This window comes from Embiotoca jacksoni, unplaced genomic scaffold (assembly GCF_022577435.1).
Source record: "Embiotoca jacksoni isolate LCO1_2020_lvr unplaced genomic scaffold, fEmbJac1.0.p SCAF_18, whole genome shotgun sequence".
Classification (NCBI taxonomy): Eukaryota; Metazoa; Chordata; class Actinopteri; family Embiotocidae; genus Embiotoca; species Embiotoca jacksoni.
In genome coordinates, this window is record NW_027185318.1 from 10,568,475 (window position 1) to 10,712,653 (window position 144,179).

The following is a 144,179-nucleotide window of genomic DNA, read 5'->3' on the forward strand; positions in this document are numbered from 1 at the left end:
TCAACGCAGAGTGTCTCTTAATTGGCACTAAAGTAAAAAAAAAAAACCAAAAAAAAAAACTAGGAAGACTTTGTGTCCCACTGATTATCCCTCTTGACCCTTCCCTTGTGTTGTTCCTCTGTTCGGTGTGTCCGGGCCTGTCAGCAGCAGCTCTGCTCTCCAGGTACGCAGCAGAGCATGAATTATGGTAACAGCTGCTGGAAGGAGAGAAAATAACAGCGGTTATTAAAATGAATGCTGCCGCTGCCTCTTATGTGGTCCGGGGGATACGGTTGCAGAAGGAGCGTGAACTTCGTTCGGGTGCGCGATCAACATCCATCCTTGCCTCTGTGAGTATGCTCCTTTACTTTGTGTGTGTGTGTGTGTGTGTGTGTGTGTGCGTGCGTGTGTGTGCGTGCGCACGTGTCATCCCTGCTTAATCTCAAGTTCAGCTTCGTTTTCCATTTGGCCTTTTTAGAACCAGGTTCTTGGGCACTGATCAGTGTCTTATTTGTCCAACATAACCGATGCCAGCTTGCCTTCAGTCCAGCAGGCCCAAGGGCCCCAGTCTGCGTTGTGTCTTAACATGGTCCGCTAAGCTTCAAACAGACGCCACACTGTACTGGCGCTCCGGCCCGTCCCGGTTCCCGACTTTGAAGTGGTATCCATGCACTTAGCACATTCTAACGTCATCATAGTTTGGTTTTTGATGGGATCCAACTGGAGAGCCTGGCTCTGTTATGCTGGCTCCTTTTGAATTGAGCGTTTTATTCTCACTTCTTCTCCCCATCAAACGTGACCGTAGACACTTATTTGGCCACTTAGGATGCAGCAACTGGTTTCTTTATGCCTGTTAGCATTAAAAGATGGCACTTTAGATGTGGTACTTTTAACTGTGATCGACCCTCTAACAGTTCTGGAGCGTTGGCATTTTCCATTTCCTTCCAAGAGAATGTTTTGAGACCAATCATTGGACAAACTCAATGATTTAATGTTTACGTGAAGTCATTTTTGTGTAATTCTTTCCTGCATGTGTGTGTTCTGAAGCCAAAAGTCTTGGCATACCATTCAATTTATCCAGTGAAATATCTCAACATATACTTGATGGACTGGCGCGGAATTTGGTTCAAACATTCACAGTTCCCAGAAGAGGAATCCCATTGACTTTGTGATCCCTTCCATCTTTTCCTTTTGCCACAGCATAAGGTTGAATGTTTTTTTTTTTTTTTTTTTTTTTTTTTTTTTTTTTTTTTTTTTTGCTTTTTAGGAAATACTCTTATCTTGGCAGCCTCTCAGACCTGCTAGCGTTGCTGTATAGACTATTCAAGTTTGAATAATAGTCAAAACTGAGTGAAGAATGACACATTGTTGAGGCTATAGGTGATTACAATTATAGCGTGAACTATTATTGAAAGGAAATGGTGGAAGAGGTGTACAGTTCCCTTCTTCCCGCTCTTCCCTGTCTCCGTGTGTGTGTGTGTGTGTGTGTGTGTGTGTGTGTGTGTGTGTGTGATGAAGGTCGGGCCTTAGTGCCGGTAAGAAATTAGCTTCAGGTACAAGCAAACTGCCATTTCCTAGTTACAACTTAACTGTATTTAACGACATTACCGTCACATCACCTGCCTGTTTAAACCAACAAACACTCGCGTGTCTTTCTGCATACATAATATTTTAAAATTCAAACTGGCCCAAGATAAGAATCTTAACAGGCACTACTCATCCCCCCGGGCTGTGTCGCAAGGGCTTCGTGTTGCGTAAGCAGCGTCTTAATCCGCCCCATCATGCTTTCCCAACGGTGGGAGAATGACTCGCCTGCAGAAGGAAGTGCTTGTGCTTTCCATGCGGAGGTTCCAAGCGGCGGTGGTGGCGGTGGTGGCGGTGGTGGTGGTGGCGGCGGCGGCGGCGGCGGTGGCCGGGTCCGACAGGCCTCTTGAGGCGCTCCAGGGTGCCATTAGGCTGAGTGACCGTGGCTGAGCGTGTGCGCGTGCATGCTGCTGTGTTTTTGGTTTTCTGTTTCCTCTTGTTGGCTTGTTGCCTCCAAAATGGCTCTAAGCAGCCATGGCTTGTTTTTTTTTTTTTTTTTTTTTTTTTTTTTTTCTCTCCCCCCCAGGTGTAATAACCCCTGATGGGGCTTTTGATATAGAACTTATAGTTGTATTGCTCCAGCTGTGGAGACAGTACAGGCACAGTGATGAAGGGCAGCTCAGTCCATTTAATGAAGTGCTTGAATTCCATGTTGAGGCACTTTAACCCTACATGAATGTCTCGGTGTCATGCTACTTCAACTCTACTACGTTTTACAGGAATATATGCAACTTTTTTTTTATTATTTTTTTAATTGAACTACATTCATTTGACAGCTGTGGTTACATTTTAAATCAAGATTCAAGGCTTAAAGTTGATTTTAATTTAATCATAAAAGCATGAAAATTACAGTGCTCCCATCCTGAAAATGATGACCAAAAACGGAGGATGAATATCCATAAAACCACAGTATTAAAAATAATTATTCAACAACAAGAACCATTAACATTTACATTAAAACCGCGATTATTTTGTCACCGTGCGATCTTAAACCCGAGACTGGGGTTTGCCAGACTTTTTTGTTTTGAGACCCGTCACCAAACAATCATGACGGTGAAGATGAACTTTGACGTTTGGTTACCGCCAACGCATCTACCGGCCTGCACGCCGATATATCTGTAAACAATCATGCGGTAGCTGCACGAGTCACTTGGAGCCATTTCTTGGACAAAATATTCCGTGCGTCGTGCTTATTCCCAGCGATCCTTCCCATCTCACTTTGACATTGAGTAGCCCCTCGCTGTGCATCAACACGTCGACCGCGCTGTTCCTGACACCTCGGCTCATGCCTTCATCCGCGAAGGGCGAGCGCAGCGTCTCTCGCCCGGATCAGCGTCTTCTTTTCGTTTTTGCCCCGTGTTGAAGCTTTATTTTTCTTTTTACACGCGAACGTGCGCTAGCCCAACTATAAATAACTGCGTGCTGAAACGAACTGCTGATAGGCGGCCTCGGTGCGGCTGCTGTTTGTGCAGGTGTGCTGCGCGATGACGTGTGACTACGAAATATGCTGCACATTCATAGCTTTTGTTTTTTCAACCATTTGCTCCGTTTTGAAAAAGCTTCCCCCCCCCCCCCCTCCTCCCCTCCACCACACGCACACGCACACGCACACGCACACACACCATTAGAGAGCCAAGAAAAACAGGCCGATTTCCGGCCCGGGTCAATTCTGTGGCGCAGACACCCCACCACCCCCCCCCCCCCCCCCGCCCCCCACCCGACCGCTCCTCCGCCAGCCGTACCCCCGCGTTCACCCTCTCCGAGCCTCTCCGAGGCGGAAAGCAGAGAGAGGGCACAGTCAGCGTTTATTTATAGAGCCGCTTTGATGTGTGGACTCGCGGCTGATATTTCCAAGGTGCGACGTAAAGCCGCGGGCGACCCGGTGACCTCTGCGGAGAGCCACCCGTGAGCTCCGCTGCCCCCGCTGAGGATTATTCCTCCTCTCACGGCGATTGGAGCCGCGGACGGAGAGCTCGTACTCCGCCTGGCACCGGGCCAGCGCTGAGCTTGTCGGTACAAGTGTTCTTCACGAGAGAGCACGACTTTATTTGACATGCAACTTGCAACGCTGTGGGGCTTAATGCTCGTGTAATGACTGTACCTCCCCGTAGGAACCCGAAAGCGGGCAATCTTTTATTGTAGCCCTCCTCCCCCTCCCACCACCACCACCACCACCCCCACCCCACCCCACCCCTGCCAAACATTAGCATTTACGAGCAATTGAAAACAGTTTCATTGCACATTAATATAGTTGTGAGAAGAACATTTTTAAGTATGTTTGAATGGAACTGTTAACCTGAAGCGTTTATGTGTCATTAAGTATGATTACGGTCATGATTTGCTATTGTAAAATTTTTATTCACCGGGGATGCATGCATCGTAGATTTAATAAATCGTAGCTGCTTCGTACAATAATAAACACTCGTGTTTCTAACTACGTTGTAATGTCTTGTACTAAACCCTTTCTGTCATACTGTCATTCTTTCTCCTATGTGAAATAGGAGGTTAAAGTATAAGGGTGAAAAATGCAAAGTCCAAAAACCAAAGAGGGTCAAGCAGCAAAAAAAAAAAAGAAAAAAAAAAAGAAAATTGCAGAATTTGGCAACAGCTAAAACAGCATCTGCTCGACCTGTTCGGTCTGTTTGGTCTGCTCGTGTTGACTTTGGCGCAGAGCTCAGCGTGGTTTGTGTAGTCCGACTGTGGTCCTCAGCTCTCCTCATGGGAGCTTCTCCTTCCTATAAACCCCTGCCCCCCCCCTCCCACAACCCCCCTCGTCCCCACTCCTCGCCGTGACCTCCTCCCTCCTCCTCCTCCTCCTCCCCTGCATTTTATGAAGCAGTTAAGTTATTTTACATCATGTCTACTCTCCACAACAACCCCCCCCCCCCCCCTTCTACAAATCTCTCTTGTCATTATGAAAACAGTCCTCGGCTTGCTGCTTTGCACGCCAGCATCTGGCGATTAGAATGGCCCCTCTGTGGACCGGGGACCCGGGCACTCTGCGTCTAAAAGTGTGTGTTTCGTGGAATAGGAGAAGGCGGATGAGTGATTGCTCGCAGGTGACCGGCGCACGAGCTGCCCGATAGGAGCCGGTTTCTGTGTGACGGGAGAAGTTTCCAATGTCAGGTGTAATTATGACGAATGGCCCGAGCTCAGGTGTCCTCGTAAAGAGCCCTCGAACGGGTTGCACTCGGCGTCGTCGCATCGGAACGCGAGACGTCGGGCGCCGCCCGGATCACATCCGGAGCGCGAAATGAAGCGCGTGCAAAGTCGAAACGGACACGAGCGCAGATTCTCGCAGCGGCTATCGAAGTCCTCTTGTAAGTGGCGTAATCTTGACAAACGGCTCCGTGATCTAATGAAAAACGGGAACGACTGCGAAAACGGCCGCTCGGCGTCGGCTCTGCACGCCGCAGCGTTTTCAGTACGGAGGCCTTATTTGGGCTGCCTACCCAGCCTTCACGCCATCTCACTTTTGGCCTCTGCGCGCTGCTCAGCTGGCGCCGACGGATGGCTTGCATGCGAGGTGTTTTGGGAACAATTTAGACGTCGGTAAACTGCAGCCGCAGACAGATGAGTTACACACTCTGCCCCTCTAAAGCGCGCGAGTCTCCGCATGCACATCGGCTTTACACCGTGGCAACCCCTCCCCTTAACATCCCTTGGTCGTAGCGTTATGTTTCATGTACTCTGCCGTCGATGTCAATTTGATGATCTTTGGGTTTTGGACTGTTGGTCGACAAAACGAGAGTTTTTAAAAAAAATTTTTTTAACTTCTTATGACACGTTGATTGTGCTTTGCTCTCATGGCGGAAGACGTACGATGTGCTGGTTTTACCTGGTTGAGTTTGCGCTGCACCTCATTTCCACACGGGGAACTTTTTGAACGCTCATGTAGTCGTTGCTTTGCCAACACGTTGTTGTAACGCGTTCTTCTTCTCCTTCTTTTGATGCTTAATCGCAATTGGAAAACAGCTCCCAGGTGCATTAGCGCCACTTTCTGGCAGTGACATTGCATCACTCCCAGGCACCGGTAAAAACAAGGGAAAACATATCTTTTTAAACTATTCAAATTTGTATGATGTCTGTATTTATCCGTACTCCAGGAATTCAGAGCAAACATAAGTCGGACATCCCAGCATAACTTCACGACAGTACTTTTACTATTTCTGGTGTTACAGGTGACATTATATAAATACAACATACTAAAAAGACGAGGACGCTCTTTGCTTCCCCTGCTACCACGACCATTAAAGGTTTAATGCCATAAAAATATATTTCTTATTAGAATTGGGAAAATTACTTAGTAATCTTGTATAATTCATTTTAGCGCTGACATTTTATCTTACACATACTGCAGAGTAAGAGTGGGAAATGCTAGTAAATCTCAGCGCTCACAGCAAACAGAAATAAGTGAGGCATGATCTGACCTGTGAGGTGAGCATGTGGTGTAGTTCTTTTTTTTTTTTTTCTTCCCTAAAGCGATGCCAGTTCCTAATAGTCTTTAATCCTCATCCATCATCTTGGCAGGCCCTTCACTCCATCCAGCTCACTAATTGGTTGAGACCCAGTGGCCAGACAGTACACCGAGTTCACCGCTATTGTGATGTAACAGTGGCAATTCTACCTGAGGGCTCCCCTTTTGTTTCTCCTGAGCTGTTTTCCACCTCTCTTAGTCAGCATGCTTCAGGTTAGTGATTGATATCTGTCTGTAGACACACAAACACACACCCTGTAACCTTTCATTAGCTCTCACAAGGAGCCTTTTAATGTTTGCTCAGGCTGTCAATCATAGAAGCAGGCGGAGACGCACACAGGCAAACAGCGCGCACACAAACACACAAACACGCACGCGCACGCGCACGCCTTTCAAGTGATACAGATGGAAAATAGGTTGTGCAAACTGGATTTGCAGGTTTGGGGCTTTTAGCAGCAGCAGCAGCAGCAGCACCGAGTGAGTTGTGTGAATGCCTGTCGAAGGCCGGCATGAGTAAGCAGGTCTGTCTCATTGTCTGTGAGTTCATCAACTGACCTCATTCTTTAATTTCCCTGGAAAACAACTTGGTCAGGCTCACATGGAGCCAAGACTACCAGGTCTAGACAATGACTGAAAAAAACCAGCAGGACCAAGCGGTAATGCTGATTGCGGGGAATCCTGTTCTCATGTCGGCCACAAATTGTCAATGGAACCTCAGTAGAGAGTAAAACTTGTGTCAGTGAGAAGAAGCTCCCATTGATTTATTATTTTAATTCCAATCCTTCTGCTTAACTATAAAAGATAAGGCGGGTGTCTTTTTGTTTCGACAAAATCCCCCAATTGACTGAGTGTTTGATTTAGTGATACAATTCAGACACAGTACGATATTATACTTTTTTGCAAAAATTGAAGTTGATTAATTGATCTTTTCTTTTTTGTTTTTTGTTAAGAAAAAAAAGATTAGCAACTCTTTTTGCTGGGCAGGTTTATTTACCATTTCACCATCTCAGTTTTGCACGCCAACATTTGCTCGTAAGCTCTAACCAAAGAACAGCTGAGGTTTACGGGAATGCCATTAGATTTCGCAATGCAATATTTCTCCATTTCTCCAGGTAGATAAAATCAATTGGTTTCAAATCTTAAATTAGAACGCTGTATTTCACTCTTTTTCAAGCTAACTAACTTTTAGCCACACCGTAACTGATTAGGTAAGAGGAGCTTCTCTGTGCGCCGCCGCCAAGCTAGCACCGTCAACTGATGGCCTCATTGTGAGGCGTTTAGCAGAAATCTTCCAATTGTAGCTCCAAAAAAAAACAAAACAGTTACACTCTCCCCTTTAAAGTGCTTGAATCTCTGCATGCACATCGGTCACACGCCGCGCCACCTACAACCACAGGTAAATTCGCATCCTGTAGAAAACACTGCAAAGAATTGGACAAACTGATGACCGACGCCCACGATCAGGCTGTTTAATTCTGCTCACCCTCGTATATGCGTGTTTCACTGTCTTTCGTTCACTTTGAGATACGAGTGACGGGGGGAAGGTTCCTCTTGTCTCGTTCTTAAAGTGCGAAGGCCTTTTCTGTCACCGCGATATGAGCAGAGTTTATTCACCTTTTCTTGAACTTGCTGGAGTCTTCCAACAATAACAACCAAAAACGGCTTAAAACGCATGTCAGCTGTGTTTTAAGAAATACTTGAAATTACGTGAACCTATCCTTTAAGTCGTTTTTTTTTTTTTAATGACGATTAGCTCTATAACTGTTAGACGTTGGAGGAGGATTTGATTGGTCCCCTGCAGCTGTTAAAGGACAAGGCCAGACTGGTGCTACAAAGGTCACGGGGTCACAGTGTGAGGGGAGTTCACACTCTCTCGGAACAGACTGTGAGTCCTGTCCAGCTTGTGTCACAATGCGACCTTGACTGGGAATGTGGGATGCTGGGAATGTGCGTGTTTCGGAGCGCTCGTCCTCTGGGACGATGTGAAGCAGATCTTTTGACAGCGCGGCTGTGATCCTGGGGGGCCGGGGGCGGCCGAGGGCGACAGACTGGTCCGCGGGTCGCTTTCCACGGGACGCCCGACGCCCTTTGATGTCCGCTCACCGCAGCCCGCCGACAGTTGGTGCTTCTCCGCGTCCTCGCCTGTTCCACATTACTCGGACGCAGACCACCCATATCTGAAAAAAAATGTCCCCTGGCAGGTTTACATTTTCTCAAGAATGTGGTCCATCTGAGCGTTCAACCCCCCCCCCCCCCTCCTCGGCCCATCTGGACCCCTCCTGAACCTGGGAACCCCTGCGATGATCGCTGTCCGTGTGTTCGGTGTGTGGCGTGCTCTGAGTGTGTGGCCTCATCAGTGGGGACGAGCGAGAGCCTCTGTAAGTTAATTCCAAAGTCTCAGTATCATCTAAAGAAATTCACATGTGCTCTCTCGGGCCGGACCGTATAGCGTCGATAAATGTTTCAGTGATCAGTTTACACTCGTGCAGAATTCATGCAACTCAAGCCGTCTCGTATACGCTCCCTCAGGAAGATCTCTTTTCCTTGTTTCAAACCCGGCACAAACGCTTCCCGCTGACAACAAAGACTGGGTTAATAGAGGTTGATGATACATTAGTTTCCGTGGGTTGAAGCTTTTTTTCCCTCTGATATTCCAGGTACTTTAGTCTGGCGTACTTTAACCTCAGTTCACCGTTAACTCATTCAGGCCAAAGTCTTCTCGCACTGTTTATTCAGACCAACGGCAGGGGTTTGACTTTGATCTGGAAAGCCTTCGATAGTGTTTATGGGAGTTTGTCGGAGCAGATGTGAAATGTTAAGGGCTGTTAAAGATGCAGATAAACGGTGAAGTGACTGTTTGAGCAGATAAGGTGAAGAGGGAGAGAAAAGACGCTTGTCTGACATAACCGGCCACATGTCTGGGTCTGGGGACTAAAAGCTGCACCTGTCCTTGTCAAAGTGGCCGCTGGATGTGTGAGAAATCGCCGGTGTCTTGTGACACGACAGTTTTTGTGAAGTGGACTGAGTGGCAGGTAGTCGGCTTCTTTGTTATCTTTAAACTCCAGATAACAAAGAAGCAAAATGTGGTTTCCAGTTGACAGAAAATTATTAATTTAAGAATGTGCTTTAGTATATTTGTGATTAATTGAGAGTATAAATTTTTCAAAGACATAACACACTTCCATCTGCCTACAAGTTGAAAGATTCAATTCATAAATGACGCGCGCCATTAATCACTTCAGTATACCATGGGGTTTTGCTGCTGCAGATATACTTTGTTTGATAAGACCTGTAATTTATGATGGCTAATGTTACATCATCAGGTAAATACAGCGCAGATAAACATTTTGATATATTTTTACTTACACAAGCAAAACAGGGAAACGGTGAAACACATCGTGTCCTATAAGGAGACATGTAACTTATGTTCTGCTTGTGGTCCCATTTAGTTTCTTTCAGGCAGTTTGCAGAATAATCCCCTTAAAATGTCTTTCTTCTGTCTTTCCCATTTTTGCAATTTAATTCATTCCTTGTTTAGTTTATAAAATAGCAAAACATCGCATCAAATTCTCTTGTACATTTCTTGAGCCTATGAGATGACGTCTTGGTTCCCCATTTTCCAAGTTGGAAACATCAAATGTTTGGTATTTGTTTTTGTTTATCGACTTGAACACAATCATTATTAAAATTGTTATTTACTATTTTTCTGTTAATCCTCTAATTGAGAAAACATGTAGGCACTAATCCAGTTGGTAGTTAATTATAAATGTAGCTTTATGTTAAGAAAAAGTACTATGGTTGCCATGGTTACCTGCAGCATTTGACCACGTACGTCGATTAATGACAACTGTCCTACTACATGCCTTCGAGCCAGACCTCTGTAAATGGTTTAAGCATTTTAACTAGTGGCTTTATTAATGGTTTATCAATAATTTGGAAATGCTTTATTGATCAGCTATAATTCATTGATAAGAAACAACCTTTGGATTGCTAGTATGGTAAAAATCTCTGATGCTGTTCAGTCATTCTGAATAGTTTGGGATCTTTTCCTTCATTAAAAACCCTGCTTCTGTGCTGTTAAATGTTAACAACTCATTTAAAAAGCCTAAAAACCACCAATTCTACAGTTAGACATTATTATTGTCAATTTACAAAGCCTGTATGTGACGTAGTTAATAAATGAATTGAAGGACTTTTATCGGATGTCCGATATGAAAAGGTTATTCACAGCTACAATGATGGCTTATAAAAGGTCTACAAAGTACTAGTAAATGATTAACTCCAAATAAATCAGCAGTTTACATCATGTACAGTTTTTGATTGTAGTACTGGTTGATGTATTTGCTACACACTTTTTGAATGGCACCTGCCAACTTAACTCAGAGCTGCTCTGTTATAAGCTCCCTTTGATGTGAATGTCTCTCTCTTTGATTGAGTTCAATCTGTCTTTGTCACTCTGGTGCCACACAAATTGTTGTCACAAAGTACTTTCAAAGAGATGATCAGTTTCAGTTTTGGTCATTATTCTTTGATCTCCACCAGCTTAGAGTATATTTGCCCGACCTTACTGCCACAAAGCAACAGCAGGTCTCGGAAAGAACAATATATGAGTGTATTATCTCCCTCACATTAACTACTAGACATTTTATGAGTGTGATGATATGAATCATAGGTCATTCTCATGTAAAGTCTGGTACGTTGTGCTTGATGTTTTGTCCTGATAGTTTTGTTGTGGCTGTGCTTTTTGAGTCATAGTGTGTGTGTCGGACCATCTTATCAGTCTCTCAGAATGTGACCCACATAAACACAACAAGCTCACGGATACTGTAAGTGCACATACTTAAATCATTTTACATTCATGTTAATGAATAATAGGACATCTAGATTGATGGATTTTCTTTTGATTGCATCATCGCTACTTGTTGGTCAGAACTATGATAAACACTGCATTACAGTTGACATTGTCAGGGACATTTTACAACTGATGATTTTTGATGCCACATTAGGACACTCGAGAGGTAAAAATAAAAGAGTAATCTGCAATGAAGGTGCGTCTTTGATTGGCAAAGGCCATGAGATTGAATACCATTTTATTGAGCGGAGAGGACTCTGTTTTCTTCATTGATTTCAACCAGCTAGTTTAATTTCTCCTTAATTTTTTTTTTTTTTTGCTAACACCTGTAAATTTCCTCTTGTATGTCATCACTAAATAGGTTACTGAGGGGAAAACATAGAGCAAAAAGTCACAGTACACACCTGATTTGAGTACTGACTGGTTTGGCAGTGCATGTTGGCAGCAGCCTTACTGGGTGTGTTTAAGAGCAGCTTTTAATAGAAAACATGAGATGACGGAACCGTTTTAATCAACTCGTTCTTTGCTCTCGGCTTGGTGTCTCACCGCCATCAGATGGGTGTGGTTTACCCTGATCTCAAGTTAAACTGATATTGTAGCTACATTAAACCATAGTTCAGGACAATTACTTGATTTCCTTTCCTACTTTTATTGTAATAATCTAAAACACACCTATCAGGCAGATGAAGATGAGCAAATATTAGCTGATGTGGATGCATAAACTAGTGTAAACATGTTTTTACATGAGAGATGTAAATGCACCTAACATGTGACCAGGCAGCAACAGATTTAAGACATTATTTCGCATAGTAAGGAATGGCTGTTGCTTTGATTTATTTTTTTCTTTGTGAGAAACATCAGCAGAAACCAAACGACCACACAGGAAAGGGAACCATGAAATGCCGTGATTTATTTTTCCATCGAGTCTGTCAGCAAAATTGCTGAGAATTGTCTTGCCTTTATAAAACAACTAAAATACTTCACAATGTACCACCTCCTTTCCAATGTGTAAAAACAACATCCCTCTTATACAAAAAAAAAAAAACACCATCACCTCTCACACACACCTAATGTGGCTTAATAGCACTTTTAAAAGGCTTTTTTACAATAACGCTCACTCCGCAGCTCTGCTCACAAAGCTTGGCAGGCTGGCAGGTCCGAGCTGCTGATTGAGTCAATGAGACTATTATGTTCCCGGTACTGCAGCCAGAGCCCATAACACAGTCAACTGCAGACCCCACAGTGGTTATGGGCCCACAGAAAAAAAAATCAGCAGAGTATAAAAACCCACACACCCATGTGCCTCATTTTATCATTGTTTAAGCCTGGAAGCGTTGGCACGTGGACAGACGTACACCTATGCATGGAGACTCAAACAGTCCTTTCCAGTGTTTTGTGAGTTATGTCTGAATGTATATAGTCATGCTGGAGGCCCTGTGCAACTGCAGTGCAGGAAAAATGTTGTATGAATGACCAATAGTGAGATAAGTTAATATTGAAAGTTATATACCTACGGCTAACGGGCCAACAAATGAGCTACAAACTACTACATGTTGTACGCAGGTAGGTCCATAAACCGCTGTCCACTCAGAGCAGAGAATCTAAATGATGTGCTGCAGATTAATGAGAGGCCAGATTCTGTCAACTAATTGTATTGTCTATCCCAGCTTCCTGGAGGTAGTTTTGTTTGTTGTTCAGTATATTTGTAAAATCAATAAAAAGATTTGAGAAAGACATCGGCCTTATTTGGGACTGTCTGCAACACAGGGAGTGGATGAAACTTACCATCTCACCTTTGCAAAATAAAAGTTGGGTTGAGCCACAGTGACGTCAAGAATGTGACAAACTGAAGCTGTGAATATTGAAAACATTTCTAGGCAAAGTCTTGACATTTTTGCGCGCGCGCGCGCACGCACGCACACACACACACACACACACACACACACACACACACACACACACACACACACACACACACACACACACACACACACACACACACACACACACACACACACACACACACAGAGGACAATGGCGGGCCCCGGGGTGGGGGAGCAGTCTCAGGTGTCATTTTTCTTTGCCTCCACATTCATGATGTCTCTAAATCAGGTCGTAACCCAGTTGATGCCTTTACGAAATAGTCTGCTGCGCTGCAGGCGAGTACATGTGAAGAGTATAGCGTGGCAGGGTGTGGAGGGCCTTCATCACACGAGGACACAGAGGCTCCCTTGACTACGTGGGCAAGCTTGTCTTTCTGTGTGAGGTGTCCACGTTAGGGTCTCTGTAATTACAGAATGTGTACAGCGGTGTATAATTTGAGCCATCACAGAGGGAATGAGTGAAACGGGCACGGTGGGACCGTCACGTGGGGAAGAGGTGTGTGCTTTGTATTTGTGGGGTCAATAAGAGACGAGGATTGTGTGTTTACGCCACCAGGGGGCAGTAGAATAGTTCCCACAGGAACTGGGGGGGTGGGGGGGGCTTCACTGTCATTTGCTTCATCCTCTGCTTTCTCGTTCTTTAGTCTCAGAGCACAGACAGATTGCACAGCTGAATTACTTTCAGCACAAACGCCTCCACTGCAAACCAAATTGCTGAACGTGTTTGCGGGCCCACTGGTGAAAGGTGTGGGGTCGGCATGGAAGAAGTGACTCGAGCACAGCACGTTTAGGAGCGATGAATCAAACCAGGGGGTGAAAAAATGCACCAGAGGAGGATGTGCGACTGTACATGCGTGTCTGTGTGGGTTGTTGGCGAGGTGGAGTGGTCTTCACGTCGTGTTGACTTAGAAACACAAGATCACATGCCGAGGTTGAACGGGCCGGGACGAGTGTTTGGCCCAAGCGGTCATTATTTTTTCTTTCTTTCGTTCTCTCCCTGATTGCCGCAGCGGTTTAGAGAAGCCGAAACAGTGTGATGAGGGAGGAATTTGTCTCTGTTCAGTTGTGGTGGTTTATGAGGAGAAGGGTGTGAGTGTTTGTGGCTCTCCGTGCGTGTTTGTGCGAGCCTGTTGATGTTAAATGTGTGCTACCAAAGCCTGATATTTGGAGTCAGCATTAGTGGGAAAAGCACTCGGGATCCTCGACTTAAATATAAGTATTAATATATTATTGTGGAAAATAAGTAGTTCAACCCAGTGTTTTTAAAACTGCAGTGGGTCAAGCCCATCTGTAGGTCATGACATGAATCTGACAGCGCGGGAGATGATTCATGGGAGAGGAAACTCTTTTCTCTTTTTGGAAATATTGCATTGTTTGAGCAGTTGGAAAAGTCTTTTGCAAACAAGATTAGGTGTCTCAGTGATTTTGTAAAGGGTCAGAAAAGGTTGGAAATAACTGCTTTAATCTTTAATATAAATGAAATAAATAAAAAAAAATTGAATCCGCAAACTAAATAATTACCACTGTCGGATGAATATAAATGAGTAAAATGTACTTATTTGCTCTCCCCGACTGTGTCAGTGAGTTTGTGTGGGCAAGTACACTGGAGGCCCGACCAGATTTGTAGGGTAATTGCTCCAAAAAAGCAAGTGGTGGTGTGTTTGTGTCTGAGAGGGTGGGTACGGGTGTTTCTTTTTTTTTTTTTTTTTTTTGGAGGGGGGTGGAGGGGGGGTGCATCCATTCCCTGCTGGATGGTGAAAAGTGCAGAGCAGCAGAAATGCATTCCAAGGTAGGGGCGGGGGGGAGGAGGGGGAAGGAGGGGGGGGGGGGGCTGCATGGGTTCCACGACTATCAGGTTCTTTGGCTGGGCTGCGGGTTTGGCTCCGTCGTAGCTTAATGGCAGGAAAAGAGGGGGAGAGTGTATAGATGATTAGTAGTGAAGGGGGCCAAACCAGAGAGAAATGTTTTAGCCCCAACCTTTTATTGTTTATAGATAAAACGCTCTGCCAGAGCCGTTAAAAAGGCGAGCGGAGGGGAGAGAAATCACAGCCGTGGACCGTTAAGAACAAAAACGGATTCACTATCGAGAAGAAAAAGCTGCCTGTTATGTGACGTTCAGTGTGTCAGTGCTTTGCCGATGTGTGCGCGTCAGTCATGTGTCGCTAGGAGAAGCCTGCAGCAGGCCGCGCAGCCGGTCTGACTGCTAATGAACTTGGATCGGCGACCGTGAGCGTTGGGGCTGAAAGGGCTCTTTCTCCCGCTCGGCCACAGTCACTCAGCTGTCACTAGCTGACCTACAGCTCTCTGATTATGTCACTGTTGCTTAGAAGGCTCCGCATTCATCCATCATTAGGCTACAAGCCTGGACGCCCCAATCAAACGCCCTATTAAAACCTTCTACTGGTCTCCTTTCAGTGGGGTCGCTGATTGCAGCTGCTGCTCTGCACCGAGAAAAACCAGTGTGCCAAAATAATTCAGTCGTGTCTCTTTTTACACTCTTTGGATCAGAAAAATCTGGAGACAGACAAATTTACTGTAGGTGTCGAAAGCTGCTCCACAACTGTTTATAAATTATGAAACTAGAGCTTGAGGTTCACTTTTCCACCCGTCAATGGATTGACAGAGTTCAGCTCTCTCACTTTACTCAAGTATTGTACTCGAGTACAAATTTGATGCATTTTACTCGAGTATTTCCATTTTATGCTACTTTTTCCTTCCACTCAGAGAGAAATATTGTGTTTATACTTCACTATATTTACCCGACAGCTGTAATTACTTTGCAAATCAAGATTTATTAGGAACATATATGATAATTTCATAAAATACACTACATAATCAAAGCTTAAACATGAAGATTATTATGACAAAGAAAGCCAAGAGAACAGTTTGATATGAACTACTTGAATTTGAATGGAAAATAACACATTGAACAGTTATCACCCCCCATCAACCTAACAAAAGAAAAAAAACACTAATATTAAATGTCAGACAAACATTAAATGGTAGAGTAGATAAATCAAATGAAATCAATACAAATATAATTTCCAGTTTACTATATTCTGAGTTAATCAGGTTAACCAATCAGCAGCAGCCATGCCAAGTTATGTATTCTCAGGTGCTCGTATCGAGATGTAAATTTGTGTGGCATAACTTTAGATTTTAATTCTTTCCTGCCTCGGTACCATCTCACAACCTCTCAAGATTTATCTTCTGATCACTAAAAGGGGCCCGACCCCTATATTGGGCTCCATTTGAATTACATTACCTGCCAGTATATCCTGTCGGGTGGTGAAACAATTAGCAATTTAACAATCTATGTAATAATGTGTCCGTCTTGAGAAGCAGTTTACTCGATAACTCGTTTTCACTCTTTAACCTTGAAGTACATTTTGCTGATAATAACTCTTTAATTCTTCAACGGAGTTTCTTTGTGTTCACTTGGAGGATATCTACTTGGTTGTATTAGTGTTTTTACGCTTTTACTGTGGCTCTATCTTCCACTGCTGCAGTCTGTGCGTGTTCAGCCTCTTGAATCTGGAGGAATCCATTGAGCGCCGGTCGCCAGGAGCAACAGGCATTCAAGAGGAGGAGGAGGAGGAGGAGGAGAGGGAGGGGTCTGTGTCCACCCGTCCACATCTCTCTCCCTTTCCCTCTGCCATCCACCCCTCCCCTCCCCTCACATGGGCTTTGCCTTTGGCTGAACGCTGGGATTCTTTCTCAGCGGCTGCCGGTTGCCAAGAGAGAGCGAGCCCCAGAAAAGCTGGGCAAATGTATGTGGGTCACTGCGAGTCAGAAGGGGGCTTTTCATTCTCCTCTTCCCTCCTTTTTTTTTTGTTTGTTGTGTTTTTCCCCCCCCTCTCTCCTCCTTTTTGTTCCTCTCTTCCTTTTTGTTCTTTTTGGCTCTTTCGGCTCGCTCCTTCCACCCTCATGAGTGAAAAGATAACATTGATTTGCGTAGGAGCTGTTTATTATTCAGCGAGCTGCTAAAACGAGGCCCAATAAGATATGGAGCCATGTTCTATTGACTTATGAACTTCTCCCTCTGTGGGCGCACATCTCTTTGTACGTGTGTGTTTGGCATGTGTTCCCGACTCACGGACAAACAAAAACGCTACGCAAGAAGGAGGACGGCCTCCACTAAAAAGGATCTGGAGCAGATGTTTCGCTGGCCTCAGTCTCACTTCCTTTCACCAGCACTCGACTTCTTCTTTCCCTTCCTCTTTTTGGTCTGATGGATGCTGAGTGCTTCGCGTTGTTTTTGTGGAAGCCCGTCGGTCTGGCCGACTGCACAGACGCGGGAGAAGTAATCCAGAGACAGCTTGTGCTGTTGGCTTGGACTTCAACTTGTGTGTGTTTGTGTCTGCCTGCCATATGTGCTGTTTGTCTCTTTCTTGGCTGTTCACCTTCGTATTGGCCATCAACAGACAATCAGAAGTGCAACCCATTTCTGAAATCTCCGTCTGTGGTCACATCCACAGGCGTTTCAGGTTCGAGAGAGTTTTGTGTACCTTGACATGTGTCATCTCCTTTCCGAGGCAGAGAAAGTGAGTGTGCGCACCGGAGTTCACCCTCTTTGTGTCTCTACCCTTCCCAAGGTCGGGAAAAGAGTTTGACAATGGGGGTATAAAAGTCTCGATATCCCAGATATCCACATCAGAGCACTTGCTATTATTTCATTTAGATTGATATCAGGTTGTCTGACACCGCCCTCTTTCTCCCGTGCTCACCCTTCTGCGGCCGAGTTTCTCATTTCAGCAAAGACAATGGCCTGTCTATCCCGCGGTACTAAGTAAATGTCAGGTACTGTCTACCCTCCTCCTCATCTATTCACTGCAATGCTCCAGGGGCTGAGGGGTAGATATCCATCTAGCAGGGTCTGTATACATGTGTGCTACATGGTACAACTCCAGCCGAGTCGCCGGATCGAGTTTCTCCTACATGTATATAGTTTACAAGAACTTACAAAAGCTGGAGACCAGATTTCAGGCGTTTTTATTTGACTTCACCTGCCCATGTTAGCTCGGTGGAGTATTAATGGAAGCCTTTTCTCGAGCCACTGTGCTGATCTGTCTATTTGTCTGCCTCTCTGTCTACATCTATCTATAATAATAATAATAATAAACTTTAATTGTATAGCACCTTTCACACAAGAAATGCAGCACAAAGTGCTTTAAAGCAAGAACATTAAATGCAGTGTTTCACATATAAAGGAACATTGAACAATATATAAACAAATAAAATGGCTGAAATTGAACTAAGTACAGTTAAAATAGAAAATAAATCAATATGCATCTAAATAGCTCGCATCCAACCACCTATTCAGGTAGAGAGCTGTCTGGAGGCCCAATTATAGATACTACTGTGCACGTGAAGAAATAAGACAGATGTGACTCTTTCTACTTCCTAGTACAGTCTAAAGGTAAACCAGAATGGGAAAAAGGGAAAACCGTTCTCGTCGCCTTTTTCCCTCCCACTTATCCAAAAGGTCAGCTCAGTGAAAGGGACGAGGCTCTAATACAGATCAGGGCTGTTGCTCCTGGAGGGACTGACGGCATGTGTTATGTTATATCGTTAGGATAATAATTCCTCCGATATAAGACACCTCTGGCAGTCTTCAACCCTTTCATATCCCTCCTCTTTTGCTCCGGACATCTGGCAGACATACGCTTCGGGCTCGCGTTGAAGAAAGGATGTGGGGGGGCAGGGATCGATTCTAGAACTTCTACGGACCGTTGACTGAGAACTTCTGCGTTCTCACTGAGGGGAAATATGCCTCCTTCAGGTGTGAATGTGAGCATTTTTGTGCTGTTTGGTTTGGCGCTAATGAATCTGGTGGTGGTGGGGGGTGGGGCAATTAAAACTGCAGTCACCTGATTTCCTGTCTCACATCTGAGTGTTTTTGTTCTCACTTCCTGCACGGCTGGTTTTCACCAGACAGTTCTAGAAGCCCCGTCTTCACGGTGACGACAACAACATGTGTGCCGCAAACTTGTTGTGGACTTCAGAGATGTGATGCGAACAATAGGTCATGTGCGATGTGACTTTTTTTTTTGTTTACAAAGTTCTTTAAAGCTTAATTGCTATCAGACATTGAGCGGGGCCTGCTTGCAATGACAGTAGAGATGAAGGGAGGGTGCATTAAATATATGGGATTTGGAATTCCTGCATTATTTATAGGGTGAGCTAAATGTATATTGAACCCAGCCGGAGGAAACGTGGAACAGCCACATCACATGCACAACGTGGAGCAATGAAAACAGTATATCAGATATAGATATTCTGTATATCGGAAGGATGGGAATCTCGATAGCGAATAACCGAAAACAGCAATGCGTTATCACAGCCTTGCATTATCTTAACCTCTCCGTCAGCATCCCTCCGTGGCCCTGCGCAGGAAGCTCGTCCACCTCCAGTCGAGCTCCCATTCATCTCCCCCGTTTATTTTCTTTCCTCTGCGCGTGTCCAGCGAGAGCTTTGCAAATGACCTAGTTTTTGTCAAGACTCAATAGGGAGCGTTGTGCCAAGTGCTCCTGATGCCAGACCGGTCCGGGGACTGGCCACGCCAGATAGCGTGAGAGTGGAGAATCCCTCAGTGGTGGAAGGGGAAGATTAACCTACTGATTATTTTCTTAATTAATCAGTTGATTGTTCGGTTTATAAAACTTTAGAAAGTAAGGAGAACTGTGCACGACTACTGCAAAGAATTAAAGGGACACCTTCATTGCTTGTTTTGTTTGTACTGTAATTTAAATCAAAGGAAAACATCAAATCCTCACTTTTGAGAAGGTGGAACAATGAGATGTTTAACCTTTTTAGATCAAATTGACAGTTAATCAGGTCAAATTTCTGTCAATTCAGCTTTATTTTTTATACCCTTTAGAGTAGTTTATATATATATAAGAATGCATCATTGTATATAAGCAGTCCAAAATCTACACTGGTAAACTAACTACAATATTTCCCCCATAATTTTGATGGTTTGGAAGTACAAAAGAGCATGAAATGAACTCAAATAAGGAACCTACAATTTGTACTTGCAACAGTACTTAAGTAGATGTACTTTCAAGCAATGATTTTTAAGTGTGTGTGTGTGTGTGTGTGTGTGTGTGTGTGTGTGTGTGTGTGTGTGTGTGTGTGTGTGTGTGTCTGTGTGTGTGTGTGTGTGTGTCTGTGTTTGTGTCTGTGTACTGGAGGAAACAGAATCGGTGTCTGTATTTGTGTCTGACTGATAAAAGCAGCTGTGAGCTCTGTGCGAGTCTCCGGAGTCCTTGTTCTGGTTTTTTACTCTTTATTAGTTAAATTAGAAATTTATGTTGCACAGAAATTGAGGGTGGGAAAACAAGATGCGAGGATCATGGCTTGGGACTATTTTTTGGGTCGCTCGGTATTTAATGTTGCCGCTCTCATCGGTAATGTTCTGGGCGTTTTATGCTGGAGGTACGCAGTATGCCGCTACCTCATGGAAAATGTGCATCATTACCACACTTGGCCTGGCGCACAACAAACATGCCGGCACACAAGGACACACACACACACACACACACACACACACACACACACACACACACACACACACACATACACACTTAGTGTCAGCTGGTAAGCCAAAAGCCAAATGTAACATAATGCAACTTTGTTCGATGCTCGTATACAATTTTTCAAATGTCTGAGCCATTACTTCCTGTTCCAGTGGGGTTGGAGGCGATGGGGGCGTTTTTCTGGGCAGTTCCGTCTAATGAGCAACTCTTTCGCTGAACCAGACAGTTTATGGGGTGGCTGCCAGCCTCATTAAGAGCAGCTCTTAATTGCCCTTTTCTAGCCAAAACCCAAAAGCTGAAACATCTGCTGGCCCATGAACCCTGTTCCTCCTCCCCGGTGCCCTCTTCCGCCCCTCACCCTGTTCTGGCACTTGTTGATCACTCGATACCAGCGTCACTAACAACAACACCCGGGACATATGCGTAATATATCACATACAGCATTAAATACCATTGTGTTGATGATACCATAATGCTCTTAGTTGGGCAAATGACAGCAGCATATTTTTGTGAGAACACCTTCATTGTATGTCTTAAAGGTTGTTTCACAGTTAGTTTTAGATATGTTTCTAATTAAAATGGTGTATCTCATAAGCAGGACAAAGCTTTTGAATGTATCTCCTTACAAATGAAACATTTGGGTTTGTTGAGTAATGTGATACTTCCACTCTGTCAGCGAGCAGCCCAGACCAAACAAAACTTTGCAACTAGCTGATTAACACATAAACTGTTTAAAAGGGGACGTAGCTTCCGGGTCTGAAAAATTCGGCCGATGCGGAAGTGCATTAAGCTGCAATACCACCGAGTGCCAGTAGAGGTCGTTCTCAGGGTGTTATTAGCTAAAGTCACAATTTGTTATTAGTTTTCTGGGGGTCAATCTGTAAATAATCCCGTCATTCTCGCTTCCGGCACGGCTCGTCCTAATATGGTCACTTCTGGCTTCAAACCGCTCCGAGCTACCAAGATGGCATCGGCTAATATCCGAACTCAAGGGTTCATAAAGGCGTTCACAAACCAATGGGTGACGTCACTGTTGGTTGCCGCTTACAGCAAAGAGTTACGCATTTCCATTAGGAGTTAGTGAAGACCCATCCAAATCTAAAAATAAACTCTGAATTGGACAAAATGACAACTCAAAAACTTTAAATTAATACTTTATGAATGTGTGACTAGGCATATGTTTATCATAACAACTTTTAAAGCTATAAGAAAACAGTGTTGAGTTTCTAAATTGTTGCGCTGCCCCCTATGGGCCAAATAAATCAGCAAACGCGGCCTTAATCTTGGGCGTATTCACATTCATAAGCCAATTGCACATACGTCCTTCATCTCCGTAACGTTTGGTTTGAAGGAAAGTACATGCTGTTCTCAGGAAGACCAAAACACCACCTGCATGACAAAATTCATCTGTAAATTAAAAAGACAGAGCACATACAGGTGCAGTTTTGAGTAACCTTTACTAGTTAAAAAAAAAAAAAAAAAGTATTGTTGGAAGGTGTTGGAAGATAAATACAGTAACACATGAAAGGGTGTAGTTGATCTGATTTACTGTACCATAAATTTAAGATCCCAGATCAACGCTAAGCTCCACGTTGCCATGGCAGCATATTTTTCCTTGTGTCTGAGCTGAGGCGAGTTGTAGGAGGCTGTGGGAGAGTTTAGCCTGATAAGTCTCCTAGATACAGACTGCCTGCCGAAGGAGACTGATAAGACAAGTAGTGAAGACAACTCCTCATTGTCCGGTGCCCAAGGTCACTAATTCCCAGTGTGTGACAGAGGCTTCGATAATGAGTCACTCTGCGGTCGGAGTGGCCTTCCTTCGCTGTCTGGTAGATACAGGGGAGAAAAGAGAGTTGTTTCTGGGCGAGCAGATCACGATCACCTTATTAAACAAAGCAGGTTTTATGTAGATCTTTTCCAGAAAGAGTTTAACAATCTGCAAGTCGGAACTTTGTTGTTCTGCTTTGTTTTAGAAGAAGAAGAAGAATACATTTATTGGTCGGTTTCACAGGACAGCAACCAGAACGGAAAGAAAGGAAATGCTTGAAACCGTTTGACCTCCTGTGTGTGTTTTTTTTTGCTTCAGAGCGAGAACAGGATATACAACATAAAACATACAGCTGGGAACATGAGCGCCCCGCCAAGTGACAGATTTGTTTGCGAGGCCTCCTTGTCACAACAGCTCGTCCTGAGCCCTCTCGCAGCCGTGTTGTGTTTGGGTGTGCGCTGCCCATTGATTACCTGGCCGGGCGAGGGGAGGGGAGGGGAGGAGGGTTGAGGGTGGGAGAATGGGTCTGGGAGAGCGTGTGCGGTGGAGGTTTTTCTCAATGTTGGCAGGCTGTGGACAGCTGGACCACCGGTTCGAGTTTCTCCTCACAGAGAGGCTGAAATTTCAGCTCCTGAAAATCGAGGGTAATAAACGATTGGGGCTCTCAAAACAACCTCGACCGCGTGTTTTTTTTTGTTTTTTTTTTGTTTTCCCGCCCTTTCCTTATTTTTCCTGTCCCGGTTCCTTCGTCCTCGGCCTCGGCTCGGCTCCGACCGGCGCTGGTGTGATAGAAAATGTGATTATGTCAAAATATTTTTACTCCAAACGTGGTCAGATGGTAAAAAGGACGAAAAAAAAAGTGTTAGTATTATGTTGAATCAGCAGGGCTCACAGCTGTTCTGTGCACAGCGTGGTTCACGAGGTTGGGATTATTCCTTGACCGCAGTGGCTGTGCTCTTCCTGATCCGAAGTCAGCCATCCCGCCGTGTTTTTCGTTGCCAAGGTTTTGAGGAAGTGAGAAGTGCTGATGAGACGAGTTATGTAGCGGCCCTGGCGCAAGAGGAGTGAGTAACGACAGGATGAAGCAAGGATCGGACATGACTGGGGAAGTGGGAGTGGAGATGCATCTCAGGTTGACTCAAAGTGACAGTAAAGATACAGTTACGTGAGGTTTATTAATATTTAGTCATCTTCCTCTCGTGTGCATTTTCACCTACCTTATTTATTTTTTTTATTGGCCGACATCTTTGACAGCAACATACCACACTAGGAGGTGATAACAGCTGAAAGAGAGGCTGTAAAGGTCACTACGTGTTTTTTCCATTGATACCCAGACGGCCCATGCATGTCTTCACATTAATATGACTGCATGACCAGACGTTACTCAGGCCGCGCAGGTTTCTGGTTCCTGTCAGTTCTGGTGGAATCTGTCAAAAGAGGCCGGGGACATTTGTTTTGATATTTAACTTTAGCTACTGGTGAAAAAAAATGGAAATTCATTGACGGAAAATAAACTTACAATTGCAAATTTTTTTTAAGGTTAGGTAGTTGCATTTGCCCATTTAGAACAAACCGGTTCCGAGGAGGAGGTGCTGGAAGCCGTCGTTTTGACCAACATTGCGAGTAAAGCTGGCCGTTGCGCACGTGCTTCTTGTCTTTAAACTCCAAGCGCCTTCAGCGCCGCACTTTTGTTTGCTTTCTGGCCGAGAGTTTGTTGAGAAGATTGATACAATTGTCACGCGAAGTCAGGTGAATATGAAGCTACTGCCGTAGCAGCTGGTTAGCTTAGCTTAGCATAAGGACGGGAAACGAGGGGAAACGGCCTGCACACTGAGGTTTCGTATTTACTTAAGGATATTCGCCAAAATGTGGAAGTCTTCTTTTGAAGCTGTGTTGAAACCAGAATTGTTTGTATTTGTTGTAAGTAGTGGATCGCTGAATAGTTTCTTAGAAATAGAAATGACACAAATGGTTCTCTCCTGAGTGAACAACTGAACTCGCCGGCTGCAGCAAAGGTGACTCGCAGCAGAACGGTCACACGACGGAGGCCCGAGCCGTCGATCATCCGAGCAGAGGTTTCACAGCCCAGCTGTCAGAAAGCTGAGCTCACCTCTCTCCTTACTCAGCAGAGCAGAAAAAAAAACACACACTCTTGTCTCTTCATTTCCTCGCTCTTTCTTTACCTTCCACGGCCCCCCTTACGACCCCCTCACACACCCGCAGCCCCCCCCCCCCCCCCCCCCCCCCCCCCGTCCTCTGTGATGAATGGAAGGTATGAATTCTCCGCGGCCTCCCCGGGTTTCTCTCCGAGGCCCTCGGCAGCTGAACAAACAACACGCTCTCGACTTAAAGGCGTAATCAGGAATTTATTGGAACCATGTACGTTTTGGGTATATTTGTGTATGGTCCTGAAGCTCTCGAGAAGGAACATGGAAAATAGATTTTTGTAGAGCCGTCATAACTCAAAACCCGGATCTTTTTTTTTTTTTTTGTTTAAACTCTGCAGCTGTAAACAAATCTTTTACAAGCTCAGACTTTGCTCTCGTTTATCAAAAGCTCAGGTAATTAATTTCAAAGAATTAAAACAAAAAACTATCCGCACCCTAATATACCATTTACGTAAACAAAGCCAGTCATAAGGAGCTCTGTCTGTTACACATGCGGGCACAGACTCGGAGAGGTGGCGGTGGTTGCCGCGGCGGGGGGGGGGGGGAGTGTTGTCGGTCAAGTCTGGAGGGGTGGTCCTGGTCAGGAGGCAGACCCAGCTGTTGTGGCCTATTTATTCATGCCACAGCTCCAGAGGTTACAGTGGTATGGAAGGGTTGGATGAGTTGGTGAGGCAGAGCATGAAACGGAGAGGAGGGAGAAGAAAAGAGTCTGGATGACAGGAGTAGTGGGGGCGGGGGGAGGAGGAGGAGGAAGAGGAGATGGATGAGGATGATGAGAAGCAGATGGAGGGCGTGCTTTTTATTTTATTTTCTTAAAGAGACTATCTGCCTGTGACGCAGGTTGAGCTCTCCAGGTGCATTGTGGGTAGCCCGTGTGAGTACATGCCCAGCTTCTTGTGGCTCCAGATTGATCACGGTGGGACTGCCTGCGGTGATGCAGCTGTCTGCGGCGGTGGAAGAAGCATTTGGATCGTTTATTGAAGTAAAAGTACAAAATCCCACTGGAGGAGAAGTGCAGATGTATTATCAGCAAAATGTATTTCAATTAACAAAAGACAAAGTGCCCCTTTCTGCAGACAAATATGCCCCTGTTAGTTGCTAACTAGGTAGTTTACTCCAGTGGTTCCCAACCTAAAGGTCGGGCCCCCCCTTCCGAGGGTTCACAAAATATATCCGAGGGATCATGATCGATGGGAGTTGGACACAGTGATGCTTTGAGCTAAGTACTAGCGTCAGCATGCTAGCGTACTCACAATGACAATGCTACCATGCTGAGGATTAGCAGGCACAGTCATCACTGCTTTAGGTTAGCGTGTTAACATGTGCACAATTCCACAGCTATCCGTACCTGTTGAGACATTTCAAGTATCAAGCTCGTGGTGGCGGGAGATGACCACGACCTAGGATTCATCCTTTGGGGTCATGAACGCGAGGTCAAAGTTTCAGGGTAATCCATCGTGCAGGAGCAATTTGACCAAAACGGGGGCAGCCACGGCCTGAAGGTTGAGACCAAAAAAGGTCGCCGGTTCAATTCCTCGTACCGGCAGAGGCTGAGTAAATGTGTTTACTTTCCACTGCCAGGCAGAGAGGTGAGGGTGGAGCTGGTCGGGAGATGATGTGAAATTCACAGTAGAGCGCTGGAGGCTTGACAGCTCCTTAACGATCTGCAGGCTGTGTAATTCGACTGGTACCCCCCCCACCTCCCCCCACCACCACCACCACCATCCATCCATCCATCCATCCATCCACCCACCTCTCTGCACGCTGCAGCAGCAGCCAGAACATTCCTCACACATCTGGCCTCCGAGTCTTTCCCATACGCTCCCTCTCCCACCACTCTGCGCCGCAATTACCCACAAGTCCTGTGTTCTCCTTTTCTCTTTTCTTTTTATGATCCTCAGCCCCCTTCCCGGCTCAAATCATAAAAGCGCGGAGCACACAAACGTCATTTATAGTCATGCTTTAGAGGGAAAGAGGCTTTCTGGTGTCCATAGAGATGTGCCATACAGAAATATGCTTTTTCTCCAGCTGACTGTGTGCTGCCAGAACTTATGAAACCAAGGCAAACATGATGAATCGGTTAACCACTTTGAACTCTTAAGTTCTTCTCTAGATAGCTGTTTGCTCCTTGAGATGTTTGTGCTGTTTTGAAGGGAGCTGAGCGAAGCGGGATTCAGTGAGTGGAAGTGGGAATGAGAACAACGTCTGATGATATTGGCCTCATCAAGTAATGATGGAATTATTTTCAGAAGGACCACCAGAACTTTGTATTTCACGAGAGAATTTGTCCATTTTTTAAATGTTTTTTTTGTTTGTTGGGGGCCAGCCCCTGGTGACTGTAAGTGGTATTGCAGGTTAAGCTCCTTCGCAAGCTATGTCCATTTTTATATAGTCTTTGGTTTATGTTTAATCACAGCAGTTGGTAAAGGTAAGAGAAAGCTCATGGTCTTAGTTTGAAAAAGAAAAACTTTAAATAGTATTTAACGTTTAGTGTAATCCTTCACCAAAATGCTTTTCTTAATCTAAAACTAACCAAACAGAGAAGACATAAATGTACATAATGCTTTATTTACTGAAAAAAAAAAAAAAAAAAAAAAGATTCTTCTGAATGTTGCCACCACAACACAGTTTACTATTACTCGTACTTCTACCACCGTTTCCACTGTCGTGTGTGTGTGAGAAAGCGGCCGCAGGGGTCAAAGGTCGATGGCATGTAGGGTCGGCCGGTGCTGCTGCGTCTGCTGCGGGCCACATGTCCCAGCATCCACAGGAAGTGAGGGCGCATGCAAGGAGGGCGCCGCATACAGGAAGGCGCTTTGTTGTCGCTCCCTGCCAGGAAAGAACTATTGTTAAGAGTACCCGGCAGTGCTTTTTATCTGACGGCACTGTTTACTCCGGCTTTGTCTGTAATCTCAGGCCCGTCGCCCCTGCACCTCCCACCGCTGGCACTCCGCCACTCATTTGTCTTGCAGCTCTTGTGTTTTTTTAGATAGTGGCTTACTTTCACACAGTAGGAACAATTGTTGCGACACTTGAGTGCCTGCTATCTGAATTGGATTAAAGGTTTGTTTGGAGCTGGATAACACCCACGAGAACTGATACGATGGGAATACATATGACTAAGAGCAGCTAAGACGGTACCTCACAATACCTGTAAATTTAAAGGCCGGGAAGGCGGTGGGGGTAATGAAGGGAAGAATGGAAAGTAAGAGTTCTTTCAAGCATTGTTCGGAGCAGCTTTATTTAATGCCGTGACCTTAGCACCGAGTTATACGTTGTTTTTGTTCTGATAAAACCCCAAATCGTCACGTGAGGAAAGAAATCAGACACTTTTCAATGTCCTTTTACCAAAGAAACACAACAGCCACGACACTTCAAAAACAAAAAGCTCCTCAGCTAACTGGTGCGAAACAGATTTATGACCACCAACTGAACGACTGCTTCAACACCTCCATGGTTCATTTGTTTTATTTGAGGAACATTTCAAAGTTCCATGTGGCTCCTGTTAGTTTGATCTTTTGCTTCTTAGGCTCTAGAAGACTTCTCGCAGTTTGGCGTTTGTGTGATCCAAGTGTCTCTCTTTGCAACAAGCTTGTCAATAAAACAGTACGGCCTCGTATGCAGGAGTTAAAAAAAACATGTCAAAAGCTCAATCTGGTCCTTTAATAGTTTAGATCAGCCGAGTGTGTTTCGAATTTAGTAATTTTACGTGTTTTCAAAGGGAGAAAACCCAAACAATCAAATAAATATGGCATCAGTTTACTGAAAAACTATTCTATTGTACAAAATAGCTTCTTTTCAAAGAACATTTTATGCTAGCAGCGTGTCCCCACCACTCTCTTATCCTCTCTTATGACATTCTTTCTCTTCACTATCACCATGACCATGCGCTCTGCGTCTCTGCAGCCCCGCGCAAATCCCCCTCAGTCTGCCTTCAATAGAAATGGAAATTTGAGGCCCTCCCCTCCCGAGGCTCCCCGTCTCCTCCAGAATGAGCCAGGATGTTTTGAGAAGTGGGATATTGCTCCTAATGGATTCCAAACACCACAAAAGTTTATTAGGAAGCAGGGCATCGTAAAAGAAGGAGGTTTGGGGGGAGGAGGGAGGGGGGGGGAGCGGATAGTTAATGTTTTGTTTTTGTTGAAGATTCGTTTTTAGTCACATTAACATTTTGTATTTTTAGCCCTGCTGGGCGCTTTCTAGACCTCTCCGGTCGACCTTTTCTATTTCTCCCCCGCGCAAGTTTCGCTGGCGCGACGGATGCAAATCAAATGACAACAATCTGCCAGATTCTACAGAAATGCACCCGTCACTGCCAGACTGAACGTTTTGGTACCGAAAGGTATTTCCCAATTTTGAGAACTTGGCGTGGCTGAATGCCTCCATGTTACAGTACATCTCGCCCACGCAGCTTTGCTGCCGTGATTCTTAGAACAGATGGCAGTGGGCAACAGCTTTAGAGACGCCACGCTCACAACTCTTCCTGGGAGTTTTGCTCTGGACGTGCGTGAAGCATCAATCTGCGTTTTGCACTCGATCTCATCCACGGGGTCAAAACCTTTTAGCTTGAACTTCATTTTTAAAGAAGTCACAGGGAGACACATTTGGCAAGTAGGGGGGGGGCGCTGCGGAGCGACGTTTGTGTCGTTTCGGGCGAGAACTTTGCAGTTATTGCCATGACTTTTACGAGAGAAGATATCTGTTGATTCAGCAATTTGTAACTATTTTGATAATGGCATAATTGTTTTAATGATTCTTCATAGCGTGAAAGCCAAACATTTGCTTGTTTCATGGTTCTTAAAAGTGTGAATGACACCACGTTTGAAGACGTCCCCTTAGGCTCTGGAGAATTACTTATTGCATTTTTTTTATTTTTTATTTTATTTTTTATATATATAGTTTTCTGACATTTCATAGACTAAATGATTAATTGGCAGCTTAATTGGAATCATTAATCTTACCGTAAATGTTGGCCCTGAAATAAAATAAAGAAACAGTTCAACATGTTTTTCTGCGAGTTAAATAAGAACATCGCTGCTGCTCTCTCTATCTTATATACCGTTTATGTGAAGCTTGAGCCAAGAGATTGACAGCTGAAATGAGTAATGTGCAAAAGATGCAATTTGTGAGCTTTAGAGGATTCTTTTTAACTTTTTGACAGAGCAAGGCTCGCGGTTTCCTCCTCCTTCCAGTCTTTATGCTAAACTCAAATTAGCTGCCGCTGGCGGCAGAGAGTCGTATTGATCCTCTCATCTAACTTGAAGAAAGACAAGCGCATTTGACAAAATGTCAAACTAGTTCTTTAGCCGTAATTTCTGACTCCGTTCTCCATCTTTTGTAACAAACATGGCTGTTGTGTGTGTTGGTGTGCAGCTGAATGTGCGTGCGCATGTGCTTCTGCATCGCTGTGCGTGTAGACTTCCAATGAAAGCGAACGGAAAATGTGGAACCGAATTGAATGCCTTCGCAGTGTGTTGGCTTGTGTGCTGTGGCCGTTTTGCTTGATGTGTGCGTGCGTGCGTGCGCGTATTCATGGCCTCCTCTTGGCCGGGCCCATCTTTGCGTCAGAGGCCCTAATCTGGTCCTCTCCTCACAAAGCCTCTCTTTGATGTGATTCTGCTGCTGCTGCTTCCTGCCATGTTCAAATAAAGCTTCACAATCAAATTGAGTCTGCCTCCACCGAATGCATTAGTGTTTAATAGCGTTATTGATCAAGCTGGAATAATTCTACTAGCCCCTTTCTCCATCCCTCCCCTGCCTCGAGGCAACCCCCCCCCCCCCAACCCCCCTCCCCACACACACACACACACACCCTCGGCCTCGCCAAAACCGCTTCAGAAGTGAAGCAGTGAGTTGAGGAGCCCTGGATGGGAACAAACACCCTCCAATGACTTTCCCTCTCAATGGACGATATGGGGCTCTTTAGAGAAAAGATGGGATTGCATTTGTGATTTCCTGCTTGATCCTTTAATCTTTTAGTCCCTTTTCGTAGAAAACAAAACATAATTTCACTCCTTAAATCCTTATTTTGCGCAGGCAGCATTGTAAAGTCACTTGTTGATTTGAAATAGGCTTATTTACTTTCTTGCTGAGAGTTAGACGAATAGATAAATAACCCCCCCTCATATCTCCATGGTAAAACTAACAGGAGGATGTAGCTAACCGGTCTATCCATGTATAGCAATACTTCCAAAGTTCACTCCTGTGTATCTTCTCTGTTTCACCTACACATAACATGAAGCGTAAAAACAACAAGTTGTGGTTTTACAGGGAGCTTACATAGACTTTTTGGCCGTAGTCGACCGAATATTGTGATCCTATCCTATGAATTCTGTTATTACTTACAAAAGTGTTTGTGTTGTGTCAGAATAGTATTGCACCATGTTTGCCGAGACTGGCAAAGCAGATGAAATTAGTTTTCTGGTGCAGGGCAGAGTATTTTTTTTATTTTTTTTTTAAAGATTTTAGATTCCAGTACAAACACTTTGACTTTAAGACCAATTTCTTAATATCCATTTTAAATTATTACACATTACTGCACAAATTTTAAGATTTGATGCAGTTTCGAGGGGAAAAGTGAAACCTAGGTTGGTTCCTGTAGCTGCAATTTACCAATGTCACCTAAACGCCTCACATGCAGGGTACTGGTAGACGCCAGCCAGCGTGCTGTGAGCAGAGGAGACACGAAATGCTGGAAATGCTAAATTAGCTCACTGACGGTAATGAATTGTACTCGTGTGTAAATATAGCAAAAGTTATGCATTTTAAAACAACGAAATTTGACTTTGGGTGAGCCTAAATCTCAAAATTTTGTATCGGATGTCAAGACATTTCGCAATACTAGATTATATAGGATCCTTGGTGCCATAAGTGTATTGAATATTGACACCCAGACATAATCAGTTTAAGGAATCTGATGGATACTGAATGCTGTTTATGTACATATTCATGAAACAAGATACAGTATACCATTGTGCTTGTTGAGCTACAGAGTTGCTGGTAGGTTTTTGCTACCAATGGACAGAGCCAGTCTGGCTGCTCCCCCTGTCTCCAGTCTTTTTGCTAAGCAAACCAGCCTCTGGCTCCACTTACATGTCCACCGAACAGACATGAGACTGGTATCAATCTTCTAATCTTACTCTCAGCAAGAAAGTGAATAAGCATATTTTTTTCCAAAACGTCAAACTGTTCCTTGAAGTTATTTTTTTCCTCACAGATCATTTGCCATGCCTCTACCAGATCGTGCGTTGAGAGAGCTGGCGTCTCTGTTCCTCATCAGTGGAGTCCTGACAGACGTGCTCTCCAGCCCCGATAATCAACCCCAAAAAAACGAGGGGAGATGTTTTCTCTCTGCTGCTCATTGGGAACAGAAAAGCGCAGTTGGAGAGGGAAAGGGGGGTGGGGGGGGGGAGGGGGAAGGGGGTCAGCTGAAGATTGGAATTTTTCTGAGACGTGCTCGGCCCCCGCCTCCACGGGCCTTCCCGGGCCAAGTTAGCCGTTAAATCCCTCTTTCTTCTTACTGATGACCCGTGAGTGATGTGGGGGAGAGGTCACCGGGTCAGCAGAGTGTGGGGAGGAAGGGGACGGCGATGATGAAGGTGGCAGCAGTGGGGCGGTTAAACAAAGATGGGGCGAAGCCAGGCGAGGAGGCGCACTTGTCTTTCCACTCGTGTAATCCCTCCAATTTAGATTATTAAATCTAAATCTGTGTTCCGGATTCATCAGAGCCCACATTGCTTGCAAATTACTCCCAGGTGTGCCGAGGACATTGATTTATACAGTGTTGCTACAGGCTGAAACTAACATCACTCCAGTCTGATGATTTTTGTGCTCTCTGGTGGATAGAAATAATTCTGGGTCGGGTTGAGTTTGAAACTTTTAGAAAAAAAAACCCAGTAACTATTAATACATTTATCATCCACCGGACAATCCGATGCCTCGTCTATTTCCTGAAGAGATGACAGTATTGGAGGGAGTGTTTGAAGGATGCTGGTGCTACCACTGTGGTGGCTTTCACGAGGACAGTAACATATTGTCTCCTGTGGTGTGGCCTTTTGATGAAAACGTGTCTTGTGAAACTGAGAAATAAGAAAAGGACAAAAGAGTAAAGTGAGAACGAGTGGGAGTAGTTTCAGTACCGCCTTGGAACCGTGTGGTATTATATATTTGGTTTTTGACTTTCCATTTAAGGTCACAAGCAGAACTAATTTTAGAACTTTTAAGACCTTAAGCATGCATTACCTGAATGTTTTTGTCCACTGGGCTGCAGCAAAATGAGCTATTAAATATAGTTGTTGTGGTTACATGGTAGCAAACAGCAATATTAGCATATGGACTTAATGAATGTAAATTCAGTATTCACTTCCTTTTAGCTTTGTTTTCACCAATTCCTGAGGCGAATATCTGTCTTTGCAGCTGCTTAATGCTCTAATGTTTACCAAGTAGTTATTAATATCATAGCATGTAGCTATATAAAGTCTAAAGATTATATTTTTTCCGACCACATCACACTCGGACCAACAGAAGAATTGATTTGGAGTTATGTTTCTGGCCCCATGTTGAATGTAAACCCTGTGTTAACTGTTCTTTTAACTTTGTTAAAGTAAAGCTGTGGGCCACCAAACCAAAACAATGAGCTAAATGAGGCTAAACCACTCAGGAACTTCAGTCAGGTGAAAATAAAGTGTGAATTTATGACTAAGAGTGAAATTTTTCACTTTTTACGGGGTCATTTGACCCATTTTGTGATATGAATTTGCTTTAAAGTGATTAAGCATCACATTGTCAAGCTTACCAGTACAATGTCAAATATTGTGAGCATGTTCTTCATATTTCAGTTTACTTTAAATTTTAGCGAGTAAAATCCCATCTGGGGCTCTGTCTGCATTTTGCAAAATTGCTTCAACTACTTAATGACCACAATCACGTGCCTTAGAGTCAAAATAGAAAAAGGTTTCTCGTGTCTCATCACTCGAGAGACATTATAAACATGAGGTGTGTGTGTGGTGGTGTGAGGGAGGCGTGAATTAGACTTCAAGTTCAGCCTTGTTTTGATGTGACTCTACCATTAAACTTCCGGGCCTCTGTCTGGGCTCGTACGATAAAGGGGATTGGAACACTTCAACCAATGGAGTCAAAGCCAAGGTCAAAACGGGACACACCCAGAATGCTCTCGTATTTATTAAGACAAGTTCTATTCTTAGAGCTCATCTGGCACCTGAGCTGTCAGGTATTCATGTAGTTTAGATGCAGTCTCATCTAAACAACAAGTAAAAATGTCCTATTTTCTTCATCTGGGTCGCATGAGGGTACTTTAAACTGATCCATTATTCATTCCCAGTTCCCTCAGATTTCCCTAAATACAATGCATGTGGCTGTTTTGCCTCTTTGGAAGGGGACAATTTGTATTTTGGGCTTTTGTTGCGACGAAGAAATAAACATGAGCTTTTGAGTCTTATGTTACAAAGACTTCTGGTTTATGTGAGCTTTGGCAATCCCCCATTTTGCTCTGTTGGTAAAACCTCCGTCGCTCTTGATTTTTTTTTTTGTCATTAGAGCTGTGATCAGTGTTGTGGTAAATAAACAAAGGCTCCAAATGCTGAATTGCCAAAAGGCAACTCAACAACTGCGGTGGTTTTATTGAAGACACCAGTATTTCATGTCATTTTAAACCATTCTAACTGTCCTTTAAGCCTGTTATGGTGGTGGACTGCTCTGGTGGAAATGTACAAAGTGGTTATTTCTAATTCATGATTGCATACAAGGGGAAACAAAACAACGGTTGACCTTTTTTTTTTCTAGCTAATAATAACCATAACCATAACCACATGCATATTGCTGGTGCCAAATTAAAACTTCGCCTAGATGAATTTGAATAGCATTTTACCTGAAGTCAGATTGATGTCAACCAACACATTCCAGTGTCAGTAGCTTGAGCGATGGCTGAGAATTGAATACACTGTAAATATAGGGAGAAAAGAAAGGACCCAGGACGAACAGAAAGACAAGGGTGGGGGGGGGGGGAGAGACAGAAGTCTTGTACACAGCGGGGTGTTTCATATCTTTAGGGCCGTGTTGAACTGGGCGCAGTATCTCAAGTGCTTGCGCAGCAGTGCCGGGGTCAGCACCTCTCCACTGTGACCGAGGAAGCGCGAAATCTGGACGAGTGCACCCGTATCTTCCAAATCCTGCTATTGTCTAAACAGAGAGGTGGTTACGGGGAGGGTGGGTTTAATGTGTGTAAGCTGTGTTCCTCCGGATTTCAAAGGAAGACGATAAGAGATTTAAAGATGTAAATCTGGAACCAAAATATAATTGAAAAAAGACTTTTAATTGGGTTAAAGGTCTCATGCTTTTCCTACCAAGTTGTTTGGCCAGGAACTTGGAAAAGTGCCGTCGATTTTTTTTTTATCACAAAGCATTTCAAAAGTAGTTCATTTATGATTGTTTATTCAGAACAAAACATACAAAATATGATTTTTAAAATATACGAGCGGTTAAAAGGGGCTGGAGTAGAATTCAGCTGGTGATAAAAGGACAATGTTGCAATATGGCATGACAAATAAGCTATAACAGCCTTGTTTTTTGAGATGACTCATCATCTGTCAATAAAGTCACTAAAGTAATTAAACAATATGTTCCCATACCGCTTAAAACACGGTACAATCGCATTGTGCCAATTAGCTGCTTACCTTGTCAATATAAAGGTGAAAGATGGATAATTGGACCATGAGGTGCCAAACTGAGTCATAAACAGCTGCTCTGTGCCATTCTGTAAACATAGGATCTGGTCTCACTGGTTTGTCAGGTGATGACACAATTGTTGTCCATTTACAGCTCACCGTAAAGCAGGATGCCTATTTGTCCTCAATTTTTCCGACCACACCACACTAGCCGACCACAGCGTAGGGTATACCCCACGCATCACGGCTAGTCTGGCCCGTCTTTTAAGGGAAAGTTCCTTCAAGGTTCAGCTCACCAGTGGTGAGCATGGAAACCTTTTATTTTGGCTGTGACCATCAGCTTCTAAAAAATGTTCTCCATTAGTGGTTTGACCTTTTTAGATGTGCCAGTGGGTCTACTTCACCTACAGACAATGAAAGAGCAGACAGTGATAGACGTGTGGTGTGTGTGTGGGAGGCCCACTGCTTCCGGAACAAAGGTGCAAACAAAGATAGTATCTGTGTTTTTGTATCATATCCTACATTATGTCTGTGGAAAGTTAAATTAAAAGATTGCAGAAATAGTGTATAGTAGCTGAACAATAAAGCACTTGTGTATGCATTCAAATCTTAAAGTTTAACTGGGGCTCTGGCTAAAACATTTGTGACACTTATGCAATATATAATACCATCTACAGAAGGACTCTTAGTCACTCTAATTGTGTTTCTGCTACATTATAAAATTAACTTTGATGTAGATGTCTCATTGGCCACTGCAGGTGAATCTGTGGCCAAGAGATTCTTCTCAGAGGATTTTGAGTCAGAAAATTGGAACTGATTTTGATCAGAAAAACACTAACATGCAACTAAACTCATTGGCACTGCACAGCTGGCAGAGGAGCAAAAATAATGACCTGGATCCATAGAAACCACTGTATCAACTACAACAAAACAAACAAAACAATACCATCCAACGGTAGTCAAAACAAACACGTGTAGTATATGTTTGGCCAATAAACAAGCAAAAATATATAATTTCAAAGTGATTTCTTTTCCCTCAGAAGCAACAAAACGCCCCCTTTAAAGCTGAAGTCTTTCATATATTCAGAGGAGTGAGTACAATTGTTATTATATTTACTGGTATAGAGGACTGTGTGTTGTTATAGAGACTGCTCCTATTGAACAGTGTCGATCAGGTTCCCTAACCTGACGAACCTGTCCAACTGTTCCAGTGTTGTCAAACTTCAAAAACAAATTATTTGCATGCGGCACAATAAGAGAGCTTAACTGTTAAAACAGTTATTCTGAGTGCCTGATGGGAGCGACTCCAAATGAAGTTAATCTTAAACTTAAACAGATAAGGACTCTAGATATTATCAGCTAGATGATCTAGTGTTAAAGCTGTTAGACAAAGGAGAAAGCATTTTACAGATGTTGACAAATTTTACCATTTAAAAAGGGTTCAATCGTATTTTGCAATGTATTATTTACGTTTCATTGTGACATTGCCCTGGACTGGCTGTACTAGTTATTATGGAACCAACAGAGAGATGAGTAGAGTTTAGTCTGCACAGGTAGGCGGTCGGAGTGGATGGATGGGTCAACAAAACATTGGACTTTAAAATGTGAAACTGTTGTTGGTTTCCTTTTTCAAATTGACTTTTAACTCTTGACTATTTCCTTAAGGCCTTGTTTACTATTGTAATTGTGGTGACGAAAGTCTTCTATTTCAACCCAAATCTAGGCTCTGCAGAATGGTTTTTAGCGACATGCTACCATGTTGACAACAACAATGCTAACAGGTGGATCTTTGGCATGTATAATGTTGTATGATATGATCATTATAGGCTTGCAATTGAGCTTGCTGACATTTTCTAATTAGCACTATACACAAAGTACAGGTCAGTTTGATTGGGAAATCAGTTTTGCAGAAATTTGGTCATTAACTGACGTATTAGATGAGGTACTGGGGGGGAAAATCCTTCCATTATGTACTTAGTGTGTTCATGTTCCAGTAAATACACTCATCGGTGGCGAATAGGAGAATGGCGTTGACGCACATGATGTGCCGGTATTGCTCATGTGCCCTTGTGTGCAAGTTTCCTCCAGCTGCAGAGAGACTGTTCTGTAACTGAACTTGACCCATGACCTTCCTGGAGGCATCAAGCAGAAAAAAGGAACTTTTCTTCAGAGTTTAATGAACAGCAATATCCACTTCATTACACACAGCCGTATACTTTTTTTTTTTTTTTTTATCCGTTTTTTTTGGGGGATCTTATGAGAATCATTAATATTACGTTAGTTCTTTGGAAAACTTGTGAAGGGCGGCAGAGGAGGTGAAGGTCGGCGAAGATGTGGTTCAGGACGAGGTTACGGTTGGGCAGAGCGGTGCGAGTGGGTGACAATGGTCCTGCTGTGTGAGTGGTTGGTGGTTGGCGGAGAGGTACTGGAGGATAATGAAGGTGGGCTGGAGGAGGAGGAGGAGGAAGAAGAGGTGGTGCTGAGGGGAGGTGACAGGGTCAGGAGGAGCCTATGGAAATGCAGATTGCCTCTTTTAATTCTATTGCCAGGCTCAGCTTTGATGTAAAGTGGAAAAAAAAAAAAAAAAAAAAGGATTTCATACAGACTAACTTTCCCCATACCTCCCTCCTCTCCGCCTTCCTCCCGCCTTTAGTCACCCACTGCTTTGCTCTTCTTTCTCCCTCCCTCACTCTGTCTCTCTTCAACTGACAAAACAAGCCCTCGGGCTCACTGAGCTTTTCCTCCACACTTGTCCAGCTCTTTTTTTGGCGCTCTGTTTTTGCACTCCACTCTTTTCTCCTCCATCACCTCCAACCTCGGCAGCATTTCAGATTTTGCCGGGAAGTTGTGCGCTCTCCAGCTGGCACCAAAACTGAGAACTAAGATGATTAAAATGTACTTTATTGCCTATATTAGAGGCTTTCCAGAGATTTTCCCAGCGAGGAAAAACGCTCGTAATATGGTCAAAAATTTTGAACGATACCCTCTTATGTTCATATAAGTTAAAACTCCACCGGGGCTCGCGATCATCATGAAGTAAACCGTTGTCATGGTACGTTGTTCTTTCTTGTCAAAGCCTGGTGCCTATATTTCCCACAATTCAACTTGATTGCTTGATTGCGGCGCGTTTTGCCAGTAGCGGACAGTGTAACCTCGAGCCATTAGCCCCAAGAAAAGATGAGGAGTAAGCTGCAGAGGTTCACTTAGTTCTAACTCCTCTCTCACAGAATGTTCAAACTTCCAATTCACTGAATCTATGGGACTGGCTCCATTTGAGGAGTGTTTCCAGTCACTGCATTGTAATGGACTCAGACCATTTACTACCGTAAGTGCAGAAACTCGACTACCGCCAAGATCATTGTTGGCTGAACATTTTCAGACACTTAACTTCAGTGTCATCGCACCTCCACCTCCACTGGTCGTCGATTGGTCCGCCCTTCGGAGCGGACCTCGTGAACCTTCATGCTATGACTATAATCACAACTGAAACTGTGAGCAATAATCTATATACGACGGACTCCCCAAGACTAGCACAGGAGTTCATGTTAAACATCAGTGAGGTTGAATGGATTAAGAAAAACGGATAGAAACGGATGCATTTTCTAATATATCTGCATTTGTATGCAAGTATACAGGCTACAAACGCATAAAACTGCTCATGCGCCTCACGGCACAAGCATAAGCTCCACATGTGGTTCTTCATGCACTCAAGACTTGTTGATAGGCTGCTTAATCCCTGCTGAATATAAAACAATGTCGTGTTTTTGACGGACAATATACTGTAACACCCGTCACCCTCCGTCCCAATTCGAAACGCTTTCCCTCCTCACCCGTCTCACCCTTTCGCCCTTCCTTTCACTGCAGACCTGCATTTCTGATTAAGGAAAAGAAAAGAACACACACACACACACACACACACACACACACACACAAACTATGGAGTTAAGGTTTCGAGGTGGTCTGGAAAATGCAGAGTGGGCATATTGAAATACAGATAAAAGAAAAAAAAAAAGGAGAGCGAAGAGTGAGCCATGCAGAAACGGTTGGCTAATTAAATCTTTATATCGTCTTTCTAAGAAGCTAATCTGGTGGTGGGTGGGAGCTGGCCTGTCCTGCTTTTAAGAGAGTTTTCAAAAACTTTTCTTTTCTCGTTTCATGCATTCTATTTCTCAGCCCACCCCTGGTTTTCTTTACCCTCAGTGAAATATATTTTTTTTCTTACTGCGTTTGATGGAAGATTGAGAGCGAGGTGGACAATGCCGAGCCTCATTACTGGAAGGAGGTCTGAGGAAAGATGTCGAGAGAGAGAGAAAGGGAAAGGAGAGAAAGTAAATCACACAGCGAGGAGGAGGATTTAGAGCAGGGAGAAAATGTGAGGTTGCAGAGCAGGAGTTTCATCTTACATTTGAATGTGTGAATACAGTTGGGTGGTGGGTGTGATGGAGTTAGGGGTAAGGGGTGGAATAACAAAAACAAAGGAGAGGAAGTGTGCTGTAAAAGAAGCAGTTAGTGGCCAGGCTCATGTAAGGAGGACACACTGAGACTGCACTTTTGTCTTCACTGCAAGTCGGAGAAGGAGAGTTGGGGAGGATGAGGAGGAGGACGAGGAGGAGGAGGAGTGGAGCCGATGACCTGAGATCAGATGTTTCCTCCTGATAACAAGCAGCTGTGATGATCACTTCCAGACACAGACTGGATCTCGTTCAGCAGCGAGGCCAGAGGTTGGCGTCCATGTGCCCTGACCCATGGCCTCCAGATCCTCCGGGTTTCTCCTTCCCCCACTCTCGTTCCACCTTTTTTCAGCAGGTCCGTCTGACTGGGCAAGCCAAGTCAGGAGACTGTGAGGCCCAAATGTCATTTGCTAAATTGGATAATGGAGGTCGTCCGCGGTATGTTACGGCACTGTGATTGAAAACAATGCCATGGTATTTTTAGGTCTGGAGCAGAAACGGTTGTTTTTCAGCTCTTTGACATATCTAAAAAAAAAAGTTATCAAAAAGTTCTGAGACTGCTTCTGTTGCGCGCAAAGTGAGCGCAACGCTGTCACGTGCACGGAGCAGGGGGAAGCTATAACTCTCACGAGTGAGAATTTTATTTTACGTTGCTTGATCTAAAACGGCACCTGAGGTACAGGCGTTTTCGCCATTGACATGAGCAGACAGCGCTGGTCAGACTTGGAAAATTGCCAAATGGAGACCCTTGAAAAAATTCAGAAAGTCTACCATAGAGCCCGGTTTTCTCCGGCATTCATGTTCCAAGAAAGGCTGAATGTCACTGTCTGAGGCTACAGGGGGCGTATCAGGAGCAAAACCACTTCGCTTTTCTTTGATATTTGATGTTGAGCTCAGTGAATTCCTCCCCCAGGGTCAGACTATCAATACGGAGCTCTACCTTGACGTTCTGAGGCTTCTGCACAAGTTTCTCGTACTCAACAGCACAATCGTAGCTCCCCACCACCTCTTCTCACCGGATTTGGCTGCCTGCGACTTTTTTCTCCTTCCAAGAAATTTGACATAAAATTTGATGTGCTCTCCGCTCAAGTTTCAGGTCCGTCAGGAAATTGCATATGCACCAGTAACACTGCTCACAAAAACATGTGTTACTCAGGTGCTGTTTATGATTAAGCATCGTAGCTTAGAATATTTACTCGTGGGGTTAAAGCATCCCCCTGCTCCATTCTCGCACGCAGCAGGACTGCTACAGACTGCCGGAGAGAAAACATTGAACATAAACAATGTGAAAAAAATGACTCTGCAAATGTGCTACGAGAAAGGGAATGCGTTCTAGATACTTTTTAGACCCAAAATAAGATGAGTAGTACTGATTGTCAGCATAACTGCGCAGGGCACCTTCAATAACTTTAAGGTTGTTAAAATCACCTCACTTACTCCTGTATCACTGTTTAAAACACAATATATTCTGTATTGGTGCACTTGTATGCACATAAAATGAAATATAATGTGCAGAGTTACTACAAACAAATGAAAAGCACACATACTGTACAGTTTAAAAGGACTGGATCCAACTGAGCTCATTAAAACACTTAAATAAGCACAAGGAGAAGGGAACCAGAGACAGGTAGAGTGTAAGGAAATGCAAGGAGAGGGAAGAGTTAAGTCCATTTCCTGAGTATAAATTAAAAGCGTCTTGTAATCACATTGCAGGAATGCAGTCGGTGTACACTGTTAAACACTCCCTAAGCCCTGGCTCCACTTCACTCTCTCAGCACTGCACACAAAGGAGCCTTTGTTCTCTCTGCTCTTGAAAAGCAATGCTCAGTCACTCCCTCCTCCTCTCCTCCCCCCCCCCCCCCCCTCCCCTGCTCTCTTGTGCTGTTTCTGTCATTCGCTCCTCTTCTCTCCCTATCTGTTTCTTTCATTCACAGACTCGATTTTTTTGGCCTTCTATCTTTTTCCACCCACCCGGTCTCCTTCCCTTTTCCCTTTTCTCTTCTCTCTTCGGTCTCACCACAGCAGTTGACTTTTGGCCTGGGATATCTGAGCTTGTGTATCGCCAAAGGTAAAAAAAAAAAATAAGAGAGGCAACATGTGTGCGTTATACCGACACAAATGCACAAAACTCAATCATAATAATCATCCCATCAGCGGGCAAGTCACGGGTTTGGCCTGAACAAATCCACAATGCCCCTCGAACTTACCAAAAACACTTCCCTCAAGATTTGCTCTGCCCCCTCCAAACAGCTTTTCTGGTTAACCACACATTTACGGTAAGAAACTGGAATGGGGTGTGGAAGAAGGGGTGTGTGTGTGTGTGTGTGTGTGTGTGTGTGTGTGTGTGAGGGGAGGGGGGGGGGGGCTGCTGCTTCTTTCTCTTTTCAGAGCCCCCTCGACCCTGACTGAAAAAAATGTAGCCACCAGAGAGATCCACAACACACACACTGTCAACCAGATACAGGGCACACCAGGTACAATAGGAGCCCTTGGGCGTGGAAACTGTTATTTTGTTTAGCAATCAGGTCAGATGTGACAAGCTCATAAAATCTCCCTGTCTGAACACGTCCACCCCCTGGGAGAAACCCTCGCAGGCTCCTCCTCCCCTAAAACCTTGCGGCCTTCACCCGTTGATTGACTTTTCTATTATGTCCAAATAAAAGGAAGCGCACACAGGCCTGTTTCTGCACTGAAACACCTTTGTAATGGCTTGAGTTATCATTTCTTTGAAAAGAGCAACGCCCTCTCAAAAATAAAACGGAGAACAACTCCCGTAACTAGCTCGGGGTGATTAACTGTAACCTAGATAAGTGAATCACTCAGACTTACCTTTTTAAGGGAGTAAATAGAGCGAGAAAATGGAAGGTGATGTTTTGGGAGCTGTTTTTAACCTCAACCCATAACTTCATATATTGTATTATAGTCATAATACAATACTTTGCATACATTTCATTGAAGTAACAAGGCATTAAATATTTCTTATTTGTCTGACGGTAAGAAGGTGCTGAGCAGGCTCAGCATCTGTCTTGCATTCTTTTATTCCGCAAAGCTCTCGAGATTTACATTCCAGCTTGGTCACCGTCTTTTTCTTCGTCCATCAACGTCCTCTTTGGTCTTTTCACTTCTGCCGTGATATTCGTACTCAGATTACTGAACTAGCTGCTTCTTCTAGCCAGCTGAAGACACCATAGTCGTTGATGTGTGACATACCCACTCGACCCAAGTTACATAGTGCCATGGAGTTTGCAAAACATGAGAAATTAATGTAGTATATTAATGATAGTCATATGTACAATATTTTGTAGTTATCTGCCAGCCTTTAAATAGACTATTTTAGTTTTGAGTCATTCATGGTAGTACTGTTTGAGTGACAGATTTTGATTTCATGCTAAACTTTCACACATTGAGAAAAGAGTCCTAAAAAATTGGCATCAAGTGCAGATACCTGTAACTCAATAATGTCTCAATGTTATCAGAGATGCTTTTGTAAGGGAGAAAATGACACAGACCAACACACCCAACTGCACATGATGTTCTTTTCTAATGTAAACATGCTACACATACTTCTACAAGTGACAGTATTGAGCTTTGATGCACAGTATCTACAATTGAATTCACTCTCTTTGAGGTACATCACCTGTGGTAAATAGGTCGATTACCACCGGTATGCACTTGAACTCATCATCTGGTTTTAGACACCTGCAGGGTTAGAAGACCCTGTTGGGCCCTTTATGAAAGAATTGCTGTGTTGTGTGCATTTACAAATCCTATCCGCTGTGTTAAACGGCCAATAAAGTAATCACCGGGTTATTTTTCATGAGCTTCAGCATGTCTGGTCACACCCGAGTATATAGCCCTGTCACACCAAGAGGACCTGAAGCATAAAGTGCAATCGCGTCCATCAACTCTCATCAAACCTGTCACAGGGTGATGCAAGGCCGCATTGCAAAATCACCTCCAGGCAAGGCAGGAAGCTCTGACTCTGACTGCAAATTATTTTTAGCTTGTTTACAGAGATTTGCATCAGTTGTTTCCAAAAATTTGTATCAAAACTGTATTTTTTGTTGTTGTTAATATCATCAGTCTTTCCCTTCACATGTTAAAAGCTACACTCCAGATCTTCTATTCGTTATCTTTGAGTTTAAACACTGAGGCGTAATGTTTCAATAGTGGTTCAAAAAGGGAGAAATGCTGTCTATGGAAGTTACAATTTTAATTTTTTTTTTTTATCCAATCATGATTGTATGATATGGTTGAAAGCTCCAACACAGCTACTAAATAGACTTTGCGGTGAAGCTATTTTGTCAACTTGTGTTTCCAACTTCAAAGATCAACTTCCGCATTCTACTTTTAAGCCTGCATGAATGAGAAGTCGTAAAAGAAAAATGGAAATTTGAACATGACAACTGGTAAACCTCTGAGGAGGATTGTGTGACATTAGAAGAGCTGCTAAATGCACCTCGTGGTGAAGTTTTTTTATTAGTTTTTTTTTTTTTTTTTTTTTGGCAGAGGTTACACTGTGTCATGCCACCGAGTCATCCTGGGAAAGTTATGGCTTTACTGATAAGGTGTATTCGGTAAGAAAAACACTGCCCTGTATTATTCTTCAGCTCTTTTGACCCAATTTCTCCAGAAAGCCTGATGTAAATCATCTTCCTCTTGACTGCTATAATTTACTGCATTCCTGTTGGAACCAAGCAAAACTTTAAGACTTCAGGTGGTACAAAATCAGTCCACGAGGAACACTTGTCACGCCGACTGTGACATCTTTCCACTGGATACCTATTTAATCTATTTCAGAAGAGATATTAAGATTTTATTCATTACTAGTACAGCATGTCCTTTAATATATACAAATTATTGCTGAAGACGTAGGTCAAGTCCAAGGATCCTTAAGGCCTGGTCACATTCAGTTCATACTGGTGTCCCACTGTGACCCTGGTCAGAGTATAGATAATGGATGAATGGAATGGATAGAATGAGGTCCATCCATGTCCGATGGTTAAGTGAATTTCTTGCCTCGAGTTCAACTTTGACCCACAGATTTGTGCTGTTAGCAAATGGCAATCTCTCTCTCTCTCTCTGCAGTGGTGAGCTCCAAATGGTGGACCCCAATGTTGTTTAATAGCTCCGTTTTACCAGCCACCTTTATTTAAACTCTGTTGACCTCTGAGTATGAACTGTTTTATAAAAGAGACATGGTTTGCACAAGTTGATTGGTATAAACACATTTTTAAAACTAAGATGCATAAATTCATTGTCCTGTCAGTTAGCAAGCTAGTTAGCTTGTAAGCTTTTTTCCTCCTTCAGTAAGTCTTTATAAAAAAAGAATAATAATCATGAAAACTAACACGAGGAGAGTGAATATTAAAACAAATTTTTGCATTTCACAAATCTGTGAAGACTGCCTGGCTGGTTAACCGTTTGCTCCCCCGCTACATTATTTTACCAACTATCCTTAATGAGTAGTTCCTTCGTCTCTAAGCCTTTAGAGACACATATTTCCCTAAAACGTTATATACTTGGCTAAACATTTTCGGAAATGGCTTGTAGATGTGTTTATACATTTATTATTAACTTTTAAGTGTTGTATATGCTTTTACTTTCTTGTTTGTGTGTCAACATGCTATTATTTTTTCTTTTTCTTTTATTCTTTGCATGTTGACGCATTCTTTCTCTATGTAAAGTCCTGCTCTATTTCCAGAGGTGTTATATAAAGATTACTTTACAGTCTTTACACACCGAAACGAACACGGCAGATCCCGGCGGCGTGCCGCAACACGTCTGCCCTTTTTAAATCTGTTTCACTCTCTGCAAACATACAATAACGCACCGAAAGCACACGGGCAGGAGTTGCTCCACGTCTCCCACCATCCTGATCCCAGATGCAGGCCTGTAGCAGCCTGCCTGCAACCAAACCACCTTTTCCAGGCCAGGAGAAATAGCTCAGGGTGTATATGCACTGCAGGCAGGGCTGGGCCCGTCCCAGCAGCCTCGGCCCGGCAGCTCCGGTCTCTTTGATGGCAACTACACAGATTAGAAGAGTGAAAGGAGACACTGGCATGAGGTGTTGTCGTTGAGAACACCCCACAGGCAGGTTCAACCTACCGTCATTTCCTCTTATACCGTTTCACAGTGGAGAACTTTGATACATTTATATAGAAAGGAATCAGTTGTGTTAAGGTTGGAAACACAAACACACGCTGCAGCCTGAACTTAGTGTGTGGCTGTGAGTTCTGAACATCATATTATTCTCAGTATCTTGCACGCACGCACACACACACACACACACACACGCACACGCTCTTATAACTTACATAGTGAGTTTTCACACCTTGTTCTCGCTCTCGCAAATCAATCGGTGTTGTCTGTTTGCGTCTGCATGTTTACACCTCTCCCTACACAAGAACTGATGTCAAGTTGAATTGCATTTGTTTATCTCTTCTGGCATCTTCCTCTGGCTTTACTCTCCCCCGCTTTGCTTATGTTCTACCGAGATGGTTTGTTTTGAGACAGGACGTTTAAGAAGCAGATGAGCAAAACATCTGCGGCCTTTACCGGCGCCAAACATTCTGCGAGCTGTATAAATTCAGTTGTGATTGATTTATAATTAAGACGTTTGGTGCGTCGGAGTACTCGCACTCCGGCGCTGTACAGATCCAAACGTAGCGTGGATCGAATGTGGTGTGTGAGCCTTAACGCGATTTCGTTGTGAAACAGTTTGAGTACAGTTTAAAGTTGAGATACAGTGAATTACAGTGCCAATATTTAGACTCCAGTAGACTTAGTAAGTTTTAGGTCCCTTTTGGGGGTCATGACAAGCAAGATTTTTGAGACCCCCATACACATCCCACGTTATGTTACATCTGCAGTATAAACTTCATATGTACTTCAGATGCAAATAAAACTTGATTAGCTGCATCAAATAATATGATAAAGTTCCTTAATTTCACTGTCAGTCAGGTTAGTCAACTATTAGACACCTGGCCATGACCCGTGCCTCAGTTGCCCCCCTCCCCACCCTCCCAAATTACTTCCAGCATGTCATACGCACCACGCTCCGGAGGAAAATGACATATGGTGTAGCTAATCTCAAATCATCTCTCAACATCCAGTTACCGGCGTGATTTACTTACACAGTGTCGGTTATCTTTGATCCGTTTATTCCACGTCTGACCAGGCCCGCCTGCGCCATCCCGCCCTCATACTACTTCAACGTAACCGAAAACATCCTCTAAACCCGGGTTGAACTCCTTTTCAGTTATTTCAGCCACACTGCAGAACTGGGATCTGTTTTGTAGGGGATGCTCTGACTTGAAGGGTAACAAATCTTCAGTGACGCTCTGGCCCTGCGTATTGCATTCCCGTTATTGGCCAATCACCGCATGAGCTCTGACCCCGTGTTCACACCGTGAGCCTCTTGGTTGTTGTGTTGTGCAGTTGTAGCCACATGTGGATGATGGAGCAGAGACTCCAGTCACAAATGGGGACAAAAACAAAGTTTTGAATTGAAAAAATGTGGTTGTTTTATAATTATTTTAATCTATCAATATCTAAAAGAAAACCAACAACTAAAAACAGAAGGAAGAAGAAAGTCAAGTTCATTTCCTTGGTAAGTATCGTGCTGTAGTGAAACAGATGGCACCAATTAAAAAAAGGATTCAAAACAAATCTGTAAAATGACTCTGATCTAATCTAAAAACATTTTATCTTGTAGTCTGTGGAATAAAAATGATAAACAACTCATGGAAACAAGTTAATCACTGACACGTTTTGCTCCCGCAACCATAAACGGTCTTCTCGGCGACTCGTTGAATGCTTTGGTCACACTGTAAGGTTACACTAAATGTAAGGGACAATCTGTCTGTCTATACTTAAGTACATACTTACATGCCTTTAAGCATGTGTTGAAATGTCCTTATGTGTATCAGTTTGCATGTTCAACACATGCAAAATAGTGGAACTCAAGATGAGTTCAAGGAAGTCGGAGGGTGGGGAGGGGGGGGGACATTAACACAGACCATATAAAAGGTAACACTCCTTCGTAGCCCTCTGGACATCATTGACTCTCAGCATGTCCACTGAACCCCCAGGGTAAGAGGTCAAAGGTCGTGGGTCGCCGAGGTTATGAGTGATCGTCTCACTCGAGGCACGGACGCGACGCAACATCTCTATTTATAACTAGTTACGACTGTCTTTGCGAGGACTCGGCATATTCTTGCACTTCTCTTCTGGAACCTGCTGTCTGGTAGCACGAGGCTCGGCTGTGTTTGCTTACGGAGAACGTATGGCGACGAAGCGTGTTTCTATCTCTCTCTCTCTGTGTGTGTGTGTGTGTGTGTGTGTGTGTGTGTGTGTGTGTGTGTGTCCGTCCCTAATGACAGATAATAACAGTTTTGAGTTTGGCAGAGTGTTTGTGACTGATTACACCTTTGTGTGTTTGTTTGGGTGGGTGTGTGTGAAAGAGAGAGAGAGAGAGAGAGAGAGAGAGAAAAAAAGAGATGGAAAGAGAGAAGTTTGTAGTGTGATGAAGTGACTGCCTAATTGCAGAGAGCCTCGTTGTGTGGCATGTCAGATTGTTCTTCCCCTGTGGCCTGAGGTCTCCTGCAATGACGATGTGACTGGGTGTGTGTGTGTATCTGTCTAACTGTGATGAATTTCAACTGCCTGCTTCAAGTCTTGGCAGGCTGCCGGAGCACCAGGGACCCAGTCAACCATATTTCATACTTGCTCCAAAAGAGAGAAAAAAAAACAAAAAAAAAACAGCACACATTTTTACCTTTACGTGGTTCTCTCAGTGCAATAGTCCGTTCCAGCACTTTTTTGTGTGTCCATATGTGTGCGTGCTGAATGAGAGTGTTCGAGAGAGATGATTGAGAAAAACTGCGAAAATTGCGCCACAATGGCTTGCATTGTTCTCGTGCTACAATCAGAGCGGACATGGAACTTGGCCTGGAGACCAAGAGGTCTCTGCAGGCCTGGACACAGCTGCTGGAACTCCGATTCACACCAAATCCTGGGCTGGAGAGCGAACACGGGGGGTGGGAGGTGTGTGTGTGTTGGGGGGGGGGGGGTTGCAGGGACACTGAGGCTTGATGATCCTTTTTCTGACTTGTATCAAGTCCTTTCTGTTTCTATGTGTGGAGTCCCCTTTAGCTACACAGCATATTAAAGCGTCTCGCCTTATATAGCTGTCACTGCACAGCGACATTGTGAACAGTGATTGAACAGCTCAAGCTACTTTGAGTTTTTGATCACGAAAACAACATGAAACAGGTTAATTTATCTTCTCCAGTTAGAGGCATATTTCGACATTCAGGAAAATGTGCTTATTCAACAAGTTTCTGAGAAAAGGGAAGAAGATCGATACCACTCGTATCCATGTGTTTATTATGGGCCTAAAGCTGCTACATGGGTAGCTTAATTTAGCATAAAGACTGGAAGGAGGGAGATGCAGCTGGTCTGACTCAGTCCATGGTACACAAACATGACCAAAGGCCCTTATAAACTTCACCAATGAATATGTTGTATCTTATGTGCGAGTAAGAATGTCCTTTTGTCGGTGACCAGATATCTAGTGGTTAGTGAGTCCCTTGGTTGAAAACCCGTGTCACCCCCCCTGCTATCTTTCCCCGCATTTCCTGTTGAGCTCCACTGTTATCAAAATAAAGGCTTAAAAAATATTCCCAATGAAGAATATCCGATTGTGATTTTTAGATACAGTTGTGTGCGGCAAGTTCAGACAAAAAGCAGTTTGTCCTGTTCTTCTGTGCGGCATCTCTGCTAGTTTGCCTGAAACCTCCCCGTACCACCGAGATGGACGTAATCGTTCTGTTCATTTAAAAGGCAGTGTGTTATTTAGTGAGCCGATTCTTTTTTTTTTTTTTAACTTTGGAGAGGGATAGGCTCTCTCTCCTGCCGTTTCCCCCGTCTTTTATGGTAAGCTCGGCTAATCGCTTCTGCTCCCAACATGCTGAACCATTCCTTGAAGTAACAAGAAACAAATCTGCATTTTGTGATCTTGCAAAGCCTTTTGTCGTGCAAAACTTCCCTTTAGCCGCTCCTGCTGCCTTCCAGCATGAGGTGAAAATGTAAATAAATGGATATGGATGAAGTTTATGTTGACGTATACGCTGAGCTGAGACAAAGGCGCCATCTGCAGAACAAAACAACCTTCATGCTCATACCCACTCCACACTGGCCCCCGCAAATGCTCTAAAATATCATGATTAGAGGGAAACACAGTTACATATCCTTCTATGGTCCTTTGCCTCTGTTTACTTCTTCATGCTAACATCAGCGCTTTCAAATTGTTTGTTTGACATTGCTTACAGGATCTGAAACTAACAGTTAAATTCTCTTATTTTGAGAGCGGCCTCTTTCACCATAGCTATTGCTGTTGGTGTCATTCGCTGACTTCCTTTAGCACTGCTCGTTCCTGTTTCTCTGGGAGAGGCAAGAAAAATGTAATAAAAAGCATCATGAGCTTCTGTTACAATTTGTTTCTGGTTGAAAGAAAAATTATGGTACAAAGCTGGAGACCTCTGACCTGTAACGCGAATGCACAAAGAATAAGAAACCACACAATTTACAGAGATTTAGAAACTTCAATGTACGAGATCCTACGTCTATTTGATGAGTATGACTTCACTTTAAGCGCGGTGGCGCGTATGACTTGGTGCAAGGTGGGACTGATGAAAATTTCAGCTTTCAGCAACGGCACAGAACAGTGTGAAAAAATCTGTGTCACTCTAACAACACCTCAACACCTCCTCGCCCGGTGCTTTTCCACCATAATTCAGAAGGGGCTCTGTTGAAGCAGCAGTTTTTGTTTTTTTTTGTCTAAGTGAGTCTGAAGTTGAAGTCCATTTACCACAGCGGAGCACCAAAAACAGAGCGGTGACTAATAAGCCAGCGGTAGAGCACACAGGGAGCGGGTGTTCAGAGTTTTATAAGATTAGACCACAAGTTCTGAGGAGAGTCGTCTAATAAGAGGCTTATGATGGGCCAGCAGTCTCCCAGGGGTCCAACCACGTTAACGATACAGCTCTCCGTCTCTCCTTCTTTCTCTTTTATGGAGACTTGGGTGCCGCGGCAGTAGTTACTTTCTGGGCCTTGTTTGTGCAAGGTGCGAGATTTATTCCTCTGGGACTGCGAAATCGGTGTTCTCGCAAGTTTTTTTTAGCTCTTTTATGTTTTATGTGGTAACAATAAAGGTGTTTTAGAAATAAAATGTCATTTTAATTTTTTTTATTTTCCCCATCAGCCAGCTGTGAGGCGGTAGAGTTGAGGTGAGTCAGTGTTTCCACCGAGCCGCTGCTGCTGGATCCGAGTGGACCTGGCCAGGAGCCGCTCCTATACACTGGCCAGGTTGAGGCAGTGGACACGGGTGTGTGTGTGTGTGTGTGTGTGTGTGTATATATAGGAAGTAGATTTTGTTAAATAATCGTATTCACTTTGCTACGAGAAGTTCAATACCACTCACATCCGCATGCTTTGCTGGTTATCATGTACGGCCCACAGCTAGAATTAGGTCAAGTTCACGATTCATTTGTTTCGCGTACAGTCAAACTAATCTTTGTGTCCGGCACAAGTCGGCACACTTAAAGACAAGAAACAGAAAGCCCGGCTCCGTCCAAAGTTCAGAACTGTGCAGCGCCTCTAAAGCTCACTAACAAACATGTGATATCTGGTTTGTTAAATCCTTGATGAAAACAGTGTACAAAGGACAAGCTGTGTTTTTATTGACTCGAGACTTCAGTCACTGTACCCAGCCAAGAGTACTCAATACACAGCAGTAGATTAAACAAAGGAAATATAATGTGTTCATTAATGAGCTTTAGAGGTGCTGGTAGGGATTTTATTACTGGACAGAGACAGGCTAGCCCCCCCCCCCCCCCCCCCCCCCGTTTCCTGTCTTAATGCTAAGCTAGCTACCTGCTGGCTGCAACTTCATACTTTATGGACACATATTCGTAATATTGATCTTCTCATCTAAATCATTCCAAGAAAGCATATAAACGTATTTCTCAAAAGGTGATTCTACAAAACGTTGCTCCTTCTCAACAGGAAGTGTCTGGAAATCTTTTGAAGCGTTGAGAAACGCAACGAAAGGCCCCCGTAATAACTGAGCATAAGAGATCTGCGTCACGGCATGCTTGATTCCACTGAGAAGCTTCCAAGGAATAATCATCGGGATTACCAAAGCATGTTATATAAAAGATGCATGAAGAAGGACTTTGTCAGCGGCCGCCGCTGTTATGTCTCTCGTGTGTCTGATCGCTTCAGTTACAGATGTGTAACGGTCTTCATCCTTCGCACACTCAGGAGGGCGACCGTCTCATGCGGCTTGTCGGCGGCGCGTGACGCTGTAATAGTTGCACCATAACTTCTCCAAATTGATTTGATTCTGGGCTGTGTTTGTCTTGGCCGGGGGCCCCGTCGTTGTGGCTGTGGTCTCGGAGTGGAAAGCGGAGGGCAAGAGGAGGCGATGTAGGAAAAGACTGCAGAGAGAGCGAGAGAAGGAGAAAGAGGCTGGTAGTGGGAGCATTATGTAAGACTTCAAATGGGTCCAGTCTGGCGAAGGGTGTTGATGTGAGAGTTGTAGGGGCCCCCACCCCTTTGGGTCAGGTGGCCTCTGGCATTGCCTCCCATATGGTCGGCATCCCCCCCCCCCCCATTGCCTCCGCCCTTCGTCTAATTGGCAGGTAATGTATCGTCGCTCCGGACGATCTTCCCCTCTCACTGTTATTCTTCTCCGTTTTATTAATGGGGGGCACACTGGTGTGGTGGTGGAGGTGATAGCAGGCTCCGGGTTTGGCATCCCGCCACGGAGAGGCCCCGCTGACACTTTATACAGCGGCAGGTTTTACCAAGGTGTTCATTTCAGGAGCTTCTCCTCTGCTTCGGCTGCTTCTCTTTCTTCTCCCCTTCTCCCCTTCGGCTGCGGAAGGTAAATCAAAGCTGCAACTGATACAGGAGCCCTCATTCAATCTGACTGTAACGCCCAGCAGACATATGGAAACGCACACAAGCATACACACATTTTATACATTTTTCTTTTTCTCCTGCCGTGTATGCGTGTCCTCTAACATTCATCACTCCACCTCTCACCATGTAATCCCACAGTGCAGCTCTTTCCTTGCCCAGTCCCGCTCACAAACAGCCAGGCAGCTTATTATTTTACAGCCTTTTCTACTCAAGTCACTGCGAAGCATAACAATACACCAGCAGACATGTGTTTGTCATAAACTGTAAGGCTCAGAGTTACATCGCAGTCATTTACACTTTGAACAAGGTTCAAAAGGAATCATTGTACACCACATTTAATTGTGCGTTGTACTCGATGTTCATAATTCAGTGATTTTTTTTTTTCCATTGCTGCTGGACAGTGGAGGCCTAACTAGCAGCAAAACAACACGGGCCAATCAACCCCTAAGTAGGTCTTTTTAGTAGCAGTAAATGCCAAACCCTGTTTGTTATGCCTCACGGGCCAAGTCTCTCACTGCAGCGCCTCCATGTATGGGCCTGCAAACTCCAGTACTTCCAGATTCTGTGTTTCGTGAGCTGCTACAGGCATGACAGTAGCAACATGAGCCCGGCCGAATTTGTCGGGCCTTTTGTGAGGGAGGAGGGGGGGCATAAACGTCCATAGGATTTTTTTCACTAACATCCTGTGCCGCGGATCAAGCCAACATTACCGTCTGGTGCACATGGAAGAGCTCAATTACATAACTTAAGACTTTCATTAGCCTCTCCGCTCCATTGAGTTCTCTGGGAAAGGTCCAGATGTGACTTCATGAAGGGCCCTCTCTATGCTGAGCCTGTTCGCTCTGTTCCGCTGTGCCGCCCCCTCCCCCCCCTCCCTCCTCCTCGCAGCTGTAAGCACTCAGAGGAAAAGCAGGGAGAGAGGGGAGGCAGGCCTGAGAGCTTTATTAAAAAAAAAAAAAAATCAGACACCCCATAAGACCCCCCAATCTCTCCCTTCAAAAAACTGTTCCAGCCTCACCCAGAGCAGGCCTATAGTCCCCCCCCCCCCCCTCTTCCCTCCTCCCTCCCCCCCTCCCCCCCCCCACACACAGGTCTTCTAAAGTAGGCCAATAAGTCTTTTAGCATGTGGTCTCGCTGTCAGCCCGAGGTGGCTGACTAGACAGGCTGCTGCTCCAGGCGCAGGGGCAGGAAGTGGGAGCCGGCCAGGAGACGCTCTCTGAGAGGCTGCCCAAGTAAACATCCCCCCCTCCCCCCTGGCCCTCCCTCCCCTCCCCTCAGCACACATGCACATACAGATTTGTATGTGTATATATGCTCATACACATTCGGATGTGTTTATACACACACACACACACACACACACACACACACACACACACACACACACACACACACACACACACACACACACACACAGACACGATGTGTCACCTCCAGAAACTCTACAACCTTTTACCAGGAAGCATTACAAATCTGAATGGCACGGTCTTACTGTGAAATGTGATATTGGGGTTTCTTTTGGTTTTGCTCTGACCACAATGCCCTTTTTAAGACTAGCTATTGTTCAGAGCCTTCTAATCAAAAAGAATGGCTGTGTTGTTTGATCGCTTGGTGTGCAAAGCATGAGTTTGTCCAGCTGCAAACTCCTGGGCGAAAAAAATAAGAATTTCTCCGTCAAAGGCTTCTTCTACTCATTGCTGGCGTTTGATATCTAAATCTCCTGATTGTGTGACTGCGCGTCTGAAAATATGAGGATTTTCCGCAGCGAGGCAGCTGCTGGTGTGACTCCGTGTCTCTGGGAAGACGGCGGACACAGGTGGGGAATCAGTTAGGGCGGTGATTTATCGAGAGCTCCTTTGCCTCGCATTGTGCTGCGGCCTTCCTCTGGGCCTCCAGCCTGCTCTACCTCATCATGCCCCCCCACCCGCCACTTCTCGCCTGTTATTCTGTCTCTCTGATAACAATGATGCCTGATTCTCGGAGTGTAAAACCCAGATGGGTTTCCTTCAGAGAACAAATTTATTGTTTCCCCCGCGCAGAGCTATTGTGCAGGAGGTTTGGGTTTTCTTCTTGGGCAGAAGACGACCTAAGCCAAGCTGTTTTTGTGTCAAAACCAGTTTTAACTCAACTCCTTGAGGGCATGCTCCTGTTGTTCTGGAATTTTATGAGGCTAAGACTTAACGGTCAGCGTCTTTTAAAGTAACATTGAAAAGGCAGGTAGAGATGTTTAGCTTCTGTAATGTGACATTTTGCAGGAAACAAAATATGCGTATGCACGATCACTCAAAAGCTACTGTGACTTTAAAAACTGAAGTGCGATTTGAATCTCTAGAGGACTCGAGCTTACTTGTTTGGAAAAGTAAACAAGTTTCTCATAAGTCAAGTGCCAAAAAACACACCTCTGGCCCATTATATCGCTCTGCTTGCCACTAAAACCCATTAGCAAGCCGTGTAGAGCAGTTCTATGTGATTACGTGGCAGGTTAAATTGTGGATGAATGTATGTGTGCGAGTTGAGGATGAGTGACAAAAATACACGGCGATGTTCGTCTGCATCGTGCCAAACATTGTGTGAGAGTCATTAAGAGCAGGGAGGAGTCTTAACACCGTTAACAGTCTCGCTTAGTAATGTCAGTTATACAGTAATATCCAAGTTAGGTAACATTAGATAACAGTCATGCAGCAGTCATACCAAAACAAGTAAGGCAGTAGCAGCATATAAAACCCCGGTGTACTGACCTGAATAAGGCTGTTTTTACTGCTCATGAATTCAACTTTTCCAATGTAATATTCTGTCTTGCAAAAGTTTCCAAACATTAATCGAAGCCAAGACATTTTTTTTTTATGAAATCTCAGAGCTTTAAATTCTGAAGTTTAATGCCATATTTTTTTTTTTAGGTGAAAGAGATCTCGGACCTTAATTTCACCTCTTTAGTAATAAATGTCATTTGATTTAAGTGTTTGTCACTGTCTGACGGATTTGACAAACGGTCTCAGACAGAAACGGCACACTGTGGGCACACTCTGTCTGTCATTGTTGATGTAGTAATATCCTGACACCGCCATTACTCAAGGCCTGCGTGTAGAGTTACGCTCTAATCCTTTTTTCCTCTCTACCTGTGCGAGTGCGTGTCGCGGCAGGTTAGCAGGTGAGGCTCGAGGGTGAGCACGGGACAGGAGCGAGCTTGACAGGTTTCAGCTCGGGCCTTATCGCGATGAAAGACTTTGCCAGGAGAAATGTGAGTGGCAGTCAGACACTTCCAAACAATCTGTGTCGTGTTTTTACAGCAAAATTCCTCAAATCATGAGAAGCCCCACGGACGTTCCTGAGGGAACCCAGTGTCAACCGTTCTGTCTGTGTGCGTGTGCGCGTGCGCGCGTGTGTGTGTGTGTGTGTGTGTGTGTGTGTACATGTGTACGTGCATGTCCCTGTGTGTACTCTTTCCTAGTGAGTGGGTGTGAGATCTGTGGTTTCTCACAGTCAGTTCTTATCTTTGTCTCTGAGCCTCAGCCAGCAGATCATTGTGAAATACACACAGAACGAGAGAGAGAGACGGAGAGAGAGAGAGAGAGAGAGAGACAGAGTTCACTTTTAACTATTCCCTAACCTCCCAAGGCCAGATATCTAGGGCTTGTTTACAACTCAAACAGAAAAATGATACAGCCATGGTTATATTGCAAGAGGGTGACTTGAGTCCACTCTCTGTTTTTTTGTTGTTGTTTGTTTGTTTTTGTTGTTTGTTTTTTTAAAACTTTTTGTAACCCCAAAGTAACCTGTACCTTATCTTGTCACTATTTCATCATTTTCTTCAACATGCGAGTGCGTGGAGTGTTAGAGCGCGGATGATCGCCCGGCGCGTGTTGCGCAGACTTGGCCTCGATACAAGAGAGCGAGAACTTCCTGTAAAGCTATCACTGATGTCATCTTCTGTCTGCTTTTACCTCCAAAAGGCCTGAGTGACTCAGAGCAGCTGGTTAGTCAACTGTGTGGGCTGTATCACTGTCCAGTGCCTGTCTGTAGGCGGCGAGGATGTGGGAGTGTGTTTATATCTAGGAGTGCGATGGGTGTTTGCAGTGTGCCTGGGTCACATAATTCAGCAGTGAGCTGGTGAAGATACTGAAAACCGCAATTGAAGAAGTGAAAATGAGATTGTTTTCCAAGGCTGCCGCCACCAGAGGAAACAGATGCTGCAAAACACAACTGAGAATCATGTGGGAGGAGGGAGGAGGGGGGGGGGGGGGCGTGCTGCTTTTAGCTTGAGCATGGTTCGGTAGCTTCAGAGCTAGCCTCATTCACTAATATGCATAACAGACTGAGGCTGATGCAAGTAACCCGTGTAGCCTCTCATCCGTGTGATATGTACTGTACGGCAGCATCTGTTTCAGTCTGCGTGTGTGTGTGTGTGTGTGAAACGCTTGGAAATCACAAAGGAAATCACACTTTAAAAAATTTTTTTTTTGTTGTTGTTGTCATATTCTCTACCGCAACGAGGGATATTAGCGTTTTTACTCCCTCAGTTTATTAAACAAAAAGACATTTAAATTAAAAGAAGAGCAGGAAACAGTCGATAACACGGGTTGTAAAATAACAACCTGGTTAGCTAGGTTATCTTACTTTCTTTTTTTTTTTACCCAAACTACCCACGCAAACGGACAGATATAACTTTGACCGCTGCTCGTTACGCTGACACAGTTTTTTTCAGCACACTATTGGTTTATCATCAACATCTCAGTCACAGTTACTGGGTTTTTTATTTTTTTTTTTAACTCCAAATAAAGACAGTCTATTCCAACAAGCTGTCAGTACAGGAGTACAAGACACCTTTTTCTCAACTATTTACCTTTTTTCTGCAGAAATATGGTGTAGTTTACCTGAAGAGGCATCTAAGTGTTTTAGTCTTTAAGGGCACTGCTCTTAACAAATCGACACCGAGCTGTGACGACGGGTAACAAGTGAGCTTTGTATTCAGGCGTAATGAGCAGAGAAGTTTGGGAACCACTGGTTTAGATAATCAGGCTTTACTGCAGGCTTGTTTCCAACCTGCCTGATGAGCCGTGTCGCAGTGATGTTCCCAGATCTCTACTGTGGCTTTCGTGAGCACAATGTTAGCTCACGGAAACGAAGGCCAAAACTCGAAAAGTAAGAACAGAGTTGTAATAATCTGGAATTGTTCTGTAAGGTCACAGCTCGCGCAGTTGGGTCAAAATGCAGCGCCGGCGTTGTTCCGCTAATGGAGGCCACTTTCCTCCCGTCGGGCCACGATGTTGGAAGTCACGAGACGGGAAGAGTTAAGTGGTTCAGCACTCAGGAGAACTGAGGCAGTGACTCACTCGGCCCAGTGGACCAGAAACCCAAAGCACAACAGTGTCGGGTTCGGGACGGGCTCTCCCATTGGCCGGCGCGTCTCGTTAGGAAAGAGTCATCGCTTGTCCATTAGCGCGGGGCTCCGAGAGAATTTAGTGGCTTTGTGTTTGTTTTTCTGTCACACTGAGGAGTGGAAGGGTGTGTTTCCACAACCTGTCAGACGGCCGTCACCGGCGCTCTCCTCTGAAGCCTCCTCACCTCTCTGCTCCTCTGCTCAACACATGTGTGTTTTCTCTTCCTTTCTTTTGGCAGGTCAAGGGTTGCCACTTAGCACGGGGGGGAAGAAAAGCGCATGTGACACTGGATCCGGGCCGCGCTAGTGGTCATTACTCGGTAAGCAGTGTGTCACGGCCTCACTCGTCCAGATAATGGCGCCCGGATTAAACCCACTGGAACAGTGTGTGTTTGCGAGTGTTGTCTTTGATGATCTGCGGTCAGTGACACATATGGCCGTAAACCTACACAGATAAAGTCCTCCCAGAGAAAACTGCATGAAGTGTAACATACATGGAAATTGAAGCAGCGTAAGGATTATCAGACCGGATATTTTACTCAAAACATGTATGCAGGGGAAAAATGTGATGTCATTGATAATGATAAACTACAGTACGATTGTTTTAGAGGCCCATTTAACTGTATTTTGGCTCAAGGCAAAGTTAACAAAATTGTTTTTCAAAGATTTAAGTACTGGGTGTTCCACTTTCTCTGCCACTCAATGCCAGTAATCTGTATTGTTTTGTATTCAGACGGTAAACTTCCCAAACAGTGAAAATACATAGGCTACAGGCTGATAATAGTCAGGAAGGGATTAGAGCTGGAGTGAGGAGGCCCCTTGTTAACACAAATTATGAAACACATCCCCATAATTAACTTAAGAATTTCAGTATTTAGGAAAACAAAGCTCTACCTCCCCACAAATCAAACGCAGAGTTAGAAGTGAGTACAGACAGAGAGGAGGAAGGTGTATTTTCACTCTACATAAGCAAAGAAGGGACCCTTAGTAGCAGTGTCAGGGTCATGAGTCTGTCCTGTAACCGCGAGGTCAAAGGTCGGAGCACCGTAACAGACACGCGTCTATTTCAGGTCTTTTTTCTTTTTTTGAAGCAAGAAACCGAAGCCAACCCTGCATAGTGATCATATGCTGCTGTAAGTCAAAAACCTTTAAATGAAGGTAGATGTCAGAATGGGACTTCATTCTTTACTGTCACATTTGGTTTGTCACAGTTTGGTGTTTGACTCACCAGTCGGGTTTTAGCAAAACAAATGTCAGTGTTACTATTTTTTTTTTTACACTTTTTTTTTTTTTTTAAAGATTGATATGTAATGTGTTGATTAGCGGTTCGGAGGTGCTGCGAGGCATATTTTATTACTTTTGGACAGACTTCAGTCAAGCTTTTTCTCCTTGTTTCCGATCTTTATGCTAAACTAAGCTAACGAGCTGCTGGTTGTAGCTTCATATGACACATCAGTGGTACCAAGCTGCAAGAAAGCATTTCCTAAAATGACCAACACGGCCTTTTGGTCCTCATTAAATTATAATCTCACCACACACACACAGAAGATATCTCCTCTGAGCTCTGGTATGCGTGTCTGAGTGAAGTAACTATTTTCCACCGATAAAGCAACCTCTGACTCCCGCCTAACTTAACCTCCTTGCTCAATGTTGATCTCAGCTTTTGTTTGGTGATTAATTATCCTGCCAACAACACCTGTCATACTGCAGCAACACACACGCACGCACACATGCATGCATGCAGGGCTACGGGTGTACCGCTCATCTGTGACTAGATAAGGGGACAGTTAGCACATCAGCACTATTTGCTCACCTCTGTCTCAAACGCAGAGGTAAACCTTGCTTTCATAACACAATTACAAAGTGGACATGCTGTGACAATTTCTTGCTCAACCTCACAGGTTAAAGTTGAATAAAAACTAGGCACCGGGAGCAGAACTACACGCTTCTTTTTTTTTTTTAAATTTTTTTATTCTGTTGTGCAGGAAGCAGCGAAAAAGCCGCAAACTTGATCCGTGTCACTGACTGCACCGTCTCCATATTGGAAAGTAACCTGCTGTTAAATGTGATGAAGTAATGGAAGTTTTCTCTTTTCTGTTCTTTTCTTTTTTCGCCACATATCAAAGAGCAGACGACCCCCTCCATCCGCCACCTTCGGAGGTTCAGAAACCCACTTCCTGGTGCTTCATTTCAAGGTGCCTCAATGCACGCACCACACAAACAGGAAACAGCCCTCTTTCATGTGCTTCAAACTCCAAGTACATTAAGTTCCTCTGAAAGAAAAGAAAGCTGCACACGAGTCACACTCACCTGGTTTAACTTGAAAAGTCTCTGCTTTAAATATGTTTTTCTTCTTTTCTGATCCTATTAAAACAGAGAGCAGTTTTCAGTGGTAGCCCTTTCCTCTGCCTTTAAACTTGGCATTCACCAAAAAAAGGAAAAATATTTCATGTTTTATGTCATGCAGGCTCTGCAGGAACAAATACAAATAATTTTGTTTGCCAAAAAGTCATTGACCGACGAAGAAATATACAATATGTTATTCTATATATTGGAGGTTGTGATGTTAATCATGTTCGGGGTCACTCGCTGAGAGATTTATAATGAACAAACTCCAGCATCCGGTAACATTAATCCTAATGGACTTATTTACTTTTTTGGAAAGGGTAGCAGTGCATAAAAGCAGTTAATATAAAGCGTACAAGGCTTATTAGCAATTCTCATAAAAGTATCGGGGTGATAAACAAACAATGTTTATTATGTTTTTGACCTATTAAAGAGGGTCTGTGGTCTCGACGACCCCAAACAGAGCATCCAACTCTGCTCTCTGAAACATAAACCACGAGTGCACATATAGGAGCGACCTGCATCAGCAATTACTTAAAAGCTGCATGCCTTTTCTTTTTTTAAAGTGGCTTCTGCTGCCAAGTTTGATTGTTGCTTTATTTTTATTAGTGGTATGCTGTGACTGTTTGTTGATTTTCAGTTTCTTCTTGTGCACATGTTGTGGGATGTTTAACTTTAAAAAAAAAAAAAGAGGCAGAATGAAGTCGTGAGTTAACCTGAGAATATGAAGAGAAGCGATCGTTCGCCGCCGTTTCCCGCCAACTTACTGGAACGCACAGATGTAGTTGAAGTGAAACGAGGTTCTCGGCAGGCTGGCAGCTTGTTCAGAGATGAGCTGGGTCGGTGGGGGTAGAGTGGTGAGGGAAGGAGGGAAGCAGCGAGAGGAACAAGACAAGAATGTACAAGGCCCAGGTTCTCCAGAATAGAGCAACAAGGGTCAGCTGTGACGGGTCAGCACCCACCATTGTATGGAGGGAAGGGAGTTCCTGTCCCAGCTCCCTTTTTTTCTTTTTTGCAATCTGAGAGAATATAAACACGGACGGAAGTGTCTAGAGTGCGGATGTTGAGTGGAGTGTATGAAGGGGAAGGCTGCAATGTGTTGTTACTGAAATCAAACACCACTCTGCTTGTATGGTCAAAATAGAGATCGGTATCTACTTTTAATCTCCATGGAAAAATATATAAAACTGACCGAGGACTGTTATATAAATTGATAATCCGACAGTCTAACAATGTCTTACTCAACTGTTTATCCCGCTCTCACTAGGAATATCCTCTCACACACTTATCGATGTAACCTTGCGATCACCGATCAGGTCGTAACCTCGGCAAATCACTTTTTTCCCCCCAAAATTCGTGGAAAATTTACGTTACAGCACGCTCTAATCAATATTTCAACTGAAACCAGGGGTGCCGAGTCTTTGTGTAACCAAACCTGCTCAATCAGACTTTGGTTGTCCCCAGGTCAATACCCTTGACTGCCGTCTGTGCAGCTCACCAATCAACTGCCACCACAGTGAAACTCCCTTTTAGTTCTGCATTATGCACAGAGAAGCAAAGCCAGTGTTCCTCTTCTATTTGACTGCACCCTCAAATATAACATTTATGAGCATATTTTGTCAGTGTATATATAAAACAGGAGTTTTCAATGACTGCCACTGAAGTATTATGTCGCCATGGAGTTAGTCAGTGTGCTATGGGCCTAATTTTAATGTGTATTTCTTGACACATTAACATATCGCCTCCATTCAAAGTATGCTGAATTAGCTATTAGAGGTTCTCGTTTGCTGTGTGCTTTTACAGATAATTTTGCTACTGAAGAAAATTTGAAAAGATGATCATTTTCAGGCGAGCTCTGAAGTTTTTAGGAACCTCTGCTTTTCTGATATTCAAGCAGATTAAAAGGGGTGCGCCTCAGTCTGACCAACTGCCTTCCAAAACAATTACATTTCTTAAAGGCCTACATTTTTTTCTTTATTTTGGTAAAATATCTCGTTTTAAATCCCACCCAAAATATGAGAAGTTCAATGTAAAGTTGGAACATTTGCATGATGCAATTATGAAATGTAATATTGTTTGCAGTGTAAAATGAACTTAATTTTAATGTCAGTAGTCGCAAGAAGTTGTAGTGTAATGCATCATATATGTGCTAACTCGACATATGTTGGTTCATCTGCTGTAAATCTGCCCAATGTCCCAAAACCACCCTTGTACACGACTCATTACACAGTTTAACTTTTCCAAAAATACGGGGTTTATTGACTTAACTGCAATCAATACTTACAAAAGAGAGAGGAAAAAAAAAAAAAAAACAGGTTTTCATATAAACTCACAGAAATTACTGTAGTGAAAAAACATGGCTGAGAAAATACATTCAACAGTTTTACTTTCTTTGTGTCAAAATCTGCTCACCTCTTCCAAAACACACGAAGGCAACACAGAACCAATGACTTAAAATAAAAAAAAGTACTGTCCTCCATTATCAAATATAAAAAGGCAGAGAGGCCTTAGCTACCTGGAATGTATTCAACAAGGCACTTCCACTGGTCAAAGAGGGGGGCCAAGCAAGTGCATCAAGCATCCAATCAAACTAAATGAAAATAGACTTTCCTCAACCCATTTGGTCACAGCTATTGCTTGTAAGAACATTACTCAACATAACCAGTCCTCTAACTTGGAGACTCTCCTAAACCAGTGATGCGAGATTATTTTTTTTAGCACTATTTTACATCTACCATCAAACCAAAGTACTGTGAGAATACTTCTCTTTAAAGTGGGGAGAAGATCTGGGACAAAAAAAAACAGAATTAATGTAACAGTTAGCTACTGCCAGATTATTGTAAGGTGTGGAGGAAGGGGGGGGGCATCAGGAATGAATACAAGCAAATCTAGTTTCAGATGGAATTGCAGTCCAATAAAAGAGAGTAAGAAAAAAAAAAGGGTACAATAAATAATCAAAACGCAAAACATCTTTTTTTGCATTTTTTGCTTTAAATTAAGTTTCATTTTGACAAAGTGTAGTTGCAGAACAAAGGTCATTGAAGTACAATATATTAAACTGTGAAAAAAGGAAAACTGACAAAAACGTCTTCACAATCTTTAGATTAATATGGAAGATCATAATTTAACATAAAAGAAAATATATTCTATTGTTCATTATCCAGATAAATACAAAAACAAAATTAACAAAAAATGCATATGATCACCAATAAATATGTTCTGATAAGTTAAATAAGCAGTGACACGCAAACCTTCTGTCTGGAAAGTTTTTTTTTCAAATAATAATAACCGTAATAATAACATTAATAAAAAATAATTATCAAATAAAGAAAGCAAAAAAATGAAGGGATTTAATGACTACAGAGTACTCCTCAGAGCTGGTTCTAAAGTGGAGGGGGAAGTAAAGTAATAGCTTGGCGATCCGATCTTGTAAAGTCATAGGATGTACAACTGCACCATGGGAATGCTGGAATTCCCCCAGATCGGTGAGGATGAAGATAGCGGCGGCGGTGGGAGGGGGCAAGACAAAACTCTTTACAGGTTTAATGATCAGTTTGATAAAGACTTCCTTCCCAAAAATGAAAAAAGAAGAAGAAAAAAAAAAAAGCCAGTGACCAGCAACAGGAAGATAAAACTCAGGAGGAGGGGTGGCGGTGGTGGGGGGGACATGACCAACTTCCAGTTCAAAGTCCTTCCTGCAGACTCACCCAGTTCACAATTACATAAGACAGGGGGGGGGGGGGCTTGAGACGAAACCGTGATGGGCGGGTGGAGGAGGAGGGAGAGGGGGAGGCAAATGAGAGAGAACCAAAAAATAACAACAACAACAAAATAAAACCCAAACAGTAGTCCATTCACCCTAAACACATGCAGAAACCGCCCCAGGCACTTTGTTCTCTCTTTTTCTTTTTTTTTATTTCTTAAAAACTATTCATATATTTTCAGGGTCTGTCGTTTATTTTTTTTCTCTCCTTTTGTCTCAACTCTGTAAAAAACGTCTGCGGTCGAGCTACAGTTACATTAAGTGAGCACCCTCTAGCTAGCTCGGGGGAAGTGGTATCGTCAGGGAGGATGGGTGGGGGTGGGGGGGCTGCTGGGGGGCTAGTGCAATGCACTCCCCTTTCCAAGGCCACTTGTGCTGCTACACATTCAAGAACAAATAAAGAAGGAGGAAAAAAAACAAAACCAAACAAGTGGCACCTGGAGGAAAAAAAAAAAAAGTCAATTGTTGTTCTTGTGATTTTCATTGTTCAGAATTCCTCTCCTCGTTTGGCACTATGACACATGGCAGGGTACGCTTTTAAACTTGTGGGAATTGACCGGGGGTCGGGGGGGGGCGAGATCATTTTAGTTGAGAGTTCCCTTAATTGATTACATCCTAACGAGGAACTTACACAGTGTGTTGTGTAAGGGAGGACAGGGAAGCTTGAGAAGGGGGCAGAGGTAGAGGGGAGTGCCATGTTCTCTTTGTGTCATCAAACTGAAAGTCACTGGTGGATGCGTGGGGGTCTAGTCGTCAGAGATGGAAAGGCGGCTGAAGATGGGAAGGCGGCGGGTGGTGTCCAGCGTGGGGGACTCGGAGCCGCTCAGGCTGCCGCCGGAGCTGCTCTGGTAGCCCTCTTGGTCTGACAGAGAGTCCGGAGGGCTGGATGGAGACTCGAACATCTGGGGGGACTCCACCATGGGTCTGAAATAGTAGGGCGTGCTCGTCGGAGAGGGAGGCGCAGGGGTGTTGGACTCTGTGCCCACTGGACCGACGCTGAGGCTGGGCCCGAACAGGTTGGCGAGCTCCTGGCTAGAGTAGGTGAAGGGATTGCTGCTGGGCCAGTCGGGGACCTCGTCAGGGAAGAACATGGGTGGGGGGGGTGACGGAGGTGGGGCTGTCTCTCAGCCCAGCTGAGCTGGAGAAGCCTGCAAAGCTGTAGCTGTGCTGCAGTCGAGGCCTGTCCATCTTGTTGGAAGAGTTTAGAGGGGAACACTGCTGGGGAGGTCCGCGGCGCTCCTCAGCGTTGTGGATGAAATGGCAGCGAGGCCCGTAGGGGCAGAAGCCGATGGTGTGGAAGGTGCGGCACTGCTCAGTCTTGTATTTGGGATGGCGGCTCAGGCTGCGCAGTTCGTGGATTCCGTGAGCGAACTGGCACTTGTCGCCGTATTTGCAGGAACCGTTCTCCTCGAAGGGCCTGCAGAGCTCCGTCTTGTAACGGCTGGAGTTCACTTGGCTGCTGCCGCCGGTGGGACTGGTGGGGCCCAGGCACTTGTTGAGGAACCTCTCACCTGTCTCGGAGAAGGAGCGGTCCCGCAGGCGGTTCTCCTTGTTGTTGCTGGCATTGCCAACCCCTGAGATGAGTGAGGAGTGGTCCCCGGCCTTCAGGCTGTTCAGAAACTGGTTCTGGCAGAACTTTGTGCTGCTGACAGAGTGCCGCCGCTGGTACACGCCTCCCACCGAGGGACATCCCACCGCCTTCCTGTCCAGCAGGGCTCCGGCGGGGCTGGAGAGGGGCACATTGGTGCCAGTGCAAGGGACAGACATGGGATGGGGGGTACCCAGGTGGTGGTTGTTGTTGTTGTTGTAGCTGAGCAGTTTGTTGTTCTGCTAGAAGGGGGGGGGGGAGAAAAAAAAAAAAAGAAAAGAAAAAAAGCAAACACATTTATTAGAACACGTATTTCCTCAAAATCAAAAATACTCTCCGGGATTGACAGTTGTGATTTTAAAAAGTGAGCCGGTGGGAAAGAGCCTCCGCGCCTCCTCTTGCATGACTGTGTGTTCTTTTTGGCTCCGGCTACATAAGCGGATGCGGGGCCTATAGAACAGCAGCTGGTTTGGCAGGTTGCCCTGGTCAGGAATGCGTGTGCCTGTTTAGTAAATGGAGCAGCAGCACACGAGAGGCCTGTGGGCTGCTAGTAACTACAAAGAGGCTGCATCATTTGAAAAGATAACGAGAGTGGCGAAACATCCCGCTTAAATACGAGAAACCAGATCCGCCTCGCAATACACTTCCAAACTAGTGCAGATGACTCATTAGTCACTGATTTGCAGCACAGGAAAAGTTATCGGACAATCGAAAGAGAGAGAGAGAAAAAAAAGGGGCGCTTTGTGAGAAATCTATTGCTGATATAAAAAAAATAATAAAAAAAAAATGCATGCAAACCGAAACTAAAACGAGTTATCACCGAACAAGTATTGAAGTTAAACGCAGTTAAGTCTCGTAAAGGAGGTCTGTAGAAGCAGAGAGTGGGCTAAAGTCAGACAAATCTGGTCAATGATTAGCGAGCATGCGTCTGCTTTGGGAGGACGATGTAAAAATGCTCATTTAAAAAAAAAAAAAAAAGGGAGGAGGAAGGAAGAAGAAGAAAAAAGATATGACATTAATTAACTAAAGCTAACTTTTAACCACCCGTTTGAACTGTAAACTGCACAGCACCCGGTCAGCACAACCACAAAAGTTAGCTGATGTGGCACATGTTGAATACGAAAACTTTCAACCCGTGTTAAAAGAAAGAAGAAAGAAGAAGAAGAAAAAAAAAAAAAAGTCGCGCCAGACTTCGGCGCACTTCGGAGACACTCGTTTTAACGTGAAGCCCGCGACGACTCTCCCGAGAGGAAATAAACAAAACAAAGCAGTCGAGTGAACGCGAAGAGGGGTGGGGGTGGGGGGGACAAAACGCACACGGCAACATCCCCCCCCCCCCCCCCACAAAAAAAAAAAAAAAAAACCGAGCCTCCACACGGGGCAGCTGCAGCAGCAGCAGCACCACCACCACCAGCACCACCACCACCACCAGCAGCAGCAGCAGAGGGCCGCGGCATGCAGCTCCCTCATTCCTCCACAGCTGCTAAACTCCCCCTGCTGCTAACAGGCTAACGAGCGCACGGCTCACATTGCAGAACGAGACGTGAAAACAAACAAACAAAAAAAAGTTTATAACTTTACCTTGTTTAATAGTTCGAAGTCGAAGAAAGGCGATACCACGGCTGTGGTCATCTTTGCAGCGACCAGTATCAAGTTCAAAAGTAGTGAGAGAGAGAGGGAGGGAAGAAGGGAAGAAGAAGAAGAAGAAGAAGGAAAAAAAAAAAAAAAAAAAAAAAAAAAAACAACCCCAAAAAACTGTTGTAGTCAGAAAAGTTGCGCAGGTCTGCTGAGTGTCTGATGCACAGCTCCTGTGTGTTTTGGACCCTGCAGACTCCCCCTCTGCCCTGCACCAGCCCCGACATGTGCTTTATAATCCTCTGCAGGAGGAGCCTCGGAGCGCTGGGCGTTAACTTTCACAAACTTTTTTTTCTTTCCCTTTTTTTTTTTTTTTTTTTTTTTTTTTCCTCTGTTCCTCTTCTGCGGAAACAAACTTGCTCTGGTTTGTCAGTTTGTTTGAGATTACTTCACTGCTGGACTTAAACAGTTGTTGGCTTTTATTTTGGCGCAACAATAAACACACACACACACACACACACACACACACACACACACACACACACACACACACACACACACACACACACACACACAAAACAAAACCCTACTATTTTCATCTCTATAACTTCAGGTCGACAGTCTGAGTGTAGACTTTGGATTGCACATAAAAAGTGACTTTTAATAGGTTGACTTTGTTGGGGGGAGGGGGGGGCTGTGTCTGAACTTCAACTTAAATTTATTTAGATGAAAGCAAGTTACAATCTGTAGTTTTTAAATCCTGGTTGCAAAGAGTAGGCTTCTACTTTATTTCCTAACTTTTTTCTATGGAAGTCTGGTGCTTTGACAGTCTGGAGTTGTTTACTGAGAGGCTCTGCATTATCTTCTGGGTTTCAGCTAACATCCACTACTCTGTAATTAATTTACTCTTAATTGCTGGACTTTATACGTCACTTGTGGGACTTTCCGGTGAATTCAGGGCCTTTAACTCTTTCCTAACCACAGTTGTTTCCCCATTAAACCCTTCTTTCACTTAAAAAAAACAAAAAAAACAAAAACTTTTTCTACCACTACTAATTTGCTAATCCTCACTAGATCCTTTCTTAAGTTGAATATGTGCATTTCATCAGGAAGGTCCTGAACCTGATACACGAGTGCTCTCAGCAAATTCAACCACAGTCAGTCAAAATGACGCTTGCAGCCACATATGAAAGAGCCCATGGCTGCAGCGAGTGAAACCTATACAAATCTATTGTGGTCCAATCTTCTTCCTTCCTCCCGCCCATCTAAATCCATGACAGAGCAGCCATCGGCCAGAGTTAATGTCAGGGTTGGGTTGCAATAGAAAAGGAGGAGAAGGAAAAGAAAGGCAGAGTTTGGAGGAGGAGGAGGAGGAGGAGGAGGGAGAAGAAAAGAAGCTGTTAACAAAAAACAAAAAAAAGTTGGAGCTGGAGGAGGGGATGATGGCGTGAGGGGGAGATTTATGGGGGACGTTTATTACTGCACAGCATTGCCCCGAGGGAGGTGAGGGAAGAGGGGTGGGGATAGAGAGGCAAAACATTCCCTTTCCCCTTCCTCTTCTTTGCCCATACAGGAGCCACACAGGGGGTGGAGAGCTTTGTCTCACTGCTAGCAGCCGTAAAGGAGGCAGGGGAGGTTGTTGTTTTTGCACTGAAAAGTTGGACCGAGTTGAAACAGAAAAGAGCAGATACCAGGCCCGAATGCAGCACAACCTCTCCTCCTCATTAGGGTCCACGGTGTTATCCTCCCGCTGCATTAAGGGAACCAGAGAAGTTATTGTGGACCCTGTCGGCGAGCAGTGCGGTGTGTGTGTGTTTTAACATAAAAAGAGTTTTACGAGCCAGGGCTGTGCAGCATAATCTCCCCCCGGAGTGTTTTCACAGACGACAGGGTGGGATGACAGACTTGCTGGAAATCACGTCTGCAGTTCAAAGGCCCTGTCACTGATTGATTAAGTGGATCAGATTGATTGTCTCCCTCTAAGGAATAAAATACAGCAGGGAAGTAAGGAGGGGAATCGCAGCTTTTTCTTCTGCAGATACAACAACCTGTAGCTGGTGTGAAATGACCCTAAGAGACTTGTAATGTGTCACATATTAAACCCAATCAGAGCCAAAGTTGAAGTGAGGCTCGTGGGGCCATTATCTGGGAATATAACGGCAGATACTCGCACAGATTTCAACCTGCATGACCTCATCAAACCTCATACACTGCAGTTGTTTACTCTCAGATGTGTCATGCCTGCTTGATATTGTGCGTCTCCGTTGTCCTTCCAGGTTCAGGAGGAGGCACCTGTTTCCTGCCAAAACGAAAATATAGAGGACAAAAAAAAAAAAATGTGTTGCTACTTTAAGTAAACCTCCAAAGCAATAAACCACCATAATGATAATGACATAACTTTGACATAGTGTTCTGCATAAGTTTGCTTTTAAAAGTTTCATTTGTTAACATGTTTTGTTGGCTGACATGCATTTCCTGTCTTCCATGCAAAAGTCTCTCTAGTTTTAGAGTGATAAAATTGATTCAGTATTCAGTAACTTGACGTCACGCACAAGCTGTAACTTTCTCAATATAGCTATTAGCAATTTAAAATGTCCCAAAATAGTTTTTTGTGGTGGTTTAAGCTCTAGACTGGACTCTTTATAAATATATCTACAAAAAAAGTAGATACAGCTTTTTAGTAAAAGGTGATATTTGACAGTAATACTGAAATTTACTGAAAGACTGCATTGGATTTAACATTTGACTTATTGTTTGATCTGTCAGATGTAAAAAAAATTGTGAAAAACTAGCTTTTTCCCTTGATTGCCTAAAGTGCAGCAAACCTAGTCGTGAGGTTTCCATTCACTTCTATAGTTAAAAACGCAAACGAACAATCCACATATCCACTCCCGTGTCAGTATTTTCCTCTCACTGTCGACAGAGTTGAGTTCTGTCTCAGGAGAGTTGATTTCTGAGGATTTGTGCTCCTCGAGGTCAAGGCTGTCCTCCTTTTTTTAAGCTCTGCTGGATCTGCAGTCAGTCACTCCTCAGCATGGTTTGATTTCTGCCTCCCGAGCTGTCGTCTCTGATGATCCCCTCCCTCAGAAGGGGGGGGATGGAGGATGAAGCTTGAGGTCACTGATAATGTTTAAGTGGGATGACAGGATGTTACATTTTTATCTAGCTGAACAGTAGATGAAAGAAGTCCTGGAGAAACCAAACCAACTGGATGTGGTGACTGGAACAGAAACAGTTTGGTGTAGTTCCTTCTTACAGCCAACAGAGGGCAGAGTTCTTCCTTTTCTCTGTCCCATAGCTGCAGCATTTCTTATTTACTTCCCTCTCTTTGTACAGTATTTAAAGTGTCAACATGTTTGCCTAAAGTGTAACTTTAGATCAACAGAATTTCTAAGATTAGACAAGCAGGTCAGCGCAGTCAAACACGGATCCTTCCCCGTGCGGCTTTGAGGTAAATGAGGACTCAGCACAAGCCCGTGTATTGTGTAATCAGCCTTTCCACTGACACACTAATTTACTGGCCTTGCATGAAGGAAAGAGACTTATCAGCTACAAAACACACAATTGCTCCCACTAGTAGTGTGGTGATCACAAACTGTGCTGCACCACATCCCACTTAGGACGACCACAGGCTCATTAAACGACGTCTTAATGGAGGAATAAGTCGTATTTTTACCACTGCATGGTACATAATGTGTATTCTTGGGATTGATAGTGTTGTAGATGAATGCCAGTCACTTAGAGGTTTCCATTTACCAAGATGGCTGACTTCTAAAGTAAATGTTCCAGCTGAAGTCTCTTGTTTTGGAACAAAAACACCCCCCCCCCCCTCCTCTCAACAAACACACACACACACACACACACACACACACACACACACACACACACACACACACACACACACACACACACACACACTTACATTTTCAATTCCTTCACATTGAAGCGTAAAACTGTACAAACAGTTGCAAGTGGAACTGCTATTCACTCGAAATGCGTTTTCAATCTTGTATGTTGCAGTGAAAATATGGCTTATTTATGTGTGTCAGTTTTAGGTAAAAAACTGACACCCGTGGTGGAATGTCCTCACAAGTAGCATTAACACAATGGGCAAAATACTTTGTTGCCAGTAAAAGAATTGTGAATTATCTTTAAACCTGCAGTACAAAACTTTTGTCCCCCTCGTCTGCCAGTGAGAGTAATTCCAAAAACCCGACAGGCGCGCCACTGTAGCCTACTGCGTTGTTACTGTTGCGGTCATGAAATGGTGGATTATTTGTTTTGAGCATCGCAGTGCTCGTGAAATAACACGTTTCACTGTCAGAATTTGATCCATTCAGTTCGAAAACATGGAAAGTCTGGAGGGATTTAAATATTTTTTAACCTTCAAAGTTAGCATTGGCCTAAACCGGTCCGTCGGACGTCTCTGGAGCGCATGCTCTGAACATAGAACTTGGCCAGTTTTCTTTGGTCTGGGAGCACGTCAGTGTCTCACCAGACACCAGATTTAAAAACTCTGTACACTCTAAAATGCCGAGAGATTTGCCCGGCAGTGATTGGTTTAATCAGCATTGTGTGATCTCATTTGGCAAAGACTTGAATGTAATAAGCATTCATTTATATGTAATAATAGTTTTGTCTCGCACGATATATAGACACTTAAAATATACTCAGAGAAATTATTATATATTTTATATTTATCTTGAATGAGGTGGAGGTTATTGTAGTTTAATGCCTTTAATCAACTCCATGTTTATTTGTTTATTTTGAATAGAATTAGATATTTCTTTTCTATTAATGCTATGAAGTAAATAAGTAAAAAAAACCTACAATCTTCTCCATAATGTGTTGAAGTAGAAGTACACAGCAGCATAAAACTGAAATACTCAAATCACCTAAAAACTGTACTTAAGTACAGCACTTCTATAAATGTACTTTTCGCCTCTGGACGCGTGATAAATCCCGAGAATACAATCAGTGGTGTTTTAACTCCTATTAAAAGCCATTGATTACTTAACGCTTCTGTAACTTCCTATTATCTCCCAGCATGTGAGCGCCGCTTTCGAAACACCGTCACGACAACTGATCATCCCACTGAGTGTTGAGCAATCAGCGGCCCATTTTGAGCCGAACAGGGTTTGATTTCTTGGATACGTCGTCATGTGTCAGGCCATGTTCACTGGAACACGGCGAGGGTTTCGTTTTTCTGTATACATTCCCTTTCCCCCACATCCCCATTTGTGTGATCCGGTCCATGTCTGTGTAAGCTTTGACAGCCAGGACAGCGATGATTGCCTGCTTTCATGTCTCACGGTACGCCAAATCCATATGGGAGGACTGTGGTCACCCTGCTGGGTGAAACTAGCCTCAGAGTAAGGGAGTTCGGGGAGAGAGAAAAATTGAGGGAGGGAGGAAAATGAGAACGAGCAGCGATTAATTGTCCGTAAGAGTAGCCACAGCATTGTTAGTGGTGAACCGCCAACTGCTCTCGCTGATGTTGTTCCCATGAATCGCTCCAACGTGCCCGTCCACTGACTTCCACTGCCCTTCATGTCACACTGGGTGGGATGCGGCGTCAATGCGAGCCTTGGCTCATTTGGATCAGCTTTGACACGTCACTGCATAAAAATCACAGACCAGAGTTCAAAACAAACACCATCTTGGAAATGAAGGCCTTGCGGCTCCTTCGGTGCCAATTTGCAGCGAAATAAACGGGGAGGAATGATGTTTTGGTTGAATGCGAGGTCGCAAAAAATAGCAACAAAACAAGAGAGTGAGGGGTCAGCGTCTAAGGAAGATTTAATGTCCAATTCTCCAGAGGAGAGGGTTGTATTTAGAACGAAAGGCCAGCTTCCCCTTTTGACTTCCTGACCCGTGCTTCCTGAGGAGCAAACTTTCTGTCTGCCCAGGGGGCTCATGGGAAGGGAGAGTTTGGTTTTCCACTCGCACGTTAGGGGTCGCCATGGATGAGGTCAAAGCCATCAAGCTATAGACCAGGATCGCGGCTAAAAAAAAAAAAAAGATCCACAATGTAACACGGTCACAGTGCAGAGATGTCCCGTTAGGGGAACCCGCTGCTGGTCGGGTCCACTTCTCCCCCACTGGGCTCACCGAGCCTCCGCTGGGGACCTGGACAGACCTGACCCCGGTCCAGGTGTCATGACCATGCGGCGGACGCTGAAACAAGATATTCCTCAACTCCTCACTCGACACTGGGTGAAAAATCAATGGGCTTTGTATAGCGCTGGAACAGTGGAGAGCATTCTCTCGCCAAAAAAAATTCTGCCCCTGTCCCATCTGTCTCAGTTCTCCGGCTCCCCAGACCTCACAACCGGCCCTGTGTGGTCACTCCTGGACTAGAATTACACAGTCCATGTGTCCGGCTCCGGACAATGCACAAAGCCAACCGCCCGTGCGACCCTGCCCACTTTTCTCACACTTTATCCCTGCAGATTTATCGAATTGGACACGTCTTCTCTCCAGTTATTGATATTCCTCCAGATGCTGTTGAGAAGGACGCACTTGTGACATGGCTGCATGTTGTGCAGCAGGCCTATCGTGGATAAGCGTTTGGAAATAGCGTTTGATGATGTGTGAATTGACGGGAGCGTGGTTTTCATTAAATGATGTTGAGCTGTGAGAATAGGATCAGTTGTTTGTGAGTCAACCCAGGGCATATGGCGATGTCATATTCCTTGTTGTTGTAGGCATGTGATGATTTATCGTGAAGAACTGTGCTTGTTATGCAACTGTAATTTGAACCTTTTTGCCCATATTTATTGCCAGTAGAATGCTATGAATTAAAATGATATGTGGGACTTGTCTATTGAGATTAAAGTTTTTAGATTTACCTTTTTTTTTTTTTTAATCAATAGGCAACATGGTGGTAGTTAACTTTTTGTTAGCCTTTGGGGGACTCTGAGAGCTAACACGAATCAGAAAACCCATGCAAAAAGAAATAAAAAAAATGTGACCACACGTGCGCAACACTTTTTTATTTTTCCAAATGCTGCAAAAGAAATTGAAGCTGAGCATCATGAGCGCCATTAAAAAAAAAAAAAAAAAAAAAAAAAAATGGGTTTGAAATACAGAACTCAGCCACATAGAGCAAATATAAACAAATACCAAAAGCTAACAAGCCATCAAAAGAGCCAACGATTCAAGTTTATTGCCGTTTCTCAACACATTCCAATATTACTGCCGTTATTTGCTGAACACCAAGTGTTAGCTTTACTAGTCCTGCAGTTCAAATAAACGGACAAAACGCACACAATTAACGAGTTACAGCGACATGCTAATTTAGCCTCTATTAAGCTAAACTAATGGACTAAGTACCTCCATGTGCCACAGACAACCTGCATCGGCCTCGTGTGTTTTTCAGCCTGCTTATTGGTCGTCTTTCCTGCTTTTTTGTTTGTTTGTTTGTTTTTTTGCGTTTACTTGTGTTTTCCATGTTTGCAGCACTTTTTCTTGCGCTGCTCTACATTCATGTTCACGTCCAGGGTCTTGTATAAAAAGTTAGTATTTGCATAAACAGCGCAGGTTTGCGCCGTGTAACAGGGTGTACACAGCTGCATTGTTTTCCCTCCAACTGTGTCGTACGGCCTCACATATGTCCGTTGACACTGGCATTGGGTTGTCTGCAATGTGTTCACTATCTCGCACCTCTGTACTGTATTTAATGTTTGTATTGTGTATATTTATTTTGGGTCCCCATCCGGCAGACCATTTTCCCTTTTGTGTAAAGCAGTTCATGTTTTCAGTTTGGCGAAGAAGGTTTCTTTTTTTTTCTTTTTTTTTTTTAATGTTTTCTGTAGTTGCGGTTGAGCTTTCAGGCCCACCTTAGTTTATTGCTTATGAGGAGACCATGGGTAGTGTACCTCCAGGTGTGTGTAGTGGTGAACCGTTTGCTGTTAAATAGTTCACCGTCTCGAGAGCCGCAGGTGTTCGAGCCCCAGCTGATCATTCATCTGTTAAACTGCACCTTTGACTGTCCTCCCGAGATGAAAAGTTCTTGTAACGTCTGCTCTTTTCTTCTCCGTGACCTGCCGTGACTCCCACAGGGTCACATGAGCTCGTGAAGTGTATGCGTTCTCGCTTTAATGGAAAAACGACGAGGAAATGAGCAAAAGTCGAGCTACGTGGATGAAGATCAAGGAGCCTATGACAGAATGATTTCCTCAGAGGAACACAGACAAAAAGCTCAAACAGAATTTGATGCTCTCAGAGGGGCCAGAATTCATCACCATTGTACCTCTTTCATTGTAATTTTGCAAAGTGTTCCCAATCACTCAATGAAAACAGCTCTCAAATCCAAACAGCACAGTCCGAAATAGAGCTTGATATCCAAGATGAGTCTAAGCTGCTTCTTTTGCGCTCTTTTTTTTTTTTTTTTTTTTTCTTAGCAAAGAAAACATCTCTCTGGGTCTTTGGGGCTTGTCCAGTCCAACTGCCCCCAACTGTTCCCCTCTCCGCCTCTCTTTCTGCTCTCCCCCCTTTCAGACTGTCTTCTTCCCTGGCAGTGAAAGAGAGTGCAGCTGTGTGGAGTCCTTTGGGTTGAACGAGAAGAATCGGCCCATTTGGTTGACTTTCCTGGCCAAAGCTGTAATTTTCTGCTGCCAGAGCAGTTCCTGGGCTCCAGCCACTTGCATCAAACAGGACAATGGGGATTGTCCTGCCGGCCATGTACCACACAGGGGTCCCGTTGCCTGTGTCCCAAAAACGTGGAGGCATCAACAGGTCTGGAGGCGCTGAGGGCAGTTTGATGTTGAACAGGACAATCTTTACTTGTCCAATTTTGGGCCCTTAAAATTGTCGGATCCAATTTTCTTCGAACACGAAACTACGTGTTTCAAGAGTTATGAAAAACAAATGTAACTTTCTTCATGCTACTGCTGGATTATTTAGGATTATACATCGCATTTCAATGTACTGACACACATTTCTTAAAAGAATTCCTTAAACAAAAGAAACAAAATTGGGAACAAGTGGAATTACTTCACCCAGCTGGCACAGATTTCCTCTTGATTTATGAACTCTGAGGTCTGAATATGAGGCTAAATTACTTATCAAGACAGATGTTTATTGTAATTTGACCAGCGACATGTGTGTCAGCATGTTTTGCCTATTTGTGATTCGGAGCTTTTACAAGCCGAAACCAGAATGAATTATGCATCGAACTCGGGTTTTTTTTTTTTTTTTTTTCTTTTGTGAGTGGTTTAATGTCATTAGCATCCCTTCTGAAACATACACAGTGCTTGCCTGTGTGTGTTTCCAGTAAGCACCATTAGTGTCACATCAGGCCCAAATGGCAGCCCACGTGACTGTGTCAACCCAGGGGAGGACTCACATTATTGCCGTGTTGTGTGACAGCTGAATATGGAAACACTTTTTGCGCTTGTTAAATACTTTCTGGTTTTCTTTTTTTTCTTTTTTTTTTTTTTTTTCTTTTTTTTTTTCTCCTCGCCTTGTACTCTTATAGGTTCTACAAAGTCTAGTAAAAAGGAATGGCTTTCCCAGAAATGAAAGTTTATTGTCCCCCTCAGCCCACCCGACTCGTAAATAATGGCACATTTACCAAAAAAACCTCGAGCCGACAGCCCCCACCTTCATACCGTAGTGCCACTACACGCCAAAAGCGCTGCCAAAGTACACCCAAACAATCCCCCTTTCTCCTTATTGAAACTTTCCAACTGTCTATTAACAGTGTTTACTCCAGTAAAGCCCTCCAACTCGACACTCAGCGAGAGAGAGAACGGTCCAAGTGCTCTCGGTGGGAACTGTCCTACTTCACCATTAAATCCCAATCTTCATTTTTTAACTTTCGTTTTTATAATAAAGAGCTGTAAGTACTTTAGCAGGCATCCGTCAGAGGTCTGCCTTGTTGCTGTTTGGCTGAAGACTGTGTCACACCAGCTACATTAAGTCGGATCCAAAGTTAATAAAAGTCTGTATCGTCACAAAATGAGCTTTGGACGCTAATTACGCAGTCTTTCTTTTCCCAAAAGCATTTTCTGCCTGGCTTACGTCCACACGTACCCAACATGAGGATCAATTTCTGTGGAGCACTCATTCAGATCTTCTGACAACGCAGACGGCGTGATCCAATAAAATCAAAGATAATATGAAGAGGAGGTTGGAAATGATTTCCACATGAGCGCCTTCACTGAGGCGGGTGGGGAGGGGGGGGGGGCTAATATGTGTAATATGATGACCTCACTCATTTAATAAAACCTCACAGCTGATTCCAGACACCTCTCCGGAGTTCACCTTGACTTCATGCTTTAATCATCCAAACTTGGCTAAAATTATAATCAGTTAACGTCCTCTATGGGAATGGAGAGACAGCTTGGCTCAGAGGTTAGCAGGTGAGGAGCAAAACATATTCTCGCTGATGTGGCGGCACGGGGCTGACGTGTAGGTGGGACTTCGGTGGAACACTGTGCCGGAGCTTCCCCTGTGGGCAATTTTCTCACCGAATGACTCACGTCAGACAGTTGAAAATGCTACCGAAAACACGATAGCCTCGTCAACTCGCACCTACGGTCTCTCAGTTCGCACAATGACAATCAGCACTGACGTATAATCGCATTAATAAAAAAAAAAAAGCTGACGTCATCAAAACCTCCAGAATGAAACCTGACTTTTTAATGATTATGACTTCTGGCTGATTTTTTGAGTGTCTTAACTGATCTGAGCGAGAGGCTGTTTCTTGTTTCTGTCTGACAGTCCTTAAACACAGGATGTGACGCTGTCCTTTAGGACGAGCTTATAAATCAACAGCTTCATTGCTGTCAAGCGAGGTTAAAACTGCTCTGCTATCATCAGACTTTTCCAAATAAATAAGGGTCGAATACTTTGACACGATTCGATGATGAAGACTCCTGAGGCAATAATGTTGAAACAGAGAGAGGGATAAAGAGTTGTTATTCGCAGAGCTCAGTATTCAGCCGTGATTTATTTTCCACTGAGGCGATATCGAGGTCGGCGCCCCTGAAACTGTCTTTGCTTCAACAAGACGTCCTGAGCCGGATAAGAGGGCCTAAAGATCCCAGTCCAGCAGCATGATGGATGAAAGATGTTCCATCTTGTTTATGCAACCTGACACAAGGCATCTGTTGGCCTCTGGAGCGCTCAGATCGTGCCGTAACAACCCTCTCTCCACTCCCTGTTCGACAGTGAAAGAGATTATCAAGGTATTTCAGATGCAGGCGATACGGCGGATGGTGCAGGGAAATTACTGCTCGCTCAAGGACGTTAAATTCACCCTGTGTTTTTCAAAACTTTATCTGCACTTAGTGGATTTTTGACTTAACTTTGAACGATGCCGAGCTTAACGCTTAATAGCCCACTTTGCAAAATTGAATCTGATCTAGCTAAAATTAGCAGTGCGGTGAGTTGTTTAAAGGCAAAGTTGGACAATGAAACAGACAGTGATTTTTTTTTTTTTTTTTTTAAATTCTCTACATGATAGATTGGATTTGTGTAAAAACAGTTCATTTCAGGGTTTTTTGGAAACATTGTCTGCACCTTTGGTGGATAATTTAGCATAATAAACTGGCTCAAATTAGGAATAGCTATGACTAACTGAAAGGCAGAGTGCAAGCTAACATCTGTTTACTACATTAAATACATCTTTCCACAAAATACTCACCTGAATTTACTTCCCGTCTTCTTTGTCACATGTCGTACCAAATGTTTACTGTGTAGGGGACGGTGAAGCTGATGATCAGAACAATTCAGAAGACAGATACAGTGGAGGGTGGAGGAAAATTACTGCTAGTTCCTCAGTCAGTCCTTCAGCCCGGTATCACACCAAGGCATTTAATACCGTGCCAAGAGGATACCGTGGCCAGTGTCACGTTTTGCATCGCCTAGGCGTGAGATATGCACGCATGTACAAACAGTCTGTTAAAGAGGTCACGTACAGAAAGTGTTAAAGTCCATGTAGAGAGGAGGTCAGGGCTGGTGGGATGGAACAGACACGGGACTTTAAGATGGGATACTGATGACATACACAACGTTATGCAAATTTACTTAAACCCACGCCATCATCTTTTCATAATCCTAACCGAGTAGTTTTCGTGCCTAAGCCTAACCAAATTGTGGCCATATTACATTTAACCCAAACCATTACCTTTACTGATAGGACACCTAACCGCATTGGTTTTGGGACCTTCACCTATGGAACCTTTCTAGTCACGCTTAGCCGACTAAGGTAATGGTTAACCAGACCAGAGAATGGCATCGTTGAACAGTCTGAAGAGTTTAAATTCATATCTGATCTTGTACTTACAGTAGGAGAAAGCTTTCAACAACGAACTGGCCTGAATTTATCACCTGTCTTCAAGCCACGTGCAAGCAAACAAATGCTTTGCTACGCACCGTGACATTTGCTGTGATGAAGTAGCTTGCGCAACCACCATTCAATGCGTCGTGTAATCGCTTCAACATCCCTTTGCTGGCATCGGCATAATGGATCTTCATGGTAAATGGAGGACCGTGCAGATGTGGTAAAATGTTTCACTGTAAATTCTAATATTGAGCTGTAGTATTTAGATTTATTGTCTGTTTGTGAAACCCTATCTATTGGTCCCCTGATCATTATTCATGATGGAGAAGCAGAAATTCCAGGCCAACTATATTTTAAGTTTCATAGCGTAAAGATTCTGTTATGAATTCTGGGCACGTCTCCTGCTTTCCTGTATATCAAGCAGGGAGAGAGTGGACGCAACCAAAGTGGAAAATATGGCAGACTCGCACAGGTGTGGATAGATGTGCTAAAACTGCTGCTTTTATTGTCCGAGTTGTTCATGTTCATGTAACGAAACCCAACCTGGCGTTCACTCATGCCAACAACAGAGCGGGTTCACTCTCTTTCAGACAAATAGATAAATAAATAAGTATGTATGGGAAAATCTGCCAAAGCCATGTGCACTCGGACATGTTGTAACCATTATGCAGTCGTTGTAATGTACCATAAACGTCATAGCACGAGGCAGTGATGGAGTGTGTTTGCTCTTGTGCGGGCCCACTTTTGTTTTTCAATCCTGCTCCATATGTGAAGAAGCTGTGGACTGCTGCCTCAATATCTCTTCCATCTGGCTCTGTCGTATGACTAACTTAAACATAATCTCCCATTTCATTTTTTTTTTTTTCCTCTTAACCCCCCCCTCGTCCCCCCTCCGTTCTTACTGGCTTTTTTAAACATCAATTATGCGGAACACAAAAATCCCCCTCAAGAAAAAAAGTATAATAAAACAGCTGCTTGCATAAACTTTACCTCCGTCTTTGCAAGAATACAGTATTCAAATGGGCAAAACAAGTACAGAGAAACAAAGGCAGCTGAAGGAAGACGGAGAAAAAGTAGAGGGATGCAGAAGGAGGGAGGCAAAGACGGGCCGAGCACCGGTAGGGAGAAAGAAATTGCGGAGTCATGCTGTAGGAATGCTGGAGGGGGGGAATTGCTGGCGTGACTGCCCCATTTTTCACAGCCATAATCAGAGCCAGCTGTCAGTGAGAGGGCCGAGAAGATGAAGAGGAGGGGGATGGGGTGGAGGAGGGAGGGCAAGGAATAGGGAGGGGAGGAGTGGGAGCACTAGAAGAAGCTAGAAGGAGAAAGGAGAAGTTTCAGTTTTCATGAATCTATTTCCTCTCCGTGTATGAACGGCCTCATCAGTTGTATAAAAAAAAAAAAAAAAAAGTGTCATCATGTAAAAAAGATCACGTGTTAAAAAAAAAAACGTGTTTGTGCCTTCTTGCATGCATGATAGCAGTTAAAAGGAATGAGTTGGTCAGTGGCCTTAACTTGGCAGTTTGAGCCAGGTTAAAGGAGGATGGGGGGGGGGGGGGGGGGGTAAGGGTGGAGCTTCCTGTCTTCCTGCTGCTGGGACTGCTGCAGTAATGAATGACAAAGCAGAATCACTCCAGACAGTGTAGAGTCCCCTTGTTTACGTGCAGAGAGCTGGCATTTTAAAGAACAAAGACTAAAAACTCACATGCAAAGTTATGGAGATATTCACAGATCAGCTCGCCGTGCAGTGCTTTGCACATATGTAACTGTGGTCCTGCTGCTGTTCTGGTCCCTCAGCTGTTAATGTAAACTCCTGGTATGTTTATGTTTAGTCTGATGTCATACGGTTCATCTTCCCTCCACTATGCTCGAGGCACTGTGCTGCTTTGTCATGTGTTCACTGTCAAATGTCAAGTGTTAACACCAGTTTATAGGTCAAATTCCCGAACTCGTTGCCCCCTCATTTGATGACTCCGGGGAAGGGGAAAGGGGGGGGGGGGGGAACCAAAAAAATCCTGCCGACAACAACAAGGATCATCAAACACCTTCCAACTTGAAAACAACAATAAATCCGAGGTGAATTATTACACCGGCGTTTCCTGAGGTAGGTGAAGGTATTAAGTTTCAGATACTGTGGCGAGCTATTTTTATGACCTATCTCTTAGCCTGCACTCACTAGTACAGTGTGCAGTGACATGGCACATACTTTATCTGCCCCTCGGTGCAGTTTGATGGGAAAAGACTCAGAATGACCGAGTTTGTTGATTTTTATATATATATATATATATATATATTTTTTTTTTTTTTTTGGGATGATTCATGGCTGTTAAAGAGGGCGACCTCCTCAAAGTTGGAGCACCGACTTTTCACATCAACTCCGCATGCCTCCGACGTAGGGTGCCCCTCGAGACTTCCAAGAAATAGTGTCACTGGCTAATGAACTTTGCATGATCTCTTTCTTTCCCTAAGTGGGTTAAAATAAATGACCTTGTCGGGTTGCATAAGGTTCTACTCTGACTTTAAGTTAGTTTTGTTGGAGAGCTGGTTCGCTTCAATGCAGAGAGCTCCTCACCTGTTTGTGTACGAGCTCCTAATGAAGCACAAAAGAGGGACGCCTCAAAGCATACAACTTTAGAGACATACATCTCGGTGTTTGAAGAGCTATTTTAGGTCTAACAGAACTCCCCTTTTTGCCCACTTCCTGTGCTCGCGTCTTGATGTAATTTTTTTTTACCAAAGTTACCAACAAAACTCTGGAATTGCTGGTGAAATAAAGAGCTGTAAAAATCCCATGGTCATAAAGTGGTTGCCGTCATTTCAGGATTCGGTTGAATCCTGAAGGTGATTTCTGTCCCATGTAGGTCTCTAAAGGTGAGTCTTTTCCCTAAATCAGTGACAATAGAGTGCAAAAAGAAAGAAAACAAGAATACTATCTTTTGTTTTTCTATGTTTGCCAGAACTGTGGCACCACCATTTACAGTTTGTTTTGATTTTTTTTTTTTAACCTTCAGTTTCTCAATTTCCTTTGTTGTTGGATTATGTCGCTCTCATCAACAACACTTTAAAGTGACTAATTTGATCACGTTTCCTGTCTGCGTGCACTTCATATTTGAAACATTACCAGAGGCACGGGTAGAAATCGGATGGACTGGCGGAGCGAGGAAAGTGGGGAGGTCCCGGCTCCATTTAGAGGCCTGTAGTCTTCCACATACAAAAAGAAGGAACATTCTAAAACTGAACAAATTCAGGACATTCAGGATTTGTCGATATTTTATAAAATGTGGCACAAATCAAACTTTTTTTTGTATGCAAGCTCTATTTAGTTCAGCTCCCTCTCAGTTGAACTACTTCTGTTCCCAGCAGTTGTTTATCAGACTGAGCTAGTGGCCTGTAGCCTCACTGAGCTGCAGCCAAGTCCAAAGTGGAGCGGGTTCAAACTCTGGACATTTGACTTTGACAGTTCATCGTCTTTGTCTTTGTGGCCCTGCTGGTCCACTTTCTAGAACTGGACCGGCACGCTGACCCTTGCCGGCCCTGATTTTTGGGAAAAAAGTGCTGCTTCAGCTATGAGACATTACTCCATCTCCCGCAGAACAAAAGCCGAGACCGTGTCTGCGCTGGACGGTTTAAAAAAAAAAACACCCTGGGATGGTGAAAGGGTCGTGTTGAATTGAATGTCACAGTTTCAGACACTTCTGAGTCGCTCATTTGTTTCCTTGCACTCCTTTTTTTTTTCTTTTGGTCTTGCTTGTTGTCTTGCGACACACGAAGACAAAAACACACCCAGCCCGCACGCAACTTCTTCGTGTCAACTTTTGATCTCCAGTTTCTTTCTCACTGTATAGATATAGATGTTTAGATTAGGTCTGGGCCGTCTGTTGAGTCGTTTCTAGGCCGAAGACGATTCCCCCCCCCCCGTCTGCACAGCGGAGTGTCCTGGGTAATTTCCAGGGCACTTTCTCCCTTTTGGCAGCCTGCTGCCGTGTTTACTGAGCTGCTAAAACCCTGGCGACACCGCAGGCCGTGACTCACACCGTGAACCCGGCGGTCGCTAGTTCAGGGTACAGTTTACAAACAGAGTTGCTCAACGTGTCCTCTCCGGCCACGGTCACACTCGTTGCTGCGATGTGCTTTTTCAGATGTGACTCCAAAGATCAAGTTTTCATGTCTCTTTTTCCTTTTCGCTGAATCACTCTTTTTAAATCTCCTCTGGCTGTATTCTTTTGAATTTGCCGTGATCACATAATAAAAGTCATGCTGCTGAACAAGAATGAAGCACATTATCATTTTATTATTAAGGCTGCGAGTCACTCTGCTCTGTCTCATCAAGTTTGACCGATCTGATAAAATTCAAGTGATAAGATTTTTCCAAAATCAAGTTTAACGTAGGGTACTGTAGGACATTTCCTTATATTCAATCATCATGTTATGACTAAGAAACTGGAGGTTGGATGGAATGGCCTCCACACAACCTTTGTATTCCTTACAGTTAAAGTCATTTCTTTAGTGGCCAAGAAATGACACCGAGAATCAAAAAGTATTCCGCCGAGTCCTCAGAAAGAACATTAAATATGGGTTAATGATAAGAAGTGATTAAGAACTGATATCGATCAGATATATTTTTTAGATTTGAACCAGTTCATGTCAGACGAGTTTCAGTTGTTTTTTTTTTTCTGTGTTTATAGCACATGCAGTACTCGCTCTCATCCTCGTGCCACCGCTGCAGGAACTTATGTCACTTCCTGTCTTATCTTGTTGATGTGGAAAAAGGAAGCCCCCTTACTTTCCCCAGACCTACTTGTCGGAGAACCACAGAAATTTTGCTAATGCTATCACAGACCTGAAATAAGCTGATATTTTTTTTGTTGCACTTAGCAACCACTGAGCAGATGTTAAAATTAACTTCCATTTCCTGACTCCTAACCGTCACATACAGCACATGTATCAGGCTTGTGTTTTGGGGGGGGTGTTGCAGCACCTGTGTGTGCAGACTGTACCAAACAGGAAGCTGGGGGTTGATGTGTGTCTGTGTGTGTGTGTGTGTGTGTGTGTGTGTGTGTGTGTGTGTGTGTGTGTGTGTGTGTGTGTGTGTGTGTGTGTGTCATGCATCTGTCCCACCCACAAGGCTTTTCTGTGACCTCGTATACTGTATGAATAAAGGTTCTGCTGCGGACTGTATGGAACATGCAGAGGAGGCGAGGAGCGCGCCGCTCTTTGATGCCTCTGTGTGCATCTGAAGGCACGAAGCGTCTCACCGCTCAGACGTTTTTAACCCATTCTTTGCCCACACAAGAATAACTTGGTGGCATTAAAGAGTAAGGACAACAACAACTTCCCCCATTCGGAAAACCCCCACTTTCATCGCTTTTCATTTACTGAAGTTCTTTTATGTGCCTCGTTACCATTGCCGTGATGTCCTTGTGTCTTCATTCAAACCTAAAATATCTTGTTTTTTAGGTCAGAGAGTTTCTTGCTTCTGCAAAATGTCACAGCAGGTGGCAGCTGTGAGTGTATCTGGTGTTTACTTTACGACTAGTAAGACAATGTGCCATCCCAGGGCTGGGAACAAAGAGTTAGCAGATGCTAAAGCAGCTACAATCAACATTTTTATACAGTACAAAAATACTGCGCGTGTAATGTTACTGCTCTCATCTGTGCCTTTCTTTGTCTGAAGGATGAAGGAGCACCAAACAGCAGACAGACAACATTAGACTGAACATTCAGCTGCTCAAGAGCCAGATATCGAGAGCCAGATATTTTTCTTGGGAGCTGGCAGAGACCTAAACAGCGCTGATGGAGAGGGAACACAGGGCTCACGTTCGCTAAGTAGAGAGAAACATGAGTCTACATGAATGCCGTGGGTGTGGCAACAGGCAACCGCTTCCTGACACGTTCGACATATCAACGTAAAGCAAGAGAGTAAGTCCGAATCAGTTAAAATCATCAGCAGTGATTGGAGGTCTAACCGTCTAAATTACGTGGCCTTACTTCAATATTTCCCATTTCACCAGATTTGAGAGAAGTTTCCTTTCGCTTATTTTGACACGATTAATCCAAACAAATTTGAAACCTGTACATGAGACCTCTCTGGGACCCATCAATGTATCTTCAATTTGAAAGTGATAAACTCGGCAATCAAAAGTCACTGCTGTGAAACGGGTCAATTATTTCCACTGTCACTTGAGACATTCTGTATGTTATCAAAAAGGCCATGGACGTTGCTGAATATCAACTCTTACTTTTTTTTTTATTATCATTTCCACTATATCTGTCATTTGGCCTCCATGTTTGTCTACAGAGGTGATTATGTGAAGGCCAGGCTAAGTGGGTTCAAATGGTGCCGCATTACTTCCTCTGGGAACCTGTTAATGACACACACAAACAGTCCCCCCAAAAACAACCACTGGATAGGAAAATAAGCAGCCGCTGCTAAAGGTCACCTGACCTCAGTTCGGAGCTGGAAACTATTTGGAGGATTGGAGAACGTTCTTATCCAACCAGAAGTTAGATTTTTTTTTTAAATTTTTTTTTTTTAGATGTTTTGGCGACTTGTTTTATTTATATTCGTGTTACTAGGAATGTACAGTCACACGTCGCTGAGGGGAGCGGAGGAGGTTGTGTAACATCGGCTGAAAAAAGTTTGCGTCTTACTAAAATGCAAATGCTATGAAAATAATGTCCCCAAAATTATAGCGAGAAGCCCAGATGATTTCCTGTAGTGGTGCTTAAACTCTAGCTATTTCGGCTTGGCCCTGTTTATTTTCGGGGGAGGACGGGGGACTGTGGACACATAATCCTCCCAGAAAAGTGATTTATTTATGAATTCCAGTGCAGAACCTCCCCTCCTGAGAGCCGGCCGGCCTGCCAGAAGTCATTGGCTGATGTTTACAGGACTGGATTGGCTAATTCCCAAGGTGCAGTGTGCCTGCAGTGCTATCTTATTTATACAAGGCCTGATATGGGAGAACAGAGGGGTTTATTTTGGGATATTCCCCATAGATGGATCCGATTTCTCCAACTGGAGCGGTTTCCTCCATACGTGCTGCACTTCAGGTCCTAGCGGCGGCCTGCGCGCCTGTGGACGCAGCTCACCACTCACCCGAGTTTTTAAAAGGGGCTGAATTGGCTCAGCACAGGAAGCGATGTCACAACATCTAGAGTTCGACTGAAGACAATAAGACTGAGTTCAGGGACTACACAGGAAGCAGAGTATTAGTCTCATAAAAAAAGCGCATTGTTTCTCACCCTAGCCCTGTTTTCGACATCCATCATTACAATAACAAAGTCTGTAATTAAATATATCTACAATACCTCGAAAAGAACCGAGAGTTAACTCGATTCATTTCTAGTCATTTCTCAAAATAAAAGAGTTATTTTATCATGTGCGAGTGGATTTAATGACGTGGCTGTGGTGATAAAAAACATGCATATGGTCTTCTTACCTCAACAAATAAATTAATCAGTCGAAATACGAAACACGCAGCTCATGTTTGCCTTTTTCAAGTACATCACCTACCAAAACGCTCGAGCGTTCAAATATTTCTCGCATGCACTCAACGCGCCAGAGATGAGTAACTTTTGGAAAGGGATGACGGTGAATTAGAAGCACTGCTCTCGCAGTCTGCAAATGTTTTAATTATGAAGCACAAACACATGGAGACATACGGCCATAACAGAGCGCGTATTTGGGATTTTTTTTTTAAAGCCACATCTGCCTTTTATAAGACCTCACGTCATTAACTGCCGGTTGTGCTCACCGATGTCCTTCACTGGAGATGGTGGGGGAAAAAAAACACCTTGCACCTTCCTGTGTATTTTTTTTATTTTTTTTTATTTTCTGCATTCATCTACTGCTATTCTCTCAGATCCGTCACTGATTTCATGGTTATATAAAGGAATGAGGGCATTATGCGAAGGAGCGGACACCCTTGCCCACATGTTTCTACCGTTCGTTGTCTTTATCCCCTCGAGGGTGCTGGTGGAGCAGGTCTCCATGACCAAGTTAGGCAAACAAAAAGTCCAAGAGGAAACTCTGCTGTGTCATCATCTGCTGCACAGAGGATGGCTTTCACTGCACCTCTGATCCCGGGGATATCCTTGATAACTGTGATGTGACAGTAACTCCTTGCCCCTCCTCCAATGATATCCTTTAATCATTTGTTTCTTCAAGTCTTTTGCCAAGAACAGATCAGAGCTAAAAACAGCACACTGCTCTTGAAATTAGCAGTGTGTAGGATTCTCCTTGCAGATTGCGATCACAGACCATATATAAAAGTGGGCGGAGCTTCCGGCTCTGAAAAATGAGGCCCATCCGGAACTGCCTTAACCCTCGTGTTGTCCTTGGATTAAAATGACCCGCAGCTGTGTTCAACCAAGTTCTATTATATTTTCATATTTTTTGGGATCATTGGTGACAAGGAGGCTGTGAGGGTTTCTTTAAAGAATGATGACCAATGATCCCAAAAAATATAAAAATATAGAAATAAAATAGAACTTGGTTGAACACAGCTGCGGGTCATTTTGACCTGAGGACAACACGAGGGTTAAACTGCAATACCACCGGGTGCCACTAAAGTAGCTTCATTTTATTAGTTTTCTACCTGTCCATCTGAAAATAATCCCGTCATTAATGAGAAAATAAGCTTAAAAAAAGCCGTTTTTTTTTTGTTTGTCTTTTTTTTTGGAGGGGGGGGGGGAAGGGGGGGTGCGTGTCTGTTTGATTGACAGGCCTGTGGTGCAGTCAGGTCACGGCTATCGGTGGGCAGGACATGGTATCCCCGGGTTTCCAATCAGATCGAGTCAGATCCACCATTCGCTCACCGAACCACTCGGGAGTGGCAAGATGACGCCGGCCAAATCCCAACCTCGAGGATTCATAACGGCCGTTCACAAACTGATGGGTGACGTCGCTGTTGGTTGCCTCTTGACTGCAACCAAGTGAGCACCCCTCGCCTCAACCTCCCCTTTCAAGCATGTCGGAGAACCTACGGTGGCAGTGAAACAGTAAAGGCCCTTTCTAGAGCTAGTGTTTGTTTTGGTCCCTTCTGGGCCGCTGTAGAAACATGGCAGCTTAGAAGAGGAGCTTGCGGATATGAAGGACTCATTCTAAGGTACTGAAAACCCAACAATTCTTAGTTTTAGGCGATTTGACACTAATAAAACTATGATTATCAGTGCAATATTCACGAAATCTTACACACTGGTCCTTTAAGTACTTGCTGATGTCATCTAGTTGATAGTGGAAGTCTGATGTTACTAAATATATATATACTGCTCTAAATAGACATTGGTGATCAAGCAGTTTGATGTTGATGGTCCGTATCTCTGAAACAACATGACAAGCTTCCTCATGCACTTCCTTTTTGATGCCATTGCTTTTGGGTATTTTTCCACTCACAGTATCTAGTTTCAGGTGCACATGCGGCTTGCACACGTGCACCTACAGCGTAGTTTGACTCGAAGACGTGATTTATACTTTTGCGTTGCAGTCAAACCCAAAATAGGGATGGAGTACGGCTTTGTTTTTCCCCGTGAAAAACATCTGTAATGGACAACAGACGCTCTAATCAGCTCTGAGAGAGGAAGCCAGTTTGGAATTAAAATATGACTAGACTCCCACCAAGCTGTGACCACTATTCCAGGGGCATGACTGTAGGAAACCCAAACGCTGTGATCATATTCTTGTAATCATTTGTTCACTGTGTGCGCTCTGCTGTGGGATCAGCGTCTCACATGCTGTATAGTTTTGCACTGCTGCTATATATAATGGAACTTATACAGACAAAGGTTCAGTGAGTGACTGCAACATGGCTGTAAGATTGCAAACCTCCCTTTCTCTCCTACATTTCTTTTTTTATTGTAACAGAAATAAATCACGGTATATTTTCAACATCAACATTCGCTTTGAAGAAAAGCCGCGTTTATGTTTTTGTGGATTTAGAAAGTCCATAAGTTGAAGTTGGGGTTAGCCTCACATGGCAAACAACCGTGATGTTACATCGGTGTGCGAACTGACATTTCGAAGCTGTGAGTCTGGCAATTTGGTCGTCGCCATCTTGTTTTTGTTTTTTTAAAAACCAGAAGTGACCATATTTGGATAAGAGGGTGAAGCTGAGGAGAAGTGAGGGGTGGATCTGACTCATAGAACTGGAGAACCTGAGGACACTGTGCCCCGCCCACCTATACCTGCTACCTATCCAGCCATAAACCAGACATGCCCATGAACATATCTTGAGGGCTAATATCTAATTAATTATGAAATTATTATCAGAAGGACCACCAGAACGTTGATCAGGAGGAGTAAGCTTAGCTAATGACAGCATAATGACTTGTAGAAAAATGTATTGACTTTGTGTTTCATGAACCAAATTGACGCTTTTTGAATGGGAGTTAGAAACTTTTTGGAGCCAGCCCCTAGTGGGTGTCAGTGGTATTGCACTTTAGGGCACTTCTGCATTGTCTTCACTTTTGTCCATTTTTATATACAATCTATGGTTAGTCTGTTTAATCTTATGTATGTTGTGCTTTATTTAGTAGATTAGCTTGACTGGAGATATAAAGATGTCTGGCTGCTGTTAGGTGCTACAACAAAGTTTTATCTTAAAGTTTGGGAAGCCATGTCCTTCTCCTGTTTTCTACCAATGGAAATGGAAACCAGCTGTCCGCATGGCTCGGGTGCAGGTAAACCGATAAAAATAGACTTTCCGCATGTGCGCTTTCGGGAGGAAAGGAGATCAAGGAGAAAATGAAATACTTCATGCTTGAATTTAGAATTGAAGTTTCATCGTAGCCGACTTATCCGTGTCTACATCTTTTAACACCCAGTGTGTAAAAGGTGGGCTCGAGGAAGGAATAAAACACCAATATCGGTCCGCTTAAATAATATCTATCTATTTTCATAACTTCCTCCATTTTAGGACCGTTTTCTTTTCATGACAAGTAACTGGTGATTCACTCTTTAGATTTGCATGCTCAGGGATTCGGTTTTGTTGTTTAATTGAGTGGCAAGGACAAAGTCATGATGTCATGGGAAATGTTTCTTTTGTTTATGAAGTAATAACAGAGTTGACTGGATGAAGCTGCATGCTAGTCAGTGTGCTGCGTCCTGCTGTGGCGTTGGTTTGAAGTGGTACAGATGGAGGATGTTTGCGTCGTGTTTTGTGTAAAACCTCTCCGGCTTTAAACTCTGGCTTTTTAAAAATGTGATAATCAATCTCTTTCTTTTTATATTTCCCTTCCTTTTTCTTTCTGTTTCATAGTTTTTTTTTCCACGCGTCGACTAAAAAGTTTGAGACAAAACATAAGATCAAGTGGGTTTCGATTCACTTTAAAAATGTCAAATATAAACTCAAAAAACCTGAGTACACCCACATACTTCTTTTACCCATCAAGAATTGAGTATTGAGAAAGTTTCAAATAACACTTCCCCCTTTGTTGTTTTTGCAAAACTGCCAAAGATTCAAAACAGGCTTGATTTGCTTAGACATTACGCCAAAGTGTCAAGTGCTTGATGACTGAAATCAGCACAATGTCTTCATCCTACACGTCTACTGAGGTTTTTTTGTGCTTAAGCAGAAAAATGTTATAAACACTTGAGCAGATTTTGCGTTTTCTTGTGACTGGATCTCATAAAGTCATGTAAACATGAGATTTTAATGAATGACCGATACATCCCATTTGGAGAAAATCCATTTTTTTTTTTTTTTTTTTAATTTCTTTTCTTTTTTTTTACGCCTCTTTCGGGAAACGCAGCTGATGACTCATGATTTTTAAACACCGCTCTCCTCTCCCTCTCCCTCTCTCTCTCACACACACACACACACACACACACACACACACACACACACACACACACACACACACACACACACACACACACACACACACACACACACTCCCAGCATGAAAATATATGACACAGATATATGACACATACTTGTTCTTCTCCTCCTTGGGTTTTCTGGTCTTACTTTGGTTACAGAAAGTGGATTCATGAAGACAGGCAGGCCCCTCGTGATCTTCTCCGTCAAAGCCCCTCTCCTTCTCTTGCTCACTAACCCCAAACTCCTGTCAATGGTTTCCAGCTGGTCGTGGCGCGGCGGTTCTCCCGGGAGAGGAGGAGCCCTCAGCTGGCTCCGGGTTCTGGCTCTGGCTCGCACAACATCCAAGAACCTTGCTACCCCCCCCCCCCCCGTCCCTCCATCAATCCCCTTTTCCCCTGGCCCAACCCCACCCCCTCTTTATTTGTTTAATTTGTGGAAAAATCCCATAAACATTTGTGCATGATTTGTGGAAAGCAGCAGACTATGTGTTTGTATTTGTAGTCCAAATCTGGGGTGCTGGTTGTGTCCATTGCTGTTAAATATAAAGGGAGTTTGTGAGGTAAAAAGGCACAAACATCAGTGTCATCGGCGTGGAGCGGCTTCGTCTTCAAAATGACGCGTCGGTGGGAATCTGCTGAGAGGGGGCGAGGCGGGGGGTGAGGGGTGGGGGTAGGGCTACACTTAAGACGATTAATTTGATGTCTTTCATGTTATCTTGATGAGTGCAGCACGTTGGCCTCGGGGTTGAGGAACTTCTAAATATAACCGGTTCAATAGGAGGGCACTGCTTGCGTCACCCTGAGTAAATATTTCTCTTTTTGGCAACAGTTGTGCACCCTAAAACCTCGTTTTTTCTTGAACATTCAGCAGAAAAATCGAAGAGTTGTTGACTGCGCTCATGTCTGCAGGTGGGCTGGATTTAGGAATCAGTTATTTAAAGGTCAGAGTAGATTAAGACCGGAGCACATGACGATGAAATAAAAAGCAGAGTAAAGCTCAAACCAAATGTTTAAAGGGGAAAGAACACCCACAGATACTCGCATAAAAGTGAGCACACATTAACACAAAGACACACACACACTCACACACACTTCAGTGCACTGTTCTGTGTGTCTGCGAGGTTTTGTAGGATACAGTGTTTACCTACCAGGAGTGACGGTGATGACAGTCTGTTGTCATCAAGGTCAGAGGTCACATGAAGGAGGAGGGGAGTGAGTCTGCAAGCTGCTGATGGAAGGACCTGGTGCTTTGTCACTCCTCATGTCTGGTCGGAAGACTGAGTGTGTTTGGCTTTGCTTTAGGTGTGTGTGTGTGTGTGTGTGTGTGTGTGTGTGTGTGTGTGTGTGTGTGTGTGTGTGTGTGTGTGTGTATTCATGTGAGTGCATATGAGTGGCCATGCTGTTTTTTCTTTGTTGCAAGCAATTTCTGGGAAGTGTGTGAGTGTGTGAGTGTGTGCACACATCATGACTGTACAGTGTGACAGCATCTGTGCTTCCATGTTTGGTCTAAAAGTTTTATCATTTTGCTGGTTAATCACGTTATTTTTTAAAAGTTTCTAAACAGATCATTTTAAAACCCTTTTGGGATATGTTAGAAACATGACAACACAACTGTCATCCTTGTATAACCATGAATATGCCACCTTGTTTATAAGCAAAACAAATTCACAGAAATGTCGATTTCTGTTTCTTCTACGACTAAAGATATGAGGGAATTCAGTCAGTAAGGTGATGACAAGTTATTTTAAAGTCTTTTCATAATTCCTTGGTTTCGACTGGACTTGACACACCTCAGACTTTGCTGAGCACAAGTGCTCCAGATTCACACCAGCACAAACACCAAAGCTTTGCATCAACAATGTGGTGTGACGCTGTTAAACTGCTGCTTAGTCAGTTGTCCGGAGGCCCTCTTTGGTCCACAGTGAACACGGGTAAAAAAAAACCACAAGGTAAACATTATAAGAGCAACCCAGGGAGGCTTAGTCAGAGCTCATGTGCTTTACAAGAGTGTGTGGTGAAGAAGGAGTCTGTTTTATCTGTGTTAAAATGTCAGGAGATGGTGCAGCTTTGCAGAGCTCCTCGGATAAAGTTAGGTTTGTGGCGAAAGTCTGGAGTTAGTAACTCAAAGTTTGATGGCTTGGTAAGAGTTAAAAGATATAGGCCTTAATGGCAGAATCCATTTGATGTAGTTTGTAAGAATTTACAAGTATGAAGAATCTTTATTGATACTAAATGTGATTTTAACCCAAATGCAGCCTGACCAACTATTTCTCAATAACATTTCTTATTCATGATTTAATGAGCACCAAGTTCAAGGAAATGAATATCTTTGGGTTTAACACTCAAAAGCAAAAACACAATCTGCTTCATCAGCTGCGTCTGTGAGGTCTTCTCACATCTGACAAAAGTCTGGCAACATTTAGCAACCAACCCCTCAACTGTCATCAAATTCTGATTCACATTTTTGCTCATTCCTGACTGGGGTCCCATCTACTTAAAAACCAAAGACGAGAACACAATAATCATCATAAACACAGAAATCCCTCGTGAAATAACCAAAACTGTTCTAACTTTGGCAGAAAATTGTCAGCTCATTCAGAAACCTACCGCTCATCGTAAGTAGCTGATTGAGTCATGCACTTTTTGAGATAATTACAGGACATTTGGCTCAAGATGTGTGATGTCACTGGCTTTAATAACATTATCCTTTAGGTGACGTGTCAGAAAGTGAAAAGCCCACAACCTGGAAACACAATATTTTCTGGTGAGGTAACATTGTATTAATGTCTTTACTTTTATGATAAAACGTATAAAATGCATCACTAAAAGATTCTGCAAACTGATTTTGTTACGTCAGCTGCAGAGTAATATCCATTTATAGCTAGTTAATAGAAGCTAACTAACTTTAGTCACCTAACACCCCCCCCCCCCCCCCCCCCCCCCCCTCCCCGAGTATACTGCACTGAGATGGTGTAAGTTTTATCGTGCGTTAATTTAAGACTGTGAAGAGCAACTTTAGCAGCATGGAAGATTGATCTCAAAAGAGATTGATTGTACCAGATACTTCAAAGGAGGAGAGTGTAATAATCCTCACACGCAGCGGTCAGCCTGGGAAATGGATCAGAAGACACGCGGACGGGTGTAATCATAAGGAGGCAGCAGCACTGCGGTCGCGCTCGGTTCTTTTTCCTTTTTTTTTTATATTTCTAGTTGGTCTCAGTCCTAGTTGGGCCAAAACCAATAATCTTCACTTCAGGAATAATACTCCTGTCTGTACTCCTGAACATAACACGGGCAAAAGAACAAGAGTTTGGCACTGCAATGAGCGGCTGACTGCTGCTGCTCGTGTGTGCATAGGATGGGTTGAAATGCAGAAGATCAGTTACCCCGCAGTGATCGATAAAATACTTCAAAAAATATGTACAGTCACTCTCGACCAGCACAAAATCCACGTCCATTTGAGCTGATTGATCAGTCAGGATTAAAGAAACGGTTCGACTGTTTGGAAATGTCTTCACTTTCTTGCAGAGGGTTTGATCAGAGTATTGATACCGCTCTAATGTTTGTAAAGTAAATATTTCAAAAGTGAATATGTAAGTGGAAAAAATAGCAGAATAGTGGCACGCACATAGCAATATGCAACATTTTATTGTGGGCCAAAAAACAGACCCATTTCAGCCATAATCCATCATCAGCGTTAACAATATATGTGGAAATGACAGGCTACAAGAGGGGACAAAATGTCCAATCACCATCTAGGGCACGCGACAAGTAAGTTCACCTGAACCTGCCCCTTATTTCCATTTTTGTCATAACTGTGCACCCGTCTTGTTTCCTGCTTTGTGAGTTGTGCGTGCTATTTTTATACACAAAATATGTAAGTGGAGCCAGGAGCTAGTTAGCTTAGCTTAGCATAAAAACTTGAAACAAGAGGTGACGGCTCTGTTTAAAATCAAGTCACAAAATCGACCTACTATTGTAGTAACGTACAAAAAGGACATTTTGTAGTTTTACGGGGAGTTATGTGTGACTTCTTGGTCAGGAACAGATTTCAAGCAGCGAACTGAGACTCCAGGAAGTTCCTGGTCCCAAAGTGTCAAACTATTCCTTAAAGTTGCAGTTTTGTTTTAGTTCTTTTTTTTTTAGAGCCAAGGTGGGGGTTGTCACATGAGTGCCTGTGCATTGTGTGGCGCTCTTCTCACTGTGAATCACCTGACACTGACGTCTCCAGTCTCCCCGTGTAGTAAATAATCTCCTTACAAAGTCGATCCTCTTAATGCAAATGTAAACTCCGAGCAGACCGGAGAGAATGAGCTGCAGCTCTAAGTGAAACCATCCTTTTAACGTCCAGCTGAGAAACGTCTTCGTGCGCAGGGGACAGGAGCCGCGTCTCGGACACTGGACAGGTGTCCGACCGGTTTGCTCAGGCCGGCTAACCCCGAGCCCCGGGCCCGGCCCCGGTGCCGTAATGCCGGAGGTCAGAGGTTAATGGAGCAGAGTGGCGCCGGCCAGTCATCCCCCAGGATCCTGGGTGGATTTGGTAAACAGTGAAGCTGTCACTGCAGATTAATACTGAGAGGAGGTAGAACAGGGCCGAGCACACAGGGGGCTAATGGCTCCCTACTCAGCCATGAAAGTGCTTGTCTTCCCCATTCTCCTCTCTCCCTCATCCCCGCAGATAAGCCCCCGCAGGCTTAGAGAGGTGGGGGTTGGGGTGGGGGCAGGGGGGGGAGGGGGGCGGGGGCAGGAGGAGAGGCAAGAAAAAAAAGGTAGAAAAAAGGAGTTAACAGAGGAGGAACAAACGAGAAGGCAATAATCACAAGTGCACTTCAGCACTTGAAACACTTAAAAAGTAAAAACACACACACACACAAAAAAAAGTGTCTTAAAAAGTTTGGGAGCTTTTTAATGAGTTTTGTTTTCTTCCTATTGTGTGGAGGTAGAGTTCTGCCCCCCAAAGGTCATTCACTGGCTACAGCTGTAAGAGCACATCCCCAACCGCCAACTCTCCTCTGTGGGGGATCTTTGGGGACTTTTTTTTGAAGAAGAAGCAGCGCATACAAGACTTGACACTGTATGCGCATCATACATTTTGAGGGGGCAGCCCGACGCACCTTGTATGCAGCTTATGTAAAAGGGAGGATATGGTGCCACATATTCACTGCTTTGCTCGAACTTGTGGTTACACTTTCACCACAACTCATGCAACAGAGAGAAATTAAAAAAAAGATATGAATCCCTGAAAGATAATATTTCAGTTACATCATGTACAAATAATGCCTGGGTCTTTTTATTTTTTTTTGAGGCGGCAATGTTTTTCTATAATTGCAATATGCGCTTTTTTTTCTTCTTCAGTTATTTCAGCTCATTTTTTTTGAATTATGAATAATTTTATTTATTTAATATAATTTTGTTTTATAGGCTATATGGTGTTAATTTTAAACTGTGGGTGTATTACAACAATAGGACTTGTGTTTCTGTAAATCATATTAATAGTGACAGCTGAATACATTTGTTTTGCTTCAAGTTGCATGGTTGTTTTCTGCTTGTTTACTCTCACCAAAGAAGATTCGGAAATTGTCCCCAGGCAACTCTGTAGTTACACCACAGATTGACTTCATTTTGGATCCAGGAATTGTGAAAGCCATATAGCTTCAATTCAATGGATGCTTGAACATATGACAAAAATACTTGGTTAAATAAAGGGAAAGATGATGGTTTTGATTATATATTGAAACTCTTAAAAACTTGACTTTTTAATGAAATAATTTAACCAAGACATGTTCTTTCTTCAACCTCAAAACTGCAGTAATCAACATTTTTGTAATAACAACAGACCAAATGACAATATTTATTGTGAACTTTTTTGTGATAAAGCCACAAATAATGATCACAGAATGCTTCAAAGGTTATTGTTATGAATCTCGCTACTTTACTGTTGCAGTTCACTCTCGCTGCCCTCCTCGACCTTTTTTTTTTGCAGCAAGCAGCTTTTTGCAGCTGAAAAGTTCACAGCACACTTCCTGTCAGGTACAAAACTTCAGACGGAAAAATAGCAACTAGCTTTCGGTTGGTAGGTATAAATTAAAAAAAAAAAAAAGAGCGAAAAGAAGACTGGATTTTGTACCTCGTTTTGTCAGGCAGTCAAAAACGTGTTTTTAAAGGAGGTTAAGTCTGTGTTGTTTGTTCTACTGCCACCAAGTGACCAAAACAAATTGATTAATGCAAGTTTAAGCATGTTCTTTTACTTATATAAATATGTATTGTGTTTAAGTTACCAGGACTGGAGAAGATCAAATGATTTTGATGTTTTACAGAGTTTGAGCATTTTTCATTGGTATCATGAGAATCAGATAAAACCATGACATCCATAAACATCTGTTCACTATGCTGATATCTTTTTGTTTTAAGACTGGCATGAAGTTTCCAGAAACATGTTTTTGCTGCTGATGACCGGATTGGGTGGGTGGGTGGGTGGGGGGTGTTGTCTGAGCGTATTCTATGCAGCAGGCCATTGTACAGTCGTCACAATGAGACCAAGCCTTTGATCTTAAAGGGGGTGCACCTCTCTTCTCGCTGTCTTCCTCCTCCTCCTCCTCCTCGTCTTCGACTCCTTTTTCTTGAACTTATATTCCAGCCTCGACCCTCCACGTACCGCCGAGAGGGCCGCGATGAGAGAAAGGAAATGAAACGCTGCTCGAAATGAACGGAAATGTAATGAAGTGAAGGAGAGGGCTCGAGGAGAGGAACACAGAGTGAGGAGGGGAAAACAAAAATCGGTTGTTATTCTTCGTGTCCGTCCTTATTAAAAGGCCCGGGGGACGGACTGAGACGGACCTTTGACAGATTGTTTGTGGTATATTGTTCTCTCCTCTGACACAGAGCAGGTGCTGCCACAGTGAGCCTTGAACTGGGCATACAAGCTCAGTGACGGGAAGGTTCCGTTGGCTATAAGAGCCGAGGAGTGGGGAGTGTGGGGAGCAGGACAGTAAGACCCCTACCCGGTCAATATTTTCTATACAGTGTCACTGCACTACTGTCTCTGCTGCACCAATTCAACCATGCTCCTCTGCAGGCTGAAGCCACCACAGTCCCCCATCATGTTCTCTATGCTTAACTCTGGATAACAGAGGGCTTAGCCCCCCCCCCCCCTGCCTGGCCCCTGCGCCTGCCTCCACCCTCCACCCTCCTTCCCAATAGCCCAATGCTCCAGTGAGCTTCTATAGATCCCTGGATCCGCACAGCGTTGCATTGTCTCCCTTCCCTGGCCTTCTGCCAAGAACCGAGCCGGCTTTGGAAAAGTTGTACTTCACCAGAGCCTAATCTTTTTCTTCGCTCCGTTTCTCTCCTTGCTCCCCTGCCTCCTCCATTCTTTCTTTTCTTCTCCCTGCTCGGCTATTTTTCTTTTATGCCAGAGAGCCTGCGACTATTTGCCGATGCGCCGGCATTGAGAGTTATTGTGTTCGGAACTGGATGGAGTGCAAAAGACAGAGTGGAGGGGCGGTGCCGAGGCCGCTGAATAAACAGGGACGTGCAATTGTACCGTCAGAATGGGTCAGTACTTTATAGTGCGTTTGCCTCGCCCCAAAGTACGAACAAAACTCACCGTGTCGTTCTGAATATAGAGCGACCATGAGTTGAGACAAACCAGCCTTTTTCAACATCTGTTTTTTGACAATACAGGCAGCACTATTACACGAGTCCTGTTGGGAAAGTTTCCCTGAGACGCTATTATTTCAAGGAGAGTAGAGTCATCAGTGAGGCTCTTTCCATTGTATAAGTGAAACTGGAAATGCGGTAAAATGTTGTTCAGCCATGAAAACACTCTTTATCTTCACAACCTATACTTCAACCCTCTCTGTAGTTACTCTCTCCATTCAAAAAATAAAATCGTATGTTGAGAACACGTAACTGACTTACAGTTGAAACCAGAAGTTTACATACACTGTGCAAAAAGACACATAACACTTTTTTTCTCACTGTCTGAAGTTAAATCAGACTAAACCTCTCCTGTTTCAGGTCCGTTAGGATTACCAAAATTATTTAACTTTTGCTAAATGTCACAATAATGAGAAAGAGAATATTTTAGAGAATTTTTCATTACTTTCTTCAAGGTCAAAAGTTTACATACAGTTCCTTAGTATTTAGTAGCATTGCCTTTGAACTGCATGACTTGGGTCAAACGTTTTGGGTATCCTTCCACAAGCTTCTTACAGTACTCTGCTGGAATTCTGGCCCATTCCTCCTGACAGAACTGGTGTAACTGAGTCAGGTTTGTTGGCCGCCTCGCTTGCACACGCCTTTTCAGATCTGCCCACAAATTTTCGATGGGATTCAGGTCAGGGCTTTGTGATGGCCACTCCAAGACATTGACTTTGTTGTCCTCAAGCCACTTTTTAACTATTTTGGCAGTATGCTTAGGGTCATTGTCCATTTGGAAGACCCATTTGCGCCCAAGTTTTAGCTTCCTGGCTGATGTCCTGAGATGTTGCCTTAATATTTCCAGGTAATGTTCTTTCTTCATGATGCCGTCTATTTTATGAAGAGCTCCAGTTCCTGCTGCAGCAAAACAGCCCCACAACATGATGCTGCCACCTCCATGCTTCACAGTTGGGATGGTGTTTTCAGGTCTACAAGCTTCCCCCTTTTTCCTCCAAATGTAACGGTGGTCATTATGGCCAAACAGCTCCACTTTAGTTTCATCAGACCACAGGACATGTCTCCAGAAGTTAAGGTCTTTGTCTTGGTGTCTTTTTGCAAACTGTAATCTGGCTTTTTTATGTTTCTTTAGGAGTAATGGCTTCCTTCTTGCTGAGTAGCCTTTCAGCCCATGTCGGTGCAGGACTCGTTTTACTGTGGATAATGACACTTTCTTACCAGCTTCAGCCATCATCTTCACAAGGTCTTTAGCTTTTGTTCTGGGGTTGATTTGCACATGTCGGACCAAAACACGTTCATCTCTGGGACACAGAGCCCGTCTCCTTCCTGAGCGGTGTGATGGCTGGACATTCCCATGTTTATACTTGCGTATAATTGTTTGCACAGATGAACGTGGCACCTTCAAGCATCTGGAAATTGCACCCAAGGATGAACCAGACTTGTGGAGCTCCACGATTCTCTCCCTGGTTTCTTGGCTGATTTCTTTTGACTTTCCCATGATTTCAAACAAGGAAGCAGAGTGTTTGAGGTGTGGCCTTAAAATACATCCCCAGGTGTGCCTTCAATTAACTCACATGTTGTCAGTTAACCTATCAGGAGCTTCAAAAGCCATGACATCATCATTTGGGCTTGCCCACGTTGTTTAAAGACATAGTACTTTTGGTGTATGTAAACTTTTGACCTCAAAGAAAGTAATATAAAATTCTCTAAGAAATTCTCTTTCTCATTATTGTGACATTTAGCAAAAGTTAAATAATTTTGGTAATCCTAACGGACCTGAAACAGGAGAGGTTTAGTCTGATTTAACTTCAGACAGTGAGAAAAAAAGTGTTATGTGTCTTTTTGCACAGTGTATGTAAACTTCTGGTTTCAACTGTATCTATGGCTATTAGATGACCGCCCACTTTTTTCAAATGCAATTTACTCCCCAAAATACTATCTTACATTTTGGGCAATACAACTTTGTCCTCAAATAGTATGTAGCTATGCAGGTATTTTTAAAAAAAATTATTATTATGTAAATGCTCAGTTATCTTTCTCTATGATTCTTGCCACCAGCACATTACAATGGAGTTGAAGGAAATTTCATTTGTGGCGCTTAAAACTTCCAGAGCGGCACCACTTTCCAAAAAAGTGCCCCTGCTACCCGACATGTTCTGTAGAATTTACTGTGGAAAGGTTTCCAGTGAGATCCTTCAGCCATCTCTAACGTTTTAGTATATGGCATTAATATGTATGAAACTATCGTCATTCATACGTGTTAATCTAATTGCAAACATGTTTATACTGGTTCTGAACAGCAACACTTAAGGTTGATGCAAAAAGCTGGCTGGTAACCTGCAACATACTGCCTCTAGAGAACCATTTTGTTTTTTGCGTAGTCTCAGTGCAGTGAGTCATACAAATGGAGAAGACTACGCTCCCAAGAAAAAAAGGATGGCATCAGTCGTTTCAGCAAATGTCAGGTGACAAGTCCAGATTCTGTTTGGCGATCCAACAAGCAGTTTTTTGGCAGGAGTATTGCAGTTAAATCCTTGAAATGGCATTTTATTTGTGTTATTTTTTTTTAACACCACAAATGAAATCACATGCAGTACAGTGTATTACAATGAAGTCAGATGTTTTAAAGACAGATTTGAGCCATAAAAGTCCACCCACTGTATCTGCACTTCATAAAAGATTTCGTTTTTCTTTATAATTTTGGTGAACTTTAAAAATGCACAGTGACTCATCTGCTCTCTCAGTCAGTCATTAACACGCTCTAAATCTTTCTCCTCTTTCTCTGGGACGTGATAAGACTTGTGTTTCCTGAGGATGGCTCAGTAGGGGGAGGCCCATAACTTCTCTGGCCTCTCCCTGCACTCCTCCACCCTCATGTTGACCCCCCACGGCCACCCCCCGCCCCACCCCGGGGCCGGCTCACGGTGTCACCTATCCCAGCAGCACCCACACCCCTTGGGGGGCTGTGCGCGGGGGAGGGCGGCGGGGAGTAGCCCACCCTATCCCGACAGCACTCTACATCCCAGACGTAAACATGGGTGACAAATGGGCCACAATATCAGGTATAAGGTGTCGGCGCGGAAGATTTATAAGGTAATGAGACAATGGAGGGCAGACACGCACACAAAAAACAAACCCGTATCTACCATCAGCGCTGAGAGGGCTTCTTCTACGCCGCAGCCATGGAGGAAATGATTTTCCCTTTTAATCCTCTCAGTTTTCTCCTCTATGCGGCACAGATTAGGTGCATCAGGAGGTCCGAGGCTCACCAGGACGACGTGTTTTGGTGCACTGATTGAACACAGAGAAGTCAGACTAGTTGTGAAATGACGGAAGTCCCCACTCATGGAGAGGTCAGAACTGGAGCTGGCAGTTGTCTGAGTTAACTTGCATCTTATTGCATTGAAGATGCTCCAAGGAGATTTGCTTGAAGATTTACTGGATCCTTTGAGAGTAATGTACGATATTTTTGGGTGTGTACAGGGGAGAAAAAAACCTCGAGCAGCAGATCTCACACATGCAAACAGTCAAGAGATGTGGGAAAAAAAGTCACTTTAACTCTCCTGGTCTAAAAGCTATGAGCTGCTGTGATATATCGACAGTGTATCCCGAGTTAAAATGATGAAATATATGTTACCGACTTGCATCTGGAACATTGTCACACCTTTTTTCGGGGAGATTATCAGAACCAGGCCTTTCACACTGCAGCTCCGACCAAACTATTTAAAGCTACTCAGAGACCATATGTGTCGGATTTGAGCTTTTATATTGAATTAGATGAAATATACTGATATTAATACAGTGTTCAAATTCTCAAAGTCGAATGGCAGTTGATATCTTTGTTGTGGTCCTAAAGACATTTGCTGAGCAGAACCAGAAATCTCACTGATACGCTCACCACATAAGGAATCCTCTCATCCATCTCTGAGGAATCAAGGTGATGACAAGAGGAGGCGAGTACGTGTGTGTGTGTGTGTGTGTGTGTGTGTGTGTGTGTGTGTGTGTGTGTGTGTGTGTGTGTGTGTCGGTGATGGAAAGGGGATGTGGCGCTGCGTGCCACGATGATCCATGCGGATATTTTGAAATGGTGTTCCTGAAATCCTGCATGCAGTGCCTGAAGGCATACACCCCCTCCCCCATCCCCAACCCCCTCCTCCCGTCCCTGATCAGGAGACACAATCGAGCACCTTCTCCTCCTACGCAGCACGCCCACCAGCTCCCTGAGAGGACTTGAAACCGGAGACGCAGTCAGCAGGAGTGAACCTCTACCCTGTCATCCCCACTCCCAGTCCTTTGTCCGCGCACAATGTGGAGTGGTACAGTGTGCTCTGACACCTAACAGATTCCTCACAAAGCTCCTCGGGGAATAGCTTTTGTGGGTCTGTGTGTGTGTGTGTGTGTGTGTGTGTGTGTGTGTGTGTGTGTGTGTGTGTGTGTGTGTGTGTGTGTGTGTGTGTGTGTGTTCAGGTGTGAGTGTGATTGAGTGGCTCAGTAGGTGCCTGGTGGTGTCAGCTTTTCCCTGCATTTAACCTCTTTTTGTTTGTCTTTTCATATCTCAGGCTCACAGTGACACACTTTCCTCCTACAAAAAAGTAGTGAACACGTAAAGGGTTAGTTTGTCCAAAATGCAAATGATATAGTTAAATAAACTTTTAACTTTGAATGGATTTATATTATCAGTAGAAAGTGGTATAGATGAAAACTGGTGACATAATTCTAAAATCTACAGTTTAATCGGCAAATTGATTCCTTGCTAAATGCTCCACTCATTATTATTTAAATGTAAACGGTTGATCAGTACTCATTTGTTTCCAGTAAAGAATAGAGAATTATCCACCATCTTTATTTTTGTATGCACCTTTCAGCTCCTTGTTTTGGTTCACTCTCGCAATGACTCTCATTGGCACTGTAAAAGAGTATTCAGCAAATGTGCTGTTTCGGCTTTCCTGAGGTTTGTGATGTCACAAACGGATGCATGGTTCACTGTGAAAGAAAGCAGAGTGGTCATTGTCTTGCAGAACTAGCAAGCTACAAGACTTGGAAAACCTGTAGCCTGGAGGTACGTCACCCGTAAAAGAATCAGATATCAGAAGTTGATATTAATCTGGTACTTAAAACCACAAAATATCTTCTTTCACATATCAACACTGCAAAGAAAACACAGTAAATGTGTAAACTATTGGCCCTTTAATGACTCAATACCTCAAAGAGAAACAGAATTTTTTTTTTTTCAAAATGCACAAACTGACCCTTTAATGTCCAACTGAGAAAAGTTATTTTGGATCAGAATATAAATCATATAATCCTATAATTAGTTCGCTGACTGGTTATGTTTATGTAATATAATTTATCGCCCAGCATCATCAGTCTTATCGTCGCACTTCGCTAGAAGCCACAGAGCAACATTTTTCCTCTGCCGTCCGAACATGGCTTCTCACCAAATTCTTCAAGTCCCGTCAGTTGGGCGGAGTTTTCCCAGACGGTCGCTGACGCCGCGCCCTGATTGGTTGCTGGAGACAGCTGAGTTGAGTGACAGGCTGTCAGAGGGGATCCGTCGGGAGACAATGTGCCCACTGAGGAGCTCAGAGGTCAGCTTGCTAACAACGGCTCCGCTGGTGAAGTTTGTTTTCTCGGGAGGAGCTGCCCTTTCATGTGTGCCACTCATTATCAGAGCTTGTTGCCCCCCGCTGTCCCGAAGACAAGGCTGTCTGTGTGTTCGATTGCGTGCGTGCGTATTTTACCACAAAAAAAAGAAAAAAAAAAGAAGCCCTCTTTACCTCTTGCTGGTGACCCTGTTTCTGGCAGAACTGGAGCGCATACAATCGGAACTCAGGTTGAGCCGCGCCGATCGAGGCTCATCTGTGTTTTGTTTGGCATCAAAGAAAGGCACGGAGGAACGGTTTTATCTGGATGATCACTTTCTGTGGTTTTTACTCTTGCTTTCCCAGGGCCTATAATAACCCACAGCCACCATCTTTTTCAGCCCACTCCAGCTGTCTGAGCGCTGAGCTTTTTACATAATCGGGGTTGCAAAAGAACATGCATCTTGAAAAACACTGCAGATATGGAAAGGTTCCTGGAATGTGGCTACGATTGTGTGTGTGTGTGTGTGTGTGTGTGTGTGTGTGTGTGTGTGTGTGTGTGTGTGTGTGTTGGTGGGATGTCAACAGGGCCAAATTTTGGATTTGGCGGAGAGCAGTAAAATCAGAAGAAACAGTTAAAGTCCTGTGGAGGAACAGACGACTGAAGACCAATTGCTTGGAGATAGAGAAGTGTCATTTTGAGCAGAAGCCAGACAGACACAGGCCTTTTGTGTCGCAGATGAGAGCGGGACTGAGCCTGTGTGAATTCATGGAGTTTGTGCTGACATGGCGTGTGTGCATGTCTATGTGTGAATGAGGATGTGTGCATACATTTCATGAGCATGTGCGTGGGTTTCACTTGCATGTGTCCATTTTTGCCGTGCGCGGCGATCAGACGTGGCCCTTTTTCTCCCGGAGAAGAAAGCGTCTCACTGTCCTCGCGCTGTCCTGGGTCTAAACGTCTAGCCCGGCCTGGCCTGGAACTGGGCTTTTTGCATGGCTGGAGCTCTGTGTCTCTGCACGCTGAAGTCGAGCCTTGTTCCCAGCTGTTTGTTCAGCTGGCCCACCAGCAGGGACACCAGGGACTCAACCCCCCCCTCCCCCCTCCTTCTCAGGCCCAGTCGGACACCTCCACCTCTGCACCCACCCAGGTCACTAACCTCGTGACCCCCTCACCCGGGGGGCTTATTTGCTCCGAGGCCATCGCTTAAGAAGGCTGTTTTGTTCGGCCCTCATTTGGTCCACAGTCTCCGCTCAGACTCTTGTCATCAGTGCCATTGATCTGCTCTAAATGAGCTGATTAGGGGGGCCTGCAGTTTGTCCTGTTGAGTGGGCCGGCCTGAGCCGAGCTGGGCCGAGCACGGCAGGGTGAGGAGCGGGGTTACGGGGATGGGGGGCAGGGGGTCAGAGTGCACGCAGAGCAAACACAGTCGGGCATTCACGTTCAAATATGCAACATGAAATTAGAGGTTGTTTGAAGAGGATTGGATCAAGCCCGTTTGTTATGTCTGTGCCGACCCCCGTGATGCTACAGCGCTCAGATCAGTGTTGTCTTTGACAGCACTCTCTTTGATTTTCGCTAATGGACATCATAGATTCTTTTAAGTTTTTGCTTGATCATGCCCTTTTTTTTTTATTATTTTATTTTACTCGTGTGTTGTTTGTGTAGCCCTAAAGGTTATTTGAGGGTTTTTTGTTCATAGTTTTGCGACACTATAGGGACATGTCATTCTGCTTAAACAATGACAAATCTAAAAACAATCCCTAGATACAACTCAAATCTGTCAAAACTGTTGATTTTTATTCAAATGTATTTTAAAAATGTCAATCAAAGTAAACGTTTATCACCTTTTGACATTATTGAGCTTAATGTGTGGTTGTTGGGTTAAACTAATGCAATCCCTCTTTCTCCTCTTTTGCAGTTGAAAATATCTCATTACCTATAAAAAAAAAAAAAAAAAAAAGTATTTTTTTTTATGATCTGTGGACGACCTGGTAAACCTATTTGCATTTTCCCCATGGTTCAGTTTCTTTGCACACAGAAAACAATCCGAGCGATCATTAAAATCTCTGAGAATGTTCATTCTGATCATCAGTCCGATGTGGGAAAAAAATACATGCAGGAAACTAAGAACAGGGTGGTTCACAATAAGATCTCATTGCTTGACCAGATCTGCTTCTGATTTCACTCCTCTGCGGCCCAGAATGCAAAGTGCACCTGGCTGCAAGAGCCATTCAGCTCATATTTGCAGAGGTGAGGTTGGATCATGTTCTCACCACCAAAGCACTGCTCCAGAATTTGTCTCTGACCAGACTCAGACCACTTCCTGTCTTTCGGTGTGCTTGTTTTGATCCACATCCATGTAGGATTCCTGTGTCCAGATCTGAAATATGAATCCTTTAAAATAAACAAAGGTCTGATTAAACCACATCAATCAATGCAGTGAAAGAAAGGACAGAGCCGCAGAATCTCAAAGCATCTTGATCACAACCAAAGTTAAAACCGAACCTGCATCTTTGGTACCTACAACACTGTATGTTTGTCTAAGGGCATGCATGCACGCGTGTGTATGAGTATGTGTGTTTTAGCATTTCCCTCTATTTCTCAGCCAAAGGGGCCTTATAATTACAGTCTTAGCGTAATCTAATACCCCCACCACTCCCTGTATAAACTCAGAAGTTCTCCCTCTTCTGGGTCAGAGATTAAGGACGAGGCTCTGCTGAATGAAGCTGCACATTACTTCGAGTCATCCTCAACACTTGTCAAGGACAGACATCGATAATAGGAGAGGATTGGGGGGCGGGAGGGGGGTGTCTAAGACCCGGTGATAAGGAGACGGCGCGGTTAATGACACGCAAAGAGGGGTTACCTCCAATTACTCACACAATTTGTCGTGGAAGCATAAACAGAGAATCGGTGATTTGAAATAATGAACAGTGTTATATGTCAGTGTAATGTGGACACACTGTGCACATGCGTGGTTCGAGGCGCTCCATGTATCTGATCTGAAAGGGCTACAATGAGGCCTTTGTTTTCTCGCGTGTTTACTGCAAGCTGATATTTTCCACAATTTGAGCAGGTTTATGGTGTGAAAACATTCCTGCCAGTCATAGTGAAAACTGCTAAATGCACTGGAAGTATGTCTTGCAGTTACCGAGCGCAAATGAAGCCGTCTTCTCTTCACAAAGTTCTCTTTTCTTTCTTTTTTCTTGAAGCTAGACGTCGACCCCTCTGCTATGCTGTGTCACAGGTCAGAGTTTACAGGGTTAGGGCGAACACTGTGCTCTCATATCCGTCCTCATTCGTTCGAGGTCTGGAAGTACTCAGTGACCAGACATCCTCCTCCTCCTCTCCACCCCTCCTCCTCGTTCTTTTCAAAACTATCTGTCCATTTCTGATAAACAGCGACATCAGAAAAGAGTTTTTTGCCGTGTCAACACTGGCCTGACGTGATCCACCAGTGACATGCTGTCGGCAGTGAAACAACGCCCGCTCGCTCACACACTTTATCTCCGTGGTGACAGAACGATTCAATTCGTGAGAAGAATCGTGCAGATTTCATTTGCCATCTTTGGGGATTTGAAACGCATTTAGATGAGCGTAATACAGTCCATCAGCAGACATTCAGCTCACTGTGGGATCATAATAAGTTGTTGTAGATAAAGAGACTCTTGAATACCATCAGTGTAACTCAAACGGGAAAAGGTCTGCAAGTCTTCAAACTTTTTATATCAGGCTAAAGTATGACATATTGTGTCTTAAAGGCTTTTCATATTGCCTTTATCCTTCTCTTATCCTAATTGTGTCCGAGCTGCCTTAAACGTGACTTACAGATGTGCAGCTTTTTTGGAAAATTACATCATCCTGCTGGCAAATATTAATAATAATATATTAATACCAGAAAGAGTAGATTAACGTATTATTCAGGAGGTTGTCAGGAATATTTTTTACTTTTCTTTTTCAGAAACAAGTTTATTATGAATTTAAGGAGTTATTCACAATGCTGGTTATTTTAAAATGACAAATAGCTTTCATCCGTTGCTCCATTGTTACGGCGGATATCTAAAACTGACTGTTACGTGCAAGATTATGTAGCAGTTGCTGTGGAAAAAGATAAAGTGCAGATCCTGTTTTGTGAAATACCAAAGCAGTCCTTCAGACCCACCAAATACAAACTTTATGATCCTGTTATTTCAGAGTAATTCCCTGCATCATGATCATTATTGTCATCTGACTCCCACAATAACAAACCCAATGATTTTCAATCAGGAAGTTCAGGAAACTGACTCGCAGTGATGCATCAAACGTGGGCCAAACCAGAATAAACTAGATAGAATCAGACACTTGACCAAAACCGACTAGACGCAACACATGTGATGAGGGGACTGTCCCTCTTCCTCCCTGAGGTCGGTATCTGAACAATGACATCACTGTAGTTTTGTCTGTCTGTGACATCATCTGCGCTGAGGTTCGGGGGAGCGAGGGGGCAGCAGAGGAGCGATGTAGACGGGAATGAGATGGGGAGAAAGATGGAGATGGAAAAAAAGATGCATTGACAGAGACGGGTGCACTGTCAGAGTGAGAGAGAGAAAGCCTGGAGCAGCAGTTTGGCTGAACTTGCCGTGAACCTCTGCAGATTTATTTTCTCCCGAGCCTGTTGCTCGCTCAAAGGGGGCCAGATTTAACATGCCTCTCCCCGGACTAGCTGTGAAGCTCCAGCTATGGGGGCGCTGAGGATGGGATAAGTGGGCTTGATGGGATGCGATGGAGGCTTTATTCGCAGGTTATGGAGGTGACAAAGGGGGTTGGGGAGTCCGTTATTTGCTGTTTAACAATCTGCCCTGAAGTTTCGGGTTCCCTTGGTGGAGCATTCCGACTCGCCAGCTCACCATCCTAATTAGAAACACTCCCTCCATTAAGCGGGGTGTTTCATTTAAAGCCTTGTCATTGTTATTGACGGGGTTGGTGTGAGTCGACGGATCGCGGCTCTCTCAGCTCACTCCCTGCATCCTCTGCGGTGACACAAGTCGGTGTTTTTGTTCTCTTGTTCTCTCGTAATTTTGTTTTTGACACAATATCCAAGCGGTAACATCATGTATCATACACACAAACATGGACGTGCATAGGCGTGTTCACAAATACAGGTGTTTCTAGATGAGTGTCTCGCCCAGCCCGGCATTATATCACAGAACAAATGAAGGAAATCCAAAGTTGAAATCCATTTGTGATAAATCGTTTGTAAGGAATTCTTTTCTTCTTATTTTCTTTTTATATTTGGCCAAACAGAGACAATGTGACACAACGCCGAGAAGCTGTGTTTGAAATATAGGTTTAATAACAGAAGGATTTTCCATATATGTAAAACATTAGCATTAAATGTCAAGCTTTTCTTTGGCTCTACAAGGCTGGACTTTCATTGAACCGGTGTCATCTTGACGTCTGGTATCCAGCTCTCATAAATACAGTCATTGGCTTATACCACCCAGGACATTTGGTCTATTTTTTAATATCCAGATGATCTAAATCAGGGCAATGGGATGGATTGCTGAAGTAGAATGAGGAAACAACAACTTGCTAAGATGTGATATCTACTTTTTTGTAAGTGTGAGTCCAATAAATGAAACCGCACGACTTAACAACTTTGACATTGCCATCAAAACACTCAAAATTGGAAGTGAAATGAATCTGAGAAACCCTGTAAGTTCTTGAGAAAATGAATCACTTTGTTTTTCAGTGGAGAAGCTGAACAGCCAGGAGCAACAGACCAAGAGCCAGCTTTTAGTGGCCATCAGAGGAACTGCAGCCAAAGGTACTTCGACACTGGCTGCAACATCTAAACAAATACCAAACAGACGAAGATGCGTATTCTATAGTAGGAGGTTGAGAAGATTTTATCTGAAAAAAAAGTTAATTAAAGTTCTTTAAAACAATTCTTATGTAATGCATTAAAGATTTTAACATTTATTGTCAAATTTTCCCTTCAGGGCAAATGAAGCAAATAAGAACTTGGAGCAGTAACAGCTGTCCATTTTCTATCCAAAAGTTGACTTCACTCTAATTTAAAAAGGATTTCCGCTTTCACTCTGGTTATTTTTCATGTGCTGTAATTGTGGAGGATAATACAGTTTGCGAGCTCACACTGGAGCCGAGGAAGGGAGGAATTAGCCAGCCGTCCCGCACCTCTGACTCAACTCTCTGTGAACCGCCTGTGGAAGCAGGGGTCAGCGACTCCGGGTTTCATATCATTTTCCCCTCCCACTACACGGTTGTTTTCGCTGGGGGTGAGTTTAAGCAGGACCGTGGAGGCAGGAAGACTTTCTGATCCCAGGAACTCGCTCTGTCTGACGGCTAACGCTCCGCACGCCCGTAGGAGCGCTCCAGCTGTGACCCAGAGAGTTGAGGGGGTGCGAGGGTGAAAGGCCAGACAAGAGGTTGGTGTAAAGCATTCGACCACAGCCCCGTTCGCTCCGTTTGAATTATGTATAAGGAAATAAAAAACACTTCTTATTGCTACACCTATCTGAACTCACCATTGACTTTTTCCTTCCTCTAAGTGTGTAGCTGTCGACTCTGCGGAGGAACTTTGAAAATGCTCTCGTGATACAAACTTGCTACATGTACAGTTTTACTTCTGCAAATGCAAACAGATAGTGCACAAGTGCTCAGCAATTGGCAAAGCCTTAATGTGCCGAATCAGCTGAATAAGTGACAATTTGTAAAACTGCGATTTTTCACTATCGGGTGCGATTTCAAAAGAAGGGAAGTCGGAGGGAGAATTGTTTGACCCTTTAACACAGACAGCTGGCCGGCTGATGAGTTGGTACATATGACACATGTGCAGGCAAACGTTGTTCAACTCCATAAAACTGTATTTCAAACTCTAGTGAATTTGTGATTTCCAAATCCACTGTGCATCAAGCTGCAAACGCAACATTGTAACATTAGCACCGATGAAGTTCATTTAAACAAGTCTGCGTTTCACTTCCCTGTTTTCTCGTCTTCTTACCATGTTACCAGCTTGTCACCAACGTTGTCTACTGTTTGGTTCATAGTGTGCAGTGATTTCGGGTTTTTTTCTGCTGTAAATGAACCAACCAATATGAGACAAATGTATCTCAACCAAAACAGACAGTCGCAGGTCCAAAAACAGAAGGAAAAAAAAAAGACGGGAATTGCAAAGTCAGATGATCCGTTTCTGCTGATTTGTGACTATGAATGACAGCTTTAACATTATATATTTAAACCATGGCTGATGCAAACATATTGAGTCATGCAGCTTGAAGTTTTAAGCTGTTTCAGTCTAAAAAGAGGAAATTAATGGGGGAAAAACCAAAGAATTTCTGATTAAAGCAGTTTTGTGTTCCTTAAGGGGGAAAGAAAAGAGGGGAAATTGATGTTGAGGGTTTAAAACATGAAGCATGCGCGTAATAATAACCAAACTATTCCCAGGTGCAGGACCGTCGGACTCGTGTGACAATTTGTGTTGAGAGAGTAGAAGCAGATGGAAGTTGATTTTTCAAGTGACATTTCAATTATAATGTTGTCCAACAACACATTATTACACTCCTCCAGACTCCTGAAGCCACAAAAACCTCGTACATACTGCACTTACATTACCAGACACAAAGATAAGTGCACACACACACACACACACACACACACACACACACACACACACACACACACACACAGTAATACATGCCTATACTCATGTAAAGACAGTGTAGTATTCTTTTTTTTTTCCGGGCTGATGCTGTTATCATAACTATACGCACAACCTCACACACTCTGACACACTGGAGGCCAGAGTGGTAGGAGCAGATCAAAGAAAATGTGGTTAAAAAAGAACACCCAGGGACACCCACCTCCACATAAACAGGGGATCTCCTTACCAAAAACAAAGAGGCCTGAGCTGCCAGCCCACATCCCGCGGAACAGGGAGGGGGGCTTCAGAAAAAGAGGAGGGAGGTGGGGGGAGATCAAAAAAACATGTTACATGGGCGGAAAGGTAGAGCAAAATCATTCATTACTGTAATTACAACCTGAGCCCACTTACTCTTTCACTGAGCCGGAGGGATAGGAGAAAAGAAAAAGAGGGAGAGGAGAGATTAAACTGGTCCACAGAGGTGTTAACCGCACAGTGGGAAATAACTTCTGTCTTCAAATGACGAGCACTCATAACACACACATGTAAACAGAACACACACAACACACACTGCAGGGGGTTCCTTAATCAGTTGGAGGGATGTGGTTTCTTACCGTCGATGAAATGAGCTCTGAAAGGCCGAAGTGTCTTCATCGCAGGATTTATTTTCCCTCCTCCTTCATTTACTCATTACACACCCAAAGCAAAATAGTGTTTGACAACCAGATAAACATTTCTTACTTTGTTATTTTTTTTTTTTTTTTTGTCCTTACTTTTCAGTCAGCAGTTTATTAAATTAAAGGAAAAGTTTCACATTTTAAGGAAAGATGCTTGTTTGCTTTGTTGCAGAGAGCTAGATGAGATGAATACCACTCCCATATTTGTCTGTTAACTCCACACTAATCAATGTTTTTATAACGACAATAGCCGAAATGACTGTGTATAATGGGAAATGGTTCGCTCATTGCTTTGGTTTTATGGCCCAAATTTAACACTTTTGGTTCAATTTTACGCATCTTTTTCGCTCTGTTCACTATCTGACCTGCACCGAATGGCAGACAGACAAAGTTAATGACTAGCTGGTTAACATAATGGAGCATTTAGCGGCTGAAGAGCCAAACATTTACCTCAGGGGTTGGTGGAGACCCACAACGGAGCTAAAAGGAGTAAATATTGGACTTGTATGCATTACATGGTTGTAAACACAACTCCAAATGAATGGTTGGTCCATTTCTGCCTAATGTGTAAACTAACTGTTTATTATCAGGTTAGCCGTATCAATATGTCAATGTTGTTTAGAGCTTATAACAACATCTGCACTCTGGAGTTAGAGTTGAGAGTTGACATCTACAATCAGATATTTTCACAATTAGCTAGTTTCCACTCTGTTAACATTTTAAAACCACAACAACAAAGCTAATAAAAAGCTGAATTGTTGTCAGACAACAGTGGGCGGGTTTTGAGATTGCGTTTCAGCTAATGTTTTCTTCCTCTGCTCTTAATATGGACTGTTTACCTTCATCATGCGACTAAAACCCCGTGCAAACGTGATTAGTCAGTGCTATTTGGGCCACAAAAAGAAACCAGAACTCTTCTGTTCCTCATGTCCCACCCTGACACGCACAGATTCTGCTTTCAAATGCAGATCTATATTTGTGGAGATTATACAAGCTTTATACGTGTTTTCCAAAATGAACAAGTGGGAAATGTCAGATTGTTCATTTTATTAACTGCTTATTGGATGTTCTACCCCGATGACCTCTTTCTTTGATTTAAAATGATACACACAACAGCCTTCTTAAAATCTCACCATTTATGTGACTGATTCATCCTCAGCTATTTCTGCTTCTGTTTTTGCCCTTTCAAGAATAAGTTGACTCACTTATTTTTTTTTTTCAGCGTCCAGCCTCTTGTCTTTTTATGGCCTCCCTCAATGTGTTTACCTTCCTCTCATCTCTGAGTCCCACAGGCCTTCTTAACCACTGGCCTCGATGTCCCTCTGGGGAAGGAAACGTACGACGGAGAGGAAGCGACACAGTTGCTTAATGAGATCTGAGGACACCAGCAACAACAACAATGCCTGGAAAGTTCATCTGCTGTTGTGCTATGGTTTCATCTGAAGCTGTTTCCAGTCATTCAGGAGACCTACAGATGTTTAATTCATGCCAGGAAATGAGCCTCGGGCGTTCATTGAGTCAAACGATACCATAAATGCATAGGAAAGTTCATAACATGCCTGACACTGAGCATACACGTGATTATGCTTGTAAGGATGTTTGTAGATATGTGTAGCCTGTCTTTTTTTTGTGTCTGGTTTGAGCTGTTAATGTCATCCTTATGTCTGTTTCTCGAAAAGCTATAGACAGATGATATCACGCTATACGGGAAAATTGTTTTTGTTCACCATATGTGTATCGGTGGAGGTCATGAGTTTCGGTGTCAAGCAGAACTTTTGAGTTTTGTCAGAGCTCAGGGTTTGTAGATTGAGCCTCGGTTCTCCACCGATGCAGATAACAGAGCACAAGTGTCACCTAGTGGACGGGAACAGTACTGTGCCCTGGTCAAGAATTGCAAATCACATCAGCAGCATTTTTCATTTCACTTTGCATTCAGTTGAACAGCTTAGTTACCATGAGATTGGCCAAGGTATGAAAGTAGGATGGAAATATAGTGGGCATGATATTTATTTACCTTATTTATCACATCTTTTTCTGTGTTTTCCAGCAGTATATGATATTAAAGGTTCAGTCTGTACGATTTAGGGAGCTCTATTGGCTGTCATAGAATAGAATATTGAAAATTATGTTTTTAATATCGTATAAACACCTCTAACTAAGAATGCCTTTGTTTTTATTGCCCTAGAATGAGCCCTTCATGGAGCTCCCCTCCACACGCCATGTTTCTACAGTTGCCCAGAGAGGACGAACCAACCACTGGCTCTAGATTCAACATTGATTCCCACTACACGGTTGGAAGAGTACGGTAAGGAGAGGGAGGGGTTCAGTAAGTTGCAATCTGCAAACTCACCAGCAGATGCCACTAAATCCTGCACAGAGCTCCTTTAATAACTAACAATCTAATTAAATAAATTAAACTGCATGAGCATCAGAAATGGATGGAAGGATAGAGATGGATGAGACAATAAACTGACAAAATAATAATAAAAAAAAATGTTAGGAGACGTTGCTGTTGCTAGCAGTATGACAGTGTTTGCTACATGTCTGATTTTGACTGAAACTTGGTAAAAAGAAATGGACCAAACACCCTTCTGCAACACAATCCATAGTTGAGACGATCCTAGATTGAGTTTATCGGTCTATAACGTCTCCCAAAAGCTCACATTCAGATACAAAAAAACAAACCCGTTTTTATAACTACCATTGCTGCCTACAGCAAGCAAGAGAAAACACTTGAACTTTTTGTAAATTAGATTTAAGGCTTTCTAAGGAAACTGAAATCTATTGTAAATTTAAAGCTTTTTAAGACTCTTCAAGAGCTGTAAAAACTCTGTATTTTCCCATATTCAAATAGGTTATTTGTAAGTGCACTGACTGCACTGGACTTACACTGACCAGAATAGTGTTTAGCCTCAAAAATGACCATGAACTTCATGAAAGTAGAATTCGTAGCAGGAAAACGTTTCTATGTAAAACTGCATGACCTGATTTAAGGAGCAGAAAAAGAAATCTGATTCGCCGCACCCCCATTATATAACGATGAGCAGAACGAGTGAGGCCTGCAAACAACATGTCAACTCTTTAGTAGCGACGCTACTGACAACCATCTTCGGATCATGAGATGAGTCATGAGTTCTTCGATCCTGTTGTTCTCCATGGTTATACAAACCGCCACTCCCGACGTATCCTCAGCTGCAGACGCTGATCTGCTCTCATGGTGTTACACAACAAAGGAAACAAGATGAAGTAAGATGCCCTCTGTGAACTCCTTAAGTTTTTCTCCCTTGAAGATCAGTCTAGTATTACATCATGCATATTTCAAAATTCGCTGTTCTGATGTGAAGACACAGGGCGGACATGTTTTTTATTAGGCATCATTTTTATTTTAAGATGTTTCTGTTCATTTCTCCTCCCCCTTTTTTTTTTTTTTTTTTTTTTTTGCTTTTTAGAGAGAGTTTATGTCGTGGTCAGAACATCTGAGTCCGTGTGTGTTTATCTTCCACTGACCTGAAACAACTCCGCTCCTCTTCATAGATGTCGAGCCTTCACGCCTCTTTCGAAACAAAATCCAGCTCTCAATGGCTGACTGTATTTACTCCTGCGAAGTTACGCCTCTGATCTTCGCCCTTCTTCCACCCGCCAAACTGCTGCTCCTCGCTACGGCCCATTTGGTTACATACATAGACACACGTGTGCGCGGCCTCCGTATTTAAAAACACCATTGTTTAACGCGTCGCTCTGTGTAAATATGGACACAGAGCCGCCCATACACACAAGCATCCGAGCACGCATGCAGAACGGCACAGCACCCTCTACTTTTTTTTTTTTTTTTTTGCTGACGTTACATCTGCAGCCCAGATGTGCACTGTACTCCGAGGTGCTTGCCGAACGCAGGATGTTTTGCATTCCCTCGGTGGAACATGTGAGGCGTTCCTGTGGGCCGTCCGTCTGGCTGCGTTAGTCTGAGTGGATCTGTTTTTGCCTCGGCCCCCTTGTTGGGCACGTCTGTTAACATGCTAATTCGGGGCAGATGTGGGATGCTGAATCAGGTGGTGAGAGGAAACTCCGGTCCTAGCAGGAGGGAGACACTGGCTGCCCTTTGTGGTGGCCCGGCCCCGCATAACAACACCCCTCCTGCCTCACCTTCTTCTGCTCCTGCATTCGTCACGCCTGGTGCGGAGAACGCTACTCTTAACACGGGACTGAAGCGTATTTATCTTCCGTATGGATGACGTGTGTGTGTGCGTGTACATATTTATCACCAGTGACCTCACTGATAACTAAACCACAGACGTTTTCAATTCTCATCTTTATTGAAATACATAACAAGGCCCAACCTATAGTTTGTTCATTTGCGTCTTGGCCAGGTCAAAACAAGTATGTTGTTAATATTTTACTTTCAAGAATTTTTACAGCTTGATACAACCTCAAGTCATTTTCATGTGTAGCTTTAGCCCTCTTCTCTATTGATAACGTTTAATGAAAAACAATTTAATAGCTTAAGACGGCAACACAACAACATTACTAAACAGAGGCTCAGAGCAAAAACACAAGCGGTCGGACCTTCACAGAAGAGGTTAATAGTAATATGTACAGTTAAGCCTTTGACCTACTTACTGTTATCGAGCGCGCGCACAGTTCTCCTGTGAAAGTAGGGATTGTTAGCAACATTTTGGGTTTACTTCCTGTCAGTTTTACCTCCAAACCAGGCTGTTTAGATGATGTGGTTAAACATGTTGGATTATTAGGCTACAACATGTCTGATCACCTTGTGTTTTGTTTGCTTGTGTTGCCCCATCGGACTCGGAATGAACAATGGAAGTGTGTTCCCAGATTTGAGTAATTGCACTGGTGATTACAATGTTGATTGATTGATTGATTGAATTTATGTCATGATTACAAATATTCAATAACTGCACAGCATTAGTTACAGTCATTGAGGATTAAAACACTCTAAAACCCATAAAAGCCCAGTCGTATTTCCATTGTAGTCGACCTACAAACAACAAACCGTTCAACGCTACATGAAGCCGTAACAGCAGTCAAAAAAATAAGAAGATTGTTTTGCTGTTTTTTCATAATTTAAATCAGGCAAGATTTACTGTGATGTATCTTTTTTAGGCAATTTTTAAACACAGTATCCTCTTTAATGAGAATCTGGCTAAAAATAAACCAGACTTTTTATCCAATATGATTTTTTTGACGTGTTTCACCATGTTCCAAATGTAGATGATGACTTGATACGAGATTGTTTCATCCAATCTCTGTAAACTCTGAGCACACACTGTCCCATTCCGTTCTTTGCATTAGTCTCGGTCGGTGTGGAAAACGTGCGTTTAATGTGGCGCGAACACCGTACAGGCACACTTTCAGGTGGAGAGAATCCCGGAGAGGAAGTCAGAGGAACATAAAGGGGATGTATGGCGGACGCAACAATATCAAGGAAAATGTGGTAGATGTGTGACTTTATGTATGTCGGTGGTGAAACAGCAGAGCCTTTAATGGTTGAGACGGTGAATAACGCGAGTATTACTGCACACATAACAGACAGTGACAGAACCAGCATCCTGACCGGCTCTTCTTCCTCCATCGTCTTGGGTCTAGGGGGAACTCCGCAGATTTCACGCATCAAGATCGGTATTCTAGTTAGGGTAAAAGGTCTGCCTGGAAAAACAGCTACACCACGTTTTCTGTGGCTCTTGTGTTTTGTCATGTTGGAGAAAAATAGCCCAGGTGATGTCATCATGGTTGTCTTTGCTTACGTTTTGAATTTTAAAGGGAAAAACTTGCATGGCAAGCCGGGTGTCTGCACCTTGAAAGACAAAAACAATTAGTGAGGATCTACTGACAAAGTGTAACGTAGCTGCTTCAGTTGTAGGATGTTGTGTTTTTTTCATTTTACCTACACTAGGGAGCAAAAAGTCAGGATAGCATAGCATCTCCTGCAATAGTTTTTATTATTCTATTTCTGAACTGGCCGAAAGATACACTTTTTAGAAGTATCTGTCGTCAACATAGAGCTTTTCTTAGTTTTATTTCCATGTCATGTCAAATATTTCCATCACATGTAGACTATTTATCAAAACATGCATCATCTGGTTACATCCTGCCTATTCATAACCAGTAGTAAAAACCACCAGTTGCATCATTTTATGTAACTGTACAGACATTTATTTGACAAGATGCGGTTTTAAGAACTGAAAATAGACATGTATGAAGTTTATCATGATAATGTTTTTTTTTTAATATCAACCCTGAATTTAATTTGAGATAATTCACGTGTTTTGTTCAATTATGTGTTTCTAAATCACTCTGTACACTTCTTCCCTGTTTCCGAGCCTCTACGATGCAGTTCTGACACCCCGAATTACTTTTTCCCATGATACTTTGCCCGTGTTCCCCTGTCCCATGACAAATCCACGACGCCTCTCCCAGTTTGACTTTTTTGTTTTTTCCTCCTCTGTACCTCTTCTTGAGGCGAGGCCAGCCGTTGGCCGGCGTCTCCACAGCTGGCCGAGAACAGATTCCAGCCAGACCCAAGCAATTGTTGCCCCCCACACCACCTGCTATAGGGTCACGGTCTCAGAGTGAGTTAGCTCAGGATGAGCAGTGTGTGTGTGTGTGTGTGTGTGTGTGTGTGTGTGTGTGTGTGTGTGTGAGAGAGTGTGTGTGTGCCGATGCACGTGAGAGTGCGTGTCTGCGTATAGGGCAGTAGAGGATGCTTTAACACACATAACTGACACAGCATGAGGCTCCATTGTGTCCTAATCAGTATACCAGGAACTGAATAACCAGTATGTCCTCCATCCTTCGCTCCAGTTGACTGAGTACGGCGAGATAGGGACAGCGAGAGACAGAGAGCTGGAATTCCCCTTTGATCAAAGTGTCCATTATTCAATGGGATGTGGCATTGCTGGGGGTGCCGAGCGGGGAGGAGGCTGCTGGGGCAGAGTGCAGGGAGAGAGTGCTCAATTGTCTTGTCCCTTTCTTTTTTTTCAGGATGCTCACCCCCACCAAGAAACCGATAGCGAGGCTGCGACCTTTTGCCCTCTTTCCTGTGCCTCGCCGGGGCTCATACTTAAAGGACGCTTTTCCGTGACGTGTAACTGTTGAACGACCCCCTTTCAGAAACGTACCCACTCTAATTGTCTTACACAACTATGTCTTTCTTGCTACCCTGCATCGTGAGGCGTTGGCTGGGGGGCTTTGGGGGAGCTTCTTTTGTAGATTAAAGACAAAAACTGACAAGAGGTGCACAAGGGGCAAATCGACTGTGTCAGTGTGAGTGTGTTTTAGTGATGGCAGCATCTGTTGCCGCTAGTGTGGTGATAGTTTAGTGAAAAAAAAAAAGAAAGAAAGAAAAAAAGAACCACAAGCATTCTGTGAGAACTGGAGGAGGGGTGCAGCAGAAGGAGAGCTGTTTGTTTCAAGAGTCTGGTGTTATTTACTCTATTGTTATATCTTTGTACAGCCAAGCCATCAAAGACTCCTGAAGAGAACATTTGGTCATTAACAGCGCTGTTGCGTTTGACAGCTGTATAACATCTTTTCTCTTAGAAGTACATTGAGTAATAAGCCCTCTGCAGTCTGTCTGAGACATGCTGAACAATAAATTTTTTTTTAAAAAAAGCCGATATCCATGTTGAAAGCATGATACAGAGTGTTACAAATGCAAAAAAAAAAGAAAGAAAGAAAATCTAGTTATAGCAGTTTTTCAAACATGTGAGGCTCTCTGAGTCCTTGGCTGACAATGGTGACATTGATTAGTCAGACAGATTAAGATCGTTATTGGTCTTCTGGGAAAAGGACAAAAATAACATCAAACAGAGCAACGTAACATCAGTGACATTTGAGGGTGTGCAATGATGTGTAGTTACAGTTCAAGGCGAAAACAACTCTGCTTTTGAATTTGTAATTGATTTAAAACAAATCAATCAGAAAATTGAGAACCAGTCCGGTTGGAGCATGATAACTGTAACTTCAAGGGGGGAAAAGGAGGACTTTTAGAGCGATAAATTGATTGTGGTCGGGGAGGATGGATTGGTTCGCAAAACAACCGACTTTAACATGGCCGCCAGCTGTTTGACTCTAATTTCAAACAACGCTGTTCTTTTTTTTATTCCCTAACCTTAAACAAATGTTTATATTTGTCACCATGTAAATATGACTCGACATTGAACTAAAGACTAATTGGAGAAATGAAAAGTTCGTGTTATTAGATCTTTCGAGTGCTGATATTAGGGAGTAAAAAAAAATTCCAATATTGGCTAATATTATTTATATGTATACTCAATTTACATTCATAAAAAGACATCTTTGTAATGATTCCTCAAATCTGGTCATCCAAAACTTTTGACACTTGAGACAAAGATACTGTCCACGCTGGCATCAGTGCACTGAAACAGTAAACTTCCCTGGGGATTGAATAATTATAAATAACTTTGAAAAAAAAAATGGAACAATTTCTTAATTGAACCCAAGCATCTTTTTCCTGTATTATGTTCTGTAAACAAAGTTTTCATCTTTGCACATATTGACCAAACATATACGCTGATATCATGTTATGTCTATTATCATTCAGCAAACAACCAGATCATGCAGTGCACATTTAAAACATAAGATACAATGCATAAAATAAAAATATAAAAGTTTTGACCTATTTTTGACCTATTCGATTTCGGCCTCCTCCTACAAGAAAATTTATTATCCAAAGATTTCACAACTGATCTGTTGAAAGACTTTTACAATATTCACCTGTTGGATATGACTTTGTATTTAATTGGTTTAATTGGTTAATTGGTAAATGTACTTCTGAGATTTTCTGTCAAGTTTTTTGTAGTGCTGTTAATTGTGACCTAACACATAAGATCGCTTTAAGCTAACTAACTGTCACATAAAACAGTGATATATTCGTTAAAAATGACACGGTACGTACAGTAAATAACCATTTCAACTGAGTCTTCATATACCATGGGCAGCTTTCCTTTTCTCTTAAGCAGAATGAGTCTCCTGGCAGGAAATAAACAACATATATTTTTGAAACCCAAAATAGGAGAGATCCTTCGAAACCACTGTATATCTTTTCAAAATAAACTTTTACATCTGTGGTTTGGCTTTGGCCTGAATCTTTTTTCTTCATCTGAATCTTGTGGGGGCTGCAGTTCTGGCGGTCTCTCGTGGTGGAAGTGGAAAAAAAAGAAACGTACGAAGGCAAGTGCACTTATTGACCAGCAGAGGGCAGCGTGTCACTAAAATTACAGGAAGACTTAAAATTCTGTTGCTCAAACAAGACAGACGTGCACCTCATTATCCTAAATTTCACAATCTTTCTTCTTTCTGTAACCTTTTGGCTCCCCCCCCCTTGTTTTTTTTTTTATTTTTTTTTAATTAATTTTCATTTAATCATTTATTCTTTCACTTTGATTTTCTCTCTACCTCCTTCAGTCCATCTCTCTCTTTACCTCCACGGCTCTCTCACTGTCAACTTTACTAAAGTTGCACACAGACATACAACACCACACAAGTAGGCAAACCATACTACGGTCTGGTTCTTGCATTGTGCAGCAGAAAGCTGTTTTTCCTCTCCTCTCTATACTGCTGTCTGCTGCGCCTGAGTCTGCTAAAACCATCACTCTGCCCCCCTCGGTTTTTTTTTTTCTCTCCCTCCATGAAAACTCGTATACCCCCTTCTCTCCCCGTCTTTCCCCTCTACTCGTCTCCTCGCTCCTCATCCACTCTTTCTCCTTTCTTTGTCGACTCCTTCACTGTCACCCTCACCCCTTTCTCTCTTCTCCCTCCTTTCTGTGACCGAATGCTGTCAGAGTCGTTGACTGTATGTGCATGACATCAGCTCCCCACTCACTGAGATGAAAGAGGCTGACATCTGATCTGTCCAGGAAAAGAAAGCTCAGAAGGGAAGGGGAAAATGTGTGCTTGTCTTGTTTTGGCTCTTTTCACCACGCAGGCCCAATTTCACCCTTCTCAAAACCTCTGTGTCCACTTTCCCCCTTTAGAAGAAGATATGAGGCTGTCAGGCTGCAGACCTGGTGGTTTTTACATCAGCTGCATGTGGTTACCAGACAAATCGCAGCGTTGTTATTTTTTATTGATTTATACAGTGATTGTATTTTTATTTGTGAGGCACTCTTTTATGTATCAGGCTTTTACAGAGCTGTTAAATGGTGCGGTCAGAATTAATGTCCGATCTCGTTTCTGTTACGAGCACATTGAAAGAAATCCCAAACAAATGCTGAATTTTGATCTGATATTGAGCATGTGGATTATTTTTGGAGTTGTATAAAGGAAGCAATTTCACAATTATTTAGCATTAAACACAGTTTAAGGAAGTCGTGTTCACCGTATGCTCAGCGTTCAAGTGGTTACCTGTATCAACGTGTTAGCAATAGTAATAGCTTGAAGCAACACTGTTTCTAAGTAAAAAAAAAAAAATAAAAACTCAGAACTGTTGACTTCTTTCAAATCATAACATTTTCACTTTTTTCACTTTTTAAAACGATTTATGGTGTGCAATCTAATTTAAAATGGCTTATTTATTCTCGTCTCCTCAGACCACCAACAGTAGGCCGCATGATATAACATTTTCTTTAGTCTACTGTATGTGATGAGTTGACTTACACAGGATGCACAACAAAATGTATTTCAGTAATATTATAACATCTCAGGTGTATTATTACCTTATTTCTGATTCTCTTCTATGTGTGTACAGTGTGTGTGGTGGCTACAGGTTTACAAGCCCGTCACGGCTCTCTCCGTCCGCTTCCTTGTCCCTTGAAGTCCCCACGTGAACCTCTAGCGGGTCTCTTTAACGACAAAGCCGGTTTTGGTATGTGCGTACACAAAGCTGCACACCTCTCCGGCGCTGAGCGACCAGGGGATTTACGGCTTCATAAACGTCGGGTCGGGGATGCGGTTAACAGTTTCCCTCCGGGAGGTCACTTTGTGCTGTTGTCTACTCTGTCAACACGTCAAACAGCCACTGACGAGGACCAAACTGCAGCATCTGGGAATGCGTGGCAGTAGTGATGCTCTCCAACCTTCTTCTGCTTAACGAGTGTGCATATGTGATGTTTTCCTCGTCAAATCAAAATCGGTGTCGACGTGTGTGCGGTACGTTTGGTGCACCTTGAAAAAACAAAACAAACAAGGCTGCGCTGGTGCTAATCCCCTCGTGGTGCATTCACACTCTTCTGTGTTTTCTACCTTGGAGGAAAAGACACCAAAGCTTTCAACAGGTGAAAATACAGCGGCGAGGCTTCAGGTTGTGTGGAGAGCTGCGTGGGCCTCGCACCTTCCCTTCGAGCTCCTTTCTCACACTGCGCTGCCCACCTCCAACACCAACAACAGATGTACTGAATTCACCTCCCGAGAACAGCAGCAGGAGGAAGTGGATCTAAGAAAAAACAAGACATCAAATGAGCGACCAGTTTCATTTACCTGCTTCAAAGGAAGCGGTATTAAATTCAGTGCAACTTGGCGGTACTTCCAGTTGAGCGTTTCCATCTCATGTTGCGTCTCAGAAAAGTGCTACTGCTGTTCTTTGCAGGCCAATTGTGACACAAAGAGAAAGTTTGAAAAAGTACCCGTTTCCACCTTTTTCCAGTCCAGTGCTGAGCTAAGCTAGCCAGCTGCTGGTAGTAAACGCATACTTACCTTTTCCATTTTGATGCAACAGTATCAACAATATATCACTCTCATGTCCAGCCATTATTGTGAACGCGATATCTCAGCAACACCAAGAGGGAATTTCTTCAAATTTGGCACAAACGTTCACTCAGACTTGAGGATGAAGATTTTTGTGAGGTCATCGTGACCTCACAAAACACATTTGTGGTCATAACAATAATTAATTAACAAATTCTGACACAATTTCACACAAATCTCTCACAGGATTAAAATAATGGAGTAATGACATTTTATTTCCAAAAGGGTCAAAGGTCAGCTTTGCTGGGACATCAGAATGCTCTGCAAAACCCCTTTTCAGATCATTATTTAGTTGACACTAATTTTCAGTGTCCATCATGACAATATTTAGCTTCTTTTTCTATAATTTAGCATTGTTGACTGTGATCGCTGCAGCTTTCTGTTGTGTCTGAATCAGCTTCACTGGTCAAGCATGTGAACACATACAGGGATTCCTCCTAAGTCTTTATTACGTACTATGAATCTGGACCAACATGGATTTAAACTGCAACTTGACTGGTTGGCTGAGATACACAACCAGTGGCTATAAATCTAGCTTTAGACTGTTGTTTTAGCTCTTTTCCTTGAGTAAACGATCTGAATTCTTCTGTCGCCATTGCTCTCTCGTGAAGTTGGAAGGAAAAGAGTCCAGCATCGATGAAAGTGCACAGATGAAGACGGGCCTTTGAGTTGTTTTTTTAAAATTCTTGTTTCCGTACAGGGATGGCACCTAAACCTCACTCACTTCCTCTCTTCCTGTGTCAGACAAAGGTCTTATCAAAGCTGGATCTTGTCATCTCTGCATGCAAAACACTCTGTGGCCACTGACACGAGGCCCGGCGCAGGGCAGGACCGGCGGCCAAACTCTCCCCAGAGGAGCGAAGCCTTCGGGCTGGAGAGTCACAGTTTACAATGCTGGGTTTTCTCCATTTCATGCTCTCATACTCTCCATTGTCCTCGGGCTTTCGCAGCTCCCCGTCTGTACCGTTTTCAAAAGATCATGTGACATTGCCTCATCCCGTTTGCAAAAACGCCCTGCTTTTTTTTTTTTTTTAATTTACATTTTTTTTTTTTTTTTTTAAATCTCCACCCTGTTTTACTGTGTTTTCTCCAATTTTTCTAAACACATATGCACGCTATCTCGCAGCACACTCTAATTCTATCTCTCATTCCATCGTGCTCCTTCTCCTCGGGTCCTTTCTCACTTGATTCACCGTTTCCCAGCGTAAACAGAGAGTTTATTGTGCCCGAACAGATCTTGTCTGTCCTTGGTGTTGACTTGTTTTGTCTGTGGGAATCACCATGATGGATAGAGATTCCCTTCGATGCCTGTGATGTGCTCAAGCAGACGTTTATGCTCACTCTGCCTCGCTATTTGTTGACAGTCTGCAAAAAAAAAAAAAACAATGGTGTTCTTTTTCCTCATGTACAGCGGATAGTTGCAAAGAATATTAACATGTGTCCAATCTAATAGTCTGATGATAGTTCAATGTGATGTGTGTCTGCACTGAAAATCCTGCAAGCAGCTTGTTTGCTTAGCTTTTGCATCGTGACTGGAAAGGGGTGAAACGAAGTGTTAATTGTCAACTTTAAATGTGCTGGTTGGTGGCTTTTGTTGGACCGAGCCAGGCTGGTTGTTTTCCCTGTTTTTGGTCTTTATGCTAAGCTAACTTGCTCCCAGCTCCAGCATCATATTCGGCATTCTGTCGTTAGAGTGGTATACATTTTCTTATCGAGCTTTGTTAGAAGACGCAGAGGTGCATTACCCCCCAAATATCAAACGGTGCTGCAAAGAACAGCTGCTTTCCAGGAAAGCCCGATGCGAAATGAGACCACCCCATAGCTGCAGGGCTAAAAAGATCGAATCCCCTCCTTCATCCAAATGTCATTCAGGGAACACACTAAACCCTCACCTCCAGTGCACATGTAAGTGTTCCTAAAGGGAAGTTGAATTCCCAATTGCATAATCCAATAAAGGGATAGAGCTCTAAACGTATCCGATATGACACCGGGGACTTGACGGATTGAAATCTTTTCTGACTGTAGCTGTGAATTTGTGACCGCAGGATGTGAACGTGGCTAGTTTCACAGCTTCAGTCGGGGTGGAAAACTATATTCAACAATTGTGGTCCGGTGGTTTGCGGATTGGCTGCGATTTACACTCCGACCAATTGTAAACAGTCTGGCTGGATCACCTATGGTAAACGGCTGCAAAGCATGACCACGGGATTCTGCATTGTAATTTACATCTTTAAAGGGCTTCGTCCTGAACGCAGAGGAGCATTAACTCGAGGACAAACACGCATATTTGTAGTATGGAAAATGCACACGTCCTTTAGACAAACGCACATGTGAATCCCACACAATGCACGCGTGCAGTCCCACGTGCAGCGTCACGAAATGAGTGTTATTGTGAAGTGGCTAAACAGTCATCACTCCCGTGGACCTGTGATTTAAGGATCACTGTTGTGACCACACTCGCGCTGTCTGCCTCCAAAGCCACTGTCACCAGGCTCGCTATAGACGTGTTTTCCAACAGCTCCTGAGTGCTGATGATGTTGACAGTGTGCACAATGTCAGCCCAAACCTCTTGCTTTAATGCCTGTTGCGCAGACCCGGTATTAAGTCACAGTGTGCACGCTAAAGTTGGACTTTGCATTTGCCAGGAAGCCAGAAACACGACTAATGTTGCTCCATAACTGCTGGACTTGTAAATAAGAAAGAAGCTTGTCATATCAAGCTAAAAGGTAATAAAGTTGCTTCTGATTTGTCCAATTGGCCAAAAAAAATGCATTAGTCCGAGAGCATTTCCATAACAGAAATGATTTACAATAAAAATTTTAAAAAAAACACTTCATGCCATGTTTGGTCAACTATAAGGAGGTGTGAAGGGAGTAAGGATTTCAACTTCACTCCCTTTTTTTTTTTTTATTAGCTAAACAACTAACATTGCCAGACGTGGATCCTCCAGGAATGTCCTCCAAAAGAGACGGTTTAAATATGCGTTTAGTTATAATTTTACAAGTAAGTTAATAATATGTATAAGTTTACATATAAATCCAAGTTTAAATTCTCTGTCACAGCTTCTCACTCAGCCTACCAGTGTAGACAATAAGATTTTGATGACTCCAACATTGGTTTTCTACCTCTGGGTAATGATAATCCAGTTATATTGTAAGTGCTACATTGATCCAGTCATTGACAAAACTGCTCTAATCTGGGCTAATTTTGACAGTGACTTTTAGAGAGTGGTGTTGTTTTAAGAACTTTAAAGAGCCTCTGTTTCCTTTCACAGCTCTGGCCAAAAGGAGAGATGACCCCTACCTGCAACAGCAGCCTTTGTCAACTTGAAGCCACACGGCCGCTCATCAAGCAGACCACACACGGAGCGAGAAGAAAACACAACGAACCCAAAGAGGAAGCAAAAGAAACAGGAGAAAGAGGCAAAGGGGAGAGGAGTTAACGGTCTTGTTATCACAGAGGGGGGAAAAAAATGAAATGGTGAGTAGTTTTTTCCGCCATAAAAACTCATAATGTATGTTCATCCCACCCCCCCCCCCCTCCCACCAGTGTCAAATGTGTTATCCTATGCATCTCTCATCCCCGGCGCTGTCCTTTCTCGCTACGTCGCTGTTAAAGTAAAATTTGGTTTATTTTCTTTTTATGTGGAGTTTCCATCATGCTCCACTCCCTTTGTGGTTCCAGCACGGCTGGCCAAATGGCAATAAAATGCTCAAAGGACATCAGAGAGGGAAAAGGAGACCTATTTGTTAGCCTAACAAAGTCCCCAGTAGTTAAAAAGTCAGTCAACATGTGAGAAAAAAGGAGCGATGCCCTGCTTTAAGTGCTGCAGTGAAGGCCAAGACAAGTGGCGGAGCAACAGCCACGGAGAAGAGCTCTAATCACCGTCACTGTCTTGTGTGGAAGATGGCTCAGCAGTCAGTCAGCCATCTCACCTCAGTGCTTTCATTTATGTTGTTCTTTTTATGTACAAGGTCAATTACTCTGCTTAAAATATGCAAAATACAAGAAAACAAAGTAAACAACAAAAACATAACTTAAGCTTTGGTCCCATAAAAAAAAAAAAAAAAAAAAAAAAAAAAAAAATCAAGCAAAGTCATCATAAAAGCAGCTGCTCTCTACTTGTGTTAGCTCAAATTATGGCTTTAAAATAGAAGAGTGGAATGACTGAGTCTGCAGTGAGTTTTTCCTGCCGTCTGTTCCATTTGGAAGTGAAGTGACTGAAAACTGGAAGCAGATTTTTCTTGTTTTATTGTGGCTTATTGTGGCATTTTGAAAACTAAACCGTTTCTGACAAATGTGTGTCGGTGTACCCTCTGTCTGTGTCTCCGTGCTGAAAACTGATGGCACTGACCATTAGTTCAGTTTAAACACAGTCTGATTTCATTGATATGGATTTCATAGTGTTATTTATACTTTAGTGTGCATCATTTGCAAGAGTAGAGAGTTTTATTACTGAATACATATTGCAAAGAACCACTCAAAGGAACTGCAATTTAAGTATAAAGCTGCTAATACTGCACAATATTTGTTATTGTCATCAAATTTAATGGAAAGACCCAAATCAACATTGTCTTAGTCTGTCTTGTATTTTACATCACGTCCATTTGTTCCTCTTGAAAATGGAGCTGAATAATGTCCCAAAAAAGCTGTTCCTTGTTTTTGGTCTGCTAAATTATGAATTAATAGTCTTTTTATACTTTACTGCGCATTAGTACAGATAATTTGAATTTGAAAGATTTTTGGGTGGGAATATTTTGAGGGATTACAATGATTGATTTTTGTGGTGCTTGTGCAGTGTGCTAACATGTATTTACAGCAGGGGTGTTTGTGCACGTAGGATTTACTTAAAATAAACTACAGTGTCCATAATGAAGGAACGTGTCACAGTGCAGAAGAGAAAGAAATAAGGCACAAGCTTCGGTCTCACAGAAAATACATGTTGGATTTGTTAGTTTTGGTCTTTTCATGGGATTTGTTCACAAGATAATTGTGGAATATCACCGGCCTTTTCTTTAAGACGGTTTCAGACATTTAACAATCATCTTTTGTTTGCTTTTATTTTCTCAGCCTGCTGTTCAGGACTTCAGACTCTGTTATTGCACTTCCTCTGACACTGGTATACGACGGGTCACTGGGATCTCCCAGCTCTGCTCAGTGACCCGCTCACAGTCTGGGTCATCACATAGCTCTGGAGGTTAAATAGCTGCAAGAACACACATTAATCCGCGAACACTTGATGGAACTGGCCTTAAGCTCCCTCTCCACTGTCCTGCGTCCCCCTCACTGCACTGGCAGCTGTGGCCTGGAATAGGCATGTAAACCATGTAGGCCTGACACCAGTTGTTTTGACTGAGAGCAATGAGGCACTGACTTATTGTGCAACACAAGGCAGAGCCTTCAGCCCGGCCAGCTACAACACTGAAAATCCCTGCTGTAAAGTCACCCTCCCAGCTCCGAACTGATCTCTTCCAGGGTGGAGTTCGGGAACATTTTACTCAGAAAGGTGCAGTTAATCATATCAGGAAGTGTTGATTCACACAGTGGAGTGTGTTTACAGTGTTCTTTTGAAATCTGCACCCATTACAGTCACTCTCTTATAGTTTTGAACAGGCATCCAGAGCCATATTAGTACCAAATGGACAAACAAATCTCCATAAACCACTCAAATACACTCAAAATGTTATTTTACTGGAAGGTCAACAGTGGAAAAAAAACGTATCAATTACCATCAAAAGCTTTTAGTCATGCTAGCATCTTGTCTTAATGTGAATGCATGTCTGCTGGTCAGTTGGTTGATTCATCACTCCGGTCCAGACAAAAATTTCTCAACAACTATTTAGCGGATTTCCATGAATTTTCTTTTACAAAATAGTCACATCCTCACGTAAATGTTGTCATAAAATGTGTGATCCTATAGCCTTAAAATAGCGCCACCATCAGGTCAAAATTGTAATTTGTCCAAATTTATGAAGAAATCCTTGAAAAATATCATTAGCCTTTAGCTTCACTTTGTATTTACTGCTACTTAAAAAATGTTAGCTCCCTGACACACCAAACTCAGATGGAGAGCATGCATGTGATTTTGTCTTACTCAAGTGTTTATATATGATCATTAGATTTGACTTCCATGTCACGCAGCGTCTCACATCCCCATCCACGTTCTGCATACATCAGCCGCTGAGAAGTTATTGTGCTTACTTGCGTGTATGTTCCCTGCCTCTGTCTGATTCTGTATTTGTGCTCCTTCAGTCAGTGGACGCAGCAGGGCGTGTCACACCACTGCATGCCTCTTACATTAACGCGCAAACTTAAAAAAAAAAAAAAGAATATGCCATGGTTTCATTTCAGGCCATATTATAATTAGATTTAGTTTTTCAGCGTTATTATAACGAGAGACTTGAAACTCTTTTAACCGCTGCTTGACGGTTTATCATCAGATGCTGTGTGAGTGTGAAAAAGAAGCTTGTAAATGCTGTGAATTATTTATTTGAGTGTAACATGCTAAAGATTGAAATGCTCAGACAGACATTATAAAATGTTCCAGATGGAGATGTGCGAAGACTCGATGAGAGGAAACCGATCTTCCCACCACAAGTCTGCCGTTCTGATTGAACCCCATTTGTTTCCAAACTACACACTGCTGATTAAAGCAGCTTGACTCCGAACTATTTCTGACATTTCGAGGGAATCCTTGAGAGGGTTTAGAGAGTAAAGGCCAGGACTCTGAACGGGATGCAAGACCTGAGCACACTTGAGTTTTGTTGGTGTGCTCTTAAAACCCTCCCAAATTATCCCCTCACAATTCTTTTACTACCCACATAATGATTAATTACAGTTGCAAAGCTCCATACGTCGGTTTAACAACTTTTGATTCCAGTAAAGGCCGGCCTGCAAGCCTCGCCAATAAACAAACACAATGCAATTAGGCTACTTAAAAACCTAAAACTGTTCAGTGCCCACACATGGTGGTCCTTAAAGTTCTTGATTTTTAATTAAAGGTAAAATACAGACTCTTTAAAATTACTGAAAGTCCACAAAAATGGGTGTTACTCATCTGTTACTTCACGTGGATGTGGATGATTAATGTACAGAGTTTGACACTAGAAGGCTGTTTTCACATTCATCTCATGCTGGAGATTGAAGGTTTCTCTGTGCTCGCCTTAAATCCGAGTTCAAGGCGTGTATGCACAAGCAGAACTTTGTGATGTTACAAAAAGGTCTGAAACTGACCAGCGTGCACAAGTGTGGCATGGAAACATGAAACATCCAGTGCACAGAATGGACTTTTCTATGAAGTAAGACACATTTATCAGCTACATTTTATACATTAAAGATATTGACATGTTCACAGATTGATTTTTCAATAAGAGAGAAGAAGCTGTTGAGTTTTTTTTAGCCATGTCAGACAAATAATCTCTGGGGCAGTCGGACTACCAGACTGAAAATCTCAAAAACTATTCTATGGATTGCTATGAAATTTTATACAGACATTCATGGTTCCTAGATGATGTATCCTAAAAAAAAACTGCTGATATCTAGACGTTTCCTTTAGCCCCTTCTCGAGGCTGACATCTGTGGTCTTAAAACATGTCTGGAGGGGATCTTAAACCTGCAATGAGGAACTTTCAACTCTCCCCTCTGCCAGTGAAAGTCATTACAAAAACTCTGTCCATACTTACTCTGTCACTACTGTTGTGGCTGTAAAACGGTGGATGAACTGTGGATAAATGTTGGATAAATGAAATAATAGATGTCACGAACACCAAAAAAATTAAGTATTTCACGATTAAAATTGTATCCATTTGGTCCGATAACCTTCGAAAAGTCTATAAGAGCTACTTCACTGACTTAATTTATTTCCATTTAAGTTGGGATGGAGGTTAATTTAAAGTTAGTGCACAAGCTCTGCCTATAGGGCCAGTTTGCATTCATCAACGTCAAACCGGACACATGTAAAAACTGCACCGGGGCTGATAGGTTTAATCAGCAGTGGGTGAACTCATTAGGCTTGATTGTAACTGAAAGTTCATTTACATGTAAAAGTCCTGCACTTCAGCTTTAGATCTCTCCTGTGTGTCACTGTAGATTCTGGATTTATTATAGTATAACGTTATAGGGGCAACAGACTTTTTCCTTTCAGCCCAGAGAAATCTTCACTAGACCGTGTTTACATCTTAAAGGGAAAACCCTAATGCAATGTCCTGAGCAGCTCCTGCACACAAGGGGGCCTGACTCCTGGAGAAATTTGATCCCTCATTCGGCCCTTTAAAGGAAAATGGGATGAGTCTGTTGAATGGAGCTGTGAGTGGGTTCCACTGAAGTCTAGCGCTCCAAAAGAAAAGCAGAAGGGCAGCAGTGGGACGGGACGTGGAAACACCGAAATGAAAAAAATGAATGAGAGAAGGAAGTGAAACGTCGACGCAGTGGAGGAGACATTATGAGCTGAATTGCGACGAATTACCAGGGAAGGTGTCCGTGAGCGGAGAAACCCGAGCGAGGAGGGGAGGGGGGGAGACAACAAAGTCACAAGGTAAAGTAGCTGTGAAGGACTCCGATAAACCACACCGATTTATCTCTTTTGAGTTATACGCAGTTTTGACCAGTCTCTCCTTGATTTTAAAGGACACATTTTACGCGCGTCGCTGGAGGCAGTTTGGGACAAAAGCCGCCGGTGCAGCTGTGTTTTCTGAGAAATGTCTGATGCCTGCTTGAATTTCTTTCTCTTTTTTTTTTTTTTGCTGACCAACGGGTTTACGCTCGCTGCTATTCTGCTAAGCAGTGCGCACACCTGTTCCTTGTGGCCTTTTTTTTGTACAAAATCCCGACCACTGCGCGCCCTTGGAGGCGCCTTAAAACATTTATTTTATTATAGCGGCAGCCTACTTAGACGTGGAGGAAGACAAAAAAAAAGAAACATTTGTGTGCGTTGGTTTTGCATGACTGCAAAGCAAAGTGGGCACATTTGGGTTTGCCACACATGCATAATTAACATTTTTCTCATCTTTTTGTGTATGTGGAGATAATACGTCTACATATCAATCTGACTTCTTTAGCTGGAGCCATTGCTGTGATGTATTCTCAGGCTGGTGCCTGAGCAGGAGATGTGTGTTTTGTCCCACACTTGGATGCTTAAAATTGTCTCTTACTATAACTCCCCCCCTGAAACACAGGCGTTCCTCCATGCCCTGCACTGCTGCTGCAAAGTCACCACTTTAAAAAGTCAGGCACTTTTTAAAGTGGTGACTTTGCAGCAGCAGTGTGTGTGTGTGTGTGTGTGTGTGTGTGTGTGTGTGTGTGTGTACGCTCACGCGAGCAGGACAGGAGAGCTGCAGAGGTAGATGTTTACACCTCAGTGCAGAGGAATGTCAGGTCCTGTATTTAAAAAAGCTGAGACTGATAATGAGCGTGGTCAGTTTCCCAAGGCCTGTCATTAACCGGGAGAGAGCTGCATGCAGGTTTGCTCACCGGTAAAAAGGTGAGAGGAGGAGAGGACGTAGAGGGAAGAAGGGGAGGATGGGAGGGTGGGAAAGGTGCTGCTGGAGGAGAGGGAAGAAATGCGGGACGCTGGAAAGCGAGAGGTGTCGGAGGAGACGTGAAGACAAGACAGATAAGAAGATAAATGGGAGGAGGATAAACCCGAGGTATATCATGATTTAAAAATGTCGGCTGAAGACTTCCACTGGCCTCTGCAGTGTTTCAAACGTCTAATCTGAGCAATTGCTCGCTTAAAATTGCCTTTTGAATCTGAATTATTGCACGACTGTTACAAAAAACTAGGGCAAATGCTTTTATTTATAATGTTTTAAAACATTCCTCCTTTTTAGCACCCGGTGACGTAAACCTCTCCATGAATGGGGTCAAAGGTTAAGAAATGTGAACTGGAGATTTTCACCCTTTACGTGTAGGAGTGTGTCCCAGCTGTAACAGTAATGTGAGGCACTAATTTAAACAAAATAGTGGGAAGCCTATACTTGACCGGATGGGAGTCGACGGAGGTTCCCCCCTCCCCCTTTGTTAAGCACATGGGGGCCGTGGAGCAGGAGATAAGGCCATATTTAACACACTCACACTTGACTCCTCATGCTCTCCGATAATTTGTCCGTGTTACCTCCTCGTACACACACACACACACACACACACACACACACACACACACACACACACACAGACACGCGCGCTGATGGGAGTCTCTTATATTTTGAAATGTAGGGAAGCCAAGTTGGACCTCGCCAGAGACGACAACAGTGGGGATTTGAAAATGTCTGGTGGGGATGAAATCACTGCACCACCTACTCGCTTACATCACCACAGCTGCATGTTCACCAGTGTGTGTGTGTGTGTGTGTGTGTGTGTGTGTGTGTGTGTGTGTGTGTGTGTTTGTGTCTGTGTCTGTCTGTGTGTGTGTGTGTGTGTGTGTGTGTGTGTGTCTGTTTCCAATCTATTTTCTCTGTGTATCTCCATCTGCGTCCGTCAGCGCTCCGGTAAGCGAGCGCTGAAGAGTTACGACTGTCCGCAGGGCGTGTGTTTGAATATGCAATGATTTAAGGAGGTTTCTAGTGACTGGAGAGTCGCGCACGTGCTCACTGTGTCCCTCTATGGAGCAGCGACGTACCCTCACTCCTCTTCTGTGATTGGGGTGGCCAGATTCCAACTAACCAAATGTTGGGCAAAGGCTGTGTCTGTGTGGGACAAAGTGGGACACGTTAGATGCTGAGCGGTAGCTCTAAAATGTTCCTATGTCTATCTCACTTGGAACATAATAACGCACAAATAGATAAGTGAAGGACTGAACTGTTATATTTCATTTCAATGCAACTGTCCAAACTCCCACATCGAGTAAACACAGTGAGCATAAAAGGAAGCTAAATTTTCGCAGCAGATGGCCTTATGTGGTGCATACTCCATCAGTCTGCTGACCTGTATGGTTGCAATGCTGCAGAGTGTGGTGAACAAGAGTTATTATTTCACTCCTGTTTCCTCATCTGTCTGGTAGTCATCTTTGTGGTTTGGGTGAAATTTATTTTGTTGTAGCTGCATTTCCATATTTCCGACATTTTGAACATGGCCTCAATATGTGGGATAAGAGATGAAAACGCTGTGCAGTCACAAAGCCAGACAGAAACATCACACGCTCGTCACGTCCAAATCATTTTATCACTATCTGTGACAGCTTTAGAGTAAAACTCTGCTTGTGCTGGATATCAGATCTCCCCTCACTACGAGGAACACTGCCGTATAGCTGTCAAGTGTAGCGCAGTGGAAAGCAGACGTCTGCAGCGGCGGCCGTAGAAACGATCCTGCCGGGATCGTTGCGGTGGCGTTTCCTATTCGGTCGTCTTTCCCCGGTGTTTGCTCTGGCCGTGGCAGCGTGCGAGTTCAGCTTGCGACTTAGATTGGAAGCGGAGAAGCTCCGAGGGCCCCTTCACGTTTGCATGTCTGCAGCCAGGAGAGGACTCGCCGTTCATGGGCCCTACGTCTCTCACCTCCCCTGCACCCATCCGACTGTGGGTGGCCCAAAACGTGGATCTATACCGTGTAGTTTTCCTGGAATGCATGTTTCTTTTGTGGCTTCTCCACCTGAACGTTTTCCTGCGCTGGCGTGTGTCCCCGACAAACACTCGGGAGAAGATACAGCAGAGGAAAATAGTATTTATCCGACCAACATAACAGAGGACTCGATGGAAAATTGTCCTCTTCGCTTCTGTAAACTGTCCCACGATGGAAAAGGAGGAAATTATTCCAGTTCAAATTATGTCGGGCTCTGTTACTCCCACACATACACACACACACACACACACACACACACACACACACACACACACACACACACACACACACACACACACACACACACACACACACACCGTGAAAATGACCTCATTCTTGTAGGTGCTGTGGGCTTGATTTCATCCCACTCTGAGGCAGTGAACAGAGAGGAGCTGTGACCTCTTGTAACCTGTGGTCGCCTTCCTTCCTCTGCCTCCTCTATAGAAAGCCACTCTTGCTGACTAACCAATTGGGTTCCTGGCAGAAGTGGGCCTGAGCCATAGCACATCCCCCCTCTGTGTCCGACAAGCAGTGGAGTGCTAAAGGAGTCGGTTCGGGGAGAATTAGCATGGCAGTGCTGAGAGTCTTTAAGCAGCAAATGGCTTGTTTACACCCAGCTGTTTGAGCTCCGTCGTGGAGGGGAGGGCCTGGTTTGCCACGGTGTGACCCGGAAGTGCTCCTTCAAAGCTGACTGTGATCCCACCTCTTCCCCACGCTGGCTTTACTTGACCTTCATACCCTCTGAGGTTTTCCCCAGAGAGAGAAAGAGAGATGTTGGTAGATGGACCTGGTCTGTCCGGCCTGGTTACAGCGGTCGGCTGCTGAAACCTCCACATGCACGACTTCTGTAATTTGTCTGCGAGACCTGTATTTATGAGCACGCTAATTGCAGGGAGCGCCACGGTGCCGTTATAGACGCTGGACTTTGAACGTCTGCTGTTCTGCTGACGGCGTCTGGCTGCACTTCGAAGTGTCTGAAAATGAAGCCTTTTCTAACTTTCATTTATTTTAAAAAGTTCACTCAAAGGTGCTCACTTCTCCCCTTGAGTTACAACACCCAAAGCTGATGATCATTATGGATCCTTGTATTGTAGTTCACACAGAGGACCTTTAACCTTTTTGTGAATGAGTGTCTTGCCGGAGACAAATAGCCACCAGTCGATCCTCCTTCAGGTAAAAATAACTTCAGCGCCCCAGTTTTCCCACATTCAGCGCTCGGCCCCCCATTCATTGTCACACATTCTTTCCTCTTTTCTTTTTTGCCGATGCAAGCTGACCCCCCCGCACCCCACCCCCCTCTCTCGCTGTGATGGGACTGTCATGCAGAAAGACACCATTGTGCCGCGCAAGGATCCCGTTTCGCTCCTTTCCTTGTAATTAAGAAGGGATTGCATGGCTGGACAGGGGTGGTGGTGGTTGTGGGTTGGGAGGGGAGGGGAGGGGGAGGGGGAGGGAGGCAGACCGGGGGTGGGGGGATTGGGTTAGTAGGTAATTTGGCTAAAAAGCAGAGAGCTGACCTGCTTTGCGGTTGGCAGGCCCGGGAGAGCCGGCACGCTAGAGCCAGCTCCCCCGCCGACACCAGAGCCTCCCCGCTGGGGTTTTGTTCAGTGTGTGTGGGCATGTGGAGAGAGACTGAGGACGAGGTGGAAGGAAAGATTCAGGCTGCTGGGACCTCTCTTAACGTGTGTGTGTGTGTGTGCGTGTGTGTGTGTGTGTGTGTGCGTGTGTGCGTGTGTGTGTGTGCATGCGTGTGTGTGCGTGCGTGTGTGTGTGTGCGTGGGCAACGCAGAAAGTGAGAGGAAGCTTTCAATAAACTTGTGTCACTGTGGACTCATCATTAGCGTGCGCTTTACTCATTTCCTCAGTGAATCATGGGAAATGCGGTCACCAAGGAGCCCAAATCACAGTATTTATTTCTTGTCTTGTGCAGTAAATGAAAACAGAAGCTGAACTGCTCAAAGGAATAGAATTACAGGGTTATTTGTGCGTCCCGTTCAGAGTGGTGCGTCTCATTTGGTGTCTTTATACTTTAGATTTAGAGTTTTTTGACATTGTAAACGTCAAACCATACAGGCATGAAGTTCATGAAGTGTTTTTCTGTCTTTCAGTGCGGTCTGAGTCCAGAGGCAGAGCTCCGAGTCCTCGCCATGGCGGACGTGCTGGAGAGCAGCGGGGCAGGAGCTGTTGGAGCGGCCAGCGTGGACTGGCAGAAACGCTGTGTCGCTCTGGAGATGCAGCTGCTGAGGTTCCGGCTGCAGGCGGGGAAAATCCGAGAGCTGCTGGCAGAGAAGGTGAGAGAGAAAAGCATCATGGGTAGTACATTGAGCAAAAATCATTCCCTCGTTTTACTACGGCGTAAAAGACTCTCGATCGTTTATCCACTGGTGAGCTGTAAATTGAGACTTTAGAGACTTTCCAATCATCGTGTTGCTTTGGCTTTGACAGCTGTGGTCACACTCAGCATTTAGACACAGATACAATAAGAGTAAATATAGTGCATTGTAATAATAAATGGTGAGTGATTTGTCTCTTCTGGAGCCGGTTGCAGCAGCTTTCTGCAACTTCAAACTTGGCCTCGTTAAGTTAAAGTGATTACTTAGTGGAGAATTACATTACATTAAAACCAGTTGCATCGCACAAACTGCAGTAGTTCTTCCAAAGAAACGAAATGTTTACAGCCAGAATCTACCTTATGCAGCTAACTGAACAAGTTAGCCAGCTGGCGTAACTGACAAAACTAACGTTATAGCTAATATAATAACACATGACCAGTTAAAGATGGAAGAGCAAAAGATGTGTTGGACCTATTCTAAACTTCTTGTGAAACCCACATTGAGGATTGTGAGGGATCACATGAACACACCAAACCGAGATGGGAAATGTTTGATGGGAACCGTTTTTTGAGTTTCCTAAAGTGTGAGTTTTCTTTAAAGCTCTATCTTGCAAAAAAAATAGGTATTTTGGAATTCACTTCCATACTACTGTTGTAAATACATCACACTTTGGTTCTGTTGAGTTTGAGCTTCACTCTTGTCCTTTTGTCCAGTCACTCTCTTTTTTTTTCTTCCTCTAAGCTTCCTCCGTCAACGTCCTTTTTGGTCTCTTTGCTTCTGCCATAATGTCCGTACTGGGAACACTGAGTCAGCTTCTCCTTTATAGGCAGCTGCTAGCGTTAATGCGGTAGATCAACCGAAGTTACATAGTGCCAGGACAGGAGTTTGGGATGTGGAGTGGGAATGAAGGAGGAGCCGTTCTCCTTGTTACAAGTCAGAAAATGATTCTGAAGCATTTTTTTTCAAGGTGAAATAGTTGCATTATGTTGCTCTGATATCTTCTTTTGCCAAGTTTGTCACTGCAGCTGAGGGTCAGATAAAAGATTGAACAACAACTGTTACATCTAAAATGCCTAAAAAAACAACCTCTGAAAGAGGAATCTAGTAAGTTTTGTCGTAAAACAAAATTATGGGTCACAAGCTTCGGAGCCATTTTTAGTGAGCAGTGAAGTCCGGCAAAATTCACAATTATAGGAGTTAACTGGATTTTGTGTGTGATTTTGTCTGTTTTGTTCGGCTTAAGCTACGGGATGCATCACGTGTTCCAACTGATGATTCGATACGGCAGTTATGCGTCAACAGTTCAGCATGGACTGGATCTGTTTCTGTTTGAACCGTAGTGCTACCGAGGAAATTAGATTTAAATGTGTCATGCCACTTTCATCTGCATGAGAAGCCATAACTGTCAGATATATTTTGCGATGCTGCTTCTTCGTCACCTCCCACTTTTAAGTGGTTTTCTATGCATGAGGAAACAATTAAAAGCATGTGGCTCGGTTAGAAATACAGGTGTGGATGACTGTGTGTTGATGTGTGAGGAAAGGCAAATTAGATTATACCCTTCTCTTTTGGTAAACACGTTGGTCCACTCATTGTGTGTCATCAGAGGTTGGCTACAGTTTCAGCCAAAAGGGAATATTTAACTTTTTAACTCATCGCTTCTGGTGCTTCCCCTCCAGTTAGGGGGAAATAACCACCAGCTGCTGGCCAAAAGCTTGTAAAACTGTGGCTGTTGTAAAGCCAGACACTTTGGAATAGTAATCAGCTGTCATCGGGAGATTCACCGCTGAAGTGTTTGGATTAGAGGAAGAAATCTGTCTTTGACTTTTCTACTGTTTTCATTTGATTAAGATAGGGGTAGTTTCTTAGTGCTGCTTTTGTTTGTCACAGTGGTTCGCTCTCTGTATCATCTCTAATCCAGAGCAGAAGAGTGATTCAGTCAGTCGGTCAGCAGGATGTTTACAGTCCAAACATAACCCTCTGGCTGATAACAGCAAGGAAGACTCCCTGCTGTGTCCTCTGTCAGGTACTGTCAGTTCTCCGGCTTCTCTGGGAAATCACGTGCTGCACGTAAACGCACATGATAATATTTACAAATGTGAGAGACAGTCATTAGTAAAATCTTGAAGAAGAATAAACACCAGCCAAAGGGATTTTTCACAACCTGGCAACCTCCATCAGCTGATTGCTTTCAGCAATCACACAAAAAGACCAAACTAATGACAAGCATCACCCGTGGAGACAATATCTTATAATCTTATTCCTCCATGGTGAAGATCTGCACTGTTGTCCAAAAACACCCCGAATCAATGAGCAACAATGGCTGCCATGTGTCTTTATTCACATTCCAGGTCTCTGATTTGTTCAGAATTTTAAGCAAGGTCGAAGTTTGGCTTATTATCAGCTGTTTCCACCGGTTGAGGAAACAAGATGTGACCATCAGACCCTATAAAACGATACAAGTAGCCTTGGACATCCCTGAATACCTTCCCGGGTTTCTACTAAGTATTTTATGATTTTATAACTCTGTTTTCCAAAAATGTTAGGATGCTGTGTAAAATGTCAATAAATGTTAAAGCTGAGATTTTTTTTTCCTCTTTTGGGGACGGCTGTGGCTCAGAGCGGGTTGCCCATTAATCGCAAGGTTGGCAGTTCAATCCCCGGCTCCTCCTGTCCTCATGTTTAAGTGTCCTTGGGCAAGACACTGAACCCCAAGTTGCTCGCAATGGCGTACCATTGGTGTGTGGAAGTATTCCTGAAGGCGAGCACCTTGCATGGCAGCTCAGCCTCATTAGTGTGTGAATGGCTGAATGGAAAACAGTGTAAAAAGCGCTGAGGTGATAAAACGCTATACAAGTGCAGACCATTTACCAAGTGATAAAATCAGACCTTTACAGGCAAGATTATAAATGTGAACGTCATCTTTCTGCAGCTAGTTACCAAGCAACATGTCAAATAGTGACCAAAAAAATGACCAATGGCTAAAAAAGCCATTATTTACATCTTGATTCGCCTTATTAAAGATTGGTACCCACATTCTCACACACACATGCGTGTCTCTATATAGTTGTGAGGACACCCATCGACATAATGCATTCTCTATAGCCCCTTACCTTAACCATCACAACCAAGTGTCTAACCTCAAACCCTTACCCTAATTATAACCTAAACCCTAAAACCAAGTCTTAACCCTCAAATTGCACCTCAAAAGTTGTGAAGGCCAGCTTAAGGGGGTTTTTAACCAAAATTGGTCCACACAACTACAGCACACACACACACACACACACACTTTCACAAGCATACTGCATGTGCACTGTTACCTTCTCGTTTTGTAGATTTTCATTACAGCCATGAGGCCAAGAATACCAGTTAGTTTAAACTGGACTAATTCCTCGCCATCTTTTTCTTGCGTTTGTAAAAACACACACTTCTTCTTATAGCTTCCTTTTGACCATGTTGCCAAAATCATTAGGTTTGTGCGTGCGTGCGTGAAAAGGTCAATTAATCTCTTGTTTTTTTTTCTTTCCCTCCTCCTCTCATTAACACACGTGCTTATACGGCACGCTCTGACGCATACAAACACACAGTGCTGAGCGGGGTTTAAGTGGAGGCCCGTGCTGCTGCCGAGTGTGTTTTTCTGAGTTTTTTTTTTTTTTTTTTTTTTTTTGGAGGGGGGAGGTGGGGACGCTGAGTGACTACCATTCCGTCATGTTATTGCTGTTTGGAAAAGACTGCTTCACGCTCTTCATCTCCTCTCTTGCCAAGTTAGGAGTGTTTTACGCATTGACCCACTTTGGTATGGAAAAACATGAAAAAAAAAAGAAAGAAAGTTGACGTGGTTGCCTGTGACATGGCATTTATCTCCAGAGGCTGACTGTGAGTCAGAGAGAGTGAGAGAAGGAGATGCTCCATTTGCCTTGTGAGGAGGCTAACGGGACGATTACTGCAGTTACGAAATTTGTTTGAGTGGTGGTCAGTTGTTGGCTTATAAAAGCTCAAACTTCCCCGTAAACAAAGAACTGAGGGGCGGGATTTGAAAAGACTGGGTGGAGTGTTTGCTGCAGATGACACGTGATGTCACACATCTACGACATTACAAATGACAAAAATGAATCTGATTGACAATGATACGGTTTCACATTCTTTTCCGAGACAGTGCTTAAATACAGGAGTACCTGAATCAGAGGACTTTTTAAGTTGGGTGGTATTCCCACTAAAGTTTCTTGTCATTACTTGGCGAATCGAATACAGGTCAAATTACATTCACCTGGCGCGAGGGGCAAAACGCTGTTGGTTTGACTGAGAGCAGTGGTATAAGTCAGCGAGGAGGACTCCAGAAAGGTCACGAGCTTGCTATTGATGTGCGTAAACATTTATTTTTATGAGAAGACTTGTTTGGATCCTTTTAATAGTTCAGTTGCGAAATCTGTGGCTCGTGGTAAGGTTGTGTAGCTGTTCTTGTGGCCTGTGTTTAATTGTCTGAGGGACGGGAGAGAGGTGTCTTTCTCATCTGTCTTACTGATTAAAACGGCATCCTCCATATCTTTGTTTATTTAATGATTTACAGTAGACTTGTTCGTTGGTGCGGTATTTTTCCTCACGTTTTTTTGTTTTTAATGTGTGTACGTGCATTAATTTAACTTTTTCAATGTTTTATTTCTCTTCCCTTCATCTGTTACTCCTAAGTCTTGAATAGCGGTTTCAACATGTACTGATTAAACTGGAGCCGTGCACAAGGGTGAATGATTAAAGTTGAGAAACCAGTGAAATGCATCAGTAAACAGATATTTTACAGTGAAAGTAATCATGAATGACTCTTCTTTTCTTTTTTTTTTACAATGTACGGTTTAATGTCATGTCATTTTGTGAGGGGACATGTGAGAAAAAACAGTCTGAGTGATTTAGATAAACAAACCACCAGGCTTGAAGCACGGTCTGTGGGATCAGATCTCTGTCAGCTTGTTTCTGACAGCAGGCGCAGACGGATATTTAGCTGTGACGGATCAGTTGGCCGTCTGGGAAACAGATGATCTGCTCTCAGCTTATCTCCACCTCTCTGGATATCATCAGTCCCCCTGGAACTCACACTGACACAAAGAGGGACAGCAGCCTGCCTCCCTATACTGCTTATCCAGCAAAATTACATAAATTAAGAGTTGGCATCGCTCTGTGTTTTTCTGTTTCAACATTTCCATACTAAAGGATGAATCTGGAAATGTTATTGTCCCCCAAATCCGTTCAGCTCTTAACTACTTTCTGCTGTCTGCGACTCTCAGCCCCAACCCACTTCTTTTCGAACAAAGAAAAAGTAAATAATGTCTTTAAAACAGACGGGAACGCTGGATTTGGAAGAAAACAGGCGTTGCAATGTTGGGGACTATTATAGTGTACGTAATCATCGGAAAGTATGACAGCAGGAGACACTTGTCGGATCAATTCTTTGTTGGTTTCATTGGATTTGTTGAAAAAAAAAAAACTTTTTTTTTTTTTCCAACAAATCCAACAAATTTCAACAAATCCAATTTTTTTTTTATTTTTTTTTATTGAGTACAACTCGAACTGCCGGTACGCAGCTACGAAAAACATCTCGCCCATTTAAGGGTTCTGGGCGGCCGACACATAGTTGTCTCACGCCTGCTCAGCAACTCCGGCTCTTAACAGTTGGACTCTCCAGCGACTTAACAGACCGAGAGCGACACGTAGAGATTAATTGAGAGTACCAGTTTACACAGTCTGTCCATATCTGGTGCCAGCTCGTTGCCACGAGCTCTGTTACCATAGCAACAATATGAACAATATTCAATCTGAGTTCATCTGATAAGACTGTGGGGGTACGTCTACGCTGTGAGCTCATACGCACAAGTATGTTGTGGTCTC

At 43.6% G+C, this 144,179-nt stretch overlaps 2 protein-coding genes and 1 long non-coding RNA gene across 4 annotated transcripts in view; 2 read left to right on the plus strand and 1 right to left on the minus strand.

Annotated features, from left to right (window-relative positions):
• Positions 1 to 299: 299 nt before the first annotated feature.
• LOC138199696 (uncharacterized) lies at positions 300 to 60,054 on the plus strand. Its single transcript, XR_011178364.1, has 3 exons — positions 300 to 329; positions 57,989 to 58,069; positions 59,876 to 60,054. It is a non-coding gene; the product is annotated as an uncharacterized lncRNA (long non-coding RNA).
• A 2,271-nt stretch (positions 60,055 to 62,325) lies between these two features.
• On the minus strand, positions 62,326 to 67,279 carry zfp36l1a (zinc finger protein 36, C3H type-like 1a). Its single transcript, XM_069152723.1, is given in 3 exon segments — positions 62,326 to 64,958; positions 64,960 to 65,688; positions 67,028 to 67,279. Coding segments are annotated over 3 exon segments (1,134 nt in total). The 5' UTR covers positions 67,079 to 67,279; the 3' UTR covers positions 62,326 to 64,604.
• A 14,056-nt stretch (positions 67,280 to 81,335) lies between these two features.
• The window catches only part of plekhh1 (pleckstrin homology domain containing, family H (with MyTH4 domain) member 1), an 82,545-nt gene continuing 19,701 nt past the window's right edge, over positions 81,336 to 144,179 (plus strand). The window contains exons 1-5 of one of the 2 annotated variants that reach the window (XM_069152724.1): positions 81,336 to 81,417; positions 110,111 to 110,185; positions 113,991 to 115,003; positions 127,694 to 127,899; positions 138,078 to 138,260. In XM_069152724.1, the coding sequence (XP_069008825.1) occupies positions 127,897 to 127,899; positions 138,078 to 138,260 (186 nt within the window). In that variant the 5' untranslated portion in view covers positions 81,336 to 81,417; positions 110,111 to 110,185; positions 113,991 to 115,003; positions 127,694 to 127,896. Of the gene's footprint in view, positions 81,418 to 110,110; positions 110,186 to 113,990; positions 115,004 to 127,693; positions 127,900 to 132,753; positions 132,953 to 138,077; positions 138,261 to 144,179 lie in introns of those variants that run through there. The other variant, XM_069152726.1, reaches the window with a different exon arrangement.